This window comes from Pan paniscus, chromosome 18 (genome assembly GCF_029289425.2).
Source record: "Pan paniscus chromosome 18, NHGRI_mPanPan1-v2.0_pri, whole genome shotgun sequence".
NCBI classification, from domain to species: domain Eukaryota; kingdom Metazoa; phylum Chordata; class Mammalia; order Primates; family Hominidae; genus Pan; species Pan paniscus.
The window spans coordinates 78,258,682-78,402,860 of record NC_073267.2 but is presented as its reverse complement, the minus strand read 5'-3'; the positions used below and the strand labels follow the sequence as shown (position 1 = coordinate 78,402,860).

The window sequence follows — 144,179 nt, the reverse complement described above, 5'->3', positions numbered from 1 at the left end:
AGTAACAGTAATAAGACCTGTCAACCTGGGTCACACTACCTCAGGGAAGTGCAGGCAGGAGGTGCTGCTAGAAGTGCTGCTAGAGGTGCATAACCCTGCCGGAAAGAGGACGCACTCTGCTCCTATCACATAAAGGCCCCAGGGAGCTCAGAATTTCATGCCAACACTTGGATGATAGTGGCTTTTAGGCAAATGTTTATGAATGTAGGCAGGAGAGAGAAGAGAAAAGGAACAAGGACAACGATGACACAGGCAGGTGACAGAGAAACGAGAACATTGTGAAACCTGGCTGTGGAGGCTGGGGAATCACTGCGCCTGGGGGCCGCACTGACCCTTGAGACATTTACATCTTAACGGGGGCCGCACTGACCCTTGAGACATTTACATCTTAACGGCTTCTGCTGGCCAGTGCCTATGCTGATGCCAGTGGTCCTCTCATGGCGGGGGTAGTGCTTCCTGCTGCATCATCCCTGTAAGTCTTATCTCCCCAGTCAGCATGTGAGTTATTTGAAGAAAAGGACCATGTCTTATGTGTCTATGATCTCCACAGCAACTTCTGTAGTCTGGATGCTCAACTGCTTATTGGACTGAGTGACAGTAAAAATGGGCATATACCCCTAACACCTAATAATAACAATGAACATTGACAGAGTTCTGCAGTGTACCAGGTGCTCTATATGTGTTATTTCATTTAACCCTCCCAAGCATTTAATGAGGGAGCCATGATACTAATATCAGTAGGAATTATCACTACTAGAGATTGGGCCAGATACTTGACACACATTATCCTTAATCCTCACGACCACCTTCCGAGGCAGGTATTATGATACACATTTTATAGAAGAAGAAACAGAGGCTCAAAGAAAAACAGCCTGCTATAGCTGTTTCCCAAAATGACAAGGGACAGGTGAAATGGACTCTACAGGTGTGCAAAGGACGAGCACCCAATAAATGAAACCTGCGCCCACCCCCAAAAGATTCATTTATCCATTGGATATGCTTTGGCATATCCAGTTCTGAAGAACTAAGAGTTGCCTTTTATAACAACTATCCACAAATATATACACACATTCATACACACACAATCTCTCCCTCTCTCTTTCTCAATGTATATTTACCTCTTCTGCAGGTGTTAGCAGTTTTCTTTTGGTTGGGCAGAATCCCAGTTGGCACAGACCTGCTGCGATATCCCCAAAGTGGTGGCAGAAGATCAAGCTCCCCAGAGATGTGTGCTGAGCAACATTCAGAAGGGCCTTGCAGCTGGTGTACAGTCTTCGAGTTGCATCGGGGGCAGCATCAAAACACACCACGTCTTGAACGACGGCACCAAACTCAGTTCTATATCTCAAAGGGACTCCAACACCAGGCATGAGATAGGGGCAGACACCCAAGGTAACTACAAACTGTAAAACAAACTGGACAGTCTTCTGTTGTGAGATACTAAGTGCATCGGGGCTCAGGGCAGGAGCAACTTCCGGAGTCCTAGGGTTGGGTTTACCTGGATTGAAATTAGCTGCAAGGAGGATCATGGTTTCCTTCAAGCACAAAAGCAACAACAAGGTTTGAGAGGTAAAACTCCAAGTGACATCCACAGAGTTTTGTGGCCATTCTGCCTTATCAGCAATTTCATCTCTTAGGAGTTTCAGATTCTTCCACTGAGGATCCTTCAGAAACTTGTCCTCCAAAGCAGACAGGTTAGATTTTAAAGTAGCCAACAAGACATCATGTTTTGTGACCTGTAGTGAACTTGAGCCCGAGCCTTTTGAAGAAGAAAAAAAGGAGAGATTATACACATAGAAAACAAGCTGCACTTCCCCCTGTGGAATGCCCTGCCTACTCCAGTTCATCCTCGCAGGCCGGGCGCCACTGTCACTGGCTCTGGAAAGCCTCCCCCAGGGGTACCAACCCAGCCTATGAAGAATTTAAGACCACATTTTCTGCCTTCCCACAGCACTTTGCATGTAATTGGAGTAGTGTCCTAACGTTACAGTTCATCTAGTTTGTTTCTATTCCCCACATGTTTTTAGGGCAGAGACCAGGTCTTAATCATCTTACTGGGCTTAAATTGTAGCCAGAAAGAAATTTAAAAGCTGAACATTTACCATAGAACATGCACTCAGTCCAGCTGTTCTAGGTGCTGGGGATAAAGCACTGAACAGAACAAAGGCTCTGGCCAGGTGCGGCAGCTCATGCCTGTAATCCCAGCACTTTGGGAGGCCAAAGTGGGATGGTTGCATGAGCCTAGGAGTTCAAGACCAGCCTGGGCGACACAGTGAGACCCCATTTCTAAAACAACTAAAAGAATCAGCTGGCTATGGTGGTGAGTGCCTGTAGTCCCAGCTACTCAGGAGGCTGAGGTGGGAGGATCACTGGAGCCCAGGAAGTCGAGGCTGCAGTGAGCTGAGACTGCGCCACCACACTCTAGCCTGGGTGACAGAGCAAGACCCAGTCTCAAAAACAAAAAACAATAACAACAAAAAAACAGAACAAAGGCTCTTCCTCATGGAACTTACATTCTAGTGAGGAAGATCACAAAATACGGACACAGGGCTCAAACATTAATTTAACCACATCGTTTCCCCCCAGAATATGTATTTTCAACAGATATCTATTTCCTATCAAGTATGTTCTCTGACTACAATGGCATTAAGACAGAAAGTATTAACAACAAAACATCCAAAAAGCCTTAAATGTTTGGAAATTAAACAATGTACTTCTAAAATAATCTACGGTCAAAAAAGAAATTACAAGATTTCCAACTGAATGCTAACGAAAAACATCAATATTTGTTGGAAATAACTAAAGCAATGCTTATAGAGACATTTATAGCTATAAAGCTTATATCAGAAAAGTAAAAAGGACCAGGCACAGTGCCTGAAATCTGTAGTCTCAGTACTTTGGGAGGCCAAGGCAGGAGGATCGCTTGAGCCCAGGAGTTTGAGATCAGCCTGGGCAATGTAGGGAGAGCCCGTCTCTAAAAACATTAAAAAAAAAATAGCCAAGTGTGGTGGTGCACACCTGTGGTCCCAGCTACTCAGGGGGCTGAGGTAGAGGGACTGCTTAAGCCTGGGATATAGAGGCTGCAGTGAAAGAAAAGAAAGAAGGTTTAAAGCATAACTGAGAAATTAATGAACATTATGCCAAAAACCAAACAATATACGTGAAATGAAAATATTCCTTGAAAAGTACAACTTATCAAAACTGTCACAAGACAAAAATAAAAACCCTAAATAACCCTATATGTATTAGATAGTTAAATTTGTTACCTAAAAATCTTCCGCTGGGCGCGGTGGCTCACGCCTATAATCCCAGCACTTTGGGAGGCTGAGGTGGGAGGACCACTTGAGGTCAGGAGTTGGAGACCAGCCTGGCCAACATGGTGAAACCCCATCTCTACCAAAAATACAAAAATTAATCGGGCATGGTGGCAGGCGCCTGTAATTCCAGCTACTCAGGAGGCTGAGGCAGGAGAATTGCTTGAACCCAGGAGGCAGAGGTTGCAGTGAGCAAAGATCGTGCCACTGCACTCCAGCCTGGGTGACAGAGTGAGACTCTGTTTCAAAAAAAAAAAAAAATCTTCCGAGAGATAAAATTTCAGGCCTAGATGGTTTCACTGATGAATCATTTAAGGAAGAAATAACATCAAGGTTACCCAAACTCTTTCAGAAAATAAAGAAGGAATATTGTTCAATTTATTTTGAGAGGTCATTAGAACACTCATCCCAACACCTGACCCTGATAAAATCACAAAAAAGAAAATTACTGATCAATATCCCTCATTAATCTAAACTTAATAATCCTTACTTAAAAATCTAAACTTATAAAATAGTACACATGGCAAACAAGCATATGAAAAGATGCCCAATATCATATGTCATTAGGGAAATGCAAATTAAAACAACAGCCAGATACCATTATATACCTATTAGAATGGCCAAAATCCAGGACACTGACAACATTAAATGCTGACAAGGATGTGGAGCAACAGGAACTCTCATTCATTGCTGGTGGGAATGCAAAATAGTATAGCCACTTTGGAAGACAGTTTGGCAGTTTCTTACAAAGTTAAACATACGATCCAGCAATTGTGCTCCTGGGTATTTATCCAAATGAGTTGAAAACTTATGTTCACACAAAAAAACTTCATATGTATGTTTACAGTAGCTTTACTTATAATTACCAAAAAACTGGGAGCAACCAAGATGATCTTCAAAAGGTAAAAGGATTTTTTTTTTAGAAAGAAAAAAAAAAAGAATGGATAAACTGTGCTACACTCAGACAATAGAATATTAATCAGTGATAAAAAGAAATAAGCTATCAAGCCACAAAAGACATGGAGGACCCTTAAATGCATAATTCTAAGTGAAAGAAGCCAGTCTGAAGAGCTGTATTCTGTATAATTCCAACTACATGACATTCTGGAGGAGGCAAAACTATAGAGACAGTAAAAAGATCAGGAGTAGCCAAGAGATCAGGGATGGGGCAGGAAAGAATATGTGGAGCATGGTTTTTGTTTTTGTTTTTGTTTTTTATTTGAGACAGTCTCGCTCTGTCGCCCAGGCTGGAGTGCAGCGGTGCGATCTTGGCTCACTGCAAACTCCGCCTCCTGGGTTCAGGCCATTCTCCGGCCTCAGCCTCCCGAGTAGCTGGGACTACAGGGGCCCGCCACCATGCCTGGCTAATTTTTTGTATTTTTAGTAGAGATGGGGTTTCACCGTGTTAGCCAGGACGGTCTCGATCTCCTGACCTCGTGATCGGCCCACCTCGGCCTCCCAAAGTGCTGGGATTACAGGCATGAGCCACCGTGCCTGGCCAAGGAAGCATGGTTTTTTAGGGAGGTGAAACTATACTGTATGAGACTATAATGATGGATATATGATATTATGCATTTGTCAAAACTCATAAAATTATATAACACAAACAGTGAACCCTAATATAAACTATGACTTCAGTTAATAACAATGTATCAACATTGGTTTATCAGTTGTAACAAATGTAGTACACTAATGCAAGATGTTAATGGGGAAACTAGGTTTGGGGTAGGGAAGGGAGTATATGGGAACTCAGTACTTTCTGCTCAAATTTTCTATAAACCAAAAGCTGTTCTAAAAAACGGAATCTATTAATAACTTTTAAAAATGCTTAAATATTAGCAAATCAAACGCAGTGATATAGAAAAGAATAATACTTCATTACCAAGTGTGGTTTATGCCAGGAATACATAGTTGGCTTAACACTTGACACTCAATCAGTGTGATTCATCTTATTAACAGTATAAGGAGAAAACCCACGTGATCATTTCAACAAACGCAGAAAAAGCATTTGACAAAATTCAACACCCGTTCATGACACAAATTAAGAATAAAAGGGAACTTCTACGATCTGATAAAGGGTATCCACGGACAAACCTACAGTTACCATCATACTTAGTGGTGAAGTAAAATAAACACAGGATGTCTATTCTCACTTCTATTCAACATATTACTGAAAATCTTTGTCATTGAAATAGGTCAAAAGCAGCAATAAAAGACATACAAGAGCAGAAAGGAAGAAGCAAAATTGTTTATATTCACAGATGGAATCATTGTTTATGTAAAAAGCCCTAAGGACTCTATAAAACAACTACTAGAACTAATAAATTAATTTAGCAAGTTCACAGAATACAAGCAATAAAACAAAAATTAAAAAACAAAAAAAGACATTTTATTTTATATTTGCAGCAAAAATGAGAAAATGAAATTTAATTTTTTTTTTTTTGAGACTGAGTCTTGCTCTGTCAAGGCTGGAGTGCGGTGGCACAATCTCAATTCACTGCAACCTCCACCTCCCAGGTTCAAGAGATTCTCCTGCCTCAGCCTCCTGAATAGCTGGGATTACAGGCACCCGTAATCATGCTTGGTTAATTTTTTTGTATTTTTAGTAGAGATCGGGTTCCACCATGTTGGCCAGGCTGGTCTCAAACTCCTGACCAGGTGATCCACCTGCCTCAGCCTCCCAAAGTGCTGGGATTACAGGCATGCACCACCATGCCCGGCTGAAATTTAAAACTTTTTTTTTTTGAGACAGTTTTGTTTTGTCTCCCAGGCTGGAGTGCAGTGGTGCAATCTTGGCTCACTGCAAGCTTTGCCTCCTGGGTTCAAGCAATTCTCGTGCCTCAGCCTCCCCAGTAGCTGGGACTACAGGCGCATGCCACCACACCCGGGTGATCTCTTGTATTTTAGTAGAGATGGGGTTTCACCATGTTGCCCAGGCTGGTCTCAAACTCCTGAGCTCAGGTGATCCATCTGCCTTGGCCTCCCAAAGTGCTGGCATTACAGGTGTGAGCCACCACGCCTGGCCTAAAACTTTAATTTAGGATAAATTTAACACAAAATATACAAACTCTCTACACTGAAAACTTGCTGAGAAATTTTTTATGTTTTATTTTTTTTTGAGATGGAACTTCATTCTTGTCACCCAGGCTGGAGTGCAATGGCGGATCTCAGCTCACTGCAACCTCCACTTCCCAGGTTCAAGCGATTCTCCTGCCTCAGCCTCCCAGGTAGCTGGGTAGTTGCAGTAAGCTGAGATCACGCCATTGGACTCCAACCTGGGTGACAGAGCAAGACTCTGTCTTGGAAAAAAAAAAAGAAAAAAGAGGGCAATTGTCCATAAATTGATCTATAAAGTCAACGCAATTACAATAAGAATCTCATCAGACCTTTTTGCAGAAATTGACAAACTGATTAAAAAATTTATATAGAAACCTATAAGACCCAGAACACTCAAGAACAATGTTAGAGAACTTATACTACCCAACTTACTATAGAACTACAGAAATTAAAGACAATGTGGTACTGGCATAAGGACTGTTAGGTAGATTGATAAAACAGAATTGGGAACCCAGAAACAGTCCCACACTTATATGGCTATTTGATCTTCAACAAAGATATGAGATCAATACAACTGGGAAAGAAAATTCCTTTACCAAATGAGGTTGGAACAACTGGATATCCACATGGGGAAAAAAAAAAAAAAAACTTTGACCTTTAATTCACACCACACACCAAAATTAACCCAAAACAGATCATAAATACAAAATCTAAACTATAAAACTTCTGGAAGAAAACACAGAAGAAAGTCTTTTATGATCCTAGAGTAGACAACAATTTCTTGTTTTTTGTTTTATTTTGGTTTGTTTCTTTTCTTTTTTTGCAACAGGGTCTTGCTCTGTCACCCAGGCTGGAGTGCAGTGGCCTGATTCCAGCTCACTGCAGCCTTAATCTCCCAGGTTCAAGTGATCCTCCTGTCTCAGCTCCCTAGTAGCTAGGATTACAATTGTGTGCCACCATGCTTGACTAATTATTTATAGAGATGAGGTCTCACTATGTTGCCCAGGCTGGTCTTGAACTCCTATGCTTAAGCAATCCTCCCGCCTCTGCCTCTTAAAGTGCTGGGATTATAGGTGTGAGCCACTGTGCCCAGACAGAATTCTTAAAACATAAAAAGCATGAGCCAAAAGGAAAAAAACTGGACTTCATCAAAATTTAAAACTTATTTTCAAAATATACAGTTCTGAAAATGAAAAGGCAAGCCACAGATAGGGAGAAAATGTTTGCAGTACATATATATGACAAACGCATTGATCCTGAATATATGAAGAACAGTTTACAGCTCAATAAAACAAACTATTTTTTTAAAAAATGGACAATTATTTGGATACTTCAAAAAAGAAGTTATTCAAATGACCAACTGCATATGAAAAGATGCTCAATATCATTAATTATTAGGGAAATGAAAATTAAAACCACAATGAGATACCACTACATACACTGGAATGGTTAAAATTTACAAAGATTGACACTACCAAATGACGTGAAGCAACTGGAACTCTCATACACTGTTGGCAGAAGTATGACATGATCAAAGCTCAGTTGGTCTGGCAGTTTCTTAGAAAACCAAACATATACCTACCCTATAATCCAGCAATTCCACTCTAACATACTTGTCCAAGAAAAATTAATACACAATATACATTTTCATAACAAAGACTTGTACAAGAATGTTCATAGCAGCACTATTCATAATACCCCAAAACTGGAAACAGCCCATATAGCCAAAAAGATGTTTCTTGTTTATATTAAATTCTAGAATAGGCAAAACTAATCTACGGGTTAAAAAACCTAGAACCAGTTATCTCTAGGGGAGCAGGAGTGGGAAACGATTGTGAAAGGGCAGAAGGGAACTTTCTGGGATAATAGTAATGATGCATATCTGTTTTTAGTTTAGGTTTCTTTTTTTTTTCCTTTTCTCACCTGGAAGTAACAATGTGTATCTTGACAGGGGTTTCAATGACAAAAGTATATGCTTTTTTTTTTTTTTTAGACAGAGTCTCGCTCTGTCACCCAGGCTGGAGTGCAGTGGTGCGATCTCAGATCACTGCAAACCCTGTCTCCTGGGTTCAAGTGATTCTCATGCCTCAGCCAAGTACATGCATTTTTAAAACTCACTGAATGATGTATGCATTATTTGTGCATTTCAATGTATATAAATTTTACCTAAAACAAATGAACTACAAAAAACCCAAATAAATATTAAACTCTAGTTAATGTTATAATGCTGAAGTGTTTATGGCTAAAATGTACTGATATCTGCAACTTACTTTGAATGCATCAAAAAAAGAGAAAACATGAGTTGATGTATGGATAAATGGATAGAAATGTGATCAAGCAAATATAATAAAATGTGAATTGTGGAATCTAAATGATGTGTATAAGGGTGTTCGCCATATAATTCTTTCAACTTTTCTTTTTTTCTTTTTCTTTTTGAGACGGGGGTCTCGCTCTGTCACCCAGGCTGGGGTGCAGAGATGCAATCACAATTCACTGTACCTTTGATTCTTGGGCTCAAGCAGTCCTCCCATCTCAGCCTCTCCAGTAGCTGGGACCACAGTTGCGTACTACCCCACCTGACTAATTTTTTCATCTATTGTAGAGATGTGGGGGTCTCACTATGTTGCCCAGGCTGGTCTTGACCTCCTGGGCTCAAGCAATCCTCCCGCCTCAGCCTCCCCAAAGTGTTGGGATTACAGGCATGAGCTACTGCACCTGGCCACGAGCTTTTCTATTTGTTTAGAAAACCATAATAAAATTTTGAAAATATATATGGACATCAGCCAGGTCAAATAAACTAAATTTTTTTTTTGAAAATATAAATACAAGCAACAGACCTCAAAACTAAAGCTAATATACCTTCTAAGAAACAAATTAGAAGGAATCAAAATGTAATTGATAATAACTATGTCCAATACTGCATGATTTATAATAGTGTAAAATTAGAAATGCATGTCCCATAACAGGTGTTTGTTGAGTAAATTATGGTCTAATTCTATCTAACATACTATATGTATGTGAAGTACTTATTTTGTTTATTGTTTATTGTCTTTCTACCAACTAGAATCAAAGCACCTAGAAAACAGGGGTATTGATTTGTTTTGTTCACTGCTGTATTCTCTTTGCCTGGAACAAAGCCTGACAAGTAAAAGCTGTTTAATAAATTGTTGTTGAATGAATAAACAATGGAATATTTTGTAGCCATTAAATGCTGAACATTATTTAATGACATGTTCATAATATATTCGAATGTGAACAAAGAGTATAAAACATTACATGAGCAAAAGATACAGACAGTTTATAGGAAAAGAAATGCAAATGGCCCTTAAACATGAACATATGATCAATCTTGCTCATAATAAGAGAAAAGTAAATTAAAGTTATACTGAAATATCACTTTCCATCTATCGAACTGGCTAAAATCCAGAAGTTTTATAACACATTCTGTAGCAAGTCTGTGAGGAAACACACACTCTCATACATTGTTGGTAGGAACTAAAATGGTACATCCCCAAGGACAGAAATTTGGCAATATCTAGCAAAATTACATAGGCATTTCCCTTTGGCCCAGCAATCCCACTTTTAGGAATCTATCCTATAGATACACAGGCAAACAATGCAAAATTACATATTTACAAGACTATTCATTGCAGTACTTCTTAAATTAGCAAAAGACTTGAAAACAACCCAAATGTCCACTAGTAGAGAACTGGTTGAATAAACTATGCAGCTATAAAAGAGAAAACGGAAGATTTATATGTACCATCATGTACCGATCGCTAAGACACTAAATTTAAAAAGTAAGATGCAGGCCGGGCGTGGTGGCTCATGCCTGTAATCCCAGCACTTTGGGAGGCTGAGGTGGGCGGATCACAAGGTCAGGAGTTCGAGGCCAACCTGACCAACATGGTGAAACCCTGTCTCTACTAAAAATAAAAAAATTAGCCAGGTGTGGTGGCAGGCACCTGTAATCCCAGTTACTCGGGAGGCTGAGGCAGGAGAATCGCTTGAACCTGGGAGACGGAGGTTGCAGTGAGCCGAGATTGCGCCACTGCACTCCAGCCTGGGAGACAGAGCGAGACTCCATCTCAAAAATAAAAATAAAAATAAAATTAAAATTAAAAGACGCAGAAAAAAATATATATAGTATGCTACCTTTTGTGTAAAAATGGGAATGAATATGAAATCATAGATTATTTGCATGTCTTTTCAAAAAAGAAGCAATTTAAGAATAAATTTAAAGCTAATTAAAATAAGTCATCTACAGAGAGAGGGAGAGAGCAGAGGAGGAAACATGGATAACTGTATCTAATTTTATTAGTTTTAGAGCACAACAGATGTTTTTCATAGTTAAAAAAAATTAAATCAAAAAGAAAATGCAAAACAATTCCTAAAAATGAAAAACAAACCAATGAACCAATGAACCAAATTCTGTGCTCTATGTCAAAGGTCACCAAACTATGATCTGCAGTCCAAATCTGGCCCATCAACTGTTTTCATGAATAAGGTTTTACTGGAACACAGTTATGCCCATTTACATATAGTCTATGGCTGCTTTTGAGATACAGTGACAGAGTTGAGTAGTTACAACAGAGACCATATGGGCCGCAAAGCTCAAAATATTTACTATCTGGTCCTTCAGAGAAAAAGTTTACTAACTCCTACTCTATATTAAGTTAGCAGCATAACCACACAGAAAATTATTTTAAGAGACTTGAAATAAAGAATTTTGTATATCCTGAGAACAAAAACCAAACAAAAACCCCTTAAACAGTGGTTTTGTAGTGGTAATGTTGGATTTGTTCTTTGAAAAGATTATAGACCTGGATGAGTATGTATTGTGTGATTACACATTTTATATAATGTGTGATTATATATTTATATATGTATGGGTATGTATACATGCACATATATAATACATTAATTTCATTAGGAACCAATATTCTCAGATAAAAGAAATACAAATATAAAAATATAAAATATAGGATAAAAGAACAGCTAGAGGCCGGACGCAGTGGCTCATACCTGTAATCCCAGCACTTTGGGAGGCTGATGTGGGTGGATCACGAGGTCAGGAGTTCGAGACCAGACTGGTCAACATAGTGAAACCCCATCTCTACCAAAAATACAAAAATTAGCCGGGCTTGGTGGCACATGCCTGTAGTCCCAGCTACTTGGGAGGCTGAGGCAGGATAATCGCTTGAACCTGAGAGGCGGAGGCTGTGGTGAGCGGAGATTGAGCCACTGCACTCCAGCCTGGACAACAGAGCAAGATTCTGTCTCAAAAAAAAAAAAAAAAGAACCGCTAGAAAGACAAATATGTAATCAAGCAATTACAGTAAAATTGTAACTATAGAATGAAGGTCATGGTATCTTTACTGTAAAAGTTCTTCAACTTTTCTGTCAGCTTCATAATTTCAAATTTTCATAATGAAATGTTAGAAAAAATTTATAAAATAAAAATATCCATTCTATTTCATTTCAATTGGAAATACTGGTAAGAACTCAAGATTTATTTTCATTTTCTAAAAACCCACATATTTCCAAGCTCTAATCCTTCAAAAAGTCTGAAAGCAATGACAATTTCTTTTTCCTTTTCATTTTTTTTTTTTTTTTTGAGACAGGGTCTCACTCTGTCACCCAGGCTGGAGGGCAGTGGTATAATCATAGTCCACTGCACCCTCAAACTCCGGGGCTCAGCTGATCCTCCTATCTTAGCCTCCAAAGCATCGGGGACCACAGGCATGTGCCATCATGCCCAGCTAATTTCTGTATTTTGTTTTTTTTAATTTCTGTATTTTTTGTACAGACAGTGTTTTACTATGTAGCCCAGGGTAGTCTTGAACTCCTGGGCTCAAGCAATCTGCCCACTTCAGCCTCCCAAAATGCTGCGATTACAGGTATGAGCCACCACATCCAGCCAATGATAATTTCTTTTTTTTTGAGACAGGGTCTCACTTTGTCGCCCAGGCTGGAGTGTAGTTGCGCAGTCTCGGCTCACTGCCACCTCCGCCTCAGGGGCTCAAGCAGTTCTCCTGCCTCAGCCTCCAAGTAGCTAGGATTACAGGAGCCCACCATAGCACTCGGCTAATTTTTGTATTTTTAGTAGAGACAGGGTTTCGCCATGTTGGTCAAGCTGGTCTCGAACTCCTGATCTCAAGTGATCCACCCACCTCGGCCTCCCAAAGTGCTGGGATTATAGGCGTTAGCCACTGCACTCGGCCCATAATTTCAATAGCAATGAATATCCTGTGTCCACATTGCGGTTGCTAAATACCACTTCTCCTTAGAGAGAGTTGTTTTCAAAAATGGGGCAGGAAATACCTCAGATGAGCCTGGGATATCTTCTGCTTGAGAGCAAGGAGTCGATCAAAGACTATCATGGTCATGTCAAAAATCCCAAGAGCCAGTCGGAAATGGTTCCCAGAGGCCAAAAATGGGAAATTTGATTAAGAACAAGGAATACAATAATTGAAACATCAAATACATAAAATCTATGATTCATAATACAACAAAAAAGATCACTTCATTGGTTACCTTTGGAGGTTGCTAAGACACTAATTTATTATTCTGAAAATTGGTCAATAAAGGAACAGAATGATTCTAACTATATTAAAATATATTCGTGTTTATATGCACAGAAAAGGGTCTCAAAGTTTTAATACCTTGAGGTTTTAATAGTGGTGATCTCTGGGTGATAGGGTTAGAGGTAGGATTTTTCTTTTTACCTAATTATAGTTTCAATTTTTTTTTACAATAAATATGTATTGTCTCTGCACTAGAAGTTATTTTAGGGTTATAAAACAGCATGTGGCATATGAGATCATTTTTGTAAAAAGGAAAAATAATATGCTCTGAATTGCTAATAGTGGTACCCTCTGGGTAGTGAAATTAAGGTAATTTTAATTTTCTTCTTTTTGGTTTCTCTATATTTAAAAAATCTTTGCTATAATATTTTTTATAGAAGTAAAAACATTACTTCTATTTTTAAAAAAGAATAAAAGGAAAGCTGTCACAGTGACATCCCTGTAGTCCCAGCTAGCTGGGAGGCTGACGTAGAAGCATCACCCGAGCCCAGAAGTTTGAGGCTGCAGTGTACTATGATCACATCTGTGAATAGTCACTGTACTCCAGGCTGGGCAACACAGGGAGACCCTGTCTCTATTTAAAAGAGAGAGAGAGAAACAGAGAGAGAGAGAGAGAGAAACAATAACATCCTTCAAAAATAATGAGAACAGAAGTGTAAGAAATTTGCAATAGTTTTTTTGTGTGTGTGTGTGATGGAGTCTCACTCTGTCACCCAGGCTGGAGTGCAGTGGTACGATCTCAGCTTACTGCAACCTCTGCCTCCTGGGTTCAAGTGATTCTCCTGCCTCAGCCTCCCGAGTAGCTGGGACTACCGGCGCATGCCACCACGCCCAGCTAATTTTTGTATTTTTAGTAGAGACGGGGTTTCGCCATGTTGGCCAGGCTGGTCTCGAACTCCTGACCTCGGGAGATCCACCCGCCATGGCCTCCCAAAGTGCTAGGATTACAGGTGTGAGCTATCGCGCTCAGCCTGCAATATTCTTCTAGGACTTTCCAGGACAAGTGTTCTGACCCACTGGCATGAATATCTGGTTCCTTTGGCTAATGTATACCTCAAATGGAAATGAGTGTTATTTCCCTCTTGTTGCCACTAACCATTAAGATCACTAACCAACCTCTAAATGACTTCCTGTGGCATAAGATCTTCGAACCCAAACATGGAACACAAAGAAAGTGATTTAAAACAAAAGCTCTTACTGAAGTTTTTCCAGAGCCCCTTTAATGAAGTAGTCTTCTCTGCCCTCTACTGGTGATGAAAATAACATCTACTTGGAAATAAATTGGAGGCATTTCCATAAAGTAGCAGTTCCTAGTACGCTATGGGGACCTGGCTTGCCGGGGGTTCCCAAGACCCTCTCAGGGGGTCTGCAAGGTCAAAACCATTTCATAATAATACTAGGTCATGATGTGCCTTTTATATTCTCAAGAATGTACTATGAGGCTTATTGATATGAATTCTGATTTCATATTGCAACAAATCTTTAATATATTACCTCTTTGGCAGGGCGCGGTGGCTCACGCCTGTAATCCCAGCACTTTGGGAGGCTGAGGTGGGCAGATCACTTGAAGTCAGGAGTTCGAGACCAGCCTGACCAACGTAGAGAAACCCCATCTCTACTAAAAATACAAAATTAGCAGGGCGTGGTGGCGCATGTCTGTAATCCCAGCTACTCGGGAGGCTGAGGCAGGAGAATCGCTTGAATCCGGGAGGCGGAGGTGGCAATGAGCCGAGATCACGCCACTGCATTCCATCCTGGGCAACAAGAGCGAAACTCCGCCACAAAAAAAAAAAAAAGGTATTACCTCTTGTTGAGTTTCTCGATACTTTTTTCCCCACACAATTCATGCAGAGATTATCTTGTTGAGCTTTAGAATTGTATAAAAGAAGACCGGACGTGGTGGCTCACATCTGTAATCCCAGCACTTCGGGAGGCCGAGGCGGGAGGATTACGAAGTCATGAGTTCCAGACCAGCCTGGCCAATATGGTGAAAACCTGTCTCAACTAAAAAAAAAAAAAAAAAAAGAAAATTAGCCAGGCACAGTGGCATGTGCCTGTTGTCCCAATTAGTCGGGAGGCTGAGGCAGGAGAATTGCTTGAACCCGGGAGGCAGAGGTTGCAGTGAGCCGAGATCGCACCACTGCACTCCAGCTTGGGCGACAGAGCAAGACTCCGTCTAAAAAAAAAAAAAGAAAGAATCGTATAAAAGAATGTACATAATTATTTGAAAAGGTGATTGAACTCTCCTCCCTTTTCCAGTTACATATCTATGTGAGTCTAGGTTTTCTTCATGTACTTCAGTCAAAACAACCTATCATGACAGACTGGAGAAGCAGATATGAAAATCCAGCTGACTTCTTGAGGTTGGGCACGGTGGCTCGCGCCTGTAATCCTAATCCTAGTACTCTGGGAGGTCAAGGCAGGCAGATCACCTGAGGTCAGGAGTTCGAGACTCGCCTGGCCAACATGGTGAAACGCCGTCTCTATTAAAAGTACAAAAAATTAGCTGGGCATGTGGCGCATGCCTGTAATCCCAGCTACTCGGGAGGCTGAGGTAGGAGAATCGCTTGAACCTGGGAGGTGGAGGTTGCAGTGAGCTGAGATTGCGCCACTGCACTCCAGCCTGGGCAACAAGAGCGAAATTCCATCTCAAAAAATAATAAAAGTACAAAAATTAGCCAGGCATGGTGGTGGGTGCCTATAGTCCCAGCTACAAGGGAGGCTGAGGCATGAGAATTGCTCGAACCCGGGAGGTGGGGGTTCCGGCGAGTCAAGATCATGCCACTGCACTCCAGCCTGGGTGATGGAGTGAAACTCTGTCTCAAAAAAAAAAACAAAAAACAACAAAAAAAATAGGGTCTTACTCTGTCACCCAAGGCTGGAGCACACTAGTGTAATCGTGGTTCACCACAGCCTAGACTTGGACCTCTCAGGCTCAAGCAATCCTCCCATCTCAGCCTCCCCAGTAGCTGGGACCACAGGCGTGTAGTACCATGCCTGGCCAATTTTTTAATTTTTTGTAGACACAGAGTATCACTATGTTACCCAGTCTGGTCTCAAACTCCTGGGATCCTGCCTCAGCCTCCCAAAGTGCTGGGATTACAGGTATGGCCCACCTCGCCCAGCCACTACAGATATTTTTAAATTCCCTAAGCAGCTAATATGATAAAATAGTAGATAGATTCATATAATATATAAGACTACATGTACAAAATAATATAATTTCACGAACTAATTCCTCTTCAAATAGGAATGCTTGAATTTCTGTAAATTAAATGAGTACATATATGTGTACTCCACCACATACTCATAGAGATTAGAGAGTCTTCTATAAATGAAGCATAATATACATGTTTCATAACAGATGATTACTTTCAGGATTTTTGCTTATTTAAACGTGTTCTCAGTCATACAATAGAGAGTTGCAGGCCAGGTGTAGTGGCTCAGGCCTGTAATCCCAGCACTTTGGGAGGCCAAGGCAGGCAGATCACTTGAGGTCAGGAGTTCGAGACCAGCCTGGCCAACATGGCAAAACTCCGTCTCTACTAAAAAGACAAAAATTAGCTGGGCATGGTGGTGCGCACCTGTAATCCCAGCTACTCGGGAGGCTGAAGCAGGAGAATCGCTTGAACCTGGGAGGCAGAGGTTGCAGTGAGCCGAGATTGTGCCACTGCACTCCAGCCTGGGCAACAGAGTGAGACCTCATCTCAAAAAAAAAAAAAAAAGAGTTGCCGTTACAAGACAAGTGACCTCTCGATTAGCAACTTAAAATTCTATTTTGCAGTCTGACTCTTAATTGAGACAATGTAGCATATTTACCATACTTTTAGTGGAAATAACCTAAATTCAAATTCTGCCACTTACTAGTCTGACATTAGGCAATTTCCAATGTACCTGAACCTTGGTCCTTCATCCGTAAAAATTGAATACAAGTAGTACCGATCCCAGGGGATCGTAATGAGGATTAAATGATGTGTATGTAAACAGCCTACTATGGGGACTGATACTTAGTAGGCACTCATTTACTAATATTAGTAACTTGTGTTCACTTCCCGCTGGTGTGGTGTAATGTTTGCAGAAGTTTTTGCAGTTTTGAGTATAAAATCTGAGACTGGGAGGTGATCCCCTTTGGCCTTTCATGTGCCCTTGCTAATTCTACAGATCCCTTCCCATCCCTTCCCCCAAATATACACCCCAGTGATAAGTAGAGCTCTATCTTCCACGTCCTTTCCAAAAGCTCCAGATAACATCAGAGCCCCTATACTGAACAATTTGTCTGATTCTGAGAAGGGGGTTCAGTAGATCTCGGGCCTAGGTCCGTGTTCTGCCCCTAATTTGACCACGTGATCTTGGACAGGTTACTTAATTTCTTCAGTGAGCCTTGGGTGTCCTCAGTCGCAAAAGGAGTAGCAGCTTCAACCACTCCCAATGTCCCTTCAGATTTTAGACTGGGAAGAAACTGTCCACGCACCACAAAGATTAAAAGCGCCTGGAAACCCCTAAATACTCTCCCCAAACCCATTTCAAACGTCACTGCTTCCGATGTCTGGACTTCTTGGCATTTCGTACAAATCTCAAGGGTCCATGCTGGCCCCTGCGCCCTCACGCGGCTAGGACCTCACATTTCTACGTCGCCGGCGCCCTACCCTCTCTGGAGCTGGGTCCATATCCCCTTCCCAAGAGCGCTGCAGTAAGCACTGAATGAAATAACGGCCCCGCCTGACAGAGCCCAGCACAAGGCAAATGCTCAAGAGATGTTGGCTAATATCAGCAGTCAACGGATCCCGCGCCCTCCTTGAGCCTCGGTTTCCTCAAGAACGTAATGAGGACGGGCACAGACAATGCTCAAAGCCCCCAGCAGCGGGCGGAGGGTCCCGAGGCGGGCCTAAGGGGCGCACGCTGCGGAAGGCAGGGCAGCCCCGGAAGCCGGGCGGCCCTGAGAGTCCCGGGTCCAGCCCGGCGCGGAGATGCGTCCTCTCACCTCCCGGGCTCAGCAGCAGCTTCAATGCCTCCAAAATCCGATCCAGACCGCATGTCTCCTGAGCCCCGCTGCCCACGGCCTGTCCTGGGGCCGCCATGACTGGAGTGTAACACCACGCTCGCGACCCGCTCAGGCGCCTCGGCAGGGCGCCGCCGCCGCCATGTTAAGTGTGGCAGAAAGCTCTGGGCACACTATGGGGCGGGGCCTGCAGGGTGGGGCGGGGCCAAATCGATCGGGAACGCCCCCTTCACATTTTTTTTCCGTCCCGGCTTAGTCCGGGGGGTAAGAGGGAACCCAAAAATGGCTAATCTGCCCACACGCACAATTTCAGAAGCTCAATATGATTAACCGCTATGTAAAGAAGGAAGAGAGAAGTAATGTATCATTAAATCTATATTTCAATATGAAAATACTCAGGTACTCAACACTGGCAGACATAATGAAGCAGACAGATGCTTCCATCTGCTTACAGTGAAGTATGGATAAGAAAAACAATATTCAGGCTGGGCGCGGTGGCTCACACCTGTAATCGCAGCACTCTGGGAGGCCGAGGCGGGCAGATCACAAGGTCAGGAATTTGAGACCAACCTGTCCGATATGGTGAAACCCCGTCTCTACTAAACATACAAAAATTAGCCAGGCGTGGTGGCGGGCGCCTGTAGTCCCAGCTACCCGGGAGGCTGAGGCAGGAGAATCGCTCGAAGCTGGGAGGCGGAGGTTGCAGTGAGCCGAGATCACACCACTGCACTCCAGCCTGGGCGACAGAGCGAGACTCCATCTCAAAACAAACAAACAAACAAAACCTAAGTACAGACGTACACACGCATATATATCCATCGTGAATGTAAAGCTACAAATGTTGTTATGGGTAATATGATTTTTTTTTTTTTAGTGAACTTAGTAAAGTTCCCAGTAAAAGTTCGATCTTTGTTCTGTTTTCATGGTTGATGCATTCCTTGAAAATTCAGTGTCTATCAAAACCATGCCCTCCGCCAAACTGTTTTTATATGTAAAACAGAATGGATTTGAGATTCAGATAATCGGAAACAGGTTTTCGCCTACATAAATCCTGGTGGGACGTTGAAAAACCATGTTGTCTGAAAGTCATGCTGCAGACACAGGACAATGTTTTTGAGGGCAGGACCTTTATTTTTATTTTATTTTTTGAGATGGGGTCTCGCTCTGTCGCCTAGGCTGGAGTTCAGTGGCGTGATCTCGGCTCACTGCAACCTCTGCCTCCCAGGCTGAAACAATCATCTGGCCTCAGCCCCCCGAGTAGCTGGGATTACTGGAGTGCCCCAGCATGCCCGGCTAATTTTTGTATTTTTTGTGGAGACAAGGTTTCGCCCTCTTGGCTAGGCTGGTCTTGAGCTCCTCACCTCAAGTGACCTGCCCACCTGGGCCTCCCAAAGTGCTGGGATTACAGGCGTGAGCCACCGCGCCCAGCCCAAAGGACAAACTTCTTAATGGTCCGGTCCTTGGGCGAGAATAAGCTGCGCATAGCTATTACCCTTTTTGGCATGACTCTTGTTTCTTCTTTTCTTTGTCATTTTGGAATGCAGGACCTGAGAGGGAAAAACGCTAAAAATTTTTTTTTAGAGATGGAGTCTCTATGTTGCCCTGACTTGTCTCAAACTCCTGGCCTCAAGTGATCCTCCTGCCTCAGCCTTCCGAATAAAATCTTGTGCGTGTGTGTGTGAGACAGAATCTCACTGTCACCCGGGCTGAAGTGCAGTGGTGTGATCTTGGCTCACTCCAACTTCTGCCTCCCCTGCTCAAGTGATCCTCCCGCCTCAGCCTCCCAAGTAGCTGGGACTACAGATGCATGCCACCACACCCGGCTAATTTTTGTAGAGATGGCGTTTCACCACGTCACCCAGGCTGGTCTCAAACTCCTGGGCTCAAGCAATTTGCCCACTTCGACCTTCCAAAATACTGAAATTGCAGGCGTGAGCCACTGGTTCTGGCCTTAAAAATATTTTTGAATGGGAAATAAATCACCTACAAAATTGCCACTGTGCTCTTTTTATTTTGTGTATTCCTTTCCAGGTTTTGTCATTAGACAATGTTTTCTCCATTGTGTATGGGCACAGGTTCATTTGGGAAATAAAAAATTTTAAGAGTATTTTGAGATGTTAAACATTTAGTGAGAGGGGGGTAAAGCATTGTGTGGGAAAGGCTTGAGGGGTTTGGTGCAAAAATACAAGTAGAGGCCCTCACGCCACCAGTCTAAATATTTCAGTGTTAGAAATCAAGCAAAGAGACTGGTAAATAAAATATTTTCTATCCTCCTACCTTGAAAATTCTATCAAGTTTGAATTCAAAATTCTCAGACTGTCTCAGAGCTCCACAATGGAGACCTCTGGTCTGACCCATTTTTCTTCTCACCAGCATCTCCATCCTGCACCATGAAGGCTGGGCACTTAGACATGTGGGCACCCACAGCCCTGCACATTCAGGTTCTGTCCACACCCCACACCCCATCCCTTCCACAGAGCAGCTACCATTTGGCCCCTCTGGGTCTAGAACTGCAGATGGGGGCCGGGCGCGGTGGCTCACACCTGTAATCCCAGCACTTTGGGAGGCCGAGGTGGGTAGATCACAAGGTCAAGAGATTGAGACCATCCTGGCCGACATGGTGAAACCCCATCTCTACTAAAAATACAAAAATTCACTGGGCATAGTGATGTATGCCTGTAGTCCCAGCTACTCGGGAGGATGAGGCAGGAGAATCTCTTGAACCTGGGAGGCGGAGGTTGCAGTGAACCGAGGTCGCGTCACTACACTCCAGCCTGGTGACAAAAGGAGACTTTGTCTCAAAAAAATAAAAAACAAAACAAAACTTCAGACGGGGAGCACAGTGCGCCATCCAGAGGGCAGACCCAGGGAAGAGTTCTGCAAAGCCCTAGAAGAAGGCCTGGGATGGTTGGGCAGAAAATTCCAGGGCCTCAGAATCCAGAGTGTGGGCCGGGTGTGGTGGTTTATGCCTGTAATCCCAGCACTTTGGGAGGCTGAGGTGGGAGGATTTCTTTTGCCCAGGAGTTTGACACCAGGCTGGGCAACATAGGGAGACCCTGTCTCTATAAAATAAATACAAAAATTAGCCAGGTCAGGAGTTCGAGACCAGCCTGACCAACATGGTGAAACCCCATCTCTACTAAAGATACAAAAATTAGCCAGGCGTGGCGGTGCACACCTGTAATCCTAGCTGCTCAGGAGGCTGAGGCAGGAGAATCGCTTGAACCCAGGAGTGAGCCAAGATCGCGCCACAGCACTCCAGCCTGGGTGACAGAGTGAGACTCTGTCTCAAAAAACAAACAAAAAAAGAACATGGAGTGTGGTCTTGGAGGAGGGTGAGGATTTGGAGATTTGGATGGGCAAGTCCCCCAGGCCTGGCAGATTTCTTGCCCAGGGTGGGGGGCATGGTGGAGGTGGCCAGATGGAGCTTCTCAAGCATGGGCCCAGGGCCAGGAGACTACCAGGCCTAAGTCTAAGGGCAGTACTGGTGTGGGATTTACAAAAGATTATTACAGGATATTCAGAGCTGAGAATCCTTTATCCCAAAGTATTACAAGACCTAGACATCTCTTCTGTTTTTATCTCTTAGGCTCTGTGGGCTGAGCCAACACAAATTGTCATGCATAATTTCAAAAGCAATGTCATAAGACCCCATAAAAATTCTTGCAGCAAAGTAATATATCCCATGTGGAACACTGGGTGTATTTTAATATGTGTGATAGGATGTTGGAGGAGTGCCTGGGTCCACGAGGCTGTAGCGTAAATTGGCCCTTGTCTAAAGAAGAAGAAACACGCTCAGGCTTCTCCCAGCCTCAAATTATTCAGATGTGCTTTAAGTACCCTGTTTCTGTAGAATTTTGTATTTAAGCTTATGGAATTTTAGTTTATAGGACTTGAATTCTGGTAGCCCCTTCCTTGGTTTGTTCTTGGCAGCTTTGTTAAAACACAGAAGTACGGCTGGGCGTGGTGGCTCACACCTGTTATCCCAGCACTTTGGAAGGCTGAGGTGGGCAGATCACCTGAGGTCAGGAGTTCAAGACCAGCATAACTTACAAGGTTAAATCTTGTCTCTACTAAAAATACAAAAATTAGCCTGGTGTGGTGGGGCACACCTGTAATTCCAGCTACTCAGGAGGCTGAGGCAGGAGAATTGCGTGACCCCAGGAGGCGGAGGTTGCAGTGAACTGAGATCGTGCCACTGCACTCTAAATGCTTTGTACATATCAACTCATTTAGTGCTCAAAACACTATAAAGCAAATACAATTACCCTCTTTTTTTTTGAGACAGAGTCTCTCTCTGTCGCCCAGGCTGGAGTGCAGTGATGCGATCTTGGCTCACTGCAACCTCCGCCTCCCGGGTTCAAGCGATTCTCCTGCTTCAGCCTCCCAAGTAGCCGGGACTACAGGCCGCGCCAACACGCCCAGCTAATTTTTGTATTTTTAGTATAGACAAGGTTTCACTAAGTCGGCCAGGCTGGTCTCGAACTCCTGACCTCAGGTGATCTGCCCACCTCGGCCTCCCAAAGTGCTGGGATTACAGGTGTGAGCCACCGCACCTGGCCCAATTACCCTCATTTTAGAGATGAAGACACTGAGGCATAGAAAGGTCAGGTCACTTATCTAAGCTCATAGCTGGAAAGGACAGAATCAGGATTTGAACTCAGACAGCACAACTCTAGTGTCTTGGCATCTAATGAACCAGCAAAAGAACAGAGGAGCTGTTCCCCAGGTCTCCTGTGCTTCCAGACCCTTGCTGGGGGCAACTGCCTTCACCATGGACTTTTTCAGGGGTTAAAATTTCCAGCCTGGGCAACATGGTGAAACTCCATCTCTGTAAAAAATATAAAACTTAGCTGGGCATGGTGGCACATGCCTGTTGTCCCAGCTTCTTGGGAGGCAGGGTGGGAGGATTTCTTGAACCCGTGAGGTCGAGGCTGCAGTCCAGCTTGGGTGACAGAGGGAGACCGTGTTCCAAAAAAACCAAAATTTCCTTGCTGGTACAGACCCTCGCACATAGTAAGTGCTCTGTAAACAATTTAATTTTTGTTTTGTTTTATTTTGGAGATGGAGTCTCGCTCTGTAACCAGGCTGGAGTGCAGTGGCGTGATCTCTGCTCACTGCAACCTCAGCCTCCAGGGTTCAAGCGATTCTCCCCCCTCAGCCTCCTGAGTAGCTAGGATTACAGGTGCCCACCTCACGTTCTGTAATTCCAGCACTTTGGGAGGCCAAGGAGGGTGGATCACTTGAGGTCAGAAGTTCGAGACCAGCCTGGGCAACATGGTGAAACCCCATCTCTACAAAAATTCAAAAAAATTAGCTGGGCATGGTGGCGCATACCTGTAATCCCAGCTACCTGGGAGGCTGAGGCAGGAGAATCACTTGAACCCGGGAGGCGGAGGTTGCAGTAAGCCGAGGTGGCACCACTGCATTCCAGCCTGGGCGACAGAGCAAGACCCCATCTCAAAATAAATAAAAAAAATTAAAAAATATTATAAAATACATAGAAAAAAACAAAACAAGTGAACAAGTGCTGGGGAGGATGTGAAGAAATCAGGTATCTGATAAGGGATTAATTTCCAGAATATGTATTTTTAAAACTCAACAGCAAACAGCCCAATTCAAAAACGGATAAAAGGATCCATATATGTGTATAAAATACATATTTTTATATATTCATATATTTTATATTATATATATTTATTTTTGAGACAGAGTCTCGCTCTGTTGCCCAGGCTTGAGTGCAGTGGCACAATCTCTGCTCACTGCAAGCTCTGCCTTCCGGGTTCACGCCATTCTCCTGCCTCAGCCTCCTGAGTTGCTGGGACTACAGGCACCCGCCAACATGCTCCGCTAATTTTTTGTATTTTAGTAGAGACGGGGTTTCACCGTGTTAGCCAGGATGGTCTCCATCTCCTGACCTCGTGACCCACCAGCCTCGGCCTCCCAAAGTGCTGGATTACAGGCGTGAGCCACCAAGCCCGGCCCCAAAATATCTTTTTTCACTGCAGGCCAGGCGCGGCAGCTCATGCCTGTAATCCCAGCAATTTGTGAGGCCAAGGTGGGTGGATCACTTGAGGTCAGGAGTTGGAGACCAGCCTGGGCAACATGGTGAAACCCTGTCTGTACTAAAAATACAAAAATTAGCCGAGCATAGCGGTGAGCACCTGTAATCCCAGCTACTCGGGAGGCTGAGGCAGGAGAATTGCTTGAACCTGGGGAGTGGAGGTTGCAGTGAGCCAAGATCGTGCCACTGCACTTTAGCCTGGGTAACAGAGCAGAACCTTGCCTCAAAAAATAAAATAAAAAATAAGGCCGGGTGCGGTGGATCACGCCTGCAATCCCGGCACTTTGGGAGGCCGAGGCAGGCGGATCACGAGGTCAGGAGATGGAGACCATCCTGGCTAACACGGTGAAACCCGTCTCTACTAAAAATACCATAAATAAATAAACAAACAAACAAATAAGCCGGGAGTGGTGGCGGGCGCCTGTAGTCCCAGCTACTCGGGAGGCTGAGGCAGGAGAATGGCGTGAACCCAGGAGGCGGAGCTTGCAGGGAGCGGAGATCGCGCCACTGCATTCCAGCCTGGGCGACAGAGCAAGACTCCGTCTCAAAAAAAAAAAAAAAAAAAAGCCAGATGCAAAAGGATGATTAAAGGAGTCTACATACATGGAAAGTAGAATAGAGATTAGGAGGGGATGGGTAGAGGCAGGAATGGAGAGTTATTGCCCACTAGATACAAAATTTATTTGGAATGATGAAAAAGTTCTAACACCAGAGCTGATGGTTATATAATATTTTGAATGTACTTAATACCACTGAATTGTACACTTAAAAACAGTTGAAAATAAATGGGTACAGAGTTTGTCTGGGATGATGAAAAAGTTCTGAAGATAGTGGTGATGGTTGCAACACAATTTGAATATACTTAATGTCATTGAACTGTATACTTAAAAATGGCTACAATGAGGCCAACGTGGTGGCTCACTCCTGTAATCCCAGTACTTTGGGAGGCCAAGGAGGGCAGATCACTTGAGCCCAGGAGTTCAAGACCAGCCTGTGTATCATAGCAAGATCCCTGTCTCTACAAAACAATTTAAAAAATTAGCTGGGTGTAGTGGTGCAACACCTGCAGTCCCAGCTACTAGGGAGGCTGAGAGAGGAGGATCATTTGTGACTGGGAGATTGAGGCTGCAGTGAGCCGTGATTGTGCCACTGCACTCCAGCCCGGGTGACAGAGTGAGACCCTGTCTCAAAATTTAACAAAAGGGCTAAAATCATAAATTTTATGTTTTATTTTACCACAATAAAAAATTACCCAAAGAAAAAAGTCATACCCCTTCAACAGAGAAAAGTTTTAGGCTTACACCAGGGTTTCTTAACAGTGGCTGACATTTTGTGCTGGATAATTCTTTGCTGTGAGGAACTGTCCTGTGCAGGGATGTTTAGCAGCATCCCTGGCCTTGATGTGATGACAGGACCACCTCCCCAGGTACTCCAGAAATTGCAAAATGTCACATGGAGGAGGGGGCTACATTCCTCCCCAGCAGAGAACCACTGGCCTGTACTCACTTGCTGACCCTGAGAACGTCGTTTGAAACTTTGCTCTGTCCCGTCCTTCAGCTCGGCCCACACAGTCTCTCGTGGACTTGGGAATTTTATTGGTTTCATCACATGCCACATGGATGGATACTGTTCAAATAAAGTTACCGTGTGAATGTAGTTTCTCCCATGTTGCGTCCAGTAGAATGATAGAAACTTCTGGAGAAGTCACTTCAGCATGAAGTTTTTAAAAAATTTTTTTATTTTTTTGAGATGGAGTCTCCTCTGTCACCTAGGCTGAAGTGCAGTGGCGCAACCTCGGCTCACTGCAACCTCTGCCTCCTGAGTTAAGTGATTCTCATGCCTCAGCCTCCCGAGTAGCTGGGACTACAGGCGCGCGCCACCACGCCCAGCTAATTTTTGTGTTTTTGTGGAGACAGGGTTTCACTACGTTGCCCAGGCTGGTCTCAAACTCCTGAGCTCAAGTGATCTACCTGCCTCGGCCTCCCGAAGTGCTGAGATTACAGGCATGAGCCACCGCGCCCGGCCTCTTTCTCCACGTTTTGACTGAGGCCATCTCCATGCATCTTTTCTCTTGACTGGAAATGTGGTGGAATCAAATAAAACAAATTCGACAATGGTTTAACAAAATTCTTTAATAAAATTTATAAAAATGCATCTTTGAGAATACTTTTCTCAGCTTGAATCGTTTTCCTTTTCCACCCCCAGAGAAAATACACAATTATCAGCACCCACACATGTATACACTCAAAACTACAGTGACATTCTCTACACAGAACTATATTCGATATAGCTTGAACTGCCGAAAAATCAAGACAATTCCAAAAAGTGATTGCAGGGTTGATTTTTTTCTCCAAAACACTTGAGAAACAGTAAAGCTATTTCAATAAAACTCTTTTCTTTGATTGTCAAAAGTTGAAATTCACATTTAAATAAAAAGAGATCCAAATCAAGATCCTCACTACCCCCTACCCCTCAACTAACCCCCTTTAGGGCCACATTTTCTTCTTGCTCCTAAGAAAAAAATTTGGAATTTTGAATATTCTCAGTTTTCTATGCACATCTGGAATTGGGCAAATGTGTTCAGCTCAGCCAGCATTTTCTGTAGACATCATCAAAAGCAGGCACTTGGGGATTCTGGCCTTTGAGTACAAACCACAGATCCTGTGTCAGAAACACATGTTGAGACTCCTCCATTCCTTCCAGAATTTTCAGAGATGAGGTAGACCCACCTCAATCATCCTCAGCATCAGTTTGCTAAATTGCCAGGCTCAATGACAAGCTCTCCTGCCATCTCCAAGCCCACTTTTCATAGTTCCGCTCTGTCTTTGGCTGCAGCACTTTAGGCACTATTCTAAGTCCTGGAGTATATCACTCTTGCTTCAGAGCTAAATAAACATTAACGAACACACTTACTCAGAACAAGTCACTGGATAGATGCCCATTGCAAGTTACATACTCAGGAGATGAAAGAGGGAAGCCATTAAAGGTCTTCAGAGTAGACAATACCTAGTCAAGATGTGGCCAGACGAAGACACGAGCTTCTTACCCTAAAAGAGCCCAATAATTTCTGCATCGGAGAACTCCTATCTTGGGCAAAGCAACTGAATTGAGGAGTGAGAGTTGATATTAAAACATGGAGGCTGGGCACAGCAGCTCATGCCCGCAATCCCAGCACTTTGGGGGGCCAAGGCAGGAGGATTGCTTGAGGCCAGGAGTTTAAGACCAGCATGGGCAACATAGCAAGACCCCATCTGTACAAAAAAATAAAAAGGAGGCTGGTGGGAGAATTGCTTGAGCCCCAGAGTTTGAGGTTACAGTGAGCTATGATCACATCACTGCATCCCAGGCCTGGGCAATGGAGCGAAACTGTCTCTTAAAAAATGGCAGGGAGTTGGGGAGCTGGGCAGGTGCAGTGGCTCATGTCTGTAATCCCAATACTCTGGGAGGCCAAGATGGGAGGATCACTTGAGCCCAGGAGTTTGAGACCAGCCTGGGTAACACAGGGAGACCCCGTCTCAAATATTTAAAAAATTAGTCATGCGTAGTGGTGCATGCCTGTGGTCCCAGCTACTTGGGAGGCTGAGGTGCAAGGATAGCTTGAGCCTGGGAGGACAAGGCTGCAGTGAGCTGTGATTGCACCACTGCACTCCAGCCTGGCCGACAGAATGAGACCCTGTCTTAAAAAAAAAAAAAAGGCAGAGGGACACACCAGTGTAGCAATGAGCAGGAGCACACAAATTTTTTTTAAAAAATTATATACACAAAACAACAGAACTAGAGTAGCTGACTTCTCCCCTTCTTTTTAAAAGTGAGACAAAATTCCTTAAGAAAATCTGCAAGGTGCTGGGTGAACCTTCTGATGCTAAAGTTGTTCTTCTGGAATATTAAAATTTGGGTATCTTTTGGACATCACCACCATGTAGAGTGATGGAAAAAAAAAAAAAGCTTCAAGAAATAAGTCAAAACTTTTCTAACACACACTTATTAGAGCTATAAAGTGGAGAGAGCATAAAGCTATACTAACTGCATCACCAACCAGTCTCTTCTTTTCCCCAGAAACTCATCTCAAGGGAAGGGAGCTGAAAAACCACCAGCAACATGATTTCTGCATTTCCCAGCACACGGGTCTAGGGCCCGCCTCTCTCGAGTCCCCTAGTCGTCCTCGCCACCTCCGTACATGTCCGCCAGCTTCTTGAAGCGATTGCCCCATTCGTTCAAGTAGTCATAGTCCTGGTCTTTGTCTGACTCTGAGGAGTTCAGGGAGCTCAGACTAGCAGCTTCGGAACCGCTTCCTTCATAGTCAAACACGAGAAGAGAATCATAAGGCGGGGCTGTGGGGTCAGTATCAGCTGCTTTCAGATTCTAAAGAAGAAGGGACAAAAGCACCTTTTAGTGAAAGGAAGGGCACACCTGTCATCTGGGGCAAGAAGTCTAGCAATATGTAAGGTATGACAATGCACCCAGACTGTGGCACACCACGGAGCAGTGAACACCAACAACGTACATTTATACACACTGTCATGGAAAGATGCAGAAGCACAGGATATGTTGTTGATGGAAAGAGAAAGTGAAATGGTGAGTTATATGTAGGCAGGAGAGATGCAAGCACCAACCAGTCAGGATGGAGTCCCCATAGATCAGAGTGGGGCTGCCACACCACCAGCTGGGATGGGCAGAGCTGGAAACTTTGCATACTGGTGCATGCAGGCTGCATTTCCACCCAGAAAGGCCTGGAAGGATGAATGCCAAATGCTTAATAGTTAAATCTGGGGAGTGGGGGTGTGGGAACTAAGGAAGGACTTGTATTTTTTTTCTTTTTCTTTTTTTTGGAGACAGGGTTTCACTCTTGTTACCCAGGCTGGAGCGCAATGGTGTGATTTTGGCTCACTGCAACATCTGCCTCCCAGGTTCAAGCGATTCTCCTGCCTCAGCCTCCCAAGTAGCTGGGTCTACAGGCATGCGCCACCATGCCCGGCTAATTTTTGTATTTTTAGTAAAAACGGGGTTTCACCATGTTGGCCAGGCTGGTCTCCAACTCCCGATCTCAGGTGATCCACCCGCCTCGGCCTCCCAAAGTGCTGGGATTACAGGCGTGAGCCACTGCACCCGGCCTTTTCTTTATATATTTTCATTTTATGAAATAAATAAAGTATATTTATTTATTTTGAGATGGAGTCTCAGAGTCTTGCTCTGTCACCAAGGCTAGAGTGCAATGGCATGATCTCGGCTCACTGCAATCTCTGCCTCCTGGGTTCAAGCGATTCTCTGGCCTCAGCCTCCTGAGTAGCTGGGATTACAGGTGTGTACCCCCACACCATGATTTATATTTTTAAAATAGCAAGCATACTTAAAAAAAAAAACTTTTAGGTTTGGGAGTACATGTGAAGGTTTGTTATATAGGTAACAAATCGTAAACTCATGTCATGGGGATTTGTTGTACAGGTTATTTCATCACCCAGGTATTTAGCCCAGTACCCAGTAGTTATCTTTTCTGCTCCTCTCCCTCCTCCCTTCCTCCTCCCTCAAGCGAACCCCAGTGTCTGTTGTTCTCTTCTTTGTGTCCATGAGTTCTCATCATTCAGCTCCCACATATAAGTGAGAACACGTGGTATTTGGTTTTCTGTTCCTGCATTAGTTTGCTAAGGATAATGGCCTCCAGCTCCACCCATGATCTTGCTTCCTCAAAAGACATGATCTTGTTCTTTTTTAGCATACTATTTTTATAGTTTAAATAAAAACTGCAAATACAAGTGATGACTTGCAAATGAGTATGAATGGAGGAAAGGCCTGAATCCAGATGTATCTAAAAGGGGTCTGTAGCCAGGAGCGGTGGCTCACGCCCATAATCCCAGTACTTTGGGAGGCCGAGGCAGGGAGATCACCTGAGGTCAGGAGTTTGAGACCAGACTAGCCAATATGATGAAACCCCATCTGTACTAAAAATAGAAAAAGTAGCTGGGCGTGGTAGTGGCGCCTGTAATCCCAGCTACTTGGGAGGCTGAGGCAGGAGAATCGCTTGAATCTAGGAGGCAGAGGTTGCAGTGAGCCAAGATCACACCACTGCACTCCAGCCTGGGTGACAAGAGTGAAACTGTCTCAAAAAATGAAAATAAAAATAAAAATAAAAATAAATATATAAATAAAAGGCATGGTTAAACTGGTTTCTTTCTGTGTCTTGTTTTTTCCAGTGGCTAAAATGAATGTGGCTTGGTCACTTCTAACACTGCAGTGCCTCACAGTCCTCAGTGACAGCTCCCATAGAAAGCTAAAGCAGTCCGGGCGCGGTGGCTCACGCCTGTAATCCCAGCACTTTGGGAGGCCAAGGCAGGCAGATCACCTGAGGTCAGGAGATCGAGACCATCTGGTTAACATGGTGAAACCCTGTCTCTACTAAAAATAAAATTAAAAAAAAAAAATAGCCAGGCTTGATGGCAGGTGCCTGTAGGCACAGCTACTCGGGAGGCTGAGGCAGGAGAATGGTGTGAACCTGGGAGGTAGAGCTTGCAGTGAGCTGAGATTGCACCACTGCACTCTAGCCTGGGTGACAGAGCAAGACTCTGTCTCAAAAAAAAAAAAAAAAAAAAGAAAGCTAAAGCAAACACAGACCTCACCATGAAGACTCACTGAGGGCCACTGGACCATCAGACAAGCCCAGAAAATCATTCCAGTAACCAAGCAAGTTACTAGAGAACATAACTTAAGGAAACAGATCCTGCTGGACCATTTCTTTACTGGGTTCTTTCTCATCTTATCCTAAGCTAATTAATTTAATGCCTTGTTATTCTCCCTTGCAGACAGGCACAACCTTCTGATAGTTCTGGCCAATAACTGGTTGGACAACTCCCTTGTTGAATAAGAAGACAGTTTGCTAGAAGAAAGACTTTTGCCCTCTGCTTTGTCCTTCATACTTTTTCCTGACTGGAATACAGACTTAAGATCTGGAAGTGTGGCAGCCATCTTGTGATCATGAGACAACAAGCCTGAGAAGAAGGGTCTACATGCTAAGGTGATGGAGCAGAAACATGGAACAGCCTGATGCACTGGCCTACACTGCTCACCCCAACTTTCTATTTGTATAAGATAAATCTACTCCCATCTGTTTCAGCATCTTGTATTTAGAGCTGAATGCATTTCTGACATATACAATACAGATTCTATTTTTCTAATCCTCAGGTAGGCTTGTCATGTACATTTATCATTATATCCCAACCAGCAGTGGGAGGCAAGGGAAGTAAATTCCATTAGTGAAACTAAAATGAAATTTACTTAGAATCTTCCTAGTTTCATTTCTAGATCTACTAAATCCTTTCAGGCAATTGTTGGTTTTGCCACATGGACTTTGCAATTTGAAGCACGATTAGATCCAAAATTCAGATGAGACACAGATTAAGAAAAACAGGCTGCCAGGCGTGGTGGCTCACACCTGTAATCCCAGCACTTTGGGAGGCCAAGGCAGGTGGATCACCTGAGTCAGGAGTTAGAGACCAGCCTGACCAACATGGAGAAACCCTGCCTCTATTAAAAATACAAAATTAGCCGAGTGTGGTGGTGCATGCCTGTAATCCCAGCTACTTGGGAGGCTGAGGCAGGAGAATCGCTTGAACCCGGGCAGAGGTTGTGGTGAGCAAAGATTGCGCCATTGCACTCCAGCCTGGGCAACAAGAGTGAAACTTTGTCTCAAAGAAAAAAAAAAAAAAAAAGAAAGAAAAAGGAAAACAGGGCTCCAGGGCTCAGGCAAGCTGAAAACATAGTAAAGGAAAGAATCTAAAGACTCTTTTTCTCATTTTTGACACAACTCCTCCTGAGCTTAGAGATGAGCCATGCTTTGGCTTTCCACGTGGATTACTTACTTCATCAATAAAATTTCCAATTTCATCGGGATTGGCAGGGCGGGGAAGGTACCGGGGGACACTCATGAGGGTTGGTGCAACGTCGTTACGAGTCACTTCAGGCCGAGCATCCAGGCCCCTGTGCAACTGGCTCAAGTCAAAGTCCTTTGGAGAAAAAAGGTTGAAGTACAATGAAGAGTAGGAAAGAAATAGTCATACACACAGGGCTATGTTCAGTTTATAGATTATGGTTGGATGATGCCTTCACTGCCAACTATATGATCTTTACCAGTTTAATGTAAAATGACAGTTTTCAAGCTAAAAGTCTCCCAAATAGCACTGGAAAAAAACATAGCCCAAAGGATTGTGAGTAGCATGTGTGGATCCAAATATAGGCTGTGTGCCTTACTAATTTTCATAGGACATGATGATTAGATCACTGTTTGGCAAATATTCACTCCCTCCCAACCCCAGCTTGTGAGAAAAGTATACATCCATCGATCTGGGGCTTTGTTTTGTGACTTGCTTAGCCAATGGGACAGTAACATACGACACAGGCAAAGGTCTGAAAGGCACCAGCTTCCGGTACAAAGATGAGACTTGCATGGGACAGACCTGGACACAATTCACAGGTTAGAGCCATTCAGCTAAACTCTGCCTAAATCTGCTGAGCCCCAGCCATCCTACAGATTCTCATGAGCTTAGATGAGACCAGCAGTTGCTCCAGCTACCCCACAGTACACGAGAAAGACACGCATGTTGTGTGCCGCTGAGATTCTGGGATTGGTTGCTCTATTGCTCACTGATACAATATACGTGGTATCCCCAAACTAGACTTACAAGTCCCTGAAATCTAGAACAATATTTTTCTCTGTACACCCACCTCCCTATGTTGTATGGAGCTCAGTAAATTGTGCCTCACTCTGTGGCCTCAGTCAAAAGCAGGACTCTGTAATAGACCCCCATGGATCCCTTTCTATAATAAGTAGACTCTCCACGACACTGAACAGTTCCCTGGACAACTCCAGGGTAACATATTAAGATCATCTCCAAAATCAGGAAATACAGAGGGACTAAAGGTATAACAATGACAAAAAGGAGTTTGGTCTAGCTAAAAACTCAAGAGAAACAAAGCAGACCAGTTGTTCTATGTCAAAGAGAATCTGGCTGAAGTTCATGTCCAGAGAATGGCAATGAGGAAGGCAGGCTCTGAGACAGACCATTTGGCCCTGTTGCTTCCTAGCTGTGTGACCTTAGCCAAGTTACTGAGCTTCTCTGTGCCTCAGCTCGCTCACTGAGGTGCAGAACAGTATGCGATCAATAAATGTTAGCTGTGTTGGTGATGATGTGATGATGATGATGGTCAATGACAATGTCTACTTTTTTGGGTAAGGCCTTAAAAAGATAATATCCAAAGTGATTCAGAGCTGTTTCAAATGCCTACCTCTTACTAATCATTGCTTCTTCTGAATAAAGAGATCACCACTGAGCTACCAAGGTTTTAAAAACCCACCTGGTCCTCTTCTCCGCCTCCTTCTTCATCATAGTAATAAACGTTGTCCCGGGTGTCATCCTCTGGGGGCAGTAAGGGCTCTTTGACCACCGCTCTCCTCCGAAGAAACAGCAAGAGCAGCAGAATCAGAACTGGGATGGTGGGGGAGAGAGAGCAAGTGTTGAGAGCCAAAGATAAAGAAGGCCAGAAGCAGCAGCTATCACAGAGCACCCCTCATACCAGACAGGGGGCAGTTAGACAGCCACTAGCTGCCTTCAATACACTTGAAGATGTCAATCCACGTGACACTCACATCCCTGAAGTTGGTATGTACAGTACAACATAGTAGACAGTGATATGTGAATTCAAGCATGGTCCTTAACTTTCAGATGGGTTTTTAAACTCAATCACTGTCATTTTCCCAAATCTGGGGGAAAGTTCCAGGCAGAGGAAACAGTAAGGACAGAGGCCCTGAGGCAGGAGCATGTTTGGTGTGATGGAGGGAAGGTGAGGAGGCCAGCATGGCTGTAGCAGGGTGCATGAGGGGAAGAGACATGGAGAAGAGCTCAGAGGGGCAAGCAGGGCGGGAGGGACATATGGGCCACTGTGAGGACTTTGGCTTTGATTCTGAGTTGGAGCCATTGAAGGTTTGTGAGCAGGGCTCCTAGGTTAGCCCAAATGTGATTGATACATAACCAGCTATGGGGAGTGTATAAAATTGCCTGGTATGTTCTTATTTTCTCTTAAGATAGAATCATGTAAGCAAGCTTTAAAATCTATTTAACTTCCAAGGCTTAACACAAGGGTTACATTTGATCTTGGGATTATTTCTAGGATATACACAATTAACATTTAACTTTAAAAAAAATTCTCTAAAGCAGCCAGAAAGAAACCACTCAACTTAAAAAATATATATATTATTCACTGTGAATGAAAAAAAAAAAAGATTCCATGTGTTTTCTATCCATGGGTGCCCAAGTACCTATATACTGTACCCTATGAAGCATAATCTTTATTTATTTATTATTATTATTATTTTGAGACAGAGTCTCACTCTGTTGCCCAGGCTGGAGTGTAGTGGCGCAATTTCAGCTCACTGCAACCACCACCTCCTGGGTTCAAGTGATTCTCCTGCCTCAGCCTCCCAAGTAGGTAGGACTACAAGCGCCTGCCACCATGCCCAGCTAATTTTTGTATTTTTAGTAGAGACAGGGTTTCACTATGTTGCCCAGGCTGGTCTCAAACTCCTGACCTCAAGTGATCCACCCACCTGGGCCTCCCAAAGTGCTGAGATTACAGGCGTGAGCCACCACACCCGGCCGAAGCATAATCTTTAAACAGGAGGTTGCATAAACTTGGGGAAAAGATTTCTCAGATGTACCTCAACTACCTATTTCTAAAATCAGAAAAATGCCAGAAACCTTATCCAGATAAACAGCATAACTCCCTTGTCCATGATTCATCAACAAGAACACTGAATTGGCTGCACAGGGAGACAGCACTGAACAAGACTGTAGGAGCTACACAGTCCCCATCCATGCAAAGCAAGAGGCAGTTTACCATTTCCAAAAAGATCCCCCTTATCAGCTGTGCCAGAAGCCCAGTATCTGCAGGCTCTGAGAAAAAGCCTGGCACAGAGTAAGCAATCAAACATTGGCGGAAAACATGAAAAGCTTCAGATCTCCTGGTGTCTCTCTAGTAATTTTTTTTTTAATAGAGATGGGGTCTTGCTATGCTGTCTAGGCTGATCTTGAAACCTAGGTTCAAGCAATCCTGCCACCTCAGCCTCCCAAAGTGTTGAGATTATAGACGTGAGCCACTGCACCCAGCCTCTAGCACATTTGTGCCCTTAAGAAACAAGAAATTGGCCAGAGGAGTGGCTCACACCTCTAATCCCAGCACTTTGGGAGGCCAAGGTGGGAGGATCACTTGAGCTCAAGAGTTTGAGACCAATGTGAGTAACATAGTGAGAACCCATCTCTAATAAAGAAAGAAAAAATAATCATAGAAGTTAAAAATACAAGAAATTGAACATCTGAACTCTGGCATTGCCTCTGTTTTAAATGTTGCTCTACATGGGAATCCCCACCCCCAGTGTCTAAAAAAATACATACCCATAGCAAATTTAGGTAATCCTATTAAAAAAAAATATTTCAAGTATAACTACAATCTTTAAGATTCCCTGGCTGGGCACAGTGGCTCATGCCTATAATCCCAACACTTTGGAAGGCCAAGGTGGGAGGACTGGTTGAGACCAGGAGTTTGAGACCAGCCTGGGCAACATAAGGAAACACTGTTTCTACAAAAAAAAATTAAAAAATTAGCTGGGTGTGGTGGCTCATGCCTGTGGTCCCAGCCACCCAGGGATCTGAGGTGGGAGGATTGCCTGAGCCCCGGAAGTCAAGGCTGCAGTGACCTGAGATCTGAGATCACTCCACTGCACTCCAGCCGGGCCCACAGAATGAGAACTTGCATTAAAAAAAAAAAAAAAAAAAAAAAAAAAGATTCCCTTTAGAATGAATGTACTAGTCAGTAACCACTATACCAAAAGCAGACCAGGCCACTGAAATGTAATTTGACTAGGAAGTGGGCAGGCAGGGCTTGTGTTACCCTGCCCAAGGCAATGATGAATTAACCTAATCTCATGGCGCAATAAAGCCATGTAAAGCCTGGCAGGATGAAAGTCCAGAAGGCTTGCTCAATTCTCAACAGCACTATCCTTTTCTTCAACTTTGGGAGGACACCAGGAGGGGGCAGAAGCAAATGGGATGCCCAGCAGACATTTCTGGAAGGTTGAAAGGCACCCTCTCCTGGAGTCCACTGAGGCAGCAGCAGCAGGATCAATGGCACCCATGCTCAATCTAAATTGAAAACCCTAGATTTGGTCCCACTGCTCCCTCCAAAATTCTTTTTCCATTCGCACCAGCTTGGCCTGGTCTCTGCCCTTCTAGGAGTCTCCTCAAGCCTCTGCTGTGCTTTGCTAGGAGGGGAACCTTCCTAAATACCCATCTGCCTGTTGGAATTCTACCAGCCCCTGTGGCCTAACCACTTACATCTTCCACAAAACTGTCCTTGAGACTCAATTAACAGCCTTTTCTGACTACCCTGACTACAAAGGCATTCATGAGCTGGACCACCCCTCGCAGTCACTAATTATATATGATCTTTAAACATTTCTTTAAAAAAATTTTTTCTAATAAAAAAATGTATTTTTTATTTTTATTTTGTAGAGACAGTCTTGCTTTGTTGCCCAGGCTGGTGTCAAACTCCTGGCTTCAAGCAATCCTCCCACCCTGGTCTCCCAAAGAGTGAGCCACCATACCAGGTCAAAGGTTTCTAATTGACTTGCTCTCACTTGCTTTGATAATCATTTGCTTGCTCTTCTATCATTCACATGTTTAAAGCCCTACCAGAGTTCTGATGTAGTGCACTCCTCCATATGGATACTTTGTCTTTTGATGCACATAGTCTGTTTTCATCGCTAATTTATTCCTTTAATAGATTCAGTACTTTCTCCCTGTGTGTAAATGATAAAAGTATTTACCTTGACCATAACAGCTCCTGTGTCACCCCTAGGGCTCACTCCAGGTGGGCTCCAATGGAAACAGGTTTAAGGACTATGGCAGAAACTGCCAATTTTCCTCAGCATCCTTTTTCTCCTTTATCCTTTTAGTCATTGACACTCACTGCTCACCCTACACTCCACCCCTACTCCATGTCAATTTTCAATTGTAAGTAGAAGCTTCCAGGCTCCCTTGCAGCTAGATGTGGCTGTGTTTGGGCCAATGGTATATAAGTGGAGGTGATATATGCAACTTCCAGTCGTTTGGCCTCCACTTCCTCTGTTATCCCCTTCCCCAATCTAGGATGGAATGTAGAGGTGGTGGTGGTGAGCTGGCTAGCTTAGACCATGCTGATGAGCGCAGCCCCCAAGGTCTTGCTACTCTGCCTATGGTCTAAGGAATTGCAACATCATGACCCCCTGGGAGCTGGTTAGAAATGTAGAATCTGGCCGGGTGCGGTGGCTCAAGCCTGTAATCCCAACACTTTGGGAGGCTGAGGCGGGTGGATCACCTGAGGTCGGGAGTCTGAGACCAGCCTAACCAACATGGAGAAACATCATCTCTACTGAAAATACAAAATTAGCTGGGCATGGTGGCACATGCCCATAGTCCCAGCTACTTAGGAGGCTGAGGCGGGAGAATCGCTTGAACCTGTTAAGCGGAGGGTGCAGTGAGCTGAGATCACACCATTGCACTCCAGCCTCGGCAACAAGAGCGAAACTCCGTCTCAAAAAAAAAAAAAAAAAAAAAGAAATGCAGAATCTGTGGCCCTATGCCAGACCTCCTGGATCAGATTTCCCAGTTCAAAAAGAGGCCCAGATGATTTGTATGCTCTCAAGCTTGGGATGCACTGTCTTGAAGGATGAAAAGAGACAAGGTAGAAGAAACCTGGGTCCCCTGTTGACTTCATGGCCTTCCCATCTTAGACCATTTACCTCTGAAATGTTCAGTAAGAGACAAACTTCTATTTTATGGAGGCTAGCATAACTTGGGAGTCTCTTTCCTACATCAGCTAACCTATATCCTTACTAATATAAGAACAAAAATCATTTTCAGGAAACAAACCTCCTCCATTTTTTTAAGTCAAAGGCTGAGTCACTTGCCAGCTGGACTTACTTAGCAAAGCAAGAATTCCTCCAAGAATCCCCAGAATGGCAGGAATTTGCAATCCTGCTTCGACAGGCTGTGCCTTCCTACAGACGCCGGCGGCCCCTTCACAGTCACACACGCTGACCTCTAAGGTGGTCACTTGGTCTTTATTCTGGTTATCCATGAGCTTGAGATTGATTTTGTAGTCACCCACCTCTAAGGCCATCTTTGGCTTCAAAATGATAGATTCTTGGGCTGGAGAAAGCAATAAAAAGAAATGATGAGACCAGGGGAGGAAAATAAAAAGCTCATTCCAGAATAAAATTGCTAGTGAACTAAAGACACCCGCAAGCCGAGTGAAGAGAGCAGAGCTGCTTGGGTTTTATTTAGGTATGTACTTTTTTTTTCTTTTTTTTTTTTTTTTTGCTGTAAAAAGCTTTATTTCCATTTGGTCTAAGGCTTGGGAGAGGGCTCTAGAGTTGGTTTAAAAAAGCTGCCTAGTGGCTGGAGGGAGAGGCTTAGGCAGAGCGGGGCTCTTCAGATGTCGCTGGGTTCAGTAGGCTCCTGTGTGCCTGAGGGTGAACCTTTTTGCCCAGCCCGGCCTGGAGGCCGGCCGGCCTGTGAAGGTTGGTCAGGTGGTCACCTATCTTCTTGATGAGTTTTACTTTTTCATCTAGGAAGTGGCTCTCCAGGAAGTCACAGATATGGGGGTCTGTGCAGGCGGAACCCAAGGCATGAAGATCCAAAAGGGCCCAGTTCAGGTTCTTCTCCAGGGCCAGAGTGACTTCCATCGCACCCAGGGTTTTACCCCATTCATCTTTACATGGCTTCTGGATGTCCGGGAAGACACTGCGGCCGCCACACTGGTTTTGCATTTTCAAGGGACACTCAGTGCCCTTGTGCTTCTCCCTTGGCCAATTTGTGGAAGAAGTGGTGCACACCTTCCAGATCCACATCGTCATGGTGGAAATAGAAGCCCAGAGAAAAGTAGGTGTAGGAAGCCCATATATGCAAATTGACCAGGCAGTTGACAGCTGCCTCCACCTCGGTAGAATAGTTCTGATGAATCTGGGAGCTCACGATTGGTTGGCAAGAAGGAGCTAACCACAAAAATGGTGTTGTTTGGTCCCAGGAGCAGGAGGTAGCAGAGAAGATGGTCCTGGTTGCAAGTGGAGAGGGGAGTGGAGGGTGGCTAGAGGCTGGGAGAGGGAGCCCTGCTTGGGTTTTAGATTACTGGGTAGCATGCTACAAAGTTAGATACCAGGAAAGGAAAAAGACCTTTGGAGCAAGGCCTCAAAGACAGAAGGGACAAGGAAGCAAGTATCAATGGAAGGGGTGACATCTAGAAGTTGAGAAGGGAAATTGAAAGGTGGGGATCTGGGGGAAGGGAAGCATGGCAGTTGGAGCAAAGTTGCCAAAATAAAACTCAGGTACCCACTTGGGTCGTTGTACTGAATGGTCCAGTTGGCACTCGCCCCGTGTGTTAGTTCTGCTGTGAAGGGAGATGTATTGGGAGGAAGGTCTGCATCAATGATGTTTATGACCTGAGGCTTTGGATTCCTCTCACAGAAGAATATAGTTCGAGGTTCTGGTATGGGGGCATTGTCATTCACATCAGACAGGATCAGCAGAAGTGTCCCTGTTCCAGTAGCAACTGGAGAACCTAAGAGAAAATACACAGGAAATGTGGCAGCTTGGCAACAGTAATGAATCCCCATTGCCTTCCACCAGACCAAGTCTAGATCTTGTCCTGGCTCTTCAGTGGTCCCTCACCAGGCCCCACTCTACCCGCAGAACCTCCTGTCCCACCAATCCCAAAGGACCTCCACTCCCAGGTGGGCAGGTCTCTGGCCGTTTTACACAGACAACTTATTCCCACCTTGATAACAATTATTCAAGTTATTCCTCACACCAAGAACACACTCCCCCTTCTTCACATATCGTTATTCATTCACTGAATTTTAACTACTCCAAGAAGTCCTATTGCCTGCCTGTTGTTTCCCTAGTTCTCCTTTTTCTGCACTTTCCTGCCATTTGAGGTCATTAACAAAGCATTGAGTCTTTTTATTTATTTTAATTTTAAGCCTGACTAGAAGCTTAAAATCAAAGGGGATGAGTTGGGTCTTTTGAAGTCTCTGCAAATTGGTTTTCAAAATAGATTGGGGAGTTCACATACGCTTTTTTTTTTTTTTTTTTTTTTTGAGGCAGAGTCTCACTCTGTCACCCAGGCTGGAATGCCGTGGCATGAACACAGTTCACTGCAGCCTCTACCTCCTGGGCTTAATCTCCCACCTCTGCCTCCCTAGTAGCTGAGACTACAGGCGCATGCCACCATGCTTGGCTAGTTTTTAAATTTTTTTTGTAGAGAGGGGGTCTTATCATGTTGCCCAGGCTGGTCTTGAACTCTTGAGCTCAAGTGATCCTCGCATCTTAGCCTCTGAAAGTGTTGGGATTATAGGCGTGAGCCACTGCGCCCAGCCCATCCACACTTCTGTTTGCATTTCTTTTACATCTTGACACAACACCGAGCATATGGTAGTAGGAAAAATTGGTACCCAGGGAACTATCATCAATATTAGTATACGATACGGATACAAAACAACAGAAGAATCCATCTCAAACCTATAAATAGATATGTCTAGATGGCATGACTAAATTTTTAAAACTTTTTTCTCATGTAAATTTTATTTTTTAACAATGAGCACACGTCATTTAAAATTAACTCAAGGAGGCCAAGCATGATAACTCATGCCTGTAATCCCAGCATTTTGAGATTATGGGCAGTATGTTGCCCAGGCTAGTCTTGAACTCCTGGCCTCAAGCCATCTCCCACCTCAGACCCCCAAAGTGTTGGGATTACAGGTGTGAGCCTAGCACCCAGCCTATAAATGTATTTAAATACACAGAAGCAGTCTGGAAGGACCCACACCTAACTGATTTAACACCTAACTAATTTCACCCACATGGGTATTAACATTTTTCAGGTAAAGGAATTGAGGGACATAAAAATTAAACAGCAGGCCAGGCACGGTGGCTCACACCTGTAATCCCAGCACTTTGGGAGGCCAAGGTGGGCAGATCACAAGGTCAGGAGTTCAAGACCAGCTTGGCCAATATGGTGAAACCCCGTTTCTACTAAAAATACAAAAAATTAGCTGGGCGTGGTGGTGCACACCTGTAATCCCAGCTACATGGGAGGCTCAGGTAGGAGAATTGCTTGAACCTGGGAGGCAGAAGTTGCAGTGAGCCAAGATTGCACCACTGCACTCCAGCCTGGGTGACAGAGCAAGACTCTGTCTCAAAAAAAAAAAAAAAAAAAAATTAAACAGCAAATCCAAGGTCACACAAGTATTAAGCTTTGGAAATGGATTGTAAACCATCATTACCTGGTTCCCTTAGGGAAGGAATAAAGAGTGAGTAGTGAAAAGTAAGTTCTGTTTGACCAAAATTACTTGAAAAAACAATTTTTTTTTTGGAGACAGAGTCTTGCTCTGTTGCCCAGGATGGAGAGCAGTGGCGCAATCTTGGCTCACTGCAGCCTCCACCTCTCAGACTCAAGCAATCCTACCACTTCAGCCTTCTGAGTAGCTGGGACTACAGGTGCTCACCAACACACCCAGCTAATTTATGTACTTTTTGTAGAGACAGGGTTTTGCCATGTTACCCAGGCTGGTCTTGAACTCCTGGGCTCAAGTGATCCTCCCACCTCAGCCTCTCAAAGTGCTGGGATTACAGGTGTGAGTCACCGTGCTCAGCCCACTTGAATTTTTGATAATAAGAATGCCTTTGTTTAAGAATAAAAGAGAAATCTTTTGCAGCAACATGGATGAAACTGGAGGCCATTGTCTCAAGTGAAACGAATCAGACATATAAGGAGAAATACTGCATGTTCTCACTTAGAAGTCGGAGTTCAATAATGTGTACACATGGATGTAGATTGTGGAATGACAGACAATGGCAGCTGGGAAGGGTCCAAGGGGTGGGAGGGGGTAGATGATGAACAATTACTTAATGGGTACAATGCATGTTATTTGGGTGATGGATATCCTAAAAGCCCTGACTTTACCACTACACATCTATGCATGTAACAAAATTACCCTTGTACTCCATACATTTATACAAATCAATCCAACAAACAAAAAGGATAAAAGAAAAAGAATGAACTCTTCCCTCCAAAAGAAGGGAGGGGCAAGGAAGTGAACTATCTAGGAGGTCGAGGCAGCAAAGGCTCAGATGAGGCCCCCTTACCATTGTCTGTAGCTATGATTAGGGCTGTGTACGTGCTGTTCTTCACGTGCTCCAAATCCTCCCTGTCCAGCTCAGCCCGAGTGGAAATGGCACCAGTGTCAGGATTAATCTCCAGCCAGTTGGCAGTGTCTCTCCAAATCCGATATCTGAACGGGGACAAGCTCTGGCTTTTAGAATAGGACCAGCAAACAACATGTAGCTGAAAACGGCTTAAGCGCTTCTTCAGTTATATGGTTACTTCCAACGTTTTTATTTTGAAAACCAACAATAGGCCGGTCGCGGTGGCTCATGCCTGTAATCCCAACACTTTGGGAGGCTGAGGTGGGCAGATCACCTGAGGTCAGGAGTTTGAGACCAGCCTGGTCAACATGGTGAAACCCTGTCTCTACTAAAAATACAAAAATTAGCTGGGTGTGGTGGCACACGCCTGTAATCCCAGCTACTGGGGAGGGTGAGGCAGGAGAATCGATTGAACCTGGGAGATGGAGTTTGCAGTGAGCCGAGATTGCACCATTGCACTCCAGCCTGGGCAACAAAAGTGAAACCCTTTCTTTTTTTTTTTTTTTTTTGAGACGGAATCTTGCTCTGTAGCCCAAGCTGGAGTGCAGTGGCGCGATGTCGGCTCGCTGCAAGCTCCACCTCCTGGGTTCACACCATTCTTCTGCCTCAGCCTCCGGAGTAGCTGGGACTAGAGGCGCCCGCCATCACGCCCGGCTAATTTTTTTGTATTGTTAGTTGAGACGAGGTTTACACTGTTTTAGCCAGGATGGTCTCGATCTCCTGACCTCATGATCCGCACGTCTCGGCCTCCCAAAGTGCTGGGATTACAGGCGTGAGCCACCGCGCCCGGCCGAAACTCCGTCTTTAAAAAAAAAAAAAAAAAAGAAAACCAAGAAAACCAACAATACAACAGACAAGTTACTATAATAGTATGATGACCATCCATGGACTCTTCACCTGAGTTTACTCATTGTTAATACTTTGCCACATCTGCTCTGTCTATATTGACACACGCCTACATAATTTCTTGTTCTGCTGAACCATCTGCAAATAAATTGCAGAAGTCATGTTCCTTTACTTATAAATATGTCAATGTGTTATCTCCTAAGAACAAAGGCATTCTGTTATATAACCCCAATTTGATTTTCTTTTTTTTTCTTTTTTCTTTTTTTTTGAGACAGAGTCTCGCTCTGTTGCCCAGGCTGGAGTACAGTGGTGTGATCTCATCTCACTGCAAGCTCCGCCTCCCAGGTTCATGCCATTCTCCTGCCTCAGCCTCCTGAATAGCTGGGTCTACAGGCACCCGCCACCACGCCCGGCTAATTTTTTGTATTTTTAGTAGAGACGAGGTTTCACCATGTTAGCCAGGATAGTCTCGATCTCCTGACCTCAGATGATCCACCTATCTCGGCCTCCCAAAGCACTGGGATTGCAGGTGTGAGCCACCGTGACCAGTCTTGATTTTCAATTTTAGGAAACAAAACTTTGATAGAATACTATTGTCGAATATATGGTGCATATTCAAATTGTCAGATTTTCCAAAAATGTCCTTTATAGCAACCTTGCACCCTTCTGGATTCAGGATCCAATATGGCCTTTCGTTGGCATGGCTCTTCCTTAGGTCTTTCTTTTCTGTCACTGACATTTTTGAAATGTGCTGGCCAGTTGTTTTGTAGCATGCCCCTTAACTTGGGTTTGTCTGATTACTCCTCAAAATTTAGATTCAGGTAATCCATTTCAGGGGTCGGTGGGGACAAGAACAGGACAGAGGTGATGCTGTGGCCTCCCTAGTGCAGGACACTGGGAGGCACATGATGTCTGTCTGTGCTTCTATTGATAACTTTGATCACTTGGATAAGGGAAAGGCCACCAGATTTCTTCACAGCAAAGGTGCCTTTTTTCACTGCATGATTAACCTATAATCTGCAGGTAGATAATTTGAGAATATCTTGTTCAGCAACTAATTTTCACCCAATGGATTTGGCATCTGTGGATGATTCTTGCTGAAGCAATGATTACTATAATCCTTATTTATTTTTAAAAGCAGACTCCTGCAGACCAGCTCCCCCAAACAATACAGTAGTTCCTAAATGGTGGCAACATGCCACCTCCTCTCCTGTCATGAACATCTGGAGATGCAGGTTGCCCTGTTGACCTGTGGGTGGACTGCACTATTGACATTTAATGGGAGGTACAGGGAGGCTAACAGAGATCTACTGCTCAGTTATTTACTAGGGTCATGGAAAGGCTCTGAAAGGGAAACTAAGAAATCAAAGGAGGAAAGGGCTCTAAGAACCTGTGGGCTTGGCCTCACTTCTTTGGAAGTGCAAAGCAATGAATTACATCAAGTGGTCATTGTTCCAGGCGTAAGGGCCTCTGGAAACAGACACTAAAGACCTGGTCCCTGAATCTGCCCCAGGAGATGCTTTGAACTATCTATTTCACTACTGCAAGCTTTCAACCCAGCCTGGAAACTGTACAATCCAGGGTTTCATCACTGAACCAAATCCTACATTATTGTCTTTGACTTTTCACCATTCTTTTAAACTTCGATTAAAACCCATCTTGCCAGGCCTTACAGTTTGGAGCATGTAGAAATATCTCTAGATTATGAGGAGTCCATTGGCTACACATAGAAAATGAGAGTTTTTTTGTTTTTTGTTTTTTGTTTTTGAGATGGAGTCTCGCTCTGTCACCCAGGCTGGAGTGCAGTGACTCGATCTCAGCTCACTGCAACCTCAGCTTTTTGGGTTCAAGTGATTCTCGTGCCTCAGCCTCCCGAGTAGCTGGGATTACAGGTGTGTACCACCATGCCCGGTTAATTTCTTGTGTTTTTAGTGGAGGCAGGGGTTTCACCATATTGGCCAGACTGGTCTTCAACACCTGGCCTCAAAGTGATCCACCTGCCTAGGCCTCCCAAAGTTTTGGGATTACAGGCATAAGCTGCTATGCCCAACCCAAAATGAGAGTATTTTAAAGCAAGTGTTGTAGTTGGTTGGTTGGCATGTGGGTTCTCAGTTCTCAGCATCTGTGTGATTTACAGTATAGAGGTACCTTCAAGTTTGAAAGGAGAAATACTGATAGTAAGCTACTTAGAACACAATACTACGGGCTGGGTGCGGTGGCTCACGCCTGTAATCCCAGCACTTTAGGAGGCAGGCAGATCACTTGAGGTCAGAAGTTCGAGACCAGCCTGGCCAATGTGGTGAAGCCTTGTCTCTACTAAAAATACAAAAATTAGCCAGGCGTGGTGGCAGGCACCTGTAGTCCTGGCTACATGGAAGGCTGAGGCATGAAAATTGCTTGAACCCAAGAGACAGAGGCTGCAGTAGGCAGAGATCACGCCACTGCACGCTAGCCTGGGCGACAAAGTGAGACTCCAAACTCAAAAAAACACAATAGTATGTATGCAAAGTAAAATTGCATTTCTACCATACTACAAGAGCTCAAAGAGAGGCAGCACATCAGACCAAGAACGGCTGTCTGTAAAGGGAAGGGAACAGGTGAAAGGAGCACAGATAAAGGGAATAGAAAATAAATTAAGAGAATGGTCTTGTACAGACAAATGACAAAATGCCATGAAGTACATATTATTGATTTATATAAAAAATGATATAAAATAACCAGTTGCTGCAAGTCAGTTGAAAAATCCTCACACTTACGTTATTTTCTGTTCCATAAATGTGTCTGGCTCCTGGGCAGTGTAGGATGTGATTTCCTGGCCCACGCCAAAGTCCTCCGACACTTCCACTCTCTTTTCAGGAGGCACAAAGATGGGGGCTTCATTCACATCCAGCACATCCACGGTGACGGTGGCTGTGGAGGTGGTGAGAGAGACCTCAAAACGTACCACATTCGTCACTGCTACGTGTAGAATGTACTGCTGCTTGGCCTCAAAATCCAAGCCCTAGAGAGCAGAAACAATGAAGTTAAAAACAAAACGAAACATTTTGTGTTAGTAAAAATAAAATTAAATCCTTAACTGTTGCTTTTGGTAATATATTAGGTTGGTGCAAAAGTAACTGTGGTTTCTGCCATGACTTTCAATGGCAGAAACCACAATTACTTACCATGGCTTCTCAAATCTGCTCACCTACTCAAGAGGAAGTCAAAGCTGGGGCTATTCTAGGGATCCAGTCACTTCAACAAGCAATTCACTCAAATTCTTAGTTTTCAAGTTTCTTTCCTTATTTTATTTTTTTCTGAGACAGAATTTTTGCTCTTGTCACCCAGGCTGGAATGCAATGGCTCACTGCAACCTCCACCTCCTGGGTTCAAGCAATTCTCCCGCCTCAGCCTCCCTAGTAGCTGGGATTATAGGAGCCCGCCACCACACCTGGCTAATTTTTTGTATTTTTAGTAGAGATGACGTTTCACCATGTTGGCCAGGCTGGTCTCGAACTCCTGACCTCAGGTGATCCACCCGCCTTGGCCTCCCAAAGTGTTGGGATTACAGACATGAGCAACTGCACCCGGCCATCTTTTTTTTTTTTTTTTTTTTTAAGAGATGGAGTCTCATTCTATTGCCCAGGTTGGAGTACAGTGGCATGACCATAGCTGAGTGCAGCTTCAACCCCCTGGGCTCAAGTGATTCTCCCACCTCAGCCTCCCAAGTAGTTGGGCCCACTGCCATACACTACTGCGCTTGGCTAGTTTTCAAGTTTCTAGGACATTTTTCAAAAACAACCATATCTGCCCCACTTCTAAAATAAACCAGCACAAGAGCAGAGACCAGTAAATCATTTTCCCTGTCACTGCAAAATGGAAAGAGCTAAGGGAAGGAGAATGTTTCTGGGAAAGAGCCTATTAAAGCAGATAGTACTTCTTTTTCAATTTCAGGATCCTGTGTAAGAGCTTCTTGATTTCTTTTTTTTTTCAGACAGAGTCTCACTCTGTTGCCCAGGCCAGGGTGCAGTAGCACGATCTTGGCTCACTACAACCTCTGTCTTCCAGGCTCAAGCGATTCTCCTGCTTCAGCCTCCCAAGCAGCCGGGATTACAAGTGTGCACCACCACGCCCAGTTAATTTTTGTATTTTTGGTAGAGACAGGTTTTCACCATGTTGGCCAGGCTGGTCCCAAACTCCCGACCTCAGGTGATCTGCCCCCCTCGGCCTCCCAAAGTGCTGGGATTGCAGGCATGAGCCACCATGAGCCACCAAGAAGCCTTAGCTTCTTTTTCTTTTTTTTGAGACGAAGTCTCACTCTGTTGCCAGGCTGGAGTGCAGTGGCACGATCCTGGCTCACTGCAACCTCCCTCTCCTAGGTTCAAGCGATTCTCCTGCCTCAGCCTCCCTAGTAGCTGGGACTATAGGTGCACACCACCACGCCCAGCTAATTTTTGTATTTTTAGTAGAGATGGGGTTTCACCATGTTGGTCAGGATGATCTCGATCTCTTGACCTTGTGATCTGCCCGCCTTGGCCTCCCAAAGTGCTATGATTACAGGCGTGAGCCACCACGCCCGGCCTCCTTTTCCCTGCCCACCCCTGGAGACTGAGTCTTGCTCTGTCACCCAGAGCTGGAGTGCAATGGCACGATCTTGGCTCACTGCAACCTCCACCTCCCAGGTTCAAGCAATTCTCCTGCCTCAGCCTCCCTAGTAGCTGAGATTACAGGCACGTGCCACCATGCCTGGCTAATTTTTGTATTTTTAGCAGAGACTCAAACTCCTGACCTTGTGATCTGCCTGCCTCAGCGTCCCTAAGTGCTGGGATTACAGGCGTGAGCCACCACACGCAGTCCAGTTTCTTGATTTCTTACATGAGCAGGAAGAGCCACTGCAAATCCCACATGGTCCACTACAATCTGGGAAAGTCACCCTGTCCCCCTGCCAAAGCAAATCTACTTCTAAGAAGATACCAGGGGACAAGGGCATGAACAGCTGTGAGGATGCCAGTTTCTGCATCTTGCCAGGTACCATACAAACCTTTGCTGTTTTCAAAATGCCATCGTTGTTCACTGGATTTGTGGTGACAACAAATTGTCCACCATCATCATTCAATATGGTGTATACAGCCTCCCACGCTGGGGTATTGGGGGCATCAGCATCAGTCACTTTCAGTGTGGTGATTATGACGTTAGCCTCGTTCTCAGGCACCTGACCCTTGTACTGCAGAGCAAAGAGATGCGTCATTTACAAAGTACCAAGACTGCTAGCAGAGCTGAGTCTCAGGGGGCTAAAGGATTCCTCTTTTTTTGTTGTTCTTTTGAGACAAGATCTCACTGTCACCAGGCTGGAGTGTATCTGAGCGATCATGGCTCACTGTAGCCTCAACCTCCTGGGCTCAAGCAATCCTCCCACCTCAGCCTCCAGAGTAGCTGGGACCGCAGGCATGCACCACCACACCTGGCTAACTGAAAGCAAGCTTCAAGGAGAAGATGTGACAAGGAGAGGCCAGGCAATGGGCGCACTGGGGTGCAATGGTACAATCTCGGCTCACTGCAGCCTCCGCCTCCTGGGTTCAAGCAACTCTCATGCCTCAGATGCCCGAGTAGCTGGGATTACAAGCATGCACCACCACGCCCGGCTAATTTTTGTATTTTTAGTGGAGATGGGGTTTCCCCACGTTGGCCAGGCTGGTCTCAAACTCCATCCTCAAGGGATCCACCAGCCTTGGCCTCCCAACTTGCTAGATTACAGGTGTGAGCCACCACGCCTGGCCATTATACAGGATGATTTAAACTTACCCTACCTGGTTCTCAATACCTTCTCCTTGAATGCATGTAATATCCTTGGCATACAATAATTCTCATAAGATGTCTTCCTAGCTATACCAGAAACACCATGAGAATGGAATCTTTGTGTGTAATGGTCTCTCCAGTGTCTAATACAGTGCCTAATATAAACTTAGAAAATATTTGTTCAATAAAGAAATGAAACCAGGTAATATTTGCTATAAAAATGTACCATATGAGACTATGAAATCAGTAGGTGCTTTTTGCGACTTTACAATCTTGCACCAATTGGCCCCAGGCCAAGGGTGGAAAAAAGATACTAAAAGACAACTGCCATCTCCAGATGCTTGCTTTTAAGTTTAAAGTTAACATTCTCTAGTCTGGAGAGAGTTTTCAAAGACTTCGCCCATGAGCAGTGGTGACACTTAGTTCACGAACAACAAAAGACCTTTCTTTGGAAACCCTCTAAGGAGTTATAGAATTACCGTGGTGGGATTGAAGATCGGAGGGTTATCGTTGGTGTCAGTGACTGTGATCACAGCTGTTGCTGTTGTGCTTAACCCCTCACCTTGAAGGTCAGCAGCTTGAACCACCAGGGTATACGTAGGGAAACTCTGCAGAGAGATCGACACAACCAAGTCAGGACCAGGAACACTAGCCACCTTTGGCCTAGCCCAGCCCAACACATGGAACCAGAATATTTAACCATGTGCTTCATGCCAGCCTGCCTGTCTTCTAGGCACGGAACCTCTGGGCAGAAGCTTAGATGCAAAGCTCAGACCATCACTGTATTAACTGACAACTGGCCTAGCAGGATTTTGCTTTGTCCACGGGATTGAGCTAATACACATTTGTCCTCCACACCCTCTGGATCCTCCTGACCCCTGACCTCTCGGTCCAGCCCAGTGGTGACCACACTGATGACTCCTGTGTTCCTGTTAATGGTGAACATATTTTTGTCAGGCAGCTCAGGATCTTGGCTGAGGATGGTGTAAGCGATGGCGGCATTGTAGGTGTTCACATCATCGTCCGCGTCTGTGGCTGTGACCTCCATCACAGAGGTTCCTGGAAGAGTTCAAGGAGAGGAAGGTTTAGACAAGCTGCACTTTGGGACTGGGTCAATACTGCTTAATCCAATTCTGCCCTGAGGGATAAAGGAGGGGACATGGGGGTGGTACCATGTCAGAGTTCCCTAATTCCTAGAATTCTTACCAAAGTGCTAGGGGAGGAAGAAAGCTCAAACTATCAACTTATTATCCAGGTATAAATACACAAATGGTAATAAAGAAAAGAAAGGGAATGATTACCACAAAAGTCAGGGCGTGGTTTTTTTTTTTTTTTTTTTTTGAGACGGAGTTTTGCTCCTGTTGCCCAGGCTGGAATGCAATGGCGTGAACTCGGCTCACCACAATCTCTGTCTCCTGCCTCAGCCTCCCAAGTATCTGGAATTATAGGCATGTGTCGCCACGCCCAGCTAATTTTCTATTTTTAGTAGAGACAGGGTTTCTCCATGTTGGTCAGGCTGGTCTCAAACTCCTGACCTCAAGTGATTTGCCCACCTTGGCCTCCCAAAGTGCTGGGGTTACAGGTGTGAACCACCACACCCAGCCTAGGGTGTGGTTATCTTTATGGAGGAGAGAAAAGAATGTGACCAGGGGGGATTGTTTAGGGCTTTAAGGTACTGGTAAAGATCTGTTCCTTAATTAGGAAGGTTGTTCTTAGCCAGGTATAGTAGCTCATGCCTATAATCTTAGCAGCTTGTGGGGCTGAGGTGGGAGGATTGCTTGGGCCCAGGAGTTTGAAAGTAGCCTGGACAACAAAGCAAGACCCTGTCTCTAAAAAAATTTTTTTTTTTTTTTTTTTGAGACGGAGTCTGGATCTGTCACCCAGGCTGGAGTGCAGTGGCGTGATCTCAGCTCACTGCAACCTCCGCCTCCCGGGTTCAAGCAATTCTCCTGCCTCAGCCTCCCAAGTAGCTGGGATTACAGGCACCCGCCACCACGCCTGGCTAATTTTTTTGTATTTTTAATAGAGACGAGGTTTCACCATGTTGGTCAGGCTGGTCTTGAACTCCTGACCACAGGTGACCCACCCACCTTGGCCTCCCAAAGTGCTAGGATTATAGGCAGGAGCCACCATGCCCAGCCTAAAAAAAAAAAAATTTAATAATAAAAAAGGGAAGATTATTCTTAAACTCTCCTTATTTTACATGTTTCCACAGGTAGACTGTTATACACATGCATATAACACAACAATGGCTTGCCAAGAAGTTCTGCCCGTAGGAAGGATCAGCTTTAGTTACACAACCTTTGGGGTTGGACAACACTTTGGGGTCCAAAGAACCTAAGAGTCTTTCTGGGTATTCAGATTCTCATTAGTGGATATACCTGGAAGAGCACCTTCCATGACAGACCCCTTAAAGACCTCCTGGGTGAATTCGGGTTTGTTGTCATTCTGATCGGTCACCGTGATCAAAATCTCCATTGGATCCTCAACGGCATTCCCGTTGGATGACACAGCATGAGAGAAGAGCTGAAAGAACCAAGTGAGGGTGACTTGAGCTCTGATGAGGAAGAAAACATGGGAGAAGGGGCCCAGCCAGAGCAGAGTGCGCCCCCCTGGCTGCCACACCTTCCCACGCTCTGAGACCCCCAGCGGGTGACTTTTCTCACACATGTGCTGCTGCTGCTTCAGTGAGATCATAACAAGGTAAGAGCCATGGGCTGGAGAACACCCCCATGGCTCAGACCTCCCATTTCCCACACGAGGACCAGGGCATCAGGCCTAGAGATAAAGATGGGGGCCTGAAAAACTCTTATTCCATGCCGGGTGAAACTTGCTCTGGTCCTTTTAGTCTAGCATTTCCCCCAGATATTTCTGAATTTGGCATCAATATATGACTTCCTGGCCAGGCATAGTGGTTCATGTAATCTCAGCACTTTGGGAGGCCGAGGTGGGCAGATTGCTTGAGCTCAAGATTTCAAGACCAGCCTGGGCAACATAGCAAGATCTTGTTTCTACAAAAAATACAAAAATTAACTGGGTGTGGTGGCCTGCGCCTTTAGTCTCAGCTACTCAGGAAGATGAGGTGGGAGTGTCGCTTGGGCCCAGAAGGTCCAGGCTGCAGTGAGCTATGATTGTACCACTGCACTCCAGCCTGAGTGACATAGGTAGACCCCGTCTCAAAAAAACAAAAATCCAAAACCAAAACAAAAACAAAAACAAAATGACCTCTTGGAGGCCGGGCGCAGTGGCTCACTCCTGTAATCCCAGCACTTTGGGAGGCCAAATAGGGTGAATCGCCTGAGTTCAGGAGTTTGAGACCACTCTGGCCAACATGGTAAAACCTCATCTCTAATAAAAACACAAAAAATTAGCTGGGCGTGATGGCAGCTGCCTATAATCCAGCTACTCGGGAGGTTGAAGTAGGAGAATCACTTGAACCCGGGAAGTGGAGGTTGTGGTAAGCTGAGATCACATCATTGCATTCCAGCCTGGGTGACAGAGTGAAACCCTATCTCAAAAAAAAAAAAAAAAAAAAAAAAAGACCTCTTGGTTTTCCTAAGCTCTTGCTGCTGCCAAGCCCAAGAAATGGGTTTTGCTCCCTTATATCATCACTGTCCTGTTCCTTTAGGTCAGGGACTTCCAGCCCCAAGAACAGGTTGACATCTTGGGTCTAAATTTGTCCTGGTTGTATGAGGATGCATGGGGATTCTCCTTCCTTTCTTCCTGACAAAGAGAAAAATTAACAACCCCAAACTGTCCCACGTTCTCCCATCATTTCTCCTTAGCAACAGGTCAAGAGGTGTCAAGTTAAGCTCCTCATGTGTTCAGAGCCTCTGATCTGCAGATCCAGCATGGGTTGACCAAAAAATCCTGGGTGGATGTTACCCCAGTGTCAACAAGCTTCTAAGAGATACTTACAGTGTATGTGGCAATGCGTTCTCTATCCAGAGGCTCTGTCACCTTCAGCCATCCTGTTTCTCTTTCAATAATAAAGACACCAACAGGGGGTGTGTCAGCTCCTTGGCCAGTGATGCTGTAGAAAACCTTGCCTTCTTTGTCTTTGTTGGATTTGATCTGAAGACAAAATGAAAGAAAAAGAATTAGTAAAGAAGGATCCCAACACTGGGTCCTTTCCCTTTCTCTCCTTGGTACTTCTCTGCCAAATCCCTCCCAGAGAAACAGAGAACTTCTTTCTCTACCTGAACCAGGTTTTTAGGAAATGGGCCTTTTTCATTTTCTGGGCAGCTGATGGGAGGAATAACCCAGTCTCTCTTCTGTCTTCTGAGGCCAGGAGAGGAGTTGGGAAATGTGAGCAATTCTGCTTGGATTCCAGAAACAGAGGCCTAAAAGGAAAGAAGATGAGGAACAAGATAAGACAATTCAAGACAGATACTTCAGGTCTAACAGTCCAACCTAGCCAGACAGCGTCCCCAGCCTTCTGTGGGCAGTGTACGGTTTGAATTTAATGACACATTCTCTTATCAATGACAAATTATATATATCCACCAAAATGACCAATCAAAACAAAAACCAATGAGACCCTTTACTATATCGTAAAGACTGCATTCTCTTTTTATCCTTCTTAGTGTCCAGAGCTCAAATAATCATCATGCATACACAAGTATTGGTTTCAGGGTTTGATATTATAATTTACAAGCTGTTTCAAGCCTACATAATCTCATTTTTATTTTTTTGAGACAAGATCTGGCTCTATCACTGAGGCTGGGGTACAGCGGCAAGATCTTGTCTCACTGGAACCTCTGCCTCCCAGGCTCAAGCCATCCCTCCCATCTCAGCCTCCTGAGTAGCTGGGACTACAGGTGTGCACCACCATGGCTGACTAATTTTTGTATTTTTAGTAGACGTAGGGTTTTGCCATGTTACCCAGGCTGGTCTCGAACTTGTAAGCTTAAGCAATGTGGCCTCCCAAAATGCTGGGATTACAGGCATGAGCCACCACACCCAGCCCATAATATAATTTTTAACAGCAACATTATACTCTGATGATTTAATATCAGAGCTTACTCAACAACTGAATATTTGGGTTTTCGATTTCTTTTCTTTTCTTTTTTTAAATAGAGACAGGGTCTTGCTCTGTCACCCAGGCTGGAGTGCAGTGAAGTGATCAAAGCTCACTGCAGCCTTGAACTCCTGAGCTCAGGCGAGCCTCTGACCTCAGCCTATCAAGTAGCTGAAACTACAGGCATGCACCACCATGCACCACCATGTGCACCTAATTTTTAAATTTTTTTTAATTTTTGTAGAGGCAGGGTCTTGCCATCTTGCCCAGACTGGTCTCGAACTCCTGGGCTCAAGCGATTCTCCTGCTTTGGCTTCCCAATTTGCTGGGATTACAGGTGTGAGTCACTGCACCCAGCCTCTTTTATATTTTTCTTGGGGACATAGGTCCTCAACGTGGAGTTATCCCAAAACAAGTAGATTTTGAGAACTTGTACTAAGAACTACTTTGTGATCAATATAAATCTCTTCATCTCACTGTATCATTATATCTATATGGTTTCCATTTGTTCTAACAGAAGCTGTTGGGATGGAAGCCAAAAACACCCTTTGAGACTTGTATTGAACAGTTTTCATATGCAATAAAGATAACTTTATGCACATGCAGGGAAATAAGAGAGTTGAAAATGGAAGGAAAATATTTGCCAAATTGTTTAAGTGTTTTAAGGTGATTACTGGTAACACAGTAAAGTTTCCAGGGGAAAATTCCATCTCTCACCCTCCACATAAAAACTCACAGTCACTGATCACTGCTTGCCAAGTTTGAGTTCAGCTCTATTTTCTGGCTTTAAGATTGAAGATGCACCAGATACATGTGAGATATGACCAGGTATCATCACAGAGCCCTTCTCCAATGCTGCACACTGGCCACATGTGCACACATGCACACACACCTATGCTCTCTGCCCTCTACATCCTGTATTTGTCTCCTAGAGAGGCAGCCCAGCCTGCGCCAAGGGCAGGCTCTGGAGCTAGACTGCCTGGCTTTGAATCCTCATGACGGTACCTCCTTGCCCCAGGCAGATATTACTTAGTTTCTCTGTATTACAGCTTCCTAATGTCTGAAATGGGGATAATATTAGAACCTATCTCATATAATTCTTGGAAGGATTAAATGAGATGCTGGTATTGCACATTTAAAGCACTGTGAATACTGCCTGAAACATAGTAAGTGCTCAATAAAGGTAATGATGGAGATGATGGTTGAACTGGTTGGAAAACACTGAGTTATGGTTTTATTGAGATTTGACCCCAGCACATGAACAAAATAAAAAACTGACCATCATCACTGTATCCTGGGCCAGGCGTGGTGGCTCACACCTGTAATCCCAGCACTTTGGGAGGCTAAGGCAGGCAGATCACTTGAGGTCAGGAGTTTGGGATCAGCTTGGCCAATGTGCCAAAACCCCGCCTCTACTAAAAATACAAAAATTAGCCGGGCATGGTGGCACACACGGGGTCCCAACTACTTGGGAGGCTGAGGCGTGAGAATTGCTTGAACCCGGGAGGCAGAGGTTGCAGTGAGCTGAGATCATGCCACTGCACTCCAGCCTGGATGACAGAGAGAGATTCTGTCTCAAAAATAAATAAATAAATAAATAAATATAAAAAAATTAGCCAGGCATGGGGGCATGTGCCTGTAATTCAAGCTACTCAGGAGGCTGAGGCAAGAAAATAGCTTGAATCTGGGAGGCAGAAGTTGTAGTGAGCCGAGATTGTGTCACTGCACTCCAACCTGGGAAACAGAGCGAGACTCTGTCTCAAAAACAAAAACAAAAACCAATCCCAGAAAAACCACTGTATCCTAAGCCTTAAAACAGCCACCTTGGCCAGGCCTGGTGGCTCATGCCTGTAATCCCAGCAGGCTTTTTCCTTTGGGAGGCTGAGGCGGGTAGATCACCTGAGGTGAGCTCGAGACCAGCCTGGCCAACATGGTGAAATCCTGTTTCTACTAATAATACAAAAATTAGCTGGGTGTGGTGGTGCACACCTGTAATCCCAGCTACTCGGAAGGCTGAGGCAGAAGAATTGCTTGAACCCAGGAGGTAGAGGTTGCAGTGAGCTGAGATTGTGCCATTGCACTCTAGCCTGGCTGACAAGAGTGAAACTCCATCTCAAAAAAAAAACAAAAACAAACAAACAAAACAACAACAAAAACTGGCCACCTTGCACAGCCATGGTGAGCACATGGGCACTGATGGATGAATGCAAACCCAGTTATCACAATGAAAGGAAAGGAACATGCATGCCTTGCTGACACCAGGACTGTGGAATATTTTCAGAGAATGAATAATGATGAACACTGTGCTGGCAAAACATCACACTAACATTTTCATGCGTTAAATGAAAGGGAGTCATGCCTGAAAACACTGCACGTGGAACTGATCCCTCAGAAAAATAGGATACCAGGTGGGGCGCGGTGGCTCACGCCTATAATCCCAGCACTTTGGGAGGCCAAGGCAGGTGGACTGCTTGAGGTCAGGAGTTCAAGACCAGCCTGGCCAACATGGTAAAACCCCATCTGTACTAAAAACACAAAAGGAAGGGAAATGGAAGAAGAAGAAAAGAAAAGTAAAAAGAAAAGAAAGGAAGGATGCCAGACTGAGAAAACTCACCCAAATAAGATGAAAGGACTAGAGACTAAGATCTATTCTTACACAAATTTAGAGATTTTGAGCCTGCACAACAAAGTGAGACCCTATCTCTATTAAAAAAAAAAAAAAAAATTAGCTGGGCATGGTGGTGCACCCTGTGGTCCCAGCTACATGGAAGATTGAGGCAGGAGGATTGCTTGAGCCTGGGAGGTCAAGGCTGCAGTGAGCTGTGTTCCCACCACTGCACTCCAGCCTGGGTGACAGAGCAAGACTCTGTCTCCAAAAAAAAAAAAAAAAAAAAGATTTTGTTACCTGGATATGTTGTTTTTTAAAAAAGTTAAAAATTAATGAATATATAATGAAAGCGAGGTAAGACTGCCATCTAATTACAGTACCACCTGGTTCCAGAAGGATCCTTTGAACTATAGAGACAAACCAAGGTGAATCTCAAACCAGCTGAGGCATAATCTGCTACCTACCACCCAATATCCACTCTTTGTTTCTGATTAAAAACAAAATAAAAACCTATCTCTCCAATATATATCTCAATTTTGTAATTCTGGAATATACATTCCAGAAATGTATTCATATAAAAGACTACATTCCCTACACTGCATGTGCAGCTAGATGTGGCTAAATTTTGGCCAGTGTTTCTCAAGTGTTGCTTGTGGAGAATTCCACAAAGGTTTCTTAAAAGGCAGACAGGGCCAGGCACGGTGGCTCACACCTGTAATCCCAGCACTTTAGGAGGCCGAGGCAGGCCGATCACAAGGTCAGGAGATCGAGACCATCCTGGCTAACACGGTGAAACCCCGTCTCTACTAAAAATGCAAAAAATAAGCCAGGTGTGGTGGCGGGCGCCTGTAGTCTCAGCTACTCAGGAGGCTGAGGCAGGAGAATGGCGTGAACCCGGGAGGTGGAGCTTGCAGTGAGCCGAGATCGCGCCACTGCACTCTAGCCTGGGTGACAGAGCAAGACTCCGTCTCAAAAAAAAAAAAAAAAAGGCAGACAGATAACTAAGTAATGAATTTTTATGCTTCTCCTTTCTCCTTCTTATTGCTTAGAATAAAGACATGATTAAAAAAATTTAAAAAGACATGATGACTGGAGCTCCAGCCGCCATCTGGGATCATGAGGTCTCCTTGAGGATGAGGTCATGTGCTGAGGATGGCGGAGCAAAAATGAAAGGGGGAACCTGGGCTCTTGATGACTATCAAGTCTCCATACTGGGCACAGCTTACCCTAGGGCTTCCTTAACTTGAGGAATAAACCACGACATAAACCACGACAATTGGAGATTTATATAACATGCACTTGAACCCAATCATGATACAGCAGACATGGAGCCAGAAACAAAGTTCAAGAGATGTGGAAGAAAAGTTGAAGACCCAAGCTCAAAACTGTCCCTGCAGCCGGGCTCAGTGGCTCAAACCTATAATCCCAGCACTTTGGGAGGCTGAGGTGGGCAGATCACTTGAGGTCAGGAGTTCGAGACCAGCCTGGCCAACATGATGAAACCCATCTCTACTAAAATCCAAAAATCAGCCAGGCATGGTGATGGGCTCCTGTATTCCCAGCTACTTGAGAGGCTGAGGCAGAAGAATTGTTTGAACCCAGGAGGCAGAAGTTGCCGTGAGCCAAAATTGCACCACTGCCCTCCAGCCTGGGAGACAGAGCAAGAATCTGTCTCTAAAAAAATAAAACTGTCTCTGGATCATAAGAGGCTTCCACACACAGCTGCCTGGCAAGGACTCACTGTGCTGAGTTTTTTTCACATGAATGATGGGGTCCCTTGGAGACTTTGAGTCAAGGAGCTAAGTTAATATGATCCTATAGTATTAGATTCCTCATTTTTCTGGTCTAATTACACCAGGGAGAAAAATCAGATCGGGAGGACCATTAAGTTCCAAGAATATCAATAGTCTTCAGGGAGAAAAGAAGATGCCAATCTTACTGGCCCTGGCACTTACAACACATTCCACACGTCCAAAGCAGTAAGCAGGACACAACCAGAATATCCCCCAGAGAGACATTTCGGTAGGAAGCACCACAGGAGCACTTGAGAAACTGGCTTCGAATAACAACCCCTAGAAACATTCCTGCCAAGAACCTAGGCAGACATCCATCCATCCTTCCATTCATGGCCAATTCATCTGTTTGTCTGTTCCTGGTATGGGCCAGACCTAAGGCCAGGCACTGCAAATACAATGGGAAAGGGTCTTGTGGAGGTTATAGTCTAATGGGGTAAGAGCTGCCCACTGGTTCTTCTCCTTCTTCACCAAGGCTCTTCTTACTGGAAGCACAAAAAGCAAAATGATCAGAGAATCCAGCTCTTGGCCAGGCACAGTGGCTCACTCCTGTAATTCCAGCACTTTGGGAGGCTGAGGCAGGCAGATCATTTGAGGTCAGGAATTCGAGACCAGCCTAGCCAACATGGTGAAACCCTGCCTCTACTAAAAATACAAAAATTAGCCAGGTATGGTGGCGGGCGCCTGTAATCCCAGCTACTCAGGAGGTCGAGGCAGGAGAATCACTTGAACTGGGGAGGTGGAGGTTGCTGTGAGTCACACCACTGCACTCCAGCCTGGGCCACAGAGTGAGACTACGTCTTAAAAAAAAAAGAGAGAGAGAGAGAGAAGAATCCAGCTCTTATTCATTCTTCTTCCCCCAGGAGGGGAGTGGTAAAGACAGCTAACAATGACTAAGTATGCCTTGCGTATTTTTAGCATTTCACATGTATTAATTAATTCCATCCTCACTGTTATCTCCATTTTACAGATAAGGAAGCTCAAGCATAGAGAGGTGACATAATTCCTCCAACATTACCCAAGTAGTAAATAGCACGGCTGAGATTCAGTCCCAGACGGTGTTCAGGCCTTTACCATTCTTCTACACTACCGGATTCCCACACCCCAAAAACTCCAGCAAGAATTATTCAGTTAGGCCAAGAGCCCTCCACTCAGGCTGATTTGTCCCCCCAGGGGCCATGGGCAACATGTGGAGATACTTTGGGTTGTCATAACTGGTGGAAGTGCTACTGGTGTCTAACCAGTTAAGGCCAGGGATGCTTGCTAAACATCCTACATAGTGCACAGGACAACCCCTACAACACAAAATCATCCAGCCCAAAATGTCAATGGTACCAAGGCTGAGAAACCCGGATTAGACAGCGCACTAAAACAACAGCGAACTTCTCAGAAAAATGCCAACATACCTGATGGGGCGGGGGGCGGTGGTGGTGCCCCACTGTATTCAGCGTGACTTTGGTGGAAAACTTTCTGTAGGTGGAGTCCCAGGCGTAGACCAAGAAATGGATCTGTGGGTTATGAAACCGTAGAGGCCTTTTGACTGTAATCACACCATCTGTGCCCACTTTGAATCGGGTGTCGAGGGAAAAATAGGCTGTCCTTTGTCGACCGGTGCAATCTTCAAAATTCACTGCAGGGCAGAAATCACAGAGATTAGGAAATTGGACAGATTAAAGACAAGAGCATTCCTTCTCCAAAGAGCGAACTTGTGGGAAGACTCCCACAAAACCAAACACAACCAAAAACAAACCATAATCTGGTGACAGAACAACAAAGCTATCACCATAACGTTCTTCACAATTACAGGATGACTTCCTTGTGCTCTGATTTCTTTCTCATCTTCTTGTCAATTGAAAATATTATCTTGTCTAGAAAGAAACTTCTCGACTGGGCACAGTGGCTCATGCCTGTAACCCCAGCATTTTGGGAGGCCAAGGTGGGCAGATCACTTGAGGTCAGGAGCTTGAGACCAGCCTGGCCAACATGATGAAACCCTGTCTCTACTAAAAATACAAAAAAAATTAGCCAGGCTTAGTGGCAGGCGCCTGTAATTCCAGCCACTTGGGAGGCTGAGGCAGGAGAATCTCTTGAACCTGTAAGGTGGAGGTTGCAGTGAGCTGAGATTGCGCCACTGCACTCCAGCCTGGGCAACAGAGCGAGACTCCATCTCAAAAAATAAATAAATAAAAGTAACTAAAACTTTAAAAAGTATTAATACTCTAAAACTGGAGAAGCTGTGGTTGAAGCATCTACACTATACATTAGAATCTCAAAGGACTCATTCAAATAGGTAACCATCAAGCTATATGCCAGACACTGTGTTGGACTGTGAGGACAAAATCGTGACGAAGATACTTAAGGTTTCTGCTCTCATTGAGTTTACACTACTGAGGAAGAGATGGACAAAGACAGAAACTTAAAATTTCAGGCAGTGGTAAGTAATAGGTAGAAAGAAATTAAAATAAAAGAGGGTGATATAAGAGTGGCAGAGGAGAAGGGAGTTTGCCGAAGATGTAACATCTATTGCATGGTGAGGGCAGGCCTTTCTGAGGTAGGCCCATCTGAGCTGGGACCTGAAGGAGCCAGCCTTGCAGAAGCCTGGCTCAAAGAAGCTTCCAGGCAGAGGGGAGCAGTCGATAAGACCATTCATTCTAGGAAACTCTCAGCTTGGCCTGTTTTCCTCCCTTTCAAATAATTGTCCGATGGAATTTCTATTTCATCCAAGTGCTCTTTTATAAAAATTCCTGCCGTCCTATCTTAGAAGGCTAGACAGGAGGATCAGGTTTCTGCCAGAAAGCCCTTGAAGCCATCCCTGATGCCTAGGCAGCAGTTTTCATTTCTTCCATCAGGGGCCACCCTTGCAAACATTTCTGAAGCCAACAGCCCTGCCCTTGCCAGAGAAAAATAAGACCACGTTTGGGGGTGAGAGGGGAAGTACCAGATTTTCTCCATTTTGAAGATGAAACTGAGGCTCACAGAGGTTAAGAAATTTACCTGACATCCTGTAACTATTAAATGGCAGAGCTGAGACAGCCCTTTAACATGGGTTAGTCTCATGGTTGGCTCTTCCTCTCTCTGGAGAGACCCTATTAAGGCCTTGGTTTTTTTTTTTTTTAAATAATATTTTCATAGAGATGGGATCTTGTTATGTTGCCCAGGCTGGTCTTGAACTCCTGGACTCAACCAGTCTTCCTGCCTCGGCCTCCCAAAGTGCTAGGATGACAGGCATGAGCCAGTGTGCCCAGCCAACCTTGGTTTTTTTTTTTTTTAATTATTATTAATTTTTTTTGAGACAGTCTCGCTCTGTTGCCCAGGCTGGAGTGCAGTGGCACGATCTCGGTTCACTGAAACCTCCGCCTCCTGGGTTCAAGCAATTCTGCCTCAGCCTCCCAAGTAGCTGGGATTACAGGCATGTGCCATCACACCTGAATAATTTATGTAATTTTAGTAGAGACAGGGTTTCACCATGTTGTCCAGGCTGGTCTCAAACTCCTGACCTCAGGTGATCCATCCACCTCGCCTCCCAAAGTGCTGGGATTACATGAATGAGCCACCACACCCGGCCCCAACCTTGGTTATTTTTAAAAGGAAGATTATATCAGTTTATAGATAGATTATATCTATAATCTCTCTATTCAAAGCCCTACCCTTTGAGAAGTGACAGTATGAGAGGGAGCCCCAACCTGAATTCCAGGTGCTCATAAGACTCATTATCTCCTCACGCAACCTGATCCCCTGGGCTGATTATAGGAAATTATAGGAAAGATTGAAAGGTTCTCCAGCTCCAGTCTTGATCTCTAAGACTGAGATCAGAGGCTACCCCATGCAATAGCTAGGAGTCTGCTACCTGGCAAATAAACTGAGCAATGAAACCAGGAAGAGCTCGTTCATAGGAAGGGAGCTGTGTCATTCAAAGAGTCGCCCACCTGACCCTCCCTCCCAGTTTGTTTAAAAAATAAAAATAAAAAATCACCACCATGCCCCAACCCCTACCTTCTCAGCCCTTAGACTGGGTCTACAACTCACTTCTGCAACTTGAAGGAAAGGATGGGGTGAGCAGGGGGAGCCATAATAAATGATGGGAAGACAGAGACAAGGAAAAAGGGCTGGACCCAGGGTCTGTGACTGGATTATAAACCCAGATTCTGCCATGTTCTTGCTGGGTGGCCTTAGCAAATTGCTAAACCTCTATGGGCCTTGGCCTTCTCTACTATAACATAAAGGTTATCACCACTGTTTGAGTCTACCTCTTTAGGGTTTTGTGAAGACCAAGACAGTGAATGGGATGACATTTTCTAAGTTAAAAAGCAATGAAAGTAGAAGAGATGACTATTATTTCTGTGTATTTGGGTAGACAAGTGTTTGTTAACTGAACAGCTGAGCCATAAGATGATGAAAGAATCAAGAAGAAATGCCAAGTCCTTAAAGGATGGGCAGATACCATCCTTTTAAGTCTAAAATAGGAATTTCTTTTCAAACTAGCAAAACCAGATGCTCTTCAAAGAGTCCTCCCCCACCCCCAGCAGAAGTAATGGGGCAACTAGGTCATCTTTAGGGGCTTGTCATGTAAACAGGGAATGAAGGCTGCACTGAATTCCTTTCTCCAGCCTTCCCAAATTTAGACAGTGAAAGTTGAGACAAGCATGATTGGACTTGCCAAGGGTGGCGGCCTGAAAAAATGAAAATGGTTTTGCAAATAACTTGATCCAAGGCACTTAACCTGCTTTGGGGCACCTCATCTTAATGGTGGTTAAGCCCTACCCTTTGAGAAGTGACAGTATGACGGGGAGCCCCAACCTGAATTCCAGGTGCTCATAAGACTCATTATCTCCCCATGCAACCTGATCCCCTGGGCTGATTATAGGAAATTGTGGAAAAGATTGAAAGGTTCTCCAGCTCCAGAAAGGCTCTGGGAAGCTCACTGTCACGCTGGCAAGGGCTGGGTTGTCTCTGAGCCCAGCAAGTGGGAGGAAAGAAGAACGGCAAAATGTTGAAACTAGAGGATCAGAATACGGGGACTGGGTATATTTCAACATGCCCATAAAAAAAGCTAACAAAAATAGAGCTAACAAGGGTCTAAGTGTTCTTTAACCCAGCATGCCCACCTTTCATAAACTTATTTGGTGACTTGGTGTAAAAACCAAATCCCAACAAAAGAAGCTAAGACCCCACTCCCCACTACTGGCCATCTCCATGTGGGAAAGTCTTTTTTTTTGAGACAGAGTGTCACTCTGTCACCCAGGCTGGAGTGCAATGGTGCAATCTGGGCTCACTGCAACCTCTGCCTCCCAGATTCAAGCAATTCTCCTGCTTCAGCCTCCCGAGTAGCCGGGATTACAGGTGCACACCACCACGCCCAGCTAATTTTTGTATTTTTAGTAGAGACAAGGTTTCACCATGTTGGCCAGGCTGGTCTCGAACTCCTGACCTCAAGTGATCTGCCCGCCTCTGCCTCCCAAACTGCTGGGATTATAGGTGTGAGCCACTGTGCCCAGCTGGGAAAGTCTTTTCATTACAATATCATCACCATCATCAAAAACTGCAGCCTCAACTAAGCTTCAACTAGCTTTTATGAACTATTTTATTCAGATTTTATTTAATTTTATTTGTGTGCTTTTTGAGACAGGTCTCTGTCACCTAGGGTGGAATGCAGTGGTGCAAACACTGCTCACTGCAGCCTTGGCTTTCGGGGCTCAAGCAATCCTCCTGCTTCAGCCTCCTGAGTAGCTGGGGCTACAGGTACATGCCACCATGCCTGGCTAATTTTATTTATTGTAGAGATGGGGTCTGACTACGTTGCCCAGGCTGCTCTCAAACTCCTGGGCTCAAGCAATCTTCCCGCTTTGGCCTCCCAAAGTGCTGGGATTACAGAAGTGAATCACTGCACCCAGCCTCATTTTAATTTTTTGAGAAAGGGTTTTACTCTGTCACCCAGGCTAAAGTGCAGTGGCACAAATGCTGGCTCACCGCAGCCTCAGCTTCCTGGGCTCAAACCATCCTCCCACCTCATCCTCCAGAGTAGCTGAGACTACAGGTGTACTCCACCGCAGCTAATTTATAATTATTGTTTGTAGGGACAGGGTCTCGCTATGATGCCAAGCCTGGTCATGAACTGACCTCAGGTGATCCACCTGCCTCAGCCTCCCAAAGTTCTGGGATTACAGGCATGAGCCATCATGCTTGGCCTATTTTATTAGTATTTTAAACATGTGTAGAATATTAATGTGCCATGCTCTATTTTAAGCATGTGCTGCCACACCCAGCTAATTTTTGTATTTTTTCTATTTCAGCAAAAAATGTAATTTTATGTTTACAGGACTAGATGGGGTTTTGCCATGTTGCCCAGGCTGGTCTTGAACTCCTGGCCTCAAGCAATCCACCAACCTCAGCCTCCCAAAGTGCTGGGATTACAGATACAAGTATTGTGCCTGGCCAGGAGGCAGTTTGAAAACAACAACAACATATTTTCCTTATATATCCTTGTATTACTTGGCCTGTTACAATTAGAATGAATTCTTTTTTTTTTTCATGACAAAAACTAGTAAGAATGACTTTTAAAAAGTGTTTTTAACACTCTGTCATCCCTGCATGCTGCTATTAAACCTACGGTGCCCCACTTTCTAGCCTACTGGGCAAAAGTAGCTTTCAAGAGAGGACCCCAAGAGAGATGACTGATGTTCAAATACAAATGAAACCCAAGTTCATGAAAAGCTTTTGGTCCCGGGGCAGGCTCTGAGCATTCAGCAACATTCCTTGCTTGAAATTGCCATCATGCCACACGGAACAGTCCCACTTTGACGATCCCGTTTCTTCTCCCACGCCTGCCTGGTCCCATAACTGGAATGTGAGTGGGTAGAAACAAGACAGTCTCAAAAGCTTCTATATTATTTTCAGACGATGTTGGGATTTAAGGACGGTGCCAGCTATGGAAGGCAGCAAACCATAGTTGAGTTGTTTGGTAACCAGTGGGATAACCTAGTGTCTTAGACGTAACTAGTTGGAAGCAGTGTTTTGCCCACCCTGCACACAAAGGGGCACATTATGGATTGCCTCCCTCTCATCAGAACACATTTCCCACAGCGAACACCAAAGAATACTGCATTTAGCAAATCTTTTTTTTTTTTTTTTTTTTTTTAAAGACAGAGTCTCGCACTGTCACCCGGGCTGGAGTGCAATGGCAGGATCTCAACTCACTGCAACCTCCACCTCCCGGGTTCAAGCCATTCTCCTGCCCCAGCCTCCCGAGTAGCTGGGATTACAGGTGCCTGCCACCACGCCCGGCTAATCGTTTGTATTTTTAGTAGAGACGGGGTTTCACTATGTTGGCCAGGATAACCTCAAACTCCTGACCTTGTGATCCGCCTGCCTTGGCCGCCCAAAGTGCTGGGATTACAGGCATAAGCCACCGCGCCCGGCCTGCATTTAGCTTTATTCAAAGACCATTTGAACTTGAGAGCTCAGCCTCAGTTACACATAAAAACTGGAGGACAAGATCAGAGAACTGGCTGGGCATGGTGGCTCATGCCTGTAATCCCAGCACTTTGGGAGGCTGAGCCAGGTGGATCACCTGAGGTCAGGAGTTCAAGACCAGCCTGGTCAACATGGTGAAACCCCGTCTCTACTAAAAATACAAAAAATTAGCCAGGCATGGTGGCGGGCACCTGTAATCCCAGCTACTCAGAAGGCCAGGAAAGGAGAATTGCTCGAACACAGGAAGCAGAGGTTGCAGTGAGCAGAGATTGCACCATTGCACTCCAGTGTAGGTGACAAAGCAAAAAAGACTCCATCTCAAAAAAAAAAAAAAAAAAAAAAAAAATCAGAGAACTAGCCAGGCATGGTGGCTCATACCCGTAATCTCACCATTTTGCGAAGCCAAGGCAGGAGGATCACTTGAGCCCAGGAGTTTGAGACTAGCCTGGGCAACATAGTAAGACCCCATCTCTTAAAATAAAAAAAAAAAAGAAATCTAACTTGATGGATGAAAGGAATCCTGGGGAGACAGCCTCATTCAGCTAGTTAGGCATTTTTCTTTTTGCTGGTTAGGGACAGTGTTTCTATCTCCACAGATACTGCTGCCTATAAGATCTCCTTCCAGGCTATTTTCTTAGATGACACTGGGGATTCTGGCATGTGTTCTTTTAATGAGTATTCATGAAATCAGTAACATTACAGGTTTATTGAGCATTCATACTTAGCAGAAAATGTAATTTTATGTTTACAAATGCAAGACTAGCCTGAGCAACATAGTGAAACCTCATTTTCTACCAGAAAAAGAAAATCTAAAAAGTTAGCCCGGTTGGCCGGGTGCGGTGGCTCACACCTGTAATCCCAGAACTATGGGAGGCCGAGATGGGTGGATCACGAGGTCAGGAGATCGAGACCATCCTGGCTAACACGGTGAAACCCCGTCTTTACTAAAAATACAAAAAAAATAGCTGGGCGTGGTGGTGGGTGCCTGTAGTCCCAGCTACTCGGGAGGCTGAGGCAGGAGAATGGTGTGAACCTGGGAGGCGGAGCTTGCAGTGAGCCAAGATCGTGCCACTGCACTCCAGCCTGGGCGACTGAGCGAGACTCCATCTCAAAAAAAAAAAAAAAGTTAGCCCGGCATGTTGGTGCACCTGTAGTCCTAGATATTAGGGAGGCTGAGGTAGAAGGGTTGCTTGAGCCCAGGAGTTGGAGGCTGCAGTGTGCTACGATTGTACCACCACACTCCACCCTAGGTGACAAAGCAAGACCCCATCTCTAAAATTATAGTAATAAAAATTAAAATAACAAATTTTTAAAAATAAAAATGCAAAGGAAAGAACAATTAGGCCTCCAGTTTGTCCACACTTAGGGCATGTTGAAAAGGACATTCAAGTTCCACCAGGAACACTGACTCTCACTTGATGATAAGTCTCTAATGTTGTGTGTCCATTTGCTACTAAGAGCTAATGGACACGGCCGGGTATGGTGGCTCATGCCTGTAACCCAACACTTTGGGAGGCAGAGGCAAGAGGACTGCTTGTGTCCAGGAGTTTGAGACCACCCTAGGCAATATAGCAAGACCGTGTCTCTATAAAAAACTCAAAAAGTCAAAAATTAGCTGGGACCAGTGGTGTGTGCCTGTAGTCCCAGCTACTCGGGAGGCTGAGACAAGAGGTTTGCTTGAGCCCAGGAGGTCGAGGCTGCAGTGAGCTGTGATGGCACCACTGCAGTCAGCCTGGGCAACAGAGTGAGACCTTGTATCAAAAAACAAAAACAAAAACAAAACTATGGACAACAAGAACAGTCTATGTCCTTATTAGATAAAGCAGTCCTGTGTGGTAGGGATTTTAGCACCCTTCCACTTTTTTTTTTTTTTTTTTTTTTTTGAGACAGGGTCTTGCTCTGTTGCCCACACTGGAGTGCAATGGTGCAATCTCAGTTCACTGCAACTTCTGCCTCCCGGGTTCAAGGGATTCTGCTGCCTCAGCCTCCTGCCTCCCAGGTTCAAGGGATTCTCCTGCCTCAGCCTCCCAAGTAGCTGGGATTACAGGCATGCGCCACCATGCCCAGCTAATTTTGTATTTTTTCACTAGAGACGAGGTTTCACCTCTTGGTCAGGCTGGTCCTAAACTCCTGGCCTCAGGTGATCCATCCGCCTTGGCCTCCCCAAGTGCTGGGATTACAGGTATGAGCCACTGCGCCTGGCCAGCATCCCTTTCCTATAAATGGGGAAACAGAGAAGGAACTTAACCAAGTTCCATAGCTATGAAGTGACGGAAGCTGTAGTCTGATGCTACTTAGCCGCCAGGACTCACCAGGCAGCCTGTCTGTTAGTACTGATGAGCCATTCACAAGCCTGCTAGCTGAATGGATCTGAGAAGTTAGTTCTCACAAAAGAATAGGACAATTGGAGGGTAACTTGAATGAGAATAACGGCAAAAGCATCATTATACACACTCCCTCTCTTCTTGGATGAAAATTGAGCCTTGGAAATCTAGTTCCAGGCCTCAGAGAAACCTAAGGATATTCCAACAGCCACACAGGAGGAAGTGCTATACTCCAGTTTCAAAAAGGTCTCGCTGTATGTTACCACTTTGCATAAGCTGAAATAAGTCAAAGTTCCTCTAAACTGCCAACGTCAACCGCAACATTTTTCCAGGGAAGATAAGCAGGTTGGAGTATCACGTTGCACAAGCATGACTCTTAACGTGCCCACAACATCCATGCAATGTGCTCTCAGGGCGGCAGCTGCGGCTCCTGCACCCCTGTTGACAGGCGACCCCCATGGGTTCCCAGGGACTGGAAGTTTATTTGCATGAAGCTTATCAAGTTCCTTCTAACGTTCCCCAAACATATGTGCCCAGAACAAATTATGTATCGTCTCTGTCTTCACTGAGCTACACCCTGAAAACAGATGTCAACAATGAACGCTGCCTGGGTGGGAAGCAGGGAGCAAAGTCCCCTTGGCTTCTGTCCCCATCAAAGCAGACGGGGGTGGAGAGAGAAAACAGTGACATTGAAGATTAAGGAAAAATTGGCCCAGGACCCTTTACCCTTTACTTTCTGAAGTGGGAGAAACAAGGCTAAAGGTGTAAGCCATCGCCCTTGACTTTTTCCCTTTGTTTAAGATTACTCAAGCGACTTGGTCACACTGGCAAAGGGTGTCTTTTTGCTTTCCCAACCACGGTTCTGCTTGGACAAATGCTGTTTCCTTCTCTGACGGCAAACGCCATGGGTGTTGATCAGAACCAGCCTGGGGGGAAGGGTCATGAATGGCGCTTCTGGAATTGATTAAAAGTCAGTGTCGCAGGGCGTGCTGGCTCACGCCTATAATCCCAGCCCTTTGGGAGGCTGAGGTGGGTGGAACACTTGAGGTCAGGAGTTCAAGACCAGCCTGGTCCACATGGTGAAACTCTGTCTCTACCAAAAATACAAAAATTAGCCAGGCATGGTGGCGCATGCCTGTAATCCCAGCTACTCGGGAGGCTGAGGCAGGAGAATTGCTTGAACCTGGGAGGCGGAGGTTGCAGTGAGTCGAGATTGCGCCACTGCCCTCCAGCCTGGGCGACAGAGCAAGACTCCATCTCAAAAAAAAAAAAAAAGTCAGTGTTTAGGCCGGGTGTGGTGGCTCATGCCTGTAATCACAGCACTTTGGGAGGCTGAGGCAGATGGATCACCTAAGGTCAGGAGTTTGAGACCAGCCTGACCAACATGGTTCAATCTCTACAAAAATTCAAAACTTAAGCTGGGCATGGTGGTGGGCGCCTGTAATCTCAGCCACTTGGGAGACTGAGGCAGGAGAATTGCTTGAACCTGGGAGGTGGAGGTTGCAGTGAGCTGAGATCACGCCACTGCACTCCAGCCTGGGCAACAGAGAGAGACTCCATCTCAAAAAAATAAACAAACAAAATACATAGGCAGACGTCCCCACCTCCTTTGAGGGATTGCTTCAAGGATTCTTCCTCCAGTAAATCTTTAGCGAGCCCTTACTCTCTTTGTCAAGCATCATCCTAAGGCCTGAGAAATACAGCAATGGACAAAGCAAAGTCCCTGACCTCATGGGACTTTCATTTCAATGTCAAAGAGATAATTAACAAGTAAATCAACAAGTAATCATGGTGGCTCATGCCTGTAATCCCAGCACTTTGGGAGGCCGAGGTGAGAGGATCACTTGGGCCCAGGAATTCAAGACTAGCCTGAGCAACATGGCAAGACCCCCAACTCTACAAAAAATTAAAAATTAGCTGGGTGTGGTAGCGCGTGTCTATAGTCCCAGCTATTTAGGAGGCTGAGGCAGGAGGATCACCTGAGCACAGGAGGTCGAGGCTGCAGTGAGCTGTAACTGTGCCACTGGACTCCAGCCTGGGTGACAGATTGAGATGCTATCTCCAAAAAGAAAAAAAAAAAAGAAAGAAAACGAAAAAAAGTATCAGGAATGAAAAGTGTAATAGAGAAATATAAGCAGGTAAGGAATTTCCAAGGGCTTTATGTGACAGGCAGGACAACTCACTAAATAAAGGACATTAGGGAATATTAGGGCATATTAGGGAATAAAGGGAAGTGAAAGAGACTGCCCCAGCTTGGAGCTGTGTGCTGAAGTAAGGGAGAGAGCAGGCGGCAGTGCAGGGGAACAGTTCCAAGGTCTACTCAAAGCCTGCACACCTACTGTGTGCATACCTCCTGCATGGGGGCAGCCTGTTCTAGTACTGAAGATCCAGCCACAATCACAACAGATAACCACTCCTGCCCACCCGGGGGCCAACATTCAAGTGGAATTAACATGATTTTAGCACAGGCCTATGAGAAAGGTTAGCTCTTGCTCCTGCGGGCCAGATTGCCTCATTGCCTCCCCATACCCCATACCCTTCTTGACAACAAGGCCAGAAGGGAACTTAGTTTTAAATCATTTTTCTTTCCAGGCCTCTCCCAGAGAGGACAGCAACAGCCAGTGTGCCCATTGATTAACAGCCTCACTCAGTTTCATCTCAATATTCCTGCCTGGATTGGTATCTGCTGCCTTGACTGGAGAAGCTGGGGTTGCTTCTCTGCTCAAGTCAAAACCAACTGCTTGGTTTCAATTTTCCAGAGTCAACACCAACTGGCAAGGAATCTCATCTCAATTTGTTTTATAGAAGAGGGGAGAAAAACAACTCATCTCCATTCTAGCAAGGAGTTGGCAGCGACATTAGGCCTCCTGCAGAGGCGGAGGCTGGAGGGGGACTGCTTCCCCACCTGTCTTAGGGAGGGAAATGCGTTTGATTTTCTCAAAAAGAATAAGGAGAATGGGGAGGCCCTCTGGGTTCACAGCAAATTGGAGGGGCTTTCTTGTCCCAGCTGTGGCTGCATGCGTAACAACACAGCCTGTCTGCCGAAACAGAGGCCGTAACTGATCATTTTCATGGACTGCAACCCAGGAAACATTCCTGTGGTCAGGTTGGGCAACTCTAGGAACTGTTTGCTTACTGATTAAAAAGAAAATCATCACATTTTCTTCCTCTTTTTTCTTTCTGTTGGATTTCCCGAGGTTAGGGAGACCCCATGTACTGAATTCCAAAGCTACTAAATCCCTCCTCCCCTCTCTCCCTGATGCCCCGTGCAGGAAAGGGCAGCTGACAGGCCTGAGATGTGGGAGAACAAGTCCTGGGCCCTCATAGACATTGGTAAGGCTTACATTCCGACTGGTGAAATAAAGCATGAACCAAAATGCCTCCTAACATCATTTCCATTCAGGGTCTAACGTGCTGCACAGAGACTTTCCTGGGTTTTTTGTTTTTGTTTTTGTTTTTGAGATGGAGTTTTGCTCTTGTTGCCCAGGCTGGAGTGCAATGGTGTGATCTTGGCTCACGGCAACCTCTGCCTCCCGGGTTCAAGTGATTCTCCTGCCTCAGCCTCCCGAGTAGATGGGATTACAGGCATGCGCCACCATGCCCGGCTAATTTTGTATTTTTAGAGATGGGGTTTCTCCATGTTGGTCGGGCAGGTCTCGAACTCCCAACATCATGTGATCCGCCCGCCTCAGCCTCCCAAAGTGCTGGGATTACAGGCATGAGCCACCGGGCCCAGCCTCCTGGGGCACTTTTTAAAAATACTCAGCCAGGGCCCCTGCCTCAGACTAACTGAATCCAGATGTCCAGGGCTGGGGCAGTAGCAACTAAGGAGTGAGGGATTTCTTCTGGAGGTGATGAAAATGTTATGAAATTGATTGTGGTGACGCTTGCTTAAGTCTGTGACTATAAGGGAAACTGTTAAATTCTACACTTTAAATGGTGTAATATATGCTATGTGGATTATGTTTCGATAAAGCTGTTACAAAAAAAAAAAAAGAGATGAGCCAATCGCACAAAGTATTCACAAGCCCATCCTTGCAGAGAGACCACTGCTAACACCTGATATGTGTCCTTCAGATCCTGGTCTATATCCCTTTCCTAATTCATTTACTCCCTTGTCCTGCATCCCTTTACATCCTGTAATCCAAAATTAGGTTCTGGACATTATTCTATTTTTAAACACCTGGTCAGGTGCGGTGGCTCACACCTATAATCCCAGCACTTTGGGGAGGCTGAAGTGGGCGGATCACTTGAGTCCAAGTCCCGTCAAGACCAGCCTGGGCAACACGGGGAGAGCCCATCTCTACAAAAAATACAAAAAAAAAATTAGCTGGGCATGGTGGCATGCACCTGTAGTCCCCATTATTTGGGAGGGCTGAGGTAGGAGGATCACTTGAGCTGGGGACGTCAAGGCTGCAGAGAATCATGTTTGGGCCACTGCACTCCAGCTTGGGTGACACAGTGAGAACGGATCTTCCTGTCCAACTTTCTTTTATTCATTCATTCATTTTTTGAGACAGAGTCTTGCTCTGTCACCCAGGCTGGAGTACAGTGGCATGACCTCAGCTTACCGCAACCTCCGCCTCCTGTGTTCAAGTGACTCTCCTGTTTCAGCCTCCCAAGCAGCTGGGATTACAGGTGCCCGCCACCATACCCAGCTAATTTTTTTTTGTTTTTGTTTTTTTAGGAGAAATGGGGTTTCTCCATGTTGGTCAGGCTGGTCTTGAACTCCTGATCTTGTGATCCACCCGTCTCGGCCTCCAAAAGTGTTGAGGTTACAGGCGTGAGCCACCATGCCCAGCCCCAACTTTCTTCTTATTTCACATTTACCCATTAAAAAAAATGTGTAAATGTGGCTTATATACAGTCAACCCATAAAGTAATTAGGATGGGTAAAATATGGTATAGCTACTCAGCAATAAAAAGGATCAAACATCACAAAACGCAGTAGCATAGATGAACCTTAAAAGCATTACACCGAGTGAAAGAAGCTGTTCACCAAAGTACACAGTTCATATGAAAAATCTAGAAAACTAGAGACAAAAAGCAGATCAAGGGTTGTCTGGAGCTGAGTTAGGCTTGACTACCAATAGGCCCAAGGGAACTTGGGAGGTGGCGGAAGTATTCTAAAACTGGATTGTGATGACAGCTCAACAGCTGTGTACGTTTATAAAAATTATCTAACTGTACACTTACAGTGGGTAAATTGTGTGGTATGTAAATTAAATCTCAATGAACCAGTAAGAAATATATAGCTATTAGGGTCTCTTGAGGAATACCCCATGAGTCAAAGTCCTATGGTTCAAAAATGAAAGAATCCAGGCACCCAAAAATGCCAAGGCTATGAAAAAGTGCAGAGAAGAGAAGCCATAAACAATTCTTAATTAACAGTAGGCTGGGTGCAGTGGCTCACACCTGTAATCCCAGCACTTTGGGAGGCCAAGGAGGGCGAATCACTTGAGGTCAGGAGTTTAAGACAGGCCTGGCCAACATGGTGAAACCTCGTCTCTACTAAAAATACAAAAAATTAGCCGGGCGTGGTGGCACATGCCTATAATCCCAGCTATTCAGGAGGCTGAGGCAGGATAATTGCCTGAACCCAGGAGGCGGAGGTTGCGGTGAGCCAAGACCATGCCATTGTACTCCAGCCTGGGCAACAAGAGCGAAACTGTCTCAAAAAAAAAAAAAAAAAAAGAAAAAAAATTAGCCGGGCGTGGTGGTGGGTGTCTATAATCCCAGCTACTTGGGAGGCTGAAGTGGGAGAACTGCTTGAACCCGGGAGGCAGAGGTTGCAGTGAGCTGAGATTGCACCATTGCACTCCAGCCTGGATGATAAAGCAAGACTCTATCTCCAAAAAACAAAACAAAACAAAACAAAACAATAGTTATAGGCTGGGCATGGTGGTTCACACCTGTAATCCCAGCACTTTGGGAGGCTGAGGTGGGAGGATCACTTGAGGCCAGGAGTTTGAGACCAGCCTGGGCAACATAGTAGGATCCCATCTCTATTTTAAAAAAAAAATCAACAACTAAAAACTGAAAACAAAAAATCTTTTTGAAAGTAAATATTCACTATGACAGTCATTACATGTGGGCACTGTGAACTTTACATTGACTCCTATGTTGCTGTGAGGCAGGTAGGGGTTTTTAACCCCCTTAATGCTGATGAGCAACTGAGGCGAAAGGCTTAAGTCATTTGCTCAAGGTCAGGGCCTTGTCAAGGTCACAGAGCAGGTCAGCCTCTGAAGGAACATTCGCCCCAGAACCAGCCAGCACCAAAGCTTCTGTTCTTCAGCACTAGTCTTGCGGAGGGAGAGAAATTCCAGGGGTAGTTAACAGCAATGTGGGATGGGTAAAAGTAACCACAGATTTATTCTCTATAAAAAACACAACCCAGATATAAACACGCATCAATCTAGGGCCACATTTTCCAAGCACTGGCTGACACCAAAATGTGCTGAATCTGGCTGCAAAAACACAGGAAAGCTGTTGTGGAATTCAGAACCTTTGAATCATTCAATAACTCAAGAACAAGATCTGGAAACCTTCTACAAAGAATGAATGTGAGGCTTGCACTACTTTCAAATGTGGGCTGTGCTGGAAAAGCTTGGACCCTCTGCCTCTGACCTTTGGAACAAAACTCAAACAGCCCAAGAGAACAGCTGGGAGCCAACACTGCGAAGTGAGGCATTTCCCACAGTCTCCAGGTCACATGCGCTTGCAGATGACTGTACAACAAGTGCTCACTTGTCCAATAGAGCTCACAAGAGGATGCCTTTTCTCTTTTAATGGATGCTAGCATCATTTTTCATTATCAAGAACAAATAAGCATTGATGGGAAAGGCAGCTGCTTCCAAGAGCATTTGCTGAATCTACTCTGGCTGCCTGGAAAGGTAACTGCTCAGACTATATGTGTGCCTTGGCTCAGGCTCCTGAGAAATGAAGCCTACAACCCATGCTGCATCCTCCTGAATACCAAAAAGAAAAAAAAAAAAAAAAAAAGAAAGCAGAAAGATCTCAGACTAGGGGGCTCACTTCAAGAATTCCAAGTAGGGTCAGGTGCAGGCTCAACCCTGTAATCCCTGCACTTTGGGAGGCCAAGGCATGTGGATCGCCAGAGGTCAGGGGTTCGAGACCAGCCTGACCATCATGGTGAAACCCTGTCTCTACTAAAAATACAAAAACAAGCCGGGCATGGTGGCGGGCACCTGTAATCCCAGCTACTTGGGAGGCTGAGGCAGGAGAATCACTTGAACCCAGGATGCAGAGGTTGCAGTGAGCCAATATCGCATCACTGCACTCCGGCCTGGGCGACAGAGCAAGACTCTGTCTCAAATTTGAAAAAAAAAAAAAGAATTCCAAGTAGGCAAAAATAATAAGAAAAGAAAAGAGCATGAAGAAGAGTGACCCACAGGTGCCAGAATCTGACTCTGGCATACACTGGAGAACAGCCACAGGTCACTCACAAGATGCTGTGGTACTGTTGCTACCACCACAAGGAGATGGGGCACCTGTTCCAGCAGTGGTTCTCCAGCCTTTTATTTTCCTGGTTGCTGCTCTTGCAGAAATGCTCCATGGGCCATTTACCTGGACTGTTCCCATTTTCCAGTGTGAAACTGGAAAGCTTGCACACAAAAATGACGTATGTAAAAGGTTATTCACTAAGGCATTGTTTGTGCTAGCAAAACATGGGCGACAGCCCAAATAGCCATCAATAGAGGATTAGTTAAATCAATTATGGAATTTCCTTACAATGAAATACTATGAACCTATAAAAAAAAAAAGCTCTTTATGCTCTGCAGGGGAATGATCGTCAAGACACATTATTGTTTGCTGATAAAAGCAAGTGCAAAGCAGTGCTATCTTTTGAGTAACTAAAAAGAAGGGGATAAGAAATAAGTTTATCCCTGTAATCCCAGCATTTTGGGAGGCTGAGGCAGGAGGATCACTTAAACCCAGCAGTTTGAGTCTGCAGTGAGCCATGACTGCACAACAGCACTCCAGCCTGGGCCACAGAACAAGACTCTGTCTTGGTCAGGCATAGTGGCTCACGCCTATAATCCCAGCACTTTGGGAAGCTGAGGTAGGTGGATCGCTTGAGGTCAGGAGTTGGAGACCAGCCTGGCCAACATGGTAAAACCGCATCTCTACTAAAAATACAAAACTTAGCCGGGCATGGTAGTGCGTGCCTGTAGTCTCAGCTTCTTGGGAGGCTGAGGCAGGAGAATCGCTTGATTCTGGGAGGCAGAGGTTGCAGTGAGCCGAGATCGCGCCACTGTACTCCAGCCTGGGCAACAGAGCAAGACTCCATCTCAAAGAAAAAAAGAACAAGACTCTGTCTCAAAGAATATATGTTCATATTTGTTTATAGTTACATATAGAACTTTAAAAGACACTAACAAGTGAGATTTTAGGTATGGGGAAGGCACCTTATTAGAACAAAGGGAGACAGGGTGGGAGTAGAACTTTTCATTGTATACTTTTTAGATTATTTTTTTTCAATGGTGTCCATGTGAACATATGACCTATTCATAAAGTTAAAAATAATCCCTTCTTGCAATCACAGTGCAAAAGGCATGAGGGTGAAAGTCATCTGCTAAAATGACCGAACAGGAGGGTAGGAGGGGCCTGCTCCCGCCTCACCCTCCTGAGAAACTGGGATTAGAGACAGGAAACACTGGACCTAGGAACTTATAAGCTGTTAAAAAAAAAAAAAGAATGGAACTGGAGATTAGTATTCTAAGTGAAGTAACTCAGGAATGGAAAACCAAATATTGTATGTTCTCACTCATAAGTGGGAGCTAAGCTATGAGGATGCAAAGGCATAAAAAGATACAATGGACTTTGGGGACTTTGGGGGAAAGGGTGGGAAGAGGGTGAGGGATAAAAGACTATACAGTGTACACAGGTACAGTGTACACTGCTCCGATCATGGGTGCACCAAAATCTCAGAAATCACCACTAAAGAACTTGTTCACGTAACCAACACCACCTGCTTCCCAAAAACCTATTTAAATAATAAAAAAGTTAAAAACACACACACACACATGCAAAAGATCAAGAAAAAAAAAAAGTAGGGGACCACATGTAAACTGCTTACAATTTACTCTACAGAAGGAAAAGTTATATTTTTACAAACACTCAGAGGACTTAGGGAATAAGTTGTCGGCCAGTCAGAAGGCTCCTTGCACCCACTCCCAGGGGACCGCCACCCCTCTGAGAATCTTAGCAACGCAGGATGCAGGAGACCAGAGGGAGGGGTCCATGTGGGCGGTGGAAAGGAGGATGACCCACACATGATGGGAGAGAGAAGGGGGTGCTGCCGGCGGATGCTGGTCAGCTGGTCTAGCAAAAAAAAAATGCTGGATGTCAGTTGACCAGAGTCAGATGACCAGATTCTCTCTGGAGAATGTCAGGCAAGCCCCCTGCATTTTTTCTGGGTTCGTTTTATCATCTGTAATGCACAGAGGCGGAACTGTACCAGCAAAGATGTGGGGCTCAAAGGCCTTGGACATCATGGCAAGTAGGAATCAGTATGGCTTTTTAAGAGAACATTCTGATCATGTTTACAGATTTTACATGCATAAATCCTTTCTTTCAGCAAAGCCCATTTTTAGGACTTCATCTCACAGAGGGACTCACACATTGCATGAGGGCAGATATACGGAGGGCCACTACAAGCTTGTTTATGGTGGCAAAAGATAGACACATCATTGACAGAGGGCTGGATAAATCAATGATGGGCATCCACTCAATGGAAAATGATGCAAAAATTAAAAATCATGAAGGGCTGGGCACGGTGGCTCATGCCTAAATCCCAGCACTTTGGGAGGCCGAGGTGGGTAGATTGCTTGAGGTCAGGAGTTCAGGACCAGCCTGGCCAACATGGTGAAACCCCATCTCTACTAAAAATACAAAAATTAGCCAGGCGTGGTGGTAGGTGCCTATAGTCCCAGCTACGAGGGAGGCTGAGGCTTTAGAATTGCTTGAACCCGGGAGGTGAGGGTTGCAGTGAGTCCAGATCATGCCACTACACTCCAGCCTGGGGGACAGAGCGAGACTCTATCTAAAAAAAAATAAATAAAATAAAAAGAATGAGGGAGCTGTTTAAAAAAGAATCAAGTAAGTGTATATGTAATAATATGGGAAGAATCTGTCTTTAAAGAGCACACAGCTAAATGGGATAGGGAATAGGCTTAGAATATCTTCAGAAGGAAACAAGAAATTGGTAACACTGCTTGTCTCAGATGAACTGCTGACAGGCAGACACTTTTAGGCTCTTAGGTACCATTTAAATTGGCTTGTGTTTGTTTTCCTATGTTCACATAAACAAACTTTTTTTTCTTTTTTCTTTTTTTTTTTTTTTTGAGATACTCTGTCGCCTAGGCTGGAGTGCAGTGGCGTCATCTCAGCTCACTGCAACCTTCACCTCCTGGGTTCAAGCGATTCTCATGCCTCAGCCTCCTGAGTAGCTGGGATTACAGGCATGAGCCACCATGCCTGGCTAATTTTTGTATTTTTAGTAGAGACGGGGTTTCGCCATGTTACCCAGGCTGGTCTCGAACTCCTGAGCTCAGGATATCTGCCTGCCTCGGCCTCCCAAATTGCCAGGATTACAGGAGTGAGCCACCACTCCCGGCCCTTTTTCTTTTCTTTAATGAGAGGGTTGAACCAAAGGAGAGATGGGTGTTCAGTTGACCGTAATCTCAATAGGCAACATGTGATGTGGCTTCCAAAACCAGATTTCAGTTGTGTTTTCAGAAATGAGACACTCAGGATATGGGAGACTATATAGTCCTTCTCTGATTCTATTTGTGGTTTGATAAGTACATTCTCAGGGTTGCAATCTAATGACCTCAATGATAAGTGCTGTTTTTTTTCCAAGAGTCATGCTCTGAGAGGAACACTGACCCATGGAGCTGGTCCAGGGGCGGAGGGGCAAGGATGGGAAGGAATCCTGTGTGGGGTGAGGGGCAGGAAACGGGCTCATTGTCAACAATTCTAGGGCTGACTCCTTTGCGAAGGATCGGTCACAATGGCACCAGAGGGTAAGATGTGGGCCAGCGGAGAGAAGAAAGAACAAGATAATCTGACCCTACACAGAACTAGGCTGTAGCCTCCTGAACGCCCCCTCAAAGCACAAGTGGCTTTACCAGGTGCTGCCTCATAGAGCACTAACGGTCAGCGCTTAGGCCTGGAGTCTAGATAGATGTGGACTTGAATGCAAACTGTGCCTCTGACTAGCTATGTTAACTTCAGGAAAGTTAAACGCTTGAGTCTTAGTTTCCTCTTCAACTAGAGTGGCCCCCACCTGTCACAGTTGGTGGGAACATTTGAAGAGTTTGTATGTGGTAAGCTGCCGCTCCTGTTCTGCCACAGATGGCTTTTGCAGAACTGGAAACTCTGCAACTGCCTCTGAGGTCACCCTAAGGAGAGGCAGTGCCCCCAAGGTGGGTGTGCAGGTTCCTGGGACAGGGCAACATCCCCAGGGCCTTCCCTGTAGGGTCAAATCCTGAGGGTGTGGACTGCCTCCCTGTGGCCCCCGTCCACGCCCTCAGGATTGGCCACTCCTGCCTTTGGGTGTGGTGGTCCCTTGCCTGTGGGGGGTGCCTGTGGAGCCAGAAGGAAGCCCTGAACTTGAGAAAGTCAATCCTTTTCCACCCCTCTTGATCAAAGATTTGATACCATGGGGAACAGCAGCTGCCCACACCAACCACTCCCTTCTCAGGCCATCTGGAAACATCTCTGTGGCCATGAAAGGAGTTTCCTGGGCTGCGGTTTTGTTTTTCTGACCCCCTCCTTGAGGCCTTAGCAGTGAGCGCCTAGGACTTGAGCCAAGGTTTGGGCTAGTGAAGGGCATCAAGGAAGGCATGGGCCCCCTGGAACTGTGGGTTAAGATATGGGCACCTGTGGGAGGCTCTGTGGTCTTCAACAGTCTCTCAAAGGGTCTCAGATCCCAAAGGGATTAAAGATACACTGAGGGGGCCGGGCATGATTGCTCAGGCCTGTAATCCCAGCAGTTTGGCTAAGGCAGGGAGATCACTCGAGTCCAGGAGTTTGAGATCAGCCTGGGCAACATAGTGAGACCCCATCTCTACAGAAAATTAAAAAATTGGCCGGGCATGGTGTTGCATGCCTGTTATCCCTGCACTTTGGGAGGCCAAGGGGGATGGATTGCTTGAGCTCAGGAGTTCGACACCAACCCGGGCAACATGGCAAGACCCCATCTCTAAAAAAAGAAAAAATTAGCCAGGTGTAGTGGCATGCTCCTGTAGTCCCAATTACTGGGCAGGCTGAGGTGGAGTTAATTGCTTGAGCCCAGGAGGTCAAGGCTGCAACTAGCCGTGATCACACCATTGCACACCAGCCTGGATGACAGAGTGAGACCCTAACTCTAAAAAGGAAGGAAAAAGTAAAAGACATACTGAGGGGATAAAATGAGTGCTGCGGGTATGTGGAGGAGGGTGGAGAATGAAGCAGAGGCAACTGAGGCCACAATGCCTAATTGTTTCCAATACCCCCACCCTCAACTCAAACCCTCTGACCTGCAGATAAATAATGTCAGGCCTCCTGTGTGAGTGCTTTGAGTGCTGCGAATTACAAAATACAAAGCACAGCTGAAGAGTGGGGACAGGGTGGTCAAAAGGTGAGAGGAGAACATGGAGACAGAACGGCTTGTCAGCCGACACTTTTTTCCCCACAGACTCAATTCATCTCTGGACTCCTGGGCCATTGCAGTAGCTCCTTAATCTTCCCAATTCTGGCCCAGGTTGCTACGGCGTCTTCTCTACACAGTAGCCCCATTGAGCTTGCTACAACCTCGGTCAGGCCATGACAAGACTCTGCTCTATGCAGAGCCCTCCAGAGACTCACTTCTCCCAGAATAAAAGCCCAGCTCTCTACAGTGAGGCCTCAGCTACTTCTGACTTTGTCACCAACTACCCTCATGTCACTTGCTCTGCTCAGCCAAAACCCTGGAGGTAACTGTGGGCATGAAATCATGAGAATGAGGTGCAGTACTAGCCAGCTTTGAAGACGCATGAAGTTATGGGAGCGCCACTCCTGGTTCATCAGCACTGTTCTCCTGGGGTTGACTCCAAGGTCCTTTAGCCAAAAACATACAATAAGGTAGTAAATGCTGTAGAGAAAACAATAAAACAGGTGCTGGGCATGGCGGCTCATGCCTGTAATCCCAAGCACTTTGGGAGGTCGAGATGGGTAGATCACTTGAAATCAGCCTGGCCAACATGGCGAAACCCTATCTCTACTAAAAATACAAAAATTAGCCAGGTGTGGTGGTGCACACCTGTAATCCCAGCTACTTGGGAGGCTGAGGCAGGAGAGAATCACTTGAACCCAGGAGGTACAGGTTGCAGTGAGCCAAAATCATGCCACTGCACTCCAACCTGGGTGACAAAGGGAGACTCTGTCTCAAAATAAATAAACAAAAAATAATAAAATAAAATAAACAGGGAGGAAGGATAAGGAGGGAGTGCTGGAGGCAGTGGTGTGCCATGTCAAAGGCAATGAAGGTGACTTAGAGCAAAGGCAGTTTTAGCTGAGACCTAAAACTTGCTGGAAGGGAGGGAAGGAGGGAGGAAGGGAGCCACACGGTCCCCTTTGGAAGGACATTTTAGGCAGAGGGAAAAGCAAACACAACTTGGTTGGAAGCCAATCCAGGGTGGTGGCTGAGTAGAGCGAGTGACACAAGGGTAGTCAGTGACAAAGTCAGACGTAGCTGGAGCCTCATTGTAGAGAGCCGGGCTTTTATTCTGGGAGAAGTAAGGAGTATCTTGGAGTTATCTGCAGATGAGAGGGTTTCAGTTGGGGATGGGGGGATTGGAAACAGCCAGACACTGTGGCCTCAGTTGCCTCCCTTTCATTCTCCAGCCTCCCTCCAACACCCCCAGCACTCATCTGTTGCCAGGCTGGAGTGCAGTGGTGTGATCTTGGCTCACTGTCACCTCCACCTCCCAGGTTCAAGCAATTCTTTTCAGCCTCCCGAGTAGCTGGGACTACAGGCATGCGCCACCATGCCCAATTAATTTTTGTATTTTTAGTAGAGACGAGGTTTCATCATGTTGGCCAGGATGGTCTCGATCTCTTGACTTTGTGATCCTCCTGCCTGCCTCGGCCTCCCAAAGTGCTGGGATTACAGGTGTGAGCCATCGTGCCCAGCCAACCCCTCAGTTACTGACCCTATCAGAAGCACCATGCAGAACTGCAGTTAATCTTCACAACAGCCTAGAAGGTAGGTACTGTGTTACTCCCATTTCACAGGTGAATAAAGCAATACTCACAGTGGTAAGGGATTTGCCCAAGGCCACGTAGTTATAACAGCACACAGCAGAGCTGGGAATTGAACTCAGGCCTGCCGGACCCCAAAGCCCATCACCTTAACTTCCACCTAGCCCTGCCTCCCTGGAGGATGTGCCTCTTTGCCCCTCTGTGCAGGGAGTAAAGAGGCAGAGAGAGGCAAAGTCACCAAAGGAGGGTGGCGGCTTACAGATGGGAGCAGTTTTCCCAGGACAAGCCACTGGGGCATCTCAGTCAAGCCCGCACTGCAGGTGGAAGGCTAAAAGTGCTGATGAGGCAGGCGGTGTTGATGTCTGACCAGGCCCATTTAGAGCAGGCCTTCGGGGATTTCAGCAGCACAGGAACTGGCTCTGAGCGCTGTAAATAAGTTGACTCAACACCTTGGCAGGTGATAGGGCTGTTTGGCCCTGGCAAAACCTGAAAGGCCACCTGGCTGTTCCCAAAGGCCTTAATTTGCTTAAATAATGGCAAAACCTCTGGTGTGAATTCCCAGAGAACTTCCTGCCTTCTGACATGAGAGGGCACACACCAAGGGAGCCAGGAAGAGAAAAACCTCTCTCCCCCTCAATCAATTCCATAGGAAAACTGCTTATTAACTAAATCAGGAGGCAGAGGCTTGCCCTTCATACCAGCGTTAAATACTCTTTCCCTTCTCATTGTGACTGCACCGTTTCTGCTGACAGGGCAGGAGTTCAGACCAGTCAGGCTACTGCTTTCTCTTTTAAACACCCTTTTAAGCCATTAGCTTAGGCTCACCTGGAAAACCTGCCTGCCTGCCTGCCTTTTGATTACACACACAATATATCCAGCTTATCTCAGGTGTCCATTTCCTTCAGCAGGTAGGGAGCTGTGGTTTCCCAGAAGCATTTCTGTTTCTGGGAAGGCTGCAAACCAAGGCTCTACACATAGGGCAGGACCACGTGGAATCACTGGGGCTCACAATTGTTTACTAAAAGCTCAGGACTGGAGCTCTACTTACTAATCTGAACAAGAGCTGTTTCACTAATGATGATTTGTTCCCTGTTGGCATTTCAAAAAACATTGAGATATCATTAACACAACACAAAATTCACCAATTTAAAGTGTACAATTGGTCGGGCGCGGTGGCTCACACCTGTAATCCCAGCATTTTGGGAGGCCAAGGCAGGCGGATCACAAGGTCAGGAATTCGAGACCAGCCTGGCCAATATGGTGAAACCCCGTCTGTACTAAAAATACAAAAATTAGCTGGACATGGTGGCAGGTGCCTGTAGCCCCAACTACTTGGGAAGCTAAGGCAGGAGAATTGCTTGAACCCGGGAGGTGGAGGTTGCAGGGGACTGAGATTGCACCACTGCACTCCAGCCTGGGCAACAGAGCGAGACTCCGTCTCAAAAATAAATAAATAAATAAAGTGTCCAATTTCTGGCCAGGCATGGTGGCTCATGCCTGTAATCCTAGCACTTTGGAAGGCCAAGGCAGGTGGATCACCTGAGGTCAGGAGTTTGAGACCAGTCTGGCCAACATGGCAAAACCTCATGTCTACTAAAAATACAAAAATTAGCTGGGCGTGGTGGTGTGCGCCTGTAGTCCCTGCTACTTGGGAGGCTGAGGCAGGAGAATCGCTCGAACCTGGGAGGCAAAGGTTGAAGTGAGCTGAAATTGTGCCACTGCACTCCAGCCTGGGCAACAGAGTGAGACCCCATCTCAAAAATAATGATAAAAATAAAAAATTTAAAAATACAAAAATTAGCCAGCTGTGGTGGTGCATGCCTGTAGTCAAGCCACTCAGGAGGCTGAGATGGGAGGATGGCTTGAGCCTGGGAGGTCGAGGCTGCAATAAGCCGTGGTTGCACCACCACTGCACTCCAGCTTGGGTGACAGAATCAGACCCCCTTCTCAAAAAAAAAAAAAAAAAAAAAGGAAACGTTACCTTTTCTAGAACACTACCACCCCACAAACACTGCTTTTGAAGGCAGTCTTGGCTAAAGCCTTTGGTGGCAGAGATAATATTAGCAGCTAATGCTCTAGAGCACACTGCATGCCAGGCTTATATTAGTCATTTATTTTCATAGTAATAGTATGAATTAGGTACTATTATTGTCTAACTGAGGCATATGAGGGTTGAGTAACTTGCCCAAGGTCACATAACTTACAAGTTACTGGTGTGAACCTGGAATTCGAGCAAGCACAGGCCGTCTGGCCCCAGAGCCCGTGGCTCTTGACCACTATGCTTTCATGAAGGGTTTTCTGCCTAAGAGGCTTGAGAAAGACTGAAGGAAGCACCATGCCAACACACCTGAACACACACTAAATGAACCTGGGGGGACTGTGGCTTTCTCTCTCTGAACCAGTTCATGATATGAGGCTTAGAGGCCCCAATGTTGCATTTGGAACAGCAACAAACACAAGCTTGGGACTGCACGGTGGTTACAAGTAACAAGTCTAAAGTCAGCCACACCAAGATTGAGGTTTCAGCTCCACCACTCAGACATACTTGAGGTTAAGTCACTTACCCTCTCTAAGCCTTAGTTTCCTCTCTATAAGATGGGCCGAATGGCAATCTCTAAATAACAGGACTGTCGTGAGAACTACATCAGAAAGTATATAATGTAAAGTGACCAGCCTAATCTGACAAGCCTGTTGGATTTCATGCATGGGCTGTTTTGCTGAAAACTGTGCATAACTCAAAACATGCTCAGCTTTCTTTTAAAAGTAGATGTGATGCATTCCCATTCTTTAAAAGCTGCAATATAAAATGAAACTTTATGCCAGGTGCAGGAACTCATGCCTATAATCCCAGCACTTTGAAAAAGCCAAGGTAGGAGGATAGCTTGAGCTCAGGAACTCAAGACTAGCCTGGGCAATATAGTGAGACCCCTGTCTCTATAAAACATACTATTTAAAAAAAATTTTTTAATGAGATTTTACTAAGTAAAATATTATAGTGCAGTTTCAAGTCTGAATGATTCAAATCCGCTGAATGTCGGGTACTGTCCATAGCTAATATTGGACTCCTGCTGTGCACCAGGCGTGCCACTCAGCACTTTAATCCACTATTCATGTTCAAGAAACGTTGGTCATTATTAAAAATAGTAAAAGTATATGAACTATGCTTGTTACCTGCTACTACATTAAAAGAAATCTAAAATAGGCCTGGTGCGGTGGCTCACACCTGTAATACAAACACTTTGGGAGGCCAAGGTGGGTGGATCACTTGAAGTCAGGAGTTTGAGACCAGCCTGGTCAAGATGGTGAAACCCCATCTCTACTAAAAATACAAAACTTAGTCAGGCATGCTGGTGCGTGCCTACAGTCCCAGCCAGCTAGCTACTTGGGAGGCTGAGGCACAAGAGTAGCCTGAACCTGGGGGTGGGAGGTAGAGGTTGCAGTAAGCCAAGATTGCACCACTGCACTCCAGTCTGGGTGATAAAGTGAGACTCTGTCTCACCAAAAGAAAAAAAGAAAGAAAGAAATCTAAAATAGCCATATTTGAGGACTTTTGACAATCTTCCCTCCTAACTTTCCTCCTTTTGGGTGGATGGGGGAGACCTGTGGAAGACAGGGGAAATGTAAAGGGGGACATTTTGCTAAACATCTGAGTGGCAGCTTTGGAAAATGATCACACCTAAGTTTACACTTTCTTGACATTGATGTCTAATTTCAGGGTCTATCAAATCATAACCTTTTGTTTCTTTGGAAAGCAACATGCTGATACCATCAGCTTTATCTTAGACGCTTCAGATGTAGAAATGCCAGCTATGCTTTATTATAGGGGAAGGAAATGTCTTTTTAAATTACAAACTTGAGTCCCATGTGTGGCTAGTGTGTGCATGCATATAGCTTACATGAAACCTACATGCTTTTAAACACAAAAACAGAAATGTGTAACTGCTCCTAGAATCCAACCGAATCCAAAGTGGGAGAACAAAAAGGGGGCCTTAGGCAAACCAAAGGCAAGAACACCACCTTCTCTTCTCATGTTCCCTTCTGGGTACACAAGGATCTCGGGAGGCGATGTTTGAAATGACTTGCATGTGAGAGTTTGTAATAAACACAAGACATTCTTGGGATGGTTGGGGATATTTGCCATCAGAGTTGGATGTTAGATGACATTATACGTTTTCTTAGTTGTGATAATGGCATTGTGGTTCAGGAGATGCAGACTAAAGTATTTAGGGGTGAAACATGCCTGCAGCTTACTTTCAAATGGCTCATAAAGTGCATGCTCGGATGCACACACTTAACAGGCACACACAGAGAAGGCAAATATGACAATGTTAATTGTAAAATGAGGGTGTTCTTTTTTCTTTTTTTTTTTTTTGAGACAGGGCCTTGCCCTATCACCCAGGCTGGATTGCAATGGTGCAATCACAGCTCATTGCACCCTGGACCTCCCAGGCTCAAGCATCCCTCCCACCTCAGCCTTCTGAGTAGCTGGGACCACAGGTGCGCACCACCATGCTTGGCTTCATTGTACTATTTCTCAACTTTTATGTATTTAAGTTTCCATAATTAGAAGTTTTGGGGATGGGGAGGGGCTTCTATAATGAGAACTAACCAAACTAACCACGTGGATTTATTTCAGATAAAATCAGGACTGAGATTCACCCAGTATGGACTGACAACAACCACACCAATGGTTGAAATATTGAAAAGTCCCATCAGTTGGTGAGTAGCCTTTGCTCTGAGCCTCCTGGGGTCCTCCCCAGTGCCCACCCTCCAGCTGCTGCCCCGGGCCCCAGCACTGCTTGAGCACTGAACACCAGGCATCCGCTTTCATTGCAAAGGGTCCAGGCTGTACTGGTCATCAAACTTTACTTATTTTATTTATGACAGGGTATTGCTCTGTCACCCAGGATGGAGTGCACCACGTTGAATGCAAAGGGTCCAGGCTGTACTGGTCATCATCAAACTTATTTATTTATTTGAGACAGGGTCTTGCTGTGTCGCCCAGGCTGGAATGCAGTGGTGCAATCTTGGCTCACCGCAAGCTCTGCTTCCCGGGTTCAAGCAATTATCCTATCTCGGCCTCCTGAGCAGCTGGGATTAAAGGCGCCCACCGCCACACCCAGCTAATTTTTGTATTATTAGTAGAGATGGGGTTTCACCATGTTGGCCAGGCTCAAACTCCTGACCTCAAGTAATCTGCCCGACTCGGCCTCCCAAAGTGCTAGGATTACAGGCATGAGCAACCGCACCCAGCCATCAACAAACATTTTAAAACTGTGCTTCTGGCCATTCACGGTGGCTCATGCCTGTAATTCCAGCACTTTAGGAGGCTGAAGCAGGAGGATTGCTTGAGGCCAGGAATTCAAGACCAGCCTGGGCAACATAGCAAGACCCTGTCTCTACAAAAAATTTAAAATTAGCCAGATGTGGTGGCGTGTGCCTGTACTGCCAGCTACTCGGGAGGCTGAGGTGGGAAGATTGCTTGAGGCTGGGAAGTTGAGCTGCAGTGAGCTATGACTGCACCACTGCACTCTAGCCTAGGTGACAGAACGTGGCCCTGTCTTAAAAATAAATAAATAAAACATTATTCTTGCATATTCTTAACTACTGGCCATACTCCACCAATCTCTCCTCTTGGCCATCTTTGTCCACATAACTTGTTTCTCATGGATATGAACAGGAAGAGCCCTGTGGCACACAGGTTAAGTGCTCAAGCTGAGTTTAAATCTTGGCTGTGCCACCTCCCATCTGTGGGACCCTGGACTAGTCACTTTACCTCTCAGAGCCTCAGTTTACTTTACTGCAAATTGGAGATAATACAGTCAGTTCTTCAATAATCCTTGTTTTGAAAATGCAAATGTGTTTCAATGTGATGATGTATTAGGAAATAACTTGAGCAGGCTGGGTGCACTGGCTCACGCCTGTAATCCCAGCACTTTGGGAGGCCAGGGCGGGCAGATCACCTGAGGTCAGGAGTTCGAGACCAGCCTGGCCAACATGGCGAAACCCCGTCTGTACTAAAAATACAAAAAAATTAGCTGGGAGTGGTGGTGCACACCTGTAATCCCAGCTACTGGGGAGGCTGAGGCAGGAGAATCACTTGAACCTGGGAGGCAGAAGTTGCAGTGAGCCAAGATTGTGCCACTGCATTCCAGCCTGGGTGACAGAGCAAGACTCCATCTCAACAAAAAAAAAAAAAAAAAAAAAAAAAAAGGAAAATAACTTGAGTATAACTCAATGTCAAGGTTGCTCACATGTGCAATTTTGTCTCCAACCAACACTAGGTGAATGCAGAAGACTCTATCCAGCTGAAGCACGGGAACGCACAAAACACCCACCTTCTCCAGCTGCCTCAGTTCACATGTTACAAACCTTACCCATCCACACCTGGTGTTACAACTTCCATCTCATTTCAGACAATTCTCCTTCCACCACTTATAACAAGCCACAACTCTTTAGAGACCCATTTCCACAAGCAAAATTCTTTTTGTCTAATGTATTACGATGAAGTTCTTGAGTGCTGAGCTCCTAAACCCACTTTCCCATAAGCCTGGTGGTTTTGGTTTTTGTTTTTGTTTTTTGAGACTGGGTGTCACTCTGTTGCCCAGGCTGGAATCCAGTGGCACAATCATGGCTCACTGCAGCATTGACCTCCCAGGCTCAAGCGATCCTCCCACCTCAGCCTTCTGGGTAGCTGGGACCCCCAGGTGATTTTTTTGTACTTTTTGTATTTTTTGTTAGGATGGGGTCTCACTCTGTTGCCCAGGCTGGTCCTGAACTCCTGGGCACAAGCGATCCACCTGCCTCGGCCTCCCAAAGTACTGGGATTACAGGCTTGAGCCACCGTGCCCAGCCTAAGTCTGGTGTTTTTAATGGGCAATTTGACATAGTGTGGTGATTTTTAGGAAGACCTACATCACAGGGTATGGAGTGAAGTATATATAAGATCTGTATACAGTGGGGGTTAGCCCAGAGCCAGGCCAGTTGTAAGTGGTCCATAGATGTCAGCTGTGACTGTTCTCTCGCTCTGAATGTAGACAGAGCCTGGTGCATAAAAGATGCCCAGTGAACATTTATTAAATTTTCCTTGATGGGTCTATGGCTTATTAATCTTAGTGAACTAATTAAAGAGACTTATCTATCTCTCCCATATGTTGGAGAGGGACAAACCATAAATTAGAGAGGAAGCTTCCAAGTTCTAATGGAGCCCCGCCCTTCCATGCATGGCACGAAGAGGATAAGAAAGGCAGTGTCCCTGTCTGCTAGGCCTGCCCGATTAGGTGGTAAGCAAGGCAAGGACATATGCGATTGGCCATTGTGTGGCAACACGGGGCCAATTTTGAGATAAGGAGCCTAGACCCTGAGTCCTTAAGTCAGGGTCCCAGTGTAGCATTAAGTGGTTGAGAGCCCCAGGTCAGAGGTCAGACGACCCAAGTTCAAGCCCCAGATCCACTTATCAACTATGCCACCTCGGGCATGTGATTTCACCTCTCCTGCCTGCCTCGATTTCCTCATATGCAAAACAGAAATAGTGATGGTCTCTATTTCCTAAGGGGATGGGATGATTCAACAAGTTAATCCACGTAAAGCCCTTTAGCACTGTCAGACACAGAATAAAAGCTCAATGGGCTAGGCACGGTGGCTCGCGCCTGTAATCCCAGCACTTTAGGAGGCAGAGGCAAGAGGCCAGGTATTTGAGACCAGCCTGGGCAACATAGTGAGATCTCTTTACAAAAAAAAAATTTTTTTTTTTTTTTGAGAGGAAGTCTCGCTCTGTCGCCAGGCTGGAGTGCAGTGGCGCGATCTCGGCTCACTGCAACCTCCGCCTCCTGGGTTCAAGCGATTCTCCTGCCTCAGCCTCCCTAGTAGCTGGGACTACAGGCATGCGCCACCACGCCCAGCTAATTTTTGTATTTTTAATAGAGATGGGGTTTCACCATGTTGGCCAGGATGGTCTCGATCTCTTGACCTTGTGATCCACCTGCCTCCACCTCCCAAAGTGCTGGGATTACAGGCGTGAGCCACCGCGCCCGGCTACAAAAAAATTTTTTAAATTAGCCAGGTATGGTGGCACGTGCCTATGGTCCCAGCTACTCGGGAGGCTCAGATGGGAGGATTGCTTGAGACTAGGACTTCGAGACTACAGCGAGCTGTGATCTGCACTGCACTCCAGCTTGGGTGACAAAGTGAGACCCTGTCTTAAAAAGAAAAAGAAAAAAGGGCTCAATACACATTAGCTGCTATTCTGGGATTCTAGGGCTGAAAAAGAAGATCAGAGCCTGCGTAGGAAAGCGTAGGTGTGAGTAGCAGCCAGGGAAGGTCTGAGTTGCCTGGGACTGCAAGGCAGAACAGCCAGGAGCTAACTTCCACCAACCACGCACCCCGAACCTTTTCTCACACACCAGCCCGCACTTAGCCGTGTCCATGGAAGAAATGAGAATCAGCTCTGTCTCCTGCACATCATTTCCAAAAGACGGGAGAGCCTCCTCCGCTGGCGGGGAAAGGATTCCTATGGAACCTGACGCAGGAGTTGGCTGCACGGTCTGGTTTGCATCACTTCGTCTCGGTGGAAGCTGATGGAGGCAGAGGCACTTATCTGTCCTTCAGAAGATAAGGTCTAAAAAACTAGAGACCAGCTCTAGCCTCTGCCTTCCCCTCCCAGCTTATCTCCCGCCTGTGAGCCCATCTACCCACCAGGCCCTGCCACACTGGGCCTCTTGCCCACTCCACACACTGCGCTCCTTCCTGTCTCAGGCTCTCAGCCCTTGCTGTTCCTCTGCTTGGAATTCTCTTCCTACTGCTCTCTTCATGGTGTCCTCCTTTCTACCACTAGGTACCACACAAACATCCTCCTGCCTGATCCACTCCTCAGCTAAAGGGGCCCTGCACCACTACCCCAGGCACTCCCTACCCCGTTTCACTGCTTTACATTCTTCTAGAATGTGCTGCCCTCTGAAATCCTTATTTATTGCCACGGTCCCTGAAGGTGCGAGGCTGGTGCCTGGCCCACAGCAGGCTCTGAATGAATCTGGATGTCAACTGGCTGGTACCCACCTGAAGGCAGAGGCGGAGTCATTCATCTGTCCATGAACATCCCCTAAGGGCCCTCTATGTGCTGCGGACTGAGCTTTGGGCTCCGGGAGTGGGGATGGGACACAAGAGACCCAAATACTTACCTCTGAGGTCCTTCCAGGCACAGGAAAAGATGTAGTCAGAGGGGGTCTAGCCAGGCGGTGTCTTGTGGAAGACAGGCCCAGTCAGGAAGGTGACAGTTTTAGGACAGGAGGCAGAGCTCCCTGGAGCACACACCTGGTGGTGGCAGAGAGGGCTAGGCCAGGTGGCCCCAGAAGCCCTTCCAACTTTATGATTCTGAGGCAAAGGTGAAGAAAGCAACATAATAGTAGCCAAGAAAGGACCCCTAATTGACGGGGAGGAAAGGTCTCCAGATAGACTTGGACCTGAAAACAACCGGGGGCATGACAGCAGCCATCAGAGGCTACCATTTTCTTTAAAAAAAAAAAAAAAAAAAAAAGCCAGCTGCGGTGGCTCACACCTGTAATCCCAGCACTTTGGGAGGCCGAGGTGGGCAGATCATGACGAGCTCAGGAGATTGAGACCATCCTGGCTAACACGGTGAAACCCCGTCTCTACTAAGAATACAAAAAAATTAGCCAGGCGTGATGGCATACACCTGTAGTCCCCAGCGTGAGCCACCGCGCCAGGCCCCAGCTAATGTTTTTATATTTTGTAGAGATGGGGTCTCCCTATGTTGCCCGGGCTGGTCTTGAACTCCTGGACTCCGGTGATACTCCCACCCTGGCCTCCCAAAGTGCTGGGATTATAGGTGTGAACCACCACTCCCAGCCATGGATAAAATATTTTAATTATGAAATTACATTTGCAGGTTGGGCACAGTGGCTCATGCTTATAATCCCCACACTTTGGGAGACTGAAGCGGGAGGATCTCTTGATCCCAGGAGCTCAAGACCAGCCTGGGCAACATAGTGAGACCCTGTCTCAGTTAAAAAGAGGAAAAAAAAAAAAATTCCATTTGCAGAAGGTTTTCTATGAACACCTGATAGGCCATGGTACAATTTAGAGGCATCTTACCATGTGCTGCCTCAAAGGAATCAGAAAGCAGCCAACAGACATTGAAGTAGGAAGAGCAAGAGCATGATTCTGAAAAAACGTATACACATAAATCTAACTGTATGAAACATTTCTATAGGCATATTTCAGTAGTTATTGATATAGATGTATTTGTAATGAATACAGAAATAGCTGTGTGGAGTCATTCAAATATCTGAGGACCTCCTCTATGCTGGGCAGAATTCTGAGCCCAAGCCCTAGAAGTACAGCAATGAACAAAACAGACCCACCCTCAAGGAGCTCATATTCAAAGACAGGGAGACAAGCAGATCATGAAATTGAATAGTAATCAGTGCCATGGAAAAAAGGCAGGGTAGGTGGTACAGTGACAAGGGTATAGATGTGAGCTATTATCCAAGACAGACTCTGCTGAGAACTGGGGCAGTTTGAGCAGAGACTGGAAAGAGATAAGCAAGAGTGGCATGAGGATGCCTGGGGGAAGGGTGCTCTGGGCACAGGGAACAGCAGGCACCATGGCCCTGAGGCAGGAGAGTGTTGGATAACGATTTACTTTAGTAAAATGCCATTACTTATACTTGCATTTATATTACAACATATAAGATAATAATAGAGAACTTACTTCTAGGAGGATGTATACAAAAATGTTCCCCGGTGGTGATATCTAGATAGTGACTTTACACACAATTTAAATATTTTTGTTCTTTTTATTAAGAGATGGTATCTCCCTATGGAGGCTGGACTTCAACACTTGGGCTCAACTGATCCTCTCACCTCAGCCTCCAGAACACCTGGGACTATAGGCATGTACCACTGCACCCAGCTTTTTTCTTTTAGCTATCTATATTTTCCAAAGTTTTCCCCACAACTAACATGTATTAGCTGCAAAATGACAAATATCAATGGAAAGTCCAAGGTATTAAGAGCTGTTGCCAAAATCACATGAAGGTAAGAGCTCTGTGGAGAAACTGGATCCTCTCTAAGGCACAGATTTATGCTTAACTCATAGAAACCTAATTATGCAACTGATCTTGTTTTCCTCTTTGCTCAGAGTCAAATTTGTGGTCTGCTTTTAGCAGGGATCTAGGTCTGTGGCAAACACATCACTATCCAACCTTCTTCCTATACTCATCTTTTTTCTTAAATCGTAATTAAGCCGGGCGCAGTGGCTCACGCCTGTAATCCCAGCACTTCGGGAGGCCAAGGCGGACAGATCACCTGAGGTCAGGAGTTCGAGACCAGCCTGATCAACGTGGAGAAACCTCGTCTCTACTAAAAATACAAAATTAGCTGGGTGTGGTGACGCATGCCTGTAATCCCAGCTACTTGGGAGTCTGGGGCACTTGAACCCAGGAGGCGGAGGTTGCGGTGAGCCAAAAGCGTGCCATTGCACTCCAGCCTGGGCAACAAGAGCGAAGCTCCATCTCAAAAAAAAAAAAAAAGTAATTAAAATATTTTATAACATATTTTTAGAGATGGGGGTCTCTCTATGTTGCCCCAGCTGGTCTGGAACACTTAGGCTCAAGTGATCCTCCTGCTTCAGCCTCCCAAGTAACTGGCAATACAAGTGCACACTACCACACCCAGCTCTCCTCTTATCTTTTATTCTTATTTCTCCTTTGCCCATTTCCTTAACCCTATCTGAGAAATACATATAGCTATTATGCAATTATGCATCTGGGTGCCCCAAACCTCAAAATTCTTTGTTGGAGAGGTAGGAATGAACAAAGTAAATAAAAAAACAAACAAACAACAATAACAACAAAAGACCAAGATACAGACAAGAGATTCTTAATGAAGTCTTGAAAAAGAAATGTTGTTTTGGGAAGTCTTGTTACTATGAGAAAGAGAATCCCCATCTCTGGGGAATCCCAACTTTCTCATTATGGAAACTTAATGGTCTAGGCCGGGCACGGTGGCTCAGGCCTATAATCCCAGCACTTTGGGAGGCTGAGGTGGGTGAATTACCTGAGGTCAGGAGTTCAAGACCAGCCTGGCCAACATGGTGAAACCCTGTCTTCACTAAAAATACAAAAAAAATTAGCCGGGCATGGTGGCACACCCCTGTAATCCCAGCTACTCGGGAGGCTGAGGCGGGAGAAGTGCTTGAGCCCGGGAGGTAGAGGTTGCAGTGAGTTGAGATCATGCCACTGCACTCTAGCCTGGCCAACAGAGCGAGACTGTCTCAGGGAAAAAAAAAAAAAAAAAAAAAAGAAACTTAATGGTCTAAAATGGAGCAGGGATGGTCTGGTTCATCGTGTTCTATTATGAAAATAAAACGACCCTAAAACTTTCTAAGTGGCAGATCTCCCTGTCACAGCAGACCACAGCTAAATGAACTTCTCTGGGTCTCAGTTTCCTCATCCAAAAATGGGGTCTAGGCGGGGCGCAGTGGCTCACACCTGTAATCCCAGCAATTTGGGAGGCCGAGACAGGCAGATCATTTGAGGTCAGGAGTTCGAGATTAGCCTGGCCAACGTGGTGAAACCTTCTCTACTAAAAATACAAAAAATCAGCCGGGCGTGATGGTGGGCGCCTGTAATCCCAGCTACTCGGGAGGCTGAGGCAGGAGGATTGCTTGAACCCAGGAGGCAGAAGTTGTAGTGAGCCGAGATCACACCACCGCACTCCAGCCTGGGCAACAGAGTGAGACTGTCTCAAAAAAAAAGGGGGGTCTAGAACTTACTACTTCCACAAAGTAACTGGGAGAATTACATGTTACTATACAAATGCTCAGGGCAATGCCCCACATATAGTAAGGCTGTGTCAGTGTTAATAATAATAGCAATTATGTTTACCCATTATCAGTAATAACTAATTGTAATTCTGAGTGCACACATGACATTCTATATTGTTCATCTCATTTAATCTCCCCCAAAACCTTATGAAGTAGGTTCTACTAATGCCATTTTACAGAGGGAAAACATTGACCGGAAGACAAGATGCCCTTGAAAGAAATCCTGCTACTGGTTCCCTGGATTTTGGGAGAGCCTGGGCCAGTTTTCTCAAGGAAGGGAAGCGGTGCATCCGGCAGTTAGGGACAAGTTGTGAATCTTTGCCCTGCCACGAAGTAGTCAAGGGGATGTCTCAGAGCCACAGTGTCTTCATCCATAAAATGGGATAATATAAATTTTTTTGTTTTGTTTTGTAAACAGAATCTCACTCTGTTGCCCAGGCTGGAGCACAGTGGCGTGATCTCAGCTCACTGCAACCTCTGCCTCCCGGGTTCAAGTGATTCTCCTGCTTCAGCCTCCCAAGTAGCTGGGACTACAGGCGCGCACCACCACACCCGGCTAATTTTCTGTATTTTTAGTAGACAAGCGGTTTCACCATGTTGTCCAGGCTGGTCTCAAACTCCTGACCTCGTGATTCGCCTGCCTTGGCCTCCCAAAGTGCTGGGATTACAGACATGAGCCACCGTGCCTGGCCGATATAAAATTATAGTAGGGGTGGTGTGAAACACTAAACGATCTCACATATGTAAAACTAAATGCATACCAGTAAGTGAAGGGTTCTCAATCAATAAATAACTGAAGGGTCTTCGATTATTTGACACATAGGAGAAGATTAACTAAAAACAAGGCACAAGATAGAAAGAGAAACTAGATCCAACTGTGACAGGGAAATTTCCCATGAGAGGAAAACAAATCTTTTAAAAAGTGTTAAATATCTGAAAATCATGACATGTCTAGAAATACTTAAAAAAAAAAAAAAAAGGAGACAGGTCACCTGTCTTGAGGCAAACAAGCAAAGACAACTCAGGAGCCCTCAGGTTCATGATTAATTGCCCTACAATTTTGGGATTTCATTTAGAATCAAATAACTAAAATGCCTTACATACCTGTTGGATCCGTTACCAAACTCCAGATGGATTAATCATAGACCAAATCCCCCCCAACCTTTCCAAAAAAATTAAAAAGCAGCCAGGCGCAGTGGCTCACGCCTGTAATCCCAGCACTTTGGGAGGCCGAGGCGGGCAGATCATGAGGTCAGGAGATCGAGACCATCCTGGCCAACATGGAGAAACCCTGTCTCTACCAAAAATACAAAAATTAGCCAGGTGTGGTGGCAGTTGCCTGTAGTCCCAGCTACTCAGGAGGCTGAGGCAGGCAAATCGCTTGAACCCAGGAGGCAGAGGTTGCAGTGAGCCGAGATCACGCCACTGTACCTGGCGACAGAGCGAGACTCCATCTCGAAAAATAAAAAATAAAAAAGCAATTTAATTCCACATTCACAGCAAGGAAAGTCCCCAAAATTCTCAGTTGGCCCAACCTAAAAGTGAAACTGCAGCTGCCTTATCTCCATGCTGGATCTGTTTTCTGCTCAGCTTGAGTTTCATGCTGGCTTCTCCGCAGACAGCAGGAGGGTTTGGTGATGCATTTTAATATTGGGCTGGGCAAGTTAGAAATAAGGGAGTTGGGTTTGCAGAGTCATAAAAGTGATGCCTCTTTTCCAAAACCATGTAAGTTAACTTGTCAAATCATCCACTAGTCTGCATTATCCAGTCTACCCTCACCGCACTAGGAGCCAGAGATCTTGGATACAGCAGGTGGCCAAGGACTACCTGAATGGAAGAGTGAATGATGGGTGAACAGATGAACCGACAGACAGAAGGAAGGGGCCCCCTGGCCACCTAAGGTCTCCTCTCCAAATACATTGGAATCCCTCCTCCACCACTGAGTTGCTGGTGCTTGTTACACACCTTGCATATTTTGCTTGCTTTCCTTCTCCAAGAACACACAGGGAGTTTGCAGGCCTTAACTTCATTTCCCTTCACCTGTCTTGATAGACCCTGAGATTGGCTCTATGTTATTTTATTTTATTTTGAGATGGAGTCTCACTCTATTGCCCAGGCTGGAGTGCAGTGGCGTGATGTCAGTTCGCTGCAGCCTCTGCCTCCCAGTTCAAGCGATTCTCCTGTCTCAGCCTCCCAAGAATCTTGGACTACAGGCGCACAGCACCATACCTGGCTAATTTTTGTATTTTTAGTAGAGATGGGGATTCGCCATGTTGGCCAGGCTGGTCTCAAACTCCTGACCTCAGGTGATCCAGCCACCTTGGCCTCCCAAAGTGCTGGGATTACAGGCGTGAGCCACCATGCCTGGCCAGCTCCCATTTTAGACTGGTAATTCCACTCAGAGTTAGCCCTAAATGTCATCTGGGATGACTCCTCAGAGAAATCTGATGAAAGATGTGGACATGATCCACATCTGTGAACTGATCTCACACACACACACACACACACACACACACACACACACACACCCCTTTGTCTACAACTTCGGGTAGCTTCATAGCCCATCCCCCACCAAACCCAACCAATAATCATCTTTTTTAACAAGTAAACAAAGAAAAAAACCCATCAAATCTCAAATCTCTTGACTCAAAACCTCTGGGAGGGAAAGCCCCTCAAAGTCTCCACTTTTAAGCTCTCCATGTGTCCGCCATCCCCCCAACCAGCTCTGGCCCAGGTTTGGAAACCTGCTCTCGCCCAGGTTGTCCTTGCAGTGGGATCCAGGGACCACCAGTTCCAGCACAGGATGGGCTTGTTTTAAAATGCAGATTCCTGGACTCACCCCAGACTTAAACATCAGAATCTCTAGGGGTGCAGTCTGCGCTTGTAGTTAGTTTTGCAGGAGATTTTGAAGCATATTAAAGACAGAGAACTGTTTCCTCGGACTTCACAGGGTTAAAATGTCAGACAGGCCAAAGGCCTGTAAACAACTGCTAATGAACTAATCAGCATTTCAAATCATGGAGCTGATAACGGTAACCACTTTCCCAGAAGTGGGGGAGGAGGGCCGAGGGAAGGAGACCCCTCCGCAGATTTATTCTTCCCTCCCCTACTTCCAGGTCCCACAGTTGACTTCCAGTTCCCTTGCCCCTCTCACTCTGGGAGGTCCTCACCTTTCCTCAACTGCCTCAGCAGTTGCCTCTGCCAAGCCGGCTGTTCCTCTCTCTAAACCTCAGTCTCTTCATCTGTAAAGTGGGGAGGAGGCTAGGGGCCAGTGGACTGTGGCCATAAGGGAATTTGAGGTGTAAACCCACTCCCAAGGCTCCTGTCCCATTTTCTGGACTTCTTCCCCCAGCACCCCCACCAGGCATTCTCCAGGATCGGCAGGCTGTGTTTGTTTCTCCCCTTCTGTCTCCAACTATAATGTGAATTCCACACATTGTAGGGAGTTGGGATTTTCTTCTGGCACAGGGTTGGCTCAACAGCCAAGAGTGAGTTGGAGTTTTGGGCTCAGTGCCTGGCTGGTACTAAGCACGCAAAACAGGAATAGCTGTCACCATAATTTCTCCTCAATGTAAAAAGCAGGGGAATTGAACGCTTTAAATTTAGCTACTTTTTACAATTGATTTATCTTCAGGAAGCAAATAGCCTTGCTGAGGGGAAGAGAGGAATCAAACTTTTTAAAGGTCCCTTACTGTTTAAAAAGATGGCCAGAGAGATCCATCTAAGCTCAGCTGGTTTGGGGCTTTTTTTTTTTTTTTTCTGAGATGGAGTCTTGCTCTGTTGCCGAGGCTGGAGTGCAGTGGTGCTCACTCTTGGCTCACTCCAACCTCCGCCTCCCAGAGGTTCAAGCGATTCTCCTGCCTCAGCCTCCCAAGTAGCTGGGATTATAGGCGCCCACCAACATGCCCGGATAATTTTTATGTTTTTAGTACAGACTGGGTTTCTCCATGTCGGCCAGGCTGGTCTCAAACTCCTGACCTCAGGTGATCCTCTGGCCTTGGCCTCCCAAAGTGCTGAGAATACAGGCGTGATCCACCATGCCCGGCCTGTGTTTTTGTTTTGTTTTGTTTTTGTTTCTGAGAGGAGCAAAATGTGATTGAAAGTTTTAGGAATCTGGCTTCCTCCTCTCCATTATAATGCACTCCCTCACTGCAAAAGTCCCCAAAAGATGGACATAAGTCACCTCCACTGGGGGTTGTGGGGTAACCCTGCAGCCTAATCCTCCCACAGCAAAGAGCCCCTCATCAAACTACTCACTGAGTGGCAACTACATGCCAGGCTTAATGCTGGGGGCTGTGAATACTTCCCAAGTACCCAGCCTGGTGGGGGAGCATAAAGGAACCCAGGGGATCCCAACTGGCAAAGGGAAGGAGTAGGACGTATCCTGACACAGGCCTTGGGGATGAGGATCAGAGAAGGCTTCCTAGAGGTAGCAACAACGAAGATGGCCCTGAGAGAGAAATGAGCCAGGCAAGGAACACTGGGAGGTGTCCCCAGTGGGGGGGTCAGAATATGCCAGAGCCAGCAGCGCCATTGGAAATGGGAGTCCATGGCCCCACCCTGGGCCAAGTGGAGCAGAAGCCCAGGGGAGGCCCAGACCTGTGTGCTCAGCTCAGAACCTGAGCAGGCAGGCCAGTGCCCATGCTACTAACCACCAGGCTCCACTGCCCAGAATGGAGAGGGGAGGCAGAACTGGCAGGAGGAGGCAGCCGGTGTATTTGGGCTAAAGGACCAGAGGAGTCCCAAGTGAAAGACAAAGTCCTGGTGATGGGTACAAGGCCCTCCACATGCTGCCACCCCCTCTGCCCTTCTGCCAGCCCCTGCCCCTTGATCACTGACCTTGCCCTTCTGCTCAGTGTCAGGGGTGTGTCTTTGCTGTTCCCTCCATCTAGAACACCCTCCCCTCCGTCTAGAACACCCTTCCCTACCTAGTCACATGGCCTGATCCTTCACCTCTCTTGGGTCTTTGCTCAAATGTCCCCCTTCAGTGAGGCCTTCTCAGATCACCCTAGTACTTCCCAGCAATGCTCCATTCCGATTCATCTTTCCTACACACCTGTCTCCACTCAGTGCTCTAAATATTTTGCACATTGATTATGTTTATTGCCTGCTCCCTGCAATACCTGAGAATACAAATTCCATGATGCGGGACATTCATATGTGTCTGGGTCCCTGTGTCTGCCATTCAGAACAGTGCTTGGCACATAACAGCCCCTCCATCATTACTGAACAAACAAATGGAGGATGGACACATGGATGGGTAGGATGGGTGAGATGGGCACCTAGAAGCAAGCTTGAGGAGAAGGGGATTTGGGATAAACATCTGGGGGCAGGGGAGAGGGTATGGGATAGCCCAGCGGGGCTGCCCCAGGCCTGATGTATCAGCCTAGACCACTCAGGCCTCTCCAAGGGCTGCCCCAGGCAGCGAGAGGGCAGAGGACCTGCTGCCCGGGTTCTCCAAGTTCTCCCAGCTTGCTAGCCTTCAGGCCAAAAGGGCCCCACCCAACCAGCCACACTATTGTCCTTCTGCAGTCCTGCCAGGCTCTGTTGGGCCCTGTCTGCCTCAAAGGCCCTGTAGGAAGAACCAACGAGGGAGTTTTCTCACAGCCCCTACCCTCCTGTGTGACTCGAGGACCGGAAGTTCAGTTTCACTTGACCTATCTGAGTCACCATCCAAATATACCATCTGTCATATTCCTGTCTCCCAGTCTCTGCACAGGAGGTCCCGCCCCCACCTCTCTAGGCTTGGGGCATCCCCCTCTCAGCCAACAACAGAGGCTGAGAGTCTCCCCGTATTCCTGCTCACATACCACCCCACATTCCAGACTCCCCCTGGCCTCCCCACCCTGGGGAAGCTCCACCAGCTGACCCAGCCCATACAGTCCCACCCCACCTGAATTCTAAACGAGCCCATTGTCTGATGACTTGGCATCCCAGTGTTTTCTATCACCCCTGGGTCAGCTCCAAACTCCTGGAAACAAGGCTGGTAACTGACACAGAGCACACAGAAGGCACTCACACACTGTGCGGAAGAGAACTAAACCTCAAGGTGTGTGTGGTGGTCTGTGATATTATTAATAAAGACACCTTGCCCAGATTAAAGAGAAAGAATAGGGGAGAAACATTCTCCAAGGCCTGTTATAAAGGAGGGGCAAAATTCTCCAAGCCCTGTTATAAAGGAGGGGCAGGAGACGGTTATACTTTACAAGACAATTCACATTCCCATCTTTGGAAAACTAGAATTTAAAATACTTTACAAGGGCTGGGCGTGGTGGCTCATGCCTGTAATCCCAGCGCTTTGGGAGGCTGAGGGGGGAGGATCATAGGGTCAGGAGATTGAGACCATCCTGGCTAACACGGTGAAACCCCATCTCTACTAAAAATGCAAAAAAAAAAAAAAAAAAAAAATTAGCTGGGCGTGGTGGTGGGCACCTATAGTCCCAGCTACTCAGGAGGCTGAGGCAGGAGAATGGCATGAACCCGGGAGGCAGAGCTTGCAGTGAGCTGAGAGCACACCATTGCACTCCAGCCTGGGGGACAAGAGCAAGACTTCATCTCAAAGAAAAAAATTAAAAAAAAAAAAAAAAATATATATATATATATATATATATGGAATACTTTACAAGACAATTCACATTTCCATCTGTGGAAAACTAGAATTTTAAAAACCCAGCCGGGCACGGTGGTAAAGGGGATTTTAGGGGCTGCATGGGTGGACCTTGGCATGAGGCTCCTTTCTAGGCCAAAGTGATGGATCTAGAATGGAAACATTCTTAGAAATAGAGCCGCCGAGCACAGGAAGGATAAAAGCCAGCCAGGGCGGGACACACACTTTTCCTTCCCAGCTCCCCTAGCTGTAGAACTCTAGGTAAGTGAACGGCCTCTAGAAGCTTCTGTTTATGATTTGAAAATGGAATTGTCAAGCCCGGTGTGGTGGCTCACGCCTATAATCTATAATCCTAGCACTTTGGGAGGCCAAGGCAGATCACCTGAGGTGAGGAGTTTGACACCAGCCTGGCCAAAATGGTGAAACCCTGTCTCCACTAAACAATACAAAAATTATCTGGGCATGGTGGTACATGCCTGTAATCCCAGCTACTTGGGAGGCTGAGGCAGGAGAATCGCTTGAACTCGGGAGGCGGAGGTTGCAGTGAGCCAAGATCGCACCATTGCACTCCAGCCCAGGCAACAGAGCAAGATTCCATCTCAACCAAAAAAAAAAAAAAAAAGAAAGAAAAGAAAATGGAATTGCCATAGTACCTAACTCTAAGGTTGATGCAAGGATTAAAAAAACAAGATCATACATGAACAGTTGAGTACTCAATCAATAAATGAATGCAATGACTATTGTGGTAATTGTATAACAATACTATTATTATTGGTAGAGATGGGGGTCTTGCTATGTTGCCCAGGCTGGTCTTGAACTCTTGGGCTCAAGCGATTCTCCTGCCTTGGCCTCCCAAAGTGTTGGGATAACAGGCATGAGCCACTGTGCCCCCTGTAATCCCACCACTTGTCGGAGGCTGAGGCAGGAGGATTGCCCGAGCCGAGGAATTTGAGACCAACCTGGGCAACACAGTGAGACCTTGTATTTTTCAAAATAAATTAATTAAATGTAATTAGCTGGGCACGGTGGCTCACATCTGTAATCCCAACACTTTGAGAGGGCTAGAGGGGCAGATCATCTGAGGTCAGGAGTTTGAGACCAGCCTGACCAACATGGTGAATCCCCATCTCTCTAAAAATAGAAAAAATTAGCCAGGCATGGTGGCAGGCGCCTGTAATCCCAGCTACTCAGAAGGCTGAGGCAGGAGAATTGCTTGAACCCGGGAGGCGGAAGTTGCAGTGAGCCGAGATGGCACCAGTCTGGGCAACAGAGCAAGACTCCGTCTCAAAAAAAAAAAAAAAATTGCACTCAAATGGATGTTGGGTCAAAGGAGCGTCTTATCCTTTAGGAGGTCAAGAGCAAAGTGATAAAGGGGTATCACTCTTCCTCATACTCAATCCTCTGTGGCTCCTTTGACACTTACACTACCCGCCCCCCGCCCCATGCTTTTTCACTCCCTTGACACAAGTCTAAAGCAGAAACATCTAATGAGAAAAACTAATTTGTTTTTTTAGAGATCGATTCTTGAGACATTGACCAGGTTGGAGAGCAGTAACTATTCACGGGCACAATCAGCATGCACTGCAGCCTCGAAACTCCCAGGCTCAAGTGATCCTCCTGCCTCAACCTCCCAAGTAGCTAGGACTACAGATGTGTACCACGGAGCCCAGCCAATAAAAACTAAATGAAGAGTGGTTGCTACGTACCAGGCACTGGAAGCACTTCGCACATGCTAACTCATTGAATCCTCATTGCAATCCTTTGTGGTAGGGGCTATGTTTATCCCCTTTGTACAGGTGAGGGGACTGAGGCACAGAAAGATTAAGAAACTGGCCCTAGGGAATTCCCATTTGGGTCTCTCTCTCTCTCTCTCTCAAAAAAAAAAAAAAAAAAGAAATAAAAAGAAGCCTGCCCTAGGCAAAATGGGGTGGGGTTGGGATAGAGGGGAGGGACGCAAAAAAATTTGAAAAAAAAGAAAGAAACTTGCAGGCCAGTGCAGCAACTCACACCCATAATCCCAGCACTTTGGGAGGCTGAGGCGGGCAGATGGCTTGAGCTCAGGAGTTCAAAACCAGCCTGGGCAACATGGCAAAACCTCGTCTCTACAAAAAATACAAAAAAAAAAAAAAAAGATTAGCCTGGAGTGGTGGCATGCACCTGTAGTCCCAGCTACTTGGGAGGCTGAGGTGGGAGGATGGGGATGACTTGAGCCCAGGAGGCAGAGGTTGCAGTGAGCCAAAATTGTACCACTCCACTCCAGCCTGGGTGACAGAGCAAGGCCCTGTCTCAAAAAAAAAGAAAGAAAGGAAGGAAGGAAGGAGAGAGAGAAAGAAAAAGAGAGAGAGAAAGAAAGAAAGAAAGAGAAAGAAACTTGCCCAAAATCACAGGAAAAGTAAGGGTCCAGTTGGGATTGGAATCCAGGCAATCCTGCTGCATTCCACCCTCCCAGTTCATCTTCTCTAAGAGAAGCTCATAGGCTAAAAGAGAAATAAATGCTCAAGAGTCAAATCTCTGTCGAAACCAGAAATGAAACCTCACATCTGGCAAGTAAAATGTGGTTTCCTAGGTTCAACAGCTTCCCAGGTATTTAAACACTCCCATGGTGGAAGTGAGAGGATTAGCAGAAAGAAGAATGAAAAATCATAACCAAATTACAAAGCCCAAAGAAAAATAAGTACAACTTACAGGAAGTTTCAAAATCAAAAACTCAGCTGGTTGCCATGGCTCACACCTGTAATCCCAGCACTTTGGGAGGCCAAGGTGGGCGGATCACTTGAGGTCAGGACCAGCCTGGCCAACATGGTGAAACCCTGTCTCTACTAAAAATACAAAAATTAGCCGGGCATGGTGGCGCTGGCCTATAATCCCAGCTACTCGGGAGGCTGAGGAAGGAGAATAGCTTGAACCTGGGAGGTGGAGGTTGCAGTGAGCTGAGACTCCAACACTGCGCTCCAGCCTGGGTGACAGAGCAAGACTCTGTCTCAAAACAAAACAAAACAAAAATCAGAGACTCAAAATACAGCTCTGAAACATCCAAAAACCTCAAGGAGTAGAAGAGGGCTTTGTTTTGTTTTGTGTTTTGTTTTTGAGAGAGCGTCTCGCTCTGTCACCCAAGCTGGAGTGCAGTGGTGCAAAACGCAGCTCACTGCAGCCTTAACCTCCTGGACTCAAGGGATCTACCTGCCTCAGCCTCCCATGAAGCTGGGATCACAGGCACACGCCACCATGCCTGGGTAATTGTTTTTGTATGTAGAGACAGGGTTTCCCTTTGTTGCCCAATCTGGTCTCCAACTTCTGGGCTCAAGCAATCCTCCCACTTTGCCCTCCCGAAGTGCTGGATTACAGGCATGAGCTACCGCACCCGGCCTCTTTTTAAATGCAGACTTGAGACAAGAAGGCAAAAGTTACAAGAAATACAACCACAAATTCTATTTTCTCCAGAAAATTTAGTCATGATTACAAGCCTGGGAGTTAGGTGGTAATGAAACCAGCCACATGAACGTCACCAAGCAGCTGTTATTTCTCCAAAACCTCTTAGCACGAAGCTAACAGAGACGACATCTAGGGCTAGTATCTCCTGGGACTTATGAGTAAGAGCCGGCACCTAGAGTACCTGTCACTATAGAGGGTGATGTCACCGCTGAGTCAACCTGATATTGAAAAACCTTACCAGGAGAGGCCTCTCAATGTCGGTGACTCAGGGCCCCACCCCACCTGTTCATAAAGTAAGTGCCCAGGTGTTTGCCTCACTGCTTATTCAAGGGATGATGTTTTCCAATAGGAAAGCCACAACTCTCCCCACCAACAAGCTGGTCATCTTGTTCCCTTTTCCAAACACTCCCACATAGTTGTGGTGAAGAATTTGTTGGGGAGGAAGCCTCGTACTGAAGGTGAGATTCCAAAGTAAGTACCAGGTCCTAGGAACACTCGTATACATGCACCAAAAAAAAAAAAAAAAAAAAAAATGCCCTAAACGATGCCTGTTTAGAAAATCTCATCCCTCTGCAGGAAGAATCTTTAGAAAACTCGGCTAGGCACAGTGGCTCATTCATGCCTGTAATCCCAGCACTTTGGGAGGCCGAGGAGGGCTTATCACCTAAGGTCAGGAGTTGGAGACCAGCCTGGCCAACATGGTGAAACCCCGTCTCTACGAAAAATACAAAAAGTAGCCAGGTGTGGTGGCACATGCCTGTAATCCCAGCTACACCGGAGGCTGAGGTGGGAGAATCGCTTGAACCCGGGAGGCAGAGGTTGCAATGAGCCGAGATCAGGCCACTGCACTCTAGCCTGGGCAACAAGAGCAAGACTCTGTCTCAAAAAAAAAAAAAAAAAAAATTTAGAAAACTCTGCTGGAGCAATATTCCTCTTGGGCAACATGCTGAGGGGTGGGGAGTGGCTTGGAATGAGCATTATTTCCTGGTTTGAATCTGATACCCTTTAAAGGAGATGTTCCTAAAGTGGCAGGTCAAAAGGGAAAGATAAATAAATAAAAAATGAAGGAGATGTGAAAATGAGCCCTCAGGATTCCTTCTCTAGAAAATGCCTGGCCTGGCCGGGCATGGTGGCTCAGACCTGTAATCCTAGCACTTTGGGAGGCCAAGGCGGGGGTATTGCTTAAGCTCAGGAGTTCGAGACTAGCCTGGGCAACGTAACAAGACCCTCTCTATTTATTTTAACAAAAAATTTAAAAATTAAAAGAAAAATGCCTGACTAGAGAACAGTCTTTTTCAATGACATGAATATAGACTTGAATGTAGAAGTCCAGTCCCCTCAAGATACAGTCCAATTCTATTTTTTTTTTTTTTTTTTTTTGAGACAGAGTCTTGCCCTGTCACCCAGGCTGGAGTGCAGTGGTACGATCATGGCTAAACCTCCCAGGCAGCTTCAACCTCCCAGGCTCAAGTGATCCTCTCACCCCAGCTCCCAAGTAGCTGGGACTACAAGCATATGCCACTACACCTGGCTAATTTTTGGATTTTTTGTAGAGGCGGGGTTCTATCATGCCCAGGCTGGTCTTGAACTCCTGGGCTCAAGAGATCTACCTGCCTTGGCTTGGGATTACAGTCATAAACCACCACACCCAGCTGACACAGTCCAGTTCTAACATCTATTGAGCACCTCACTTCTTCTTCTTTACACAAATGCCATCCTTCTTAGTGATGACTGCCCCTAAATTTCTCCACCTCAATGCATAGTTTTTATCACCCTTCCTGCTGAGTTTTATTCTTTCTTCCATACATCACCATCTACCTGTCCCCTCCAATTAGAAGAGAAACTCCATGAGGACAGGGCTTTTTCTCTGTTTGGGCCCCACTGCATCCCCAATGCCTAGCAGAGGGCTTGGCAGGTGCTCAGCACAAATTCATTAAGTGAATGGACAGGCAAATACCTCTGTCACCTGAGACCTTCAGAGAAGGAATGATCCATCCCTTTCACCTGGCTGCTCACAGACTGTTCTGTGAGTTGCCTTTTCCTGCTATAAAGAGCACAGACTTTGAAGTTCAACAGCCACCAGACATACGGCCAGGCTCTCCCACTTCCTGTGTGCATGACACACCTGTGTGCATGAGGGTTACAGGAGATGGCATACGGGAAGAGTTCAACATACAGAAAGCACTGCTCAATACACTGTTGCTTATGATCACAATACAGAGTACAACAACAAATACTTTTCTTTTTTCTTGAGACAGTGTCTCACTCTGTCGCCCAGGCTGGAGTGCAGGGAGGCAATCACAGCTCACTGCAGCCTTGACCTCTGTGGTCTCAGGTGATCCTCCCACCTTAGCCTCCCAGGTAGCTGGGTCTGCCAGCTTATGCCACCAGGCCTGGCTAATTTTTAAAAATCTTTTGTAGAGACAGGGTCTCCCTATGTTGCCCAGGCTGGTCTCAAGGGATCCTCCCACCTCAACATTCCAAAGTGCTGGGATTACAGGCATGAGCCACTGTGCCCTGCCGAATAATTTTTTTTTTTTTTTTTGAGACAGAATCTCACTCTGTCACCCAGGCTGGAGTACAATGGCTCACTTGGCTCACTGCAAGCTCCACCTCCCGGGTTCAAGCCATTCTCCTGCCTCAGCCTCCCAAGTAGCTGGGACTATAGGCGCCTGCCACTACGCCTGGCTAATTTTTTTTTGTATTTTTAGTAGAGATGGGGTTTCACCATGTTAGCCAGGATGGTCTCGATCTGCTGACCTCATGATCCGCCTGCCTCAGCCTCCCAAAGTACTGGGATTACAGTCGGCCACCGTGCCCTGCCCCTGCCAAATAATTTTTTTTTAAGTATGTCTCAAATATTGCATGGGACATACTTATGCTAAATATTAGCCATCGTTTATCTGAAAGTCAAATGTAACTGATAGTCCTGTATTGTTATTTGCTAAATCTAGCCACACTACCCATTAAGCCATTACCCTGCTGAAGGCAGGGCAGTCTAGGTTACATAAAGATTTGTAAGATGTGCCGGGCGTGGTGGCTCATGCCTGTAATCCCAGCACTTTGGGAGGCCGAGGAGGGCAGATCACGAGGTCAGGATATTGAGACCATCCTGGGTAACACGGTGAAACCCCGTGTCTATTAAAAATACAAAAATTAGCCGGGCATGGTGGCTAAAAATTAGCTACTCAGGAGGCTGAGGCAGGAGAATCGCTTGAACCTGGCAGGCAGAGGTTGCAGTGAGCCAAGATCGCACCACTGCCCTCCAGCCTGGGTGACAGAGGGAGACTCCCTCTCAAGAAAATAAGAAAAAAAAAAGATTTACAAGATGTTGCCCTACAGTACTCTCTCATGAATATTTATTGATCAGATGGATTTTGAAGCCATGAGATTTTTATCTTGGCCGAGATCTGATTAAGCAGGCCTTGCTTTTTTTTTTTTTTTTTGAGACTGAGTCTCGCTTTGTCGCCCAGGCTGGAGTGCAGTGGCGCGATCTCAGCTTACTGCAACCTCCACCTCCCAGGTTCAAGAGATTTTTGTGCCTCGGCCTCCCGAAGTGCTGGGATTACAGGCGTGAGCCACCACGCCTGGCCGGCCTTGCATTTTTGTCTTTGAGCTTTTTGCATCTCTCATCAAGCTCTATCCAGGCTCCTCTGCACTGCCAAAAACTGGAAGAACAGACACCGGTTCTTGAACAATTCATGGGTCTGAAGGATGCTGAGATACCCAGGGGGCAGGTGTTGGGTGTATCTGAGAGCCTTGCTCAAGGAAGGTGTTACCCACACAATAGGAAACCAAACAGATGGCTCTGGCGGGCTCAGATATCCGCCTAGATTTTGATCTGGTGCTTCCTTACACTCAGAAGTGTGGGGTAGAAATGGCTCATCTGACCTTTAGACTCCAGACTGCAAGCTGTTTTGTGACAAGACAATTAGGTAAGGTTACATCAGGGGTGTGCAGAGCTCAGAGAAACTGGGGAGTGCCAACCAGAGGCACACGCCCTGAGAACACCCCTCCTCCCTTCTCTGTGGCTAATACATAAAGCCCTGTCTTTAAAAAAAGAAAAAAACAACTACAGTGAAATATCCTCTAGAAAGAGAGATCTGTTTAGTCCTGTCTGTATTAAATACACTCTGAAACCTCTCATTCATTCATTCCTTCGGATACTTACTGAGCCCTTATTATGTACCAAGCACTATTCTAGCTGCAATTCAGCACAAGTACAAAACAAAAGACATTAAAAATCCCTGGCCTCCTGAGGCTTCTGTTCTAATGGGAGGAGACAGGCAGTGAACAGGAGAAATAAGTGAAATACATAGCATGTTAGACAGTGAAACGTACTAGAAGAAAATTAAGTAAAAGAGGTGGGGAGGGCTGAGGGCAGGGTTTACTATCATAAATAGGGGGTCCAGATTGGGTGTGGTGGCTCACGCCTGTAATCGCAGCACTTTGGGAGGCCAAGGCGGGTGGATCACCTGAGGTCAGGAGTTCAAGACCAACCTGGCCAACATGGTGAAACCCAGTCTCTACTAAAGATACAAAAATTAGCCAGGCATGGTGGCACATGCCTGTAATCCCAGCTACTTGGGAGGCTGAGACAGGAGAATTGCTTGAACCCGGGAGGCGGAGGTTGCAGTGAGCCGAGATCAAGCCACTGCACTCCAGCCTGGGTGACAGAGTTGAGACTCCATCTCAAAAAAAAAAAAAAAAAAAAATTAGCCAGGTGTGAGGGCAGGCACCTATAATCCCAGCTACTCTGGAGGCTGAGGTTGCAGTGAGCCAAGGTCAAACCACTGCACTCCAGCCTGGGTGACAGAGCAAGACTCTGTCTCAAAAAATAAATAAATTGGGCCAGGCACGGTGGCTCATCCCTATAACCCCAGCACTTTGGGAGGCCGAGGCAGGTGGATCACCTGAGGTTAGGAGTTTGAGACCAGTCTGGCCAACATGGTAAAACCCTGTCTCTACTAAAAATACAAAAATTAGCCAGGCGTGGTGGCCCATGCCTCTAACCCCAGCTACTCAGGAGGCTGAGGCAGGAGAACTGCTTGAACCCAGGAGGCAGAGGTTGCAGTGAGCCAAGATTGCGCCACTGCACTGCAGACTGGATGACAGAGTGAGACTCCGTCTCTAAATAAATAAATAAATAAATAAATAAGGGGTTCAAGAAAGTCCTCCCTGAGGGTGGGAGTGACATTTAAGCAAAGGCTTGCAGTCTTTTCAGGACAGAAAAGAGTGAGCTGTGCAGATATTATGGGAATGGTCACAGCCAGTGCAAAGGCCCTGAGGTAGAAGAGTGTGTAGTGTGTTCTAAGTATAACCAGGAAACAAAGTTGTTGGGCAAAGTGAGCAGGCAGAAGAGTGGGAAGAGATGAGGACCCCAGGTACATGAGTCAAAGGACAGATCAGTGAAGCCTCAGAAGTCATAGAAAGGACTTAGGCGCTTATTTTGTTTGAAATGGGGAACCATGGGTAATTTGGAGCAGGCGTGGTATTTTCTAACTTAATTTTAAAAACCATCAACTCTGACTGATGGATGGAGAAAAGACTGGCTTGGAGGAAGGGGAAGGAATAAGTGGGGAGACCAGGAAGGAAGCTGCTGCGACAATGAAGGTGAAGACATGCTGAAACTTCTCTTTTGGGAATAGAGAAACAGCTGGGCGTCATGCCTGTAAATCCAGCACTTTGGGAGGCCAAGGTGGGAAGATCCCTTGAGCCCAGGAGTTCCAGACCAGTCTGGGCAATATAGCGAGATCCCTTTTCCAAAGAAAATTTTAAAAATTAGCCGGGCATGGTGGCATGTGTCTGTATCCCAGCTACTTGGGAGGCTGAGGTGGGAGGACTGCTTGAGCCTGGGAGGTCAAGGCTGAAGTGAGCCAAGATGGCTTCACTATACTCCAGCCTGAGCGACAGAGAGAGACCCTGTCTTTAAAAAAAAAAAAAAAAAAAAAAAAACCAAGGAGAAAGAAGGTGTACAGGCGTGCCTGAATGCCAAACCACAGAATCAGGTGCTCTTCTTCTTCTTGAACTTGCCCAGCTCAAATAAATTTGAAAGGCTTTTGGCTTGCTACAAGCTCTCCTAATTACAAAGCCAGCTAATTATTATCTAGAACTTGGCCAATTATCCCACGGGGTCCTGAGCTGGCCACCGTTTATGATCTTGCTCATGTGGAACAGGTTCAACCCTTCTAGGCAGTCCCCATTAGGTCCCAGTAGTAACTTTCCCTCTTTCAGCAGCAAGAGCCATGCCCCAGATGCCTGCCTGGCCAAGCAGCTTGAGTAGGTCTCATTTGGAACAAGAGTTTCTTTAAGGCGGTTTCCCTGTCCCTACACTCCCAAGTCTTAAAGGCCAATATAAGTGGATTTTCTGGGACCCAGAGAGTTGAAAGAGACCGAAAGGAAGAGAAGCGCTGTTCAGCTAGCATTTATTTGGAAGTGAAGGTCAAGAGGGAAACCGGCTGAAACTGCCCATAAGCAAAAGACAAAAGAGACCTTCCAAAGGCAAAAAAAAAAAAAAAAGCTGAATTCTAGCATCACAATCAAAATTAGTGAGAGGCAGGCCAGGCCTGGTGGCTCACACCTGTAATCCCAGCACTTCGAGAGGCCAAGATGGGAGGATTGCTTGAGCCCAGGAGTTCAAACCACTGCATTCTAGCCTGGGCAGCAGAGCAAGACTCTGTTTCTTAAAAAAAATCATAAAATAAATAAAATAAGTGAGATGAAAAAGGTACAATAACAGCTTCTCCAAAGGGAAGAAGGGAATTCGTTTCCTTTAGAAAGGTGAATCAAGTCCCACTGGAGATGCTGAGTTTGGCGTTTCCTTTAGAAAGGTGAATCAGGTCCCACTGGAGATGCCGAGTTTGGCAACAGTGTAGTAGAGGGAACAGGATGAGAGACCTGGTTTTGGAAGGAGAAAGGCCTGGCCTGCAGCCCCAGCACTGCCATCACCTGGCGGGGTGACTTGGTGGCAAGCAGTGCAACCTCCGAGCCTGATTCCTCTTCCACAGCAGGGGATGATGAAAATTCCCACCTTGGACTACAGGGAGGATTAACTGTCAAGCGTGCAAGGTCACTGGCAGGACCCACTCTCTAACCCTGTGCAAATGGACACAAATAGTTGTCTTTCATCTGCTGGCCACCTTCAAGTAAACACTGTCCAAACAAACACCTTCTATGATTTAATCCTCCAGTGTGTGAGGTCTCTGAAAACTCTCTGTATCTATTGACACAAGATTAAGGAAAAAAGACCACTATCCTATACAAATCCTTCTTTAAACTGGTACTTCACATTATTCCAAGCACAGAGCTGACATTCCCAAATACCCCTTTGAAAACTCCACCTCTGGGTCCTTCAGACACTCAAACTCAACATATTCCTCACCAAAAACTAATTTTCCTCCCCTGAATTGTTCCTCTTTCTCCTCTGTTTCCAGTGTTGGTCCAAAGGAACATTCTGGAAGTTGCTGGCATTACTTCTTGTTTAGAACCACTTAGTTGCTGGAAACCTTCCCCCATATCAAAACTGTCTATTGGTAGGGCACGGTGGCTCACGCCTGTAATCCCAGCACTTTGGGAGGCCGAGGCAGGTGGATTGCTTGAGCCCAGGAGTTTGAGACCAGCCTGGCCAACATGGTGAAACCCTGTCTCTACTAAAAATACAAAAATTAGCCGGGTGTGTTGGCATGTGTCTGTAGTCTCAGCTACTCGAGAGACTGAGGTATGAGAATCATTTGAACCAGGGAGGCGGAGACTGCAGCAAGCTGAGATTGCGCCTCTGCACTCCAGCCTGGACAATAGAGCAAGATTCGGTCTAAGGAAGATATGTGTGGAGAGAGAGAGAGAGAACATACAGATACATTACTGGGAGAAAAACAAGGTACAGAGCAGTGCTATCATATGCTATGCTTTGTGTAAAAGGATCATATGTTAGGAATTTACACTGGCATAAAGAAAGAAGACTATGCTTGTATTTCCATAAGGAAACACTGAAAAGGATACACAAGAGACTAATGAAATCGGTTCCCTGTGCCCCGGGGAAGAACTGGGTGAAGCGTGGATTGGGGTGGGAAGGAGACTTCACTGTCTGCCATACAGACATATATACAAGCTTTTTCATATATATATGTAGATGTATATTTAAACTTATTTTTTAACCGGGTGAATAATTTGCCTATGAAAAGCCCAGAAAGAGAAAACCCTCCATGACCCACGGCCCAAGGCCCAGAGGTACCCTGGCCCAGCTGCCTCTGCAGCCTCATCCTGGGACCCTCTCCTCCCTCCTCCTTCTGTGTCCAGGAAGGCATGGCTCCAGTCTTCTGCCTCCATGACCCTGCCACACCTTTAGGGCACCCCACTTCCTCCTCCTGGAGTGCCCTTTCCCTTTCCTTGCATGGAAGACACCCTCTTACTCATCAAGGCCCAGCAGGTGAAGCTGACCACTCCTGGCATCCTCTGAACACATTCTCACTCCAGTGGCATTCTTGGAGCCTACTGGAATTACCTGCTGAGAGGTCTCTCTTGGAGCTTTTCTGGAATCTCCCTGAGTGTAGGGGGTGAGTCTTAGGCCTGGGTGCACTGGATACTTCTTTGGGTCCCCCACTCCCACACCCATCCACCCCACTTTGGTGTGTTTGTTTGTTTGTTTGTTGAGATGGAGTATCGCTCTGTTGCCCAGGCTAGAGTGCAATGGCACAATCTCCGCTCATTGCAACCTCCGCCTCCCAGATTCAAGTGATTCTCCTGCCTCAGCCTCCCAAGTAGCTGGGATTACAGGCATGCACCACCACGCCCGGCTAGCTTTTTTTACATTTAGCAGAAACGGGGTTTCACCATATTGGCCAGGATGGTTTTAAACTCCTGACCTCAAGTGATCCTCCCACCTTGGCCTCCCAAAGTGCTGGGATTACAGGCATGAGCCACTGCACCCAGCCTCCCATCAGGGATTACAGGCGCATGCCACCACGCCCAGCTGAATTTTTGTATTTTTAGTAGAGATGGGGTTTCACCACGTTGGTCAAGCTAGTCTCAAACTCCTGACCTCATGATCTGCCCGCCTCGGCCTCCCTAAGTGCAGATTACAGGCGTAAGCCACCGCGCCTGGCCTGAGGAGCTTTTAAAAATGTCAAATTCAAGGCTGGTGTGGTGGCTCACGCGTGCGATCCCAGCACTTTGGGAGGTTGAGGCAGGCAGATCACCTGAGGTCAGGAGCTTGAGACCAGACTGGCCAACATGGTGAAACCCTGTCTCTACAAAAATACAAAAAAAATTGCCAGGCGTAGTGGTGCATGCCTGTAATCCCAGCTACTTGGGAGGCTGAGGCAAGAGAATTGCTTGAAGCCAGAAGGCGGAGGTTGCAGTGAACTGAGATCATGTCATTGCACTCCAGCCTGGGTGACAGAGCAAGACTTCATCCCAAAAAATAAATGAGTAAGTAAATGTCAAGTTCAGATCTCCACCCTCGGAGACTGGCTCTCAGTGAATCTGCAAGAGGGCAAGTCTGCATGAAGTGCCCCAGGTGATTTGATTTTTAGCCACAAGGATCTCAGAGGCTGGGACAGAGCGTTTTTGGCAGCAGGAGAACAGACAGGTATTCTTAGGCATGTGCATCATGAAATATATATATATATATATATATATACACACGTATATATATATATATATATACACACGTATATATATATATATATATACGTGTATATATATATATATATATATATATTTTTTTTTTTTTTTTTGAGACAGGATCTCTATCAGCTGGAGTGCCGTGGTGCAATCATGGCTTACTGCAGCCTCGACCTCCCGGGCTTCACGCAATCCCCCCACCTCAGCCTCCTGAGTAGTTGGGACTACATGCACATGCCACCACGCCCAGCAAATTTTTGCATTTTTTTGATGCTAGTACCACAGGTGCACGCCACCATACCTGGCTAAATTTTTTTTAAAATCTTTGTAGAGATGGGGGTCTCGCCATGTTGCCCAGGCTGGTCTCAAACTCCTGGGCTCAAGTAATCCTGCGGCCTTGGCCTCCCAAAGCACTGGGATTACAGGTGTGAGCCACAGCATCTATCTGGCCTGAAAAACTTTTAAAAGCCAAGCAGAAGCTGACAAGTTCAAGATCATTCCTACTCCCCCGGCCCTAGCTGCGCCTTGCCCCACTCCTCCCACCCCATTCTACACAACCACCACGAGCAGGTCCCCTTTCCTAAGCCACAACAAACCCGTTCCAGTCCACCCTGAGCACCCTGCACAGTGGCAAGCAAAAAAACGCCAGTTTCTTCCTAACAAGGCACTAGGCTTAGTCACTGTTTGCAGTGCACTGTTTGCTTAACACAGAAGCAGGCAGGGTGAAGAAACTGGTTTGGCTGGTTTGCTGGGTGAGAGGGAGCGCAGGGGATCTTTTGAACCAAACGTAAAACATGGGAGACTTTCAAACAGACAGCACCAAGTCCTCCTGGGGCTCTAATATTTCATATTCACTGAATGCTTGACATACCATCCTATGATGTCTCCGTGCTATTATGCTCATTTTACGGAGAGGGAAACTAAGTCCTTGGCTGACATCCCTAGGCTGGGAAGGGACATTGTCTGGATTGAAATCTAGGCAGTCTGATTCAAGAACCTTCTGAATTTGGGGAAGATGCCACCCAAATCTTGGGCAGAAGTGGAGGATTGGAGGCAGGTAAGAGGAAGGAAGGAGGAAGATGAAAAGTGCAGAAAGGGAGGAGGCCTAAACCCCAGTCCCCCAAGAGTAACAAGAACAAGCTGGGACACTGAGATCCCTGGCCTAGGGAAACTTACATTAACAAAGAGGAAGAGAGAAAGAAAGAGAGATGGCTAGAGATGGGGATAGAGAGAGAAAGAGTGAACATGCACCACAGATTTCTTTTTATTTGACCAAAGGTGGAAAACACTTAAAAATGGCTATATGCCCTCCCATTTCCAGACTCAGGTTTGAGATCTCCCTGCCTGCCCTCCACAGCTGTTCAGAGGAAAGCTATGAACACAGTATCCCCAGCACACACAGAGCATAATGGAAGGTTCTAACCGACCAAATTCTTCCCTGCCCATTTACAATCAACCTTAAGGGCTGGACCAAGTCCATAGAGTTTGAGAGGGAAAAATATTGGCCAAGATAGTGATTTATTCATGTGTTCATTCATTTGCTCAAAATAACATTGAGAGTTTACTGTGTCCCTAAGAAATATCAACTACTGTTGAAAATATTCTCTCTACTTTCTCTCTTTACATTCCTGCCCATTGGCATGTATGTTCCGTCCAATCTGCCATAACCTCAGGGTCTAGCCCGGTGCTAACACACAACAGGCACTCACTTTTGTGAACTAAATGAATGTACATACTTAATTCTCATAATAGATCAATAAGTATTACCGCCCCATTTTACAGGTGGGGAAACTGAGACTCATAGAAGTAAAGTGACTTATTCAAAGTCAAATAGCTAGTGGCTAAAATTCAAACCTAGTTTCCTGTACTTCCTCGCTGAAGGATCCTAAACAGCCACTGCTGAACGATTTCATTCTCCTTTTTGAAAGCCTTGTGCCCTCAAAGGAGATAGAGCTGAGGCAGGATAGAAACCCAGGAAGGGGCCCGGCTTGGTGGCTCACGCCTGTAATCCCAGCACTTAGGGAGGCTGAGGCAGGTAGACCACTTTGAGCCCAGGAGTTCAAGACCAGCCTGACATCATGGTGAAACCCCGAATCTACTAAAAATACAAAAATTAGCTGGGCGTGCTTCTGCGTGCCTATAATCCCAGCTACTCAGGAGGGTGAGGCTGGAGAATCACTTGAACATGGCAGGCGGGGGTTGCAGTGAGCTGAGGTCCTACCTCTCTACACTCCAGGCTGAGCGACGGAGTGACACTCCGTCTCAAAAAAAAGAAAGAAAGAAAGAAAGAAAGAAAGAAAGAAAGAAAGAAAGAAAGAAGCCCAGCAAGGATTGGATTGGGACAGGTGCCTCTCGGGGATTTTAGGGTTTGGGCAGCTTCTGGGAGATACGAGAGCTTCAGCCTCTGGCGTATCTGGGGCTACCTTGGAAGGGAATGTGTAACAGACACAAGGTGAGCATTTTGGAAGAAAAGCCTCACCCAATAAAAAGCCCTGGAGAGCAAACAGGGATTTCCATAACCACCTGGCAGAGAGGGGCAGGCAGGGCCCCACTGGGAGGAAGCAGCAGCCTGCCTTCCTTACATGGCCTTGCCGGGCCCAAGACTTTCCACCTCCGCACTTCCAGAGACACAAAGGCAAGGCCAGGAGGGCGGCCCACTGGTCTTCTTTCCCAGTAAGCTCAGATCAACCTTTGTCACAGACATGAGTAATTGGGGAAGTGACTTTTACGAGTTTGAGGGGTAGGGGGTGGGGATCTGATGATGTAAGGTGATCCCAAAGCTGGTTTCTGGGTTTGCTTTTTAAAAGTCTAATTGTATTAGGGAGGCTGCATACTGTTTTCTGAAACGTTCAGCACATCCTTCAGAAAGGAGGGGAAATGGCCGGGCACAGTGGCTCATGCCTGTAATCCCAGCACTTTGGGAGGCCAAGGTGGGCGGATCACCTGAGGCCAGTAGTTTGCCCAGCCTGGGCAACAAGAGCAAAACTCCAGATTGTAGACCAGCCTAACCAACATGGTGAAACCCTGTCTCTACTAAAAATACAAAAATTAGCCAGGCATGGAGGCACACACCTGTAGTCCCAGCTACTCGGGAGGCTGAGGCAGGAGAATCACTGGAACCTGGGAGGCAGAGGTTGCAGTGAGCCGAGATCACGTCACTGCACTCCAGTCTGGGCAACAGAGCGAGACTCCGTCTCAAAAAAAAAAGGAGGGGAAATGGGTGTATTTAATCCACAAAGTTTGGGTGCCTGTGAACTAGGTCAACCCCTCAAGCAGCCAAACCTCAACAATGAAATATAGGCCCTGTGTTTCCAAGGCCAGATTGCAGAGCAAGCAAAGGAAGAAAACAATCACTGGGAAAGCCTGCCAGCTTTTCTTTTTTCCGCGCCTGAGTCAACTTACAGCTGTGGTTACTAGGCTAATACTTCAGAGATCTCAAAGTGTCTAATAGCCTGGGTTTCTCAGACCGGTGTGTGCTATGAAGAAGGAAAATAAGCAGCAGCTCTAAAGGACTGGTTTATTAGCCAGGCATGGTGACTCACACATGTAATCCCAACACTTTGGGAGGCCGAGGCAGGCGGACCACCTGAGGTCAGGAGTTCGAGACCAGCCTGACCAATATGATGAAATCCTGTCTCTACTAAAAATACAAAGGCATGGTGGCATGTGCCTGTAATCCCAGCTGCTCAGGAGGCTGAGACAAGAGAATCGCTTGAACTGAGGAGGCAGAGGTTGCAGTGAGCCAAGATTGCACCTCTGCACTCCAGGCTGGGCGGCAAGAGCAAAACTCGGTCTCAAAACAAAAACTGGTTTATTACAGTTGAGTTTGGTTTTTCTTTTTTTTTTTTTTTAAAGGTCTTCATTCTAGAAGCTGGAGAGAAACCAATGGAATAAATACAAGGTTGAGATCATGGGGTCAGCCACAGCATGGGGCAGAGGAATGACCCTAGCAAACACTCCAAAGTCCCCTGAGTTAAGACCCTACAGCTGCCTGTGCACAAAAAGTGACAGGTTTCAAGTTTCAAAATTCCCATGGAGTAAATTCTCCATGAAGCCAATGTCTAAACCTGGTGCCAATGTTACATCCATCCCTTCACTTCCGTGCACTGTCCAAAGAGAGTCAGGCCACATCCCAAGTCCTAGCGGCCTTTTAAAATCACAAGCCAGTTCCTCAGATTGAACGTGTGATTTTACCAGAAGGGCACTTCCATCCTGGGGCGATTCCACATTGGACTGGTCAAGGAGACCCCACAGTCCAAAAAAGCCAAAACAAATATTAAATGTCAGGAAATCTGTTGTGTGGGGGTGGGGGTCTGTGAACATAAAGGGAACTGAAACCAACCACACCAGAGGCCTGCGGATTCTGTGTGAAGGCTGCCTCTTCCCACTAAATCACCAGCCCCAGGGTCCCCCGCCACCTCCCCCGGGTCTGACCCATCTCCATCATCACCACCCCCTCTCGGAGGTCCCACCCTATCAACACCTCCATTCTCAGCTTACTTCACGTTGGACACTAATTCCCCAAACACCTTTTTTCTTTGTTTTTGTTTTTTCAGGTTATTGAGGTGAAAAACAAGGAGAAAAAGGAAGAGAAAAGACCAACTGCGGATACTTCAGATTACAGAATTGCTTTATGCCTCAGTTTCCTCACTTGCAAAGTAGAAAGAATAACAGTGCCCACCCTCCTAACGTTCTAGTGAAGACTAAATGAGGTAAAATGTGAAGCACTTGCCCCAGAGTCTGAGGCAAAAGTGAATACGTGTCACTATTAATTATTAACATATTAGTGTTAATATGTAATAATATTATTGGTCAGACACAGGAGCTTAGAAGGGAGAAATAAAAACCAGACCAACCCACCCTTGGTGCTACCAAATATCTTGGTGCAGGAAAACAAAGTCACCAGCCTTAGCACTGGGACACCCCAGACGCATGCTCAGATACAAGCTTGTTTCTAGCCCCTGCCTTGCTCTCCAAGACTGGATCAAGTTTGCCTTCCCCGAGAAGCCACTCCTCAATGCCCACTGACATCAAAATATCCAATCCCCAGCACTCTGGGAGGCCAAGGCGGGTGAATCACTTGAGCCCAGGAGTTAGAGATAACTTCTGATCCAATAGAAAGCTCTAGAGCACACAGAGCAAATATACTTCATCAGTCGAGCTGTAGTTTCTCTGTAAAAAACTTCGAACGACTTCCAAAGTTCAAAAAAAAAAATGTAAAGACAACAGCATGATTGCTAAAGATTCATGTGGTCAAAGACTGGAAGAATGACACAGTGGAGGTGTTCCCTCAGGGGAATTGTGGGTGATTTCTCTTAAAAAAAAAATGCCTCTTATTGTGATACCCAATCAAGTAAAATCATGAGAGAGGAGAAAGTGGTTTGATATAAAGGAAGCACTTGGGATTCAGTGAAACCAGAAGAGAAACTAGCCCCTTCCCTTGCTCCCTGGACAACAGTCAAGTGGAACAAAGCAAACTCTAGATTATCACAACGATAAGGCCTAGAAGTACATTGGGTGTATGCATTTTCATCCTGAGTCAGAACTACCATGCTTTTTTAAAAAAAAGATCATTATTCCTGGCCAGGCGTGCTGGCTCATGCCTGTAATCCCAGCACTTTGGGAGATTGAGGCAGGTGGGTCACCTGAGGTCAGGAGTTCCAGACCAGCCTGGCCAACATGGTGAAACCCCTTCTCTGCTAAAACTACAAAAAATTAGCTGGGCATGGTGGTGGCACCTGTAATCCCAGCTACTCAGGAGGCTGAGGCAGGAGAATCACTTGAACCTGGGAGCCAGAGGTGGCAGTGAGCCGAGATCACGCCATTACACTCCAGCCTGGGCAACAAGAGTAAAACTCCATCTCAAAAAAAAAAAAAAAAAATCATTATTCCTTGGGGGAAACAGTACCTGTATCAAGATGTTTTGGTCCAGGCACAGTCTCTCAGGCCTGCAATCCCAGCACTTTGAGAGGCTGAGACAGAAGGATCCTTTGAGCCCAAGAGTTCAACACCAGCATGGGCAACATGGAGAGACTCCTGTCTCTAAAAAAAATTTATTTTTTATTTATTTTTTGAGACGGAGTCTTGCTCTGTCACCCAGGTTGGAGTGCTGTGGCACTATCTCAGCTCACTGCAACCTCCGCCTCCTGGGTTTAAGCAATTCTCCTGCCTCAGCCTCCTGAGTAGCTAGGATTACAGGCACACGCCACCATGCCCGGCTAATTTTTATATTTTTATTTAGTAGAGATGGGGTTTCACCATGTTGGCCAGGCTGGTCTCAAACTCCTGACCTTGTGATCCGCCCACCTCGGCCTCCCAAAGTGCTGGGATTACAGGCGTTAGCCACTGCGCCCAGCCTAAAAAAAGTTAAAATTATCCAGGTGTGGTGGCACATGCCCATGATAACCAGCTACTAGGGAGGCTGAGATGGGAAGGATCACTTGAGCCCAGAGGATGGAGGCTGCAGTAAGCTATGATTGTGCCACTGCACTCCAGCTTGGGCAACAGAGCAAGACCCTGTCTTTAAAAAAAAAAAAAAAAAAAGCTTTTATATCTATAAACAAAAGCCACAGCCCAGTAACCAAGGGAGGGCTGCTCTTCAGTCATCCCAGAGATGGTGCTTAATGGGGCCTGGGAGTCAGATCCCAGTTCAGATATCTGCTCTGCTGACCCTGAGCAAGTGGACGTCACTCTCTTAGCCTCGGTTTGCTCAACTGTAAAACGGGAATACTCCTGCCAGGCCTTCCCACCCACCAGGTTTTTGCGGTCTGAAATGGGAGACTGTCTCTGCAGTGCTGAGGGCAATAAGAGAAATACGAAGGCTTCTAATAAGTGCCCTCAACCTCCTCTTCTTTATAACATAGTCAACAACCAGGCAGGGTTACCCCCTCCACAATGTTCAGTCGTAAACGTTTGGATCCCCAAATCTGCGTAAATTCCAAGGGGTGTCGTTTGAGCCAAGGAGGGACCTTGCCCACTGCAACCCAGGGGTGTGGGAGTGCAATTTCTCGGCCCCTTTCCAACCCCTCCCTACTCCGCCCAGGGACACCGGCAGCGCGCCCTCACCTCTGCCCAGGACGCGGCCTCTCTCCAGGTGGAGCCGGGGCACCGTGAACGTGTAGCTCTCGGCGTCAAAGCCAGGGTGGCAGGGCTCCGGCTCCTGGCAGAGCCAAGAGGAGACCTGGGGTGGGAGAAAGGTAGATGGAACCGGGTGACTCGGAGGGTTCCCTCCTGCTCACCGAAACCAACAGCGCCGCCCCTCCCTCGCTCCCGGCGTCGGGATTGGGGGAGGACCCCAGCCCGCAGCCCCGGGACGGGCGGGCAGCGGCGTCACCCTCCCCCACCCCGAAACCTACGGCCGCCGAGCCCCCAGGAACTCCCGGGAGGGGGCCGCCGAGTCACCCCCTCGAGACCTAGCCCACCGTTCCCTTTCAGTCTCCTTTCTCATTTTATTGGAGATGTCTTTATTCTCCAGGACCCCACTTTCCTTAGACCGGGAATGCACCACTCCTCAGAGCGAGGGGCGCTCCCACCTCCTCCGACCCCACTTTCTTATCCCCGGGACCCTCACTCCTATTTACGACCTTTCTTGGCATGGCAGGTGCCTTTATTTCTACGAATGCCCCTCTCCTTCCCTCGAGGATCGTCCCCACGACTCCTGGCTCCCCCTCGACTTGCACCAGGGCACCCCTTCTCCACACCCCACCCCCTACACCCCGCTTCACGCCCCCACCGCCCGCGCGAGCCCACCCCGCGGACTCCGCGGCCAGACGCCCCCGCCTCGGTCTGCGCTGGAGGGGGCAGGAAAGCCGCGCTCGCCCCTCACCACCCACGCCCCACTCCCATCACTGGGGGGTACGGAGCGCGCGAGGCTTCCAGGCCGCTCCGCTCCTCAGAACCCGAACTTTCTTGGAAGAAGGGAAGCGGTGACGACGGGAGAGGAAGGGGCGCAGGGCTGGGGCACGGGGCTGGGGCGCGGAGCTTGCGGCCCGAATGCGTCCCTCGCAAGTCAGGGGATCCGAGGTACCTGCAGCAGCAGCAGCAGCGCTGAGAGGCTGCGGCTCCAAAGGCCCATGGCTGGCCGGGGACGCCGAGAGAGGGCAGGCACCGGGTGCGGTCGGGTCGGGCCGGGCTGGAGCGGGCTGGAGTCTGAACTGACTTCCGCAAGCTCACAGGTGCTTTGCAGTTCCGACGCCACTGAGAGAGGGTGCGCGGCTGCCGCCAGGTGAGCCCCGGAGGCACCGCCCCCCGTACCGCTGATTGGCTGAGGGTTCACCTGCCGGCCACAGCCAATCAGCAGCGCGGACCCCTCCCCAGGGCGGAGCTGACGGCCCGCCCACCCAGCCTCGCATAGATGCGGTGACCCTCTAGTCTGCAGTTGCTAGGGTCTAGGTGGGTTATGGGACCTGTACGGTTCTGATTCCACTGGGTTCGAATCCCAGCCCCGCCCGTGGCTCACTAAGACCTGGGATCAGAAAGGGCTTTTACACTTGGCTGAGTTCTTTTGTTTTTTGGGGTTTTTTGTTTGTTTGTTCGTTTTGGAGATGGGGTCTCACTCTTTCACCCAAGCTGGAGTGCAGTGGTGCGATCACAGCTCACTGCAGCCTCGAACTCCTGGGCTCAAGCGGTCCTCTGGCCCCAGCCTCTCTAGTAGCTGGGAGTACAGGTGCACACCACCACGCCAGGCTAATTTTTTTTTTCTTTTGTCTTTTTGTAGAGAGACGAGTCGGGGCGGACAGGGGCAGTGGGGGCGCTGTGTCTCCCTGTATTGCCCAGCCTGGTCTCGAACTCCTGGGCTGAAGCGATCCTCCTGCCTTGGCCTCCCAAAGTGCTAGGATTACAGGTGTGAGCCATGAGCCACTGAGCTAGCAGCCTAATTTTTTGTTTGTTTGTTTGTTTTGTATTTTTTGAGACGGAGTCTCGCTCTGTCTTGCCCAGGCTGGAGTGCAGTGGCACGATCTCGGCTCACTGCAACCTCTGCCTGCCGGGTTCAAGAGACTCTCCTGTCTCAGCCTATTGAGTAGGTGGGACTACAGGCGTGTGCCACCACACCGGCTAATTTTGTATTTTTAGTACAGACGGGGTTTCACCATGTTGGCCAGGCTGGTCTGGAACTCCTGACCTCAGGTGATCCACCCTCTTCAGCCTCCTGAAGTGTTGGGATTACAGGCGTGAGCCACTGCACTCTGCCTCGAGCAGCCTAATTTTTAAAAAAATTTTTCTAGAGAGGGGATCTCACTATGTTGCCGAGGCTGATCTCAAATTTCTGACCTCAGGCGATCCTCCTGCCTCAGCCCCTTTATTGAGTTCTCATTTTATAATCTAGTCTTTTTTAACTGTAGAGCTTCATGGGTTAGTGAGTCAGCAAATTGATTCCCTAGGTCAGGACCACCTCCCAAAGCCTCAGTTTCTCCACCCTCCTAATGGGAATAATAATCAGAAATGTCTCCCTATGCTGTTGTGGGACTCCCATATAATTAAAATGACAAATGTTTCTTGAGCCATAAATGCTCTGTACAGAAGTGAGGGGTAAAAATAGTAACAATAGGGCCAGGCATGGTGGCTCACGCCTGTAATCCCAGCACTTTGGGAGGCCGAGGCGGGCAGATCACGAGGTCAGGAGATTGAGACCATCCTGGCTAACACAGTGAAACCCCGTCTCTACTAAAAATACAAAAAATTAGCCAGGCGTGGTGGTGGGCGCCTGTAGTCCCAGCTACTCGGGAGGCTGAGGCAGGAGAATGGCATGAACCTGGGAGGTGGAGCTTGCAGTGAGCCGAGATCGCGCCACTGTACTCCAGCCTGGGTGACAGAGCAAGACTCTGTCTCAAAAAAAAAAAAAAAAAAAAAAAAAAAAAGTAACAATAGGTGCTGGACATTGAAGATTACTGTACCAGTCTCTGTGCTAAGCATTTGACACTGACCAGCTCTTTTTTTTTGAGACGGAGTCCTGCTCTGTCGCCCAGACTGGAGTGCAATGGTGTGTTCTTGGCTCACTGCAACCTTCGCCTCTTGGGTTCAAGAGGTTCTCCTCTATCAGCCTCCTGAGTAGCTGGGATTACAGGCATGCGCCACCACGACTGGCTAATTTTTGTATTTTTAGTAGAGACACGGTTTCTTCATGTTGGCCAGGCTGGTCTTGAACTCCTGTCCTCAGATGATCCACCTGCCTCAGCCTCCCAAAGTGCTGGGATTACAGGCATGAGCCACCGTGCCCAGCCACTGACCAGCTCATTTAAGCTCATTTCAAAACAACCCAAGAGCTGTATTATTATTCCCATATGATAGATGGGCAACTGAAGCTTAGAGAGATTGAGGCCAATGAGAGGTGGCGCAGGACTGGAACCAACCTCTCTGATTCCAGGGCCTTTCTTTTAACAATCAGCTTCATCTCATGTGGTCCCAGTCTTCCAGCTGGAGCTGCAGTTTTCAGTCTGTTTTTTGATGTTGACCTGGAAAAGACCTTTAGAGTTCACCCAAACCTATGATTTGCAAATAACTTGTTCAATGTCACATAGGCAGGTCAATGTCAAAGCCAAAGACCAAAACCCAGGATCTTCTGACCCCCAGAGTGGGGCTTTTAATGCCACAGCCACACCATGGCCACCACCACCTTCTCCAGAGAATTCTGTCCCCAGTGAAATAATTTTAGGATCAAAAATAGAATAGATAGGGGCCAAAGGTCTCAGGTCCTGGGCCAGTGGCCCTCCAGCACCCGCCGTCCTCCATCAAAAGACAAAACAGAATAGACAGGCAAATGTTAGGTTAGACAACTTCCCTGTCTGACTCCCTGTGGCCAGCCACGTCTGGGTGGCTTGTCTACCCCGACAAGGGCACCTCCTTTCCCTTTATCCTGCAAGCATGGTTAGAACTACACAGCATTAAGTGGAGTCAGCCACTCACTAGCCCTGTGACCTTCGGGAAGTCAGTGTTCTCCTTTGTATAAGTGAATTGGCATGAGCTAATACAAAAACAATCACTAAGCAGAGTTCTTGGCTCATCATAGCAACTGCTCAATAAATATTTGGAGTAGGGGTTACTCTTTCAAAAGGCCCACCCCCTATTTCGCTTCCTCCTGGGGAAAGCCATGTTTGGAATATTTCACCCAGAGCTAAAGGTGCCTCTGAGTCCATCAAGTAATTTCTCAAATGCAGACGATTTCTGGGCAGCCCAGCACCGCCCCCCCCAACAACCTGTCCCCTCAATTTTAATGAGTTTCCAATCAGGTCTTTTGGATGTCGTATTTTGGCTCCCTCTGCTCTTAACCCACCAGGAGGCTCAGAGGGAGAAGGCTCCGGTATTTCCTTTCCCACTAGGATCGTGCCTTGAACAAGATAATGGAAATACAGAAAGAGGCGTTTCCCCCATGGGGCTGTACTGTCTGCTTATTTTTTTCCTCTCAGTTATGTAAAAATACATATTTTATACCATCGCTGGGCCCAGGGAGCCTTTAGGGCTTTACTTTCTTCTACCCAGCAAGCCTTGGCCTCGTAACTCTGCAGCGACTCTCATCGACTCTTCCATTACACTCTGATAATTCAATAAAAAGGATTTTAGAAAACAATTAGGGGCAGCAAAGTCAGGTCAGGCCTGATGCATTCTTCAGACTTCTCGGCAAGTCCTTCTCCAAGCTCCAAAGACAGTAGATCAGGTGTCCAGGGTGAGGCGGGAACACAGAGGGGCTCCTTGTGGAAGATAGGTGCTGTGTGACTTTCGCAACACACTGAATTGCTTCTCTGTTTCCTATTTATTTATTTAGTGACAAGGTCTTGCTCTGTTGCCCCGGCTGGAGTGCAATGGCGCGATCTCGGCTCACTGCAGTCTCTGCCTCCCAGGTTCAAGAGATTCTTGTGCCTCAGCCTCCTGAGTAGCTGAGATTACAGACACACGTCACCACGCCTGGCTAATTTTTGTATTTTAGTAGAGACGGGATTTCGCCATGTTGGCCAGGCTGGTCTCAAACTCCTGACCTCAAGTGATCCACCTACCTCAGCCTCCCAAAGTGCTGGGATTACAGGTGTGAGCCACTGTGCCCGCCCTCTGTTTTCTCTTGTATCAAACAGGGATACCTCAGCAGGCCTGGTGGCTCACAACTGTAATCGCAGCACTTTGGGAGGCTAGTTGGGAGGTGAGAAGATTACTTGAGCCCAGGAGTTTGAGACCAGTCTGGGCAACATGGTGAAACCCCATCTCCCCAACAAATATTATTTTGAATTAGCTGGGCATGGCAGTGCATGCCTGTAGTCCCAGCTACTCTGGAGGCTGAGGTAGGAGGATCATTTGAGCACAGGAGCCACTTCACTCCAGCCTGGATTCACTTCTGGCTCTGCCATTAGTTGAGAAGCATAAGTCATTTTATCTCCACCATCTTGGTTTCCTCATCTGTAAAATGGGAGTGTTGATAGCACTTAATTCATAAGGTTCTTGTAAACACTCTGCAAAGGTGAGTGATTAGCCCTCTTGGCCCAATACATTCCCTTCCCAGTTCTGGGAAAAATTGTGAGCTGCTTGGAGCCTCCCCTCCCCCAGGCTCTCCTTCCCCCACCCCCGCCACTAAAGCTCCTCAGGTTATCTCTTGCATCTACTGGAAAAAATTCTTTCATGCGGTCCAGCTCGTCATTTCGAACCTCCCAGGGCCATTTGCACTTTAAAGAGGGCCCTAGAGAAAGACTTTTCTTCTTTCAAAGGAGTTGTAAATGCTGTCCAGGGCTTTTAACCTGGTGTCTGTGGATGGGCTCTGGTGGGGTCCCTGAATCCCCTGAGACTGTACACAAACCTGTCCGTGCAGGTGATAAGGTCCATTGCTTTCCTAACATCTCAACTGGGGAAAACCCAAACTCCAGGAGTTGAGCTTTCTCTGAGATCTTGCTGAGATCCAGCGCTAACGGTGGAATTTCAGGCATCACTGGGGAAAAGAAATGTTTGGCCAGAGGCCTTGCCCTTCAGATCACCGCAGATAGATAAGAGACCCTGTCACCTGGCAGATAACAGACCCCGCATGATGGGATCACAGACTCCAGGTTTCCTTATGGCAGAGGACAGACTTTCACTTCCTGGGTGTTTTGGCCACTGGCCTGCCTGGAGGCTAAAGATTAATCCTTCAGGCAGTCTTGTCCCTTTCATCTCCTGGCAAGGGGTGCAGTCATAGGGTTCAGACTGGGGTGGGAGGTGCCCCTCTCCAGACCTCTGCTGAGAAGAGTCCAACCGCCAGCCCACTGGGGAGGAATCCCCAGAGAAACTGGAATTGCTAGGGATTACAGCCTGATCAGGCTCCTGGGTAGGTAGGGTAGAGGAGGCTCCCTTCCTGCTGCTCCTAGAGGCTCCTGACATCTCTGCTGGGCTGGGCTGCCTGCCAGCATGGAGGGGCGGGAACTGGCTATACCGCCTCCAGTTGAAACGGTGCTAACTGATAGGGGTGCCGCCCTTCCAGTCTGCAAAAAAAAAAACAACAGTTTTATTTCAAACACAAAGTAAAGAAAATAGTGTAACACACACTACATATAGTATAATGAAACCACAGGTATTCATCACCCAGCCCCAACAGTAGTTTTTTGCAATTTTTAAAGTTTTTGTAAACTTTGTAATTGTACCAAATCTTCTTTCATCTTTCTACCTTTGCATTTTTATTTTTGTCTTTGCAGAATTTTTTGTTTGTTTGTTTTCAAGACAGGATCTAACTCTGTCACCCCGGCTGGAGTACAGTGGCCCAATCTCGGCTCACTGCAGCCATTACCTCCTGGGCTCAAGCCAATCCTCCCACCTCAGCCTCCCAAGTAGCTGAGAAGGCAGGCATGAGCCACCACACCAGGTTAATTTTTGTATTTTTTGTAGAGACGGGGTTTCATCTTGTTGCCCAGGCTGGTCTCAAACTCCTGAGCTCAAACAATCCACCTGCCTCGGCCTCCCAAAGTGCTGGGATTACAAACATGAGCCATCACGCCCAAATTGTATATATATATGTGTGTGTGTGTGTGCGTGTGTGTATATGTGTGTGTATATATATGTGTATATACGTGTGTGTGTATATATGTGTATATATGTATACATATATATATATATATATTTTTTTTTTTTTTTGAGACGGAGTTTCACTCTTGTTGCCCAGGCTGGAGTGCTGGAGTGCAATGGCGTGATCTCGGCTCACTGCAACCTCTGCCTTCTGGGTTCAAACCATTCTCCTGCCTCAGCCTCCCAAGTAGCTGGGATTACAGGCATGCGCCACCACACCTGGCTAATTATTCTATTTTTAGTAGAGACAGGGTTTCACCATGTTGGTCATCCTGGTCTTGAACTCCAGCCCTAATATATATATATAATTATTTTTTATAATTATATATGTATTTTATAATTATATATATTTTTATAATTTTATATATATATATATATATTTTTTTTTTTTTTGAGACGGAGTTTCCCTCTTGTTGTCCAGGCTGGAGTGCAATGGTAAAATATTGGCTCACCACAACCTCAGCCTCTTGGATTCAAGCCATTCTCCTGCCTCAGCCTCCTCAGTAGCTGGGACTACAGGCATGCACCACCACGCCTGGCTAATTTTGTATTTTTAGTAGAGACGGGGTTTCTCCATGTTGGTCAGGTTGGTCTCGAACTCCCGACCTCAGGTGATCCACCCACCTTGGCCTCCCAAAGTGCTGGGATTACAGGTGTGAGCCACCACACCCGGCCCAAATAATATTTTAAAGCAAATCCCAGATAACATTTCTCCTGTAAATATCTCAGTCTGCATATCTGAGAAAGACATCTTTTAAACATGATCCCATGCCATTAGTAAAGCACCTAATAAAATTCACAGTAATTCCTCAATATCATTGAATGGCTAAGCCACATTTTAAAAAATGTCTTTTAAACAATTTTGTTTGTTTGTTTGTTTTTGTTTTTGAGACAGAGTTTCACTCTTGTTGCCCAGGCTGGGTGCAATGACGTGATCTCGGCTCAATGCAACTTCCGTCTCCTGGGTTCAAGCAATTCTCCTGCCTCAGCCTCCTGAGTAGCTAGGATTACAGGCATGTACCACCAAGCCCAGCTAATTTTGTAGTTTTAGTAGAGACGGGGTTTCTGCATGTTGGTCAGGCGGGTCTCCAACTCCCGACCTCAAGTGATCCGCCTGCCTCAGCCTCCCAAAGTGCTGGGATTACAGGCATGAGCCACCGCGCCCGGCTTTTTTTTTTTTTTTAGGTGGAGTCTCTCTCTGTTGCCCAGGCTGGAGTGCAGTGGTGCAATCTCAGCTCACTGCAACCTCCGCCTCCCAGGTGCAAGCGTTCCTCCTGCCTCAGCCTCCTGAGTAGCTGGGATTACAGGCGCATACCACCAAGCCCAGCTAATTTTTGTATTTTTAGTAGAGACGGGGTTTCACCATCTTGGTCAGGCTGGTCTCGAACTCCTGACCTCATGATCCACCTGCCTCGGCCTCCCAAAGTGATGGGATTACAGGCATGAGCTACTGCACCTGGCAAACAATTATTAATAGTTTGGGTTGGGCGTGATGGCTCACACCTGTAGTCCCAGCACTTTAGGAGGTCGAGGCAGGAGGACTGCTTGAGCTCAGGAGTTCAAGACCAGCCTGAGCAGCATAGGGAGACCCCATCTGTACAAAAAATTAAAAAAAAAAATAGCCTGGTGTGGTGGCGCACACCTGTGGTCCCAGCTACTAGGGAGGCTGAGGTAAGAGAGTCACTTGAGCCCAGGAGGTCGAGGTTGCAGTGAGCCGAGATCACGCCACTGCACTCCAGCCGGGCAAGAGAGGAGACTCTGTCTCAGGCAAATAAAAAAATGTGTTTGAATCAAGATCCAAGCAAGAGCCACATTTTACTTTTGTCTGTTATGCCCCTTAAGACTCTTTTTACCTATAAGCTTCCCCATCCCTTTTTGTTCATCTTTTTTGAGGTATAATTGACTACATATGTTTAAAGTATACAATTTGATGAGTTTTGGTATTTGTATACACTGTGAAACCACAACTATGACAGTGAATGTATCCTTTGTTTGTTTCTATTTTGATGTAATTCCAGACTTACAGACTTCTTTAAAAAACAAAACAAAACAAAACAAAAAACACACAGGGTCATTTGTTCTGTAGGATGTCCGGCATATATATATATTTTTTGAGACGGAGTCTCACTTTTTCGCCCAGGCTGGAATGCAATGGCGCAGTCTCAGCTCACTGCAACCTCCGCCTCCCGGGTTCAAGCAATTCTCCTGCGTCAGCCTCCCCAGTAGCTGGGACTACAGGCCAGCACCACCATGACCAGCTAATTTTTGTATTTTTAGTAGAGACGGGGTTTCATCATGTTGGCCAGGCTGGTCTCGAACTCCTGACCTCAAGTGATCTGCCTGCCTCAGCCTCCCAAAGTGCTGGGATTACAGGTGTGAGCCACTGTGCCCAGCCCTGCATTTTGTTTTTGGTTGAATGCATCTTTGAGGTGTCCTTAAACGCGTTCCTCAATCCCACATGTAACATGAACTACTACTGAGATATACAGGCTTGCCTTGATTCAGATCAGTATTTTAGGCAAAAATATTTTATAAGTGTTGCCGGGCGCTCCCATAGCATTGTATCAGGAAGCAAGAAGCTCTCTTGCTGATTCACTTTCAGGATGCTAAGGTTCTGTAGGTGTCAGCAGATCTCTCCATTATCAAATTCTCCATCAGCCCCTTCACCTTGTGGTTTTAGCACCATGGATGATGGCTGTTCCCATCCATTAGCTCAAACAACAAACATTCATTAACCACTCCCATGTGCCAAGCATTCTGTTTAACACTAGGAACAAAGAGATAAACAAAATACGGTCCCTGCCTTTAAGAAACTCATAAGGGGCTGGGCGTGGTGGCTCAAGCCTGTCATCCCATCACTTTGGGAGGCTGAGGCAGGCAGATCACTTGAGGTCAGGAGTTCGAGATCAGCCTGGCCAACTTTGTGAAACCCCATCTCTATTGAAAATACAAGGCCAGGCGCGGTGGCTCACACCTGTCAATCCCAGCACTTTGGGAGGCCGAGGCGGGCAGATCACGAGGTCAGGAGATCGAGACCATCCTGGCTAACACGGTGAAACCCCTTCTCTACTAAAAACACAAAAAATTAGCTGGGCGTGGTGGCGGGCGCCTGCAGTCCCAGCTGCTCCGGAGGCTGAGGCAGGAGAATGGCAGGAACCCGGGAGGCGGAGCTTGCAGTGAGCCGAGATCGTGCCACTGCGCTCCAGCCTGGGTGACAGAGCAAGACTCCGTCTCAAAAAACAAACAAACAAACAAAAACCCTCATAAGGTACTGTGGGATGGAGACAAGTAAACACTTATCGTTTTATTTATTATTTATTGAAAGCCAATTATGTATCAGGCTTTGTGCTGGATGCCAATAATTGCATTATAATGTATGATAAAAGTGATAGCTACTATTTATTGGAGTGCACTATAGTACGCATTGTCTCACCAGTCTTCATACAGCCGTTTGCTATAATACATACATACATTGTACAGATTTTGGGGTTTTGTTGTTGTTGTTTTTGGAGATGGAGTTTTGCTCTTTCTCCCAGGCTGGAGTGCAGTGGCGTGATCTCGGCTCATTGCAACCTCTGCCTTCCGATTTCAAGCGACTCTCCTGTCTCAGTCTCCTGAGTAGCTGGGATTACAGGCATGCACTACCACGCCTGGCTAATTTTTTTATTTTTAGTACAGACGGGGTTTCATCATGTTGGCCAGGCTGGTCTAGAACTCCTGTCCTCAGGTGATCTACCTACCTTGGCTTCTAAAAGTGCTGGGATTACAGGCATGAGCCACCGCACCGAGCCCTGTTTGTTTTTTATAAGAGATGAGGACTCATTATGTTGCCTAGGCTAGTTGTGAACCCCTGGCCTCAAGTGATCCACTCATCTCGGCCTCCCAGAGTGCTAGGACTACAGGCGTGACCATTTTACAGATTTGGAAGCAGAGACTCACAGAGAAGTAAAGGGATTGGCCTGATGTTACACAGTGTATTAGTCAGGGTTCTCCCAAGAACAGAACAAATAGGATATATACAGAGAGAGATGAGAGGGGACTTATTAGGGAAATTGACTCATGGGATTATGGAGGCTGAGAAGTCCTAGGATAAGCCATCTACAAGCTGGGGAACCAGAAAGCTGGTAGCATTGCCCAATCCAAGACTTTCAGTCCCAGGCTGAAGGCCTGAGAACACTGGGGGGCTGCTGGTACAAATCCCAGAGTCAAAAGGTGAGATACCCTGGAGTTCTGATGTTTAAGGGCAGAAGGCAGGTGTCCCAGCTCTAGAAGAAGAGAGAGAGAGAAAGTGAGTGAATTCACCTTTCCTGCCTGCCCTTTTGTTCTATCCTGGCCCTCAGTAGACTGAATGGTGCCCATCCATGTGGGTGTGGGTGACTTTTCCTCACTCAGTCCACTGATTCAAATAGCAGTCTCTTCAGGAAACGTCCTCCCAGACATACACAGAAATAATGCTTTATGAGCTATCTGGGTATCCCTTAATCCAGTCAAGTTGAGACCTAAAAGTCACCATCACACACAATAAAAATGACACAGCTGGGGCGGGCGCGGTGGCTCATGCCTGTAATCCCAGCACTTTGGGAGGCCAAGGCAGGCAGATCACAAGGTCAGGAGATCGAGACCATCCTGGCTAACCTGGTGATACCCCATCTCTACTAAAAATACCAAAAAATTAGCCAGGCGTGGTGGTGGGCGCCTGTAGTCCCAGCTACTCGGGAGGCTGAGGCAGGAGAATGGCGTGAACCCGGGAGGTGGAGGTTGCAGTGAGCCAAGATCACACCACTGCACTCCAGCCTGGGTGACAGAGCGAGACTCTGTCTCAAAAAAAAAAAAAAAAAAAAACCACCAAAAAAATGACAGAGCTGGAATTTGAACCCTGGGCCACTGCCCTCCTCAGTCTCTTAATCTCTGTGCTATTCCACTAAGATCAGGGTGGGGTTTTGTTTCTGGGTGCCATTTGAACTGAGTGGCAAACCTTGCTTAATTTAGCAAGAAATAGTCTTTTGCGGGGACCTGAAATTCCAGACTCCGGGGCAGCCAAGAGAAGGAAGGCAAGAGGATGGCCTGAGCTCCCTGTTGTCCAGCCCAGCAAGAGCTCCCATGACAGCCACAGGTCAGGGGAGCAGGTGACCAGGGCTGGAACCGGAGGGGCATTTGGTCCTCTGGCCAGCCTATAGAGCAGACACAATCATCCCCATTTCCCAGAAGAGGTGACTGAGGCTTAGAGAAATGAACGACCAGTTTCTTGGCAGAGGCAGGGAGGCTGGTGTTCTGGCTTAAGACCATCCTGGCACAGTGGTTCCCAGCATAGACTTCAGCTCCTGACTGCCTGCTTCTGAATTCTGCCCTTCTTTTTTCTTTTTCTTTTCTTTTTTTGAGACAAGGTCAGGCTGGAGTGCAGTAGTGCAATCTCAGCTCACTGCAACCTCCGTCTGCCTCCTGGGCTCAAGCGATCCTTCCACCTCAGCCTCTTGAGTAGCTGGGACTACAGGCATGTCCCACCATGCCCAGCTAATTTAGGTATTTTTTTGTAGAGACAGTATTTCACCATGTTTCCCTGGCTGGTCTCCAGCTCCTGGGCTCAAGCAATCCACCCACCTCAGCCTCCCAAAGTGCTGGGATTACAGGTGTGAGCCACCATGCTGGCCTGAATCCTACTTTTCTACCTGCTAGTAATAAGCCTTTGAGTCAGAGCCACAGACTCTTTGGACTTCTAATTTCCTTATCTGTACAACTGAGAATAATAATGGAACCTACTTTGTTGAGTGATTTCAAGAATTAGGTGAAGGGCCGGGCGCGGTGGCTCACGCCTGTAATCCCTGCACTTTGGGAGGCCAAGGCGGGTGGATCACGAGGTCAGGAGATCGAGACCATCCTGGCTAACATGGTGAAACCCCGTCTCTGCTAAAAATACAAAAAATTAGCCAGGCGTGGTGGCGGGCGCCTGTAGTCCCAGCTACTCCGGAGACTGAGGCAGGAGAATGGCGTGAACCCTGGAGGCAGGCTTGCAGTGAGCCGAGATCGGGCCACTGCACTCCAGCCTGGGTGACAGAGTGAGACTCTGTCTCAAAAAAAAAAAAAAAGAATTAGGTGAAATAACTAACCAAACATGGCAGACGGGAGTGCAAATCAACGTGAACTATTATTTCCATATTCCACGTTACTCAGGGGACAAGATTTTTCCTGAACCAAGTCCATGGGCAGCAGGCCCCTCCAACTTAAGTGGAGTGAGTTAAGCCCCCTGGAAAGTGGGGCTGCTGTCATGGAGCCCTGTGGCTGACTGGGTGTCCTCCCACTGCTCAGATACCTTTGGACCTGGCATCTCAAGAACAATAGATAAGGTGCTGCAGTTCATAACTGTGGAGGCCCAGGGACCTGTTGCTTCCTGTCCCCCGCTTCCAAGCAAAGAAGGCCCCACCCTCTTCTCAGAGCAAGGGAATCAGGTGCCAGAACTCTGTCTACTTGGGACGGAGAGATAAACCCTTCCCCAAACAACCCTCTCCAGGCTCGGCAGCCAATGAAACCACTCCCTGCCAAGTTCAGCCTAGCCCCACACCAAAGATGTTTGGAGACAAAGGGCTCTCTGATTTTACCTGCTGTCATTAAAATACTTCATTTTCTTAGTGTATGCCCGTTGAATCCTTGATGTGACATCCATATAGATTAATTCCCTTTCAAAAAAAGGGACTTTGTGGCTAACACCATTTATTTATTCATTTATCACATCCCAGGAGGTGGCCAGACAACGCAGTGTGGGGAATTGACAGGTCTCGAGACCATTTTTTTTTTTTTTTTTTTAAATAATAGGGTCTCGCCTCTGTCGCTCAGGCTGGAATGCAGTGGTGGGATCATAGCTCACTGCAACCTTGAACTCCTGGGCCCAAGTGATCCTCCTGCGTCAGCCTCCCGAGTAGCTGAGACTAACAGGTATGTGCCACCATGCCTGGCTAAGTTTTTAATTTTTTATTTTCTGTACAGTCAGGTGCTCACTATGTTGCCCAGGCTGGTCTTGAACTCCTGGTCTCAAGTGATCCTCCTTCCTTGGCCTCCCAAACTGGTGGGATTACAGGTGTGAGCCAATGTGCCCAGCTGTAGGTCCTTGAATCCTTGATGTAAAGTCTATATAGTCTAAATTCCCTTCAAAAAAGGGACTTTGCAGCTAACATCATTTATTTATTTTTATTTACTTTTTTGAGACAGAGTCTTGCTCTGTCGCCCAGGCTGGAGGGCAGTGGCGCAATCTTGGCTCACTGCAACCTCCACCTCCTAGGTTCAAGCGATTCTCCTGCCTCAGCCTCCCAAGTAGCTGGGATTACGGTGTGCGCCACCACACCCGGCTAATTTTTGTATTTTCAGTAGAGACAGGGTTTTGCTATATTGGCCAGGCTGGTCTCAAACTCAAGTGATCCACCCACCTTGGCCTCCCAAAGTGCTGAGATTACAGGCGTGAGCCACCGTGTCTGGCCTCATTTATTTACGAAATCCCAGGAGGAGGCCAGAACATAGTGTAAGGAATTGACGAGTCTTATGACTTGAAGCAAAATTTATTTCCTTCTCTAAGTCTCAATTTATCTTCTGTAAAATGACTCAGTTAGCTAGAAGGAGGCTTGAGATCTCTTCTGCCTCTAAGAACCATGACATTGAGCTTCTTGAGATTGAAAGCTGGCACTGCACAGGATCCCATTTTTTCCTTTTGGGGACCAGGAGTTCTCAAGCAAGGGGTGTTTACGGAATCATGATGCTGTTTATTGCTTTTCAGTATTTAGACTCAACCTCCAGACAAAGTACAGAAGATTTAATTATAGCTATAGAACAAAATGTAAATGTTATGAATAATATATAACTATTAAAAATTGGGAATTGCTTGGGAGGGAAGCCAGGAAGCTTGAGAAGGACATTAAATTCCTCATCTTCTAACAAGTACTTCTCTGGAGAAGGAGAATTGGGCTGAGTGGTGAGTTCATAATTATTCGCTATATTATTATACTTTATAATTTATATATGTGATACATTTATTCTCTTTATATGTCAAATATTATCTCTAAAAGATAAAAAAAAAAAAAAGTAATAGAGGCAGCGGATCACCTGAGGTCAGGATTTCAAAGCCAGCTGGGCCAACGTGGTGAAACCGTGTCTCTACTAAAAATACAAAAATTAGCCGGGCCTGGTGGTGGGTGCCTGTAATCCCAGATACTCAGGGAGCTGAGGCAGGAGAATCCCTGCAACCTGGGAGGCAGAGATTGCAGTGAGCCGAGATCACGCCATTCCATTCCACTCCAGCCTGAGCAACAAGAGCGAAACCCGTCTCAAAAAATAAATAAATAAATAAATCTGTGTTGAAGGTCCCACTCCCTCCACTGTCCACAAAGATGACCCAACAAACCCAGTGCTACCAACTGCCCCTATTTGTCTGGGATCCTGGGTCTCTGGGGGTGTAAGACTTTCGGTGCTAAAACCATGAAAATCCCAGGTAAACTGGGAGAAGTTTGTTCCCTTACCAGAGTCAGTGAGGACTGATTGGATGGCTTGTCCACCCCACGTGCTCATGTACTCATGTATTTGTGGAAGGGCTGTGTCTTGGTCTTGCCAGGTGTTGTAGGTGGGAAAGGTGGAACTGGCCAGGCTGGATCCAGACTGTAGCCGGTGGCAAGAGCTTCCTGCCAGGGTGGAGACCTGCAGAGCAATAAAACCTGGGCAAAGGACAAGGGTTCCAATGAGGCCTAGAAAATTCCAGAGTCCAGATACAGGACGAGGCATCTATAATTCTCCAGAGTAACTGTCCAACTTTTCAGGCCACATTAACTCACTCACTCACTCGTTCATTCATTCATTCATTCATTCATTCAATAAACACTCACTGGCACCTAGCATGCACAAATGCTTGGCTGGTGACAGGGGCCCCTCCCTATCCTGAAGAAGCTTTTGATCTGACGGAATAAACAGACAAGGGAGCCAGGGATTTACAACCCAGGGATTTACAACCCAGAGCAATAAGCAAGGATAATCCTTTTGTTGTTGTTGATGTTGTTGTTGTTGGTAGTCTTGCTTATCACCCAGGTTGGAGTGCAGTAGTGCCATCTCGGCTCACTGCAACTTCTGCCTCCCAGGTTCAAGCAATTCTCCTGCCTCAGTCTCCTGAGTAGCTGGAGTTACAGGCACCCGCCACACACCCAGCTAACTTTTGTATTTTTAGTAGAGATAGGGTTTCACCATGTTGGCCAGGCTGGTCTCGAACTCCTGACGTCAAGTGATCTGCCTGCCTCAGCCTCCCAAAGTGCTAGAATTACAGGCGTGAGTCACCACGCCTGGCCAACAAGGATGATCTTAACAATTATGTATTATTATTTTGTTTTGAGACGGAGTTTCAGAAATATGATGGGGAGCAAAGTGACATTTAAGCTGAGTTAACCAGTGTTTCTGGCAGAAGTCACCACCTGGGCAAAGGCCCAGAAGGGAGAAGAGCTTAGTCTAGCCAAGAAGGGAGAGGCAGGAGGTTAGACTCAAGAGCAGGGAAGGGGCTGGGCATAGTGGCTCACACCTGTAATCCCTAACTGCTGAGTACCCGCAGTTAAAAGACTGAACTGTGGCCGGGCGCGGTGGCTCATGCCTTTAATCCCAGCACTTTGGGAGGCCAAGGCAGGTTGATCATCTGAGGTTAGGAGTTGGAGACCAGCCTGGCCAATATGGTGAAACCTCGTCTCTACTAAAAATACAAAAATTAGCCAGACCTGGTGGCAGACACCTGTAATCTCAGCAACTCGGGAGGCTGAGGCAGGAGAATTGCTGGAAACTGGGAGGCAGAGGTTGCAGTGAGCCGAGATCGTGCTACTGCACTCCAGCCCAAGCCGACAACAGCGAGACTCCATCTCAAAAAAAAAAAAAAAAAAAAAAAGACTAAACTGCATAAAGGGTAAGGTCCAGGAACACTGAGATGCTGAGAGGATGTCACACAGCTTGTCTCCAGGAATGTCACATGATTTAGTATGATGAGTAGGAGCATGGGCCCTGAAATGAGAGGGCTGGATCAAATACTGGGGATACTGGGCTATGTTGACCTTGACAATTTATGAAACCTCTGCGCACCTAGGTTCTTGTCAATTAGTAAAATAGAGGTAGTGCTAGTTCCTACCATCTAGGAGTGGTATAAGGATGAAATGAACTAATACCTGCAAAGTGCTTAATACATCTAAATGCTCAATAAAGGCCTGGCATGGTGGCTCATGCCTGTAATCCCAGCACTTTGGGAGGCCGAGAAGGGTGGATCACTTGAGGTCAAGAGTTCGAGACCAGCCTGGCTAACATGGTAAAATCCATCTCTACTAATAATACAAAAATTAGTTGGCGTGGTGGCAGGCTCCTGTAATCCCAGCTACTCGGGCTTGGGAGGCTGAGGCAGGAGAATCGCTTGAGCCTGGGAGGCAGATGTTGCAGTGAACTGAGATCGTGCCACTGCATTCCGGCCTGGGCAACAGAGCGAGACTCCATTTCAAAAAAAAAAAAAAGACTTAATAAAGAACATTTAAAACACTATTGTCTTGCCCTACCCTTCTGATGTGAAAAAACACATGTATGGGTAGCCTGGCAGTGACTCAGTGCTCAATAGATGTCTGTGCCTTGTTAGAGATGTTTAGAGCTCTCTCTTCCCTTTCTGGGCTAAGAAACTATGTTTCTGGGAGGCAAAGGTACTTGCCCAAGGTCACCAGCAAGTCCAGGACACAGCTGTCAGGCTGGGCTTGACAAACTTTAGATTTTAAGAGGTTCTGCAAAGATCTGATTTAGGGTATGCATGGGGAATTCCCTTGCTACCCAGAATTTCACAGATCTCAAGCTCTCTTTCTTTCTCTTTTTTTTTTTTTTTAGCCTCCCCTCATGTTAAAAAAAATTAGTTTGCATATGGTAAAATTCACACTTTTTGGCATTCAGTTCTGTGAGGTTTTTTGTTTTGGTTTGGTTTGGAGTTTTTTCTTGAGACAGGGTTTCACTCTGGCACCCAAGCTGGTATGCAGTGGTGTGATCATGGCTTACTGCAGCCTCGACCTCCTGGGCTCAAGAGATCCTCCCACCTCAGCCTCCCAAGTAGCTGGGACCACAGGTGGGCATGCCACCATGCCTGGCTAATTTTGTTCATTTTTTGTAGAGAAGAGGTTTCACTATGTTGCCCAGGCTGGTCTTGAACTCCTAGGCTCAAGGGATCCTCCCTCCTCGGCCTCCCAAAGTGTTGGGATTACATGCGTGAGCCACTGCATCTGGCCAAGTTCTGTGAGTTTTGACAGACACAAGCAGTTGTATATCCACCACTATAATCAAGATGTAGTACAGTTCCATCTCTGGGTGTGGTGGCTCATGCCTGCAATCCCAGCACTTTGGGAGGCCAAGATGGGCGGATCACGAGGTCAGGAGTTTGAGATCAGCCTGGCCAATATGGTGAAACCCCATCTCTAATAAAAATACAAAAATTAGCTGGTGTGTGCCTGAGGTCCCAGCTACTTGGGAGGCTGAGGCAGGAGAATTTTGCTTGAACCCGGGAGGCAGAGGTTGCAGTGAGCCAAGATGGCGCCACTGCACTCCAGCCTGGGTGACAGAGCGAGACTCCCTCTCAAAAAAAAAAAAAAGAACAGTTCCATCATGCCAAAAAATCCCCCTGTGCCCTTGTAGATGACCACACCCCTCATTCCTGGTCCCCGACAACCACTGGGCCCTTTTCTGTCCCCAGAGTTTTGCTTTTTCTAGATTGTCATATAAATGGAATCATACAGTATGTGGCCTGTTGTATATGTTTCTTTCACTTAGCAAAATGCTTTTGAGCATACTGTTGTGTATGTCTGTAGTTCATAGTTCGTTTTTTATCTTTTTTTTTTTTCTTTTTTTTTGAGACGGAGTCTCACTCTTTTTTGCCCAGGCTGGAGTGCAATGGCGCAATCTCCACTCACTGCAACCTCCACCTCCTGGGTTCAAGCAATTCTCCCTGTCTCAGCCTCCCGAGTAGCTGGGATTACAGGCGTGCACCACCACGCCCGGCTAATTTTGTATTTTTAGTAGAGATGGGGTTTCACCATGTTGGCTAGGCTGGTCTCGAACTGCTGACCTCAGGTGATCCACCTGCCTTGGCCTCCCAAAGTGCTGGGATTACAGGCGTGAGTGAGCCACCACGCCCGGCCCCGTTTTTTTTCTTAATAGTCTTCCATTATTGTATAGCTACACCACAATTAATTGTTGTATCCATTTACCAGTTAATGAGCACTTGGGCTATTTCCTGTTTGGGGCTATTATAAATAAAGCTTCTAGGAACATGTATGCGTCTTTGTGTGGACATATGTTTTCATTCTTCTTGGGTAAATACCTAGGAGCAGAGTTACTAAATCATATGGTTAGCATATGTTTATGCTTTCTAAGAGATTGCCAAACTGTTTTCCTTTTTTATTTTTTTTTTTGAGACAGAGTCTCATTCTGTTGCCCAGGATGGAGTGCAGTGGAGCAATCTCGGCTCACTGCAACCTCCACCTCCCGGATTCAAGCGATTTTGTTGTCTCAGCCTCCCGAGTAGCTGGGATTACAGGCATGCGCCACCACACCCGGCTAATTTTTTTGTATTTTTAGTAGAGATGGGTTTTTGACATCTTGGCCAGGCTGGTTTTGAACTCCTGACCTCAGATGATCCACCCGCCTCGGCCTCCCAAAGTGCTGGGATTATAGGCACGAGCCACCACACCCAGCCAGCCAAACTGTTTTTCAAAGTGGCTGTCTTAGTCTGTTTTACGTTGCTATAACAGAATTCCTGACACTGGGTAATTTAACACACAAAAAAAGTTTAGCCAGTTCGGTGGCTCACACCTGTAATCCCAGCACTTTGGGAGGCTGAGGTGGGAGGATCACTTGAGCTCAGAAGTTTGAGATCAGCCTGGGCAACATGGCAAAACCTATCTCTAGAAAAAATACAAAAACTAGCCAGAGTGGCACGTGCCTGTTGTCCTAGCTACCCAGGAGGCTGAGGTAGGAGGATCACTTGAACCTGGGGGCAGAGATTGCAGTGAGCCATGATTGTGCCACTGCACTCCAGTCTGGGCAACTCCAGCCTGGGCAACAGAATGAGACTCTGTCTCAAAAATAAAAAAAGAAAAGAAAAGGAAAAAGAAAAAGTTTATTTAGCTCATGATTCTGGAGTCTGGGAAGTCCATGACTGGGCAGCTCATATAGTGAAGGCCTGGTGCTGCTTTAACTCATGGGGAAAAGTGGAGGTGGAAGCAGGCACAATAACCCAGTCTCTGAGAAAGATATAAATCTATCTTAATGACCTAATCACATCTTTCTTTTTTTTTTTTTTTTCTTTAGAGGAAGTCTCGCTCTTATCCCCCAGGCTGGAGTGCAATGGCGCCATCTCAACTCACTGCAACGTCTAACTCCCAGGTTCAGGCGATTCTCCTGCCTCAGCCTCCCGCGTAGCTGGGATTACAGGTGCCTGCCACCACGCCCAGCTAATTTTTGTACTTTTAGTAGAGACGGGGTTTCACCGTGTTGGCCAGGCTGGTCTCGAACTCCTGACCTCAAGTGATCTGCCTGCCTCAGCCTCCCAAAGTGCTGGAATTACAAGCGTGAGCCACCGCGCTCGGCCTGACCTAATCACAACTTTAAGGCACTGCTTCCTAACACTGTTACACTGACAACTAAATTTCAACATGAGTTTGGTTGGGGACAAACACATCTAGGCCACAGCTGTGGCCATACCATTTTATAATGCCGTCAGCAATGCATGAGACTTCTAGTTGCTCCACATCCTTGTTAGCCTTTGGTATGTTGCCAGTCTTTTCAATTTTAGCCATTCTAATAGGTAAGTAGTGGTATCTTATTGTCATTTTAATTTATCTAATCATGAATATTGAGCACTGTATATTTTCCTTTGAAAAATTATACAAGTAATAAAGATCTGCAATAGAAAAAAATTTTAAATGCAGATAAGCAAAAATAAGAAAAATACAAATCATCTGTCACTCTAGAGATAATCACAATTGACATTTTGAGCTATATCCAACCTTTGTCTCTTCAGACAAAAACATATAATTGTATTTTATTGGCCAGGCCTGTTGGCTCATGCCTATAATCCCAGCACTTTGGGAGGCCAAAGTGGGAGGATCACTTGAGCTCAGGAATTTGAGAGTAGCCTGGACAACATAGTGAGACCCTGTCTCTACTTAAAAAAAAAAAAAAAAGAAAAAAAAAGAAAAAAATCTGGGCATGGTGGCTTGTGCCTGTAGTACCAGTTACTTGGGAGGCTGAGGCGGGAGGATCACTTGAGCCTGGGAGGTTGGGGCTGCAGTGAGCTATGGTCACGCCAAGGCACTCCAGCCTGAGAGACAGAGTGAGATCCTGTCTCCAACAAAACAAAGAAACCAAAACAGTAAGTCTTATTGTACCATCCTGTGCTACCCTCCTTCCCTCCCCAGAGGCAACTACTGTTATCAGTTTTTTTCTTTTCTTTTTTTTTTTTTTTTTGAGCCGGAGTCTCATTCTGTCGCCCAGGCTGGAGTGCAGTGGCATGGTCATAGCTCATTGTAACCTCAAACTCCTGGGCTCAAGTAAATTTCCCACCTCAGCCTCTGGAGTATCTGGGACTACAGGCAAGAACCACCACACATGGCTGATTTTTAATCTTTTGTAGAGATGAGGGTCTCGATATGTTGCCCAGCCTGGTCTCAAGCTCCTGGGCTCAAGCAATCTTCCCACTTTGGCTTCCCAAAGTACTGGGATTACAGGAGTGAGCCACTGTGCCTGGCTGCCTCAATAGCACTTTAATGTCAGTATGATTTTCCACGATTTGAATGCCTACAATTTATTGAATCAATTCCCTTTTTGAAGAACCTGGGTTTTTTCCAGTGCTTAGTCTTTTTTTTTTTTTTTCCTCTCACTGCAACCTCCGCCTCCCGGGTTCAAGTGATTCTCCTGCCTCAGCCTCCCAAGTAGCTGGGATTACAGACATGCACCACCACACCCAGCTAATTTTGTATTTTTAGTAGAGATGGGGTTTACCATGTTGGTCAAACAGGTCTCAAATTCCTGATTTCAGGTGATCCACCCGCCTCAGCCTCCTAAAGTGTTGGGATTACAGGCATGAGCCACAGCGCCTGGCCAATGCTTAGTCTTACAAGCAATGTTGCGAGGAAATCCTTAATCTGTACACCTGTGAGAAATTGTATGGGCAGGTCTTTAAGATGAACGTCTCCAAGTGGAGTTACTGGGTCAAAGGTCATGTGCTTGTTTCAGGTTTTTGAACCATATGTTGTGCCCACCA

General features: G+C 46.3%; 2 protein-coding genes and 1 pseudogene across 4 annotated transcripts in view; all 3 read right to left on the bottom strand.

Annotated features, from left to right (window-relative positions):
- TANGO6 (transport and golgi organization 6 homolog) overlaps positions 1-18,134 on the bottom strand; it is a 242,128-nt gene extending 223,994 nt beyond the window's left edge. For 2 of the 3 annotated variants that reach the window (XM_055100397.2, XM_003814560.5), the window contains exons 1-2: positions 17,940-18,134; positions 1,119-1,759 (exon numbers count right to left, since the gene is read on the bottom strand). In XM_055100397.2, coding sequence (XP_054956372.1) covers positions 1,119-1,759; positions 17,940-18,036 — 738 coding nt within the window. In that variant the 5' untranslated portion in view covers positions 18,037-18,134. The remainder of the gene's footprint in view (positions 1-1,118; positions 1,760-17,939) is intronic. The other variant, XR_010110278.1, reaches the window with a different exon arrangement.
- An 8,000-nt stretch (positions 18,135-26,134) lies between these two features.
- Positions 26,135-123,996, bottom strand: CDH1 (cadherin 1). The gene is made up of 16 exons (XM_034940548.3): positions 122,916-123,996; positions 121,955-122,069; positions 59,751-59,974; positions 53,123-53,266; positions 52,842-52,997; positions 51,305-51,449; positions 49,807-49,982; positions 49,403-49,531; positions 48,169-48,351; positions 45,905-46,149; positions 42,243-42,388; positions 39,433-39,657; positions 38,022-38,249; positions 33,364-33,494; positions 31,872-32,015; positions 26,135-28,383 (listed from the first exon to the last, which is right to left on the bottom strand). Exons 1-16 carry the CDS (start codon positions 122,961-122,963, stop codon positions 28,174-28,176), a joined length of 2,649 nt encoding a protein of 882 aa, XP_034796439.3. The 5' UTR covers positions 122,964-123,996; the 3' UTR covers positions 26,135-28,173.
- On the bottom strand, positions 38,262-39,215 carry LOC134729304 (ferritin light chain-like; annotated as a pseudogene).
- Positions 123,997-144,179: the final 20,183 nt, after the last annotated feature.

What these genes read in the sequence shown, in the direction of transcription:
- CDH1 (XM_034940548.3), bottom strand. Translation starts at nt 122,963, where the DNA reads ATGGGCCTTTGGAGCCGCAGCCTCTCAGCGCTGCTGCTGCTGCTGCAG. An exon ending in CATGGAAGGTGCTCTTCCAG is followed by an intron (nt 49,983 to 51,304) that starts GTATATCCACTA and finishes GAACTCTTCCAG; the next exon opens with GAACCTCTGTGATGGAGGTC. An exon ending in AATCATAGCTACAGACAATG is followed by an intron (nt 39,658 to 42,242) that starts GTAAGGGGGCCT and finishes ATTTTCTCTTAG; the next exon opens with GTTCTCCAGTTGCTACTGGA.